Source organism: Narcine bancroftii, chromosome 7, assembly GCF_036971445.1.
Source record: "Narcine bancroftii isolate sNarBan1 chromosome 7, sNarBan1.hap1, whole genome shotgun sequence".
Lineage (NCBI taxonomy): Eukaryota > Metazoa > Chordata > Chondrichthyes > Torpediniformes > Narcinidae > Narcine > Narcine bancroftii.
The window spans coordinates 84,859,926-85,004,104 of NC_091475.1; the positions used below are offsets into that span (position 1 = coordinate 84,859,926).

Sequence of the window (144,179 nt, forward strand, 5' to 3'; positions counted from 1 at the left end):
ATTCAAAAGGCCTTTGTCAACATACCACAGATATGGCTGAATAACAACATGAGAACCCATGGAATTGCAGGAACGACATTAGCATGGGTAGAGCATTGGCTGATTGGCAGGAAACAGAGTGGGAATAAGGAGATCCTATTGTGGATAGCTACCTATTCCCTATTGGTCAATGTTGGGGCTTGTGTTGTATGTTAATGATTTGGATTGTGGAATCAGAAATTTTTTGTCCTGACAATGTCACAAAATTTGTTTTGCAGCAGGCTCAGGACCAAAATGTCAGTTATGTATCATTACCTTTGCTACATAAAGGACACTGTTTGACCTGCTGATTTTCTCCAGCACTGTGTTTTTTATTTCAACCACAGAATTTTGTGATTTACTTTTATTTGAAAAAAATAAAACAAATTAGTGAAAAAGAAGAGAAAATGAGGTAGTGTCTGCGGCCCACAGGCCGCCCAGAAATCTGATGGCCGAGAGGAAGAAGCTGCTGTTGTACCCCTGGGTCTTTAGGCTCCTGTATCACCTTCCTGAAGGCAGCAGTGTGCACAGGGTATATCCCGGCCAGCGAGAGTCCCCGAGGATAGAGGCCGCCCTCCCAAGACACCACCCCCCGCGGCTCTCTTCAATGGAGTAAAGACTGATGCCCACGATGGTGCTGGCCAAGTTCACAACTCTCTGTAGACTTTTCCTGTCCTGTGCATTGGCATGGCCATACCAGACCGTGATACAGCCAGTCAGAAAGCTCTCATCGGTATATCTGTAGACACTTGCAAGAGTCTCTGGGGACGTACAAAATCTCTTCAAACTTCTTTGTGATTGCATTAATGTGGAGACCCCAGGACAGTTCCTCTGAGATGGCGTCACACCAAGAACCTTGCATTAGTCCTGGGAGATTTCAATGTGCTTGCATTCAACATCAGCAAAACCAAGCAGGGAAGGAAAGTTAAGGGGAGATGTCAGAGTGAGTATTTCACACAGAGTATAGTGATTACCTGAAATGCATTGCCAGGAATGGTGGTGGTGGCTGGTACAATAAGGGCATTTATAAAACTCTTTGAGGCACACAGGTGAAAGAAAGATAGAGGATTATGAGGTAGGGAAGGGTTTTTTTTGAGTAGCTTTATATAGGTCGGCACAACATCTCGAGGATGGTGCTCTGCTGTAATGTTCTATGTTCTACAATATATGACTCAGATCCAGCAGTTGTGATACCGGAGCTCAGTCCATTCACTGCGCTTGCTCACAACTCGCTACGTTGGTGACCCTGATGAGACTCCACGTCCTGAAGACTCGCAACAATGGAACAAGCAGCTGTAGGTGGTTCAACCAAGTAGAGGCCCAGTTCCCAATCAAACAGATAACCTCTGATTAGATTAGATACTTCTACGCCATCAGTTCACTTGACCAGGAAGCTACTTCACAAGTCAATAACCTCATTCAAGCATTGCCAGAGGAAGGTAAATACATGGCTCTGAAAAACCTCCTCATTAGCATGTACAGCCTCTCATGATGCAAGTGAGCAGCCAGGCTCCTGCACTTGGATGGCCTCGGCAATAGGATCCCCTCTGCCCTCATGGACGAAATGCTCACGCTGGTGGAAGGGCACAAGCCCTGCCTCATGTATGAGCAAGCATTCCTCAAGCAGATACCCGATGACATTAGGCTCCTCTTGGCTAACACTGACTTCACCAACCCCCACAAAGTTGCAGTGTGGGCAGATGTTCTCTACCGTTCGAAACGTGAAGCCGTAGACTCTGTCAACAGTGTTTCGCAGCCACCACTGAGGACAATGCTCAAGCCTAGTCCACCACGTGAGCAGGCCCCTCCATGTTAGAAGACAGAGAAGCCCAATCCCAAATGGTGTTTCAACACCAACGTGGGGGACGTCCACCCGCAGATGCCATCAACCATGTTTGTTCTCGGGAAACAATGTGGCCAGCCACTGTTTGTGACTATGGTGGCTAGTCGACCAAATAGCCTTCTCCATGTCTGGGACAGCATTTCAGGCCAAACGTTCCTGGTGGACATGGTGAAAGAGTATAGCGTCATACCCCCTATGGTGCTCAACATGCACATGAGATCCCATGGTCATTCCTTTCGGGCTGCCAACAACACTGCCATCCGATCTTTTGGATAAAGGTGAATTCCTGTACATTTTGGCAACAGGATATTCCGTGGTCCTTCACCCTCGCTTTGGAGGACAACCCCTGCTCAGCGCAGATTTCCTCCAGGTCCACTCCCTTCTCATTGACATCCAGGCTCAGACTTTCCATGATGCCCCTCAGCAGATCAAATGAACTGTCCACCCAGCTCGCTTCAGTGGAGACCAAACATGGCCAGTACAGCCACCTCCTTGCAGACTTTCTGTGCCCACAGTTCATAGCAGCCATGCCTACACGTGGCATCCAACACCATATTATTACCACTGGTCAACTATTGCATTGATGGGCCCACCGGGTGCCCACAGACAAACTCAACCTCGCCAAGGAAAGGTTTAGGCGCATGGAGGAGCTGAGCATCATCCATCATTCCGATAGTCCATAGACATCACCCCTCCACTTGGTGCCCAAATCCAATGGCAGCTGGAGGCCCTGTGGCGATGACAGATGTCTCAATGATGCAACAACACTGGACAGCTACCCAATTTCCTATATCCAGAATTTTGCAGAGAATCTTCACCATGCAAAGCTTTTCTCCAAAGTTAACAACCTGGGGATACCATCAGATCCCCATATACCCAGATGATGTCAAAAAGACAGATATCATCACCCCGTTCAGCTTCTTCAAGTTCCTACGCAGACCATTTACTTTGAAAAACCCAGCATAGACCTTACAGCACCTCATGGACGTGGTCGGGAGGGACTTGCCTTTCCTTTTCATTTACCTCGACAACATTCTGGAAGCCAGTAGTTCGCCTCCATCAGCTGTTCACTTGTCTTGCACAGTTTGGCCTCATCGTTAACTCCGAGAAATGCCAGTTCAGCCTCGCGGAAATAGACTTTCTGAGCCACAGATCACCCAGCCGCCACCACCCCTTTACCAGGCTTTCCTCTCCACCTGGGTCTCCCATTTCAAGCCATCCTGAAAGGTCTTCAACAATTCATGTGCGTGGTGAATTTCGACAACAGGTTCATTCCTGCAGCAGCCAAGATTAAGTGCCCTCTCTTCACATTAATGTCAGGCTCGATGAAGGAGCCTGAATGGACAGAGGAGGACACAGTGCATTCAAACAGACTAAGGTAGCTCTGGCCCTCACTACAATGCTGGTGCACCCACGGTTGGATGGACCGACAGCCTTCACCATTGGCACATCCAGCACAGCCGTGGGTGCTGTCCTGGAACAGTTCGTGGATGACTCATGGCAACCCCTCATTTTCTTCAGTCGACACCTGAGACTGCCCGAATTGAGTTACAGCGCATTCGACAGAGAACTACTCGCCCTCTACCTGGCCATTGCCACTTCCTGGAAGGGTGCCCGTTCACTGTCTACACTGACTACAAGCTGCCTTCACAAAATCCTCCAACCTGGGGACGGCCCGAAAACAGAGACGCTTGTCTTACATCTCTGAATTCACCACTGATATCCAACACCTCTCTGGAAATCAAACCATCGTCACCGACACACTTTCCATGCCTACAGTCAACGCCCTGTCACAGGGCATCGGCTACCACGATCTGGCTCAGGCCCAGCAGAATGACCCCAAAACACTCAGCTTCAGAACAGCAATCATGGGGCTGCAGCTCCAAGACCTCCCTCTGGACGCCGACGGCATCACGCTCCTCTGCAACGTTTCCACTGGCCAGCCCCACCCTCTCATCCCCGCACAGTGGAGGAGAATGGTTTTTGACTCAATCCACAGCTTATCACACCCCTCCATCTGCACAGCAATGGTGCTAGTAACCACAAAATTCATTTGGCACGCCCTGGAGCAGGTAAACAACTGCAAAGAATGCCAAATGTCCAAGGTCCAGCGGCACACCAAGCACAAACTCCAACACTTCGACAGCCCAACCAGAAGGTTCAAACACATCCAGCTTGACATATTTGGACCCCTGCCCATTTCCCAGGGATCTGCTACCTACTCATAGTGATGGACAGATTCACTCGCTGGCCAGAGGCCATACCCATTCTGGACGTCTCCACAGAATCATGTGCCAGGGCTTTCCTCTCCCGTTTCAATGTCCCAGCAGAGGTTATGACCGACTGGGGAGCACAATTCACCTTCGCCCTGTAGACAGAACTATTCCTGGGCACCCAGCTGCACTGCACCACAGCTTACCACCCTCAAGCCAATTGTCTAGTCGACTGTTTCCACTCCCACCTCAAATCAGCACAGGTGGCACACCTTGATACGCCCAACTGGGTGGACAAACTGCCCTGGGTTCTCCTGGGTGACCGCAGACCTCCTCGGGACCTCCTCGGCTGAACTAGTCTAAGGGGAGACCATCACAGTGCCAAGACAATTCCTCCCCCCAGCAACCATGAACGATGTCGACACTGCCGCTGTCCTTGAGCAGCTGCATGACAAACTGGGCTCCATTGCACAGCCCCCACTATCACCACACGGTCAACCACCCTGCAACTACCCTCCAAGACTTGTCTTCCTGTGAGTACATGTTTGTGAATAGAGGCACATACAGGACTCCCTTTCAACGACCTTATGAGGGACCATACAGGGTGGTACACAGGAATGCTTCAACATTAACCTTTGGCTTTGGGGACAAAGAGGAGGTATTCACGCTGGAACAGTTAAAACCAGCTCCCAACCAGTACTGTCTCCCCCACTAGTGCATAGAGGTCGTCCACCAAAACAGCACTGCTTTCCCACAACACATCCCAAGGGCATCAGTGCTGGTTCTGGGGGGGTTGTGTGGTGACGCACATTCTTGGAGAGGCAAACCAGCCCCACTTGTCACACGCAGTCAGCGCGGCAGCTGCGGGAAGGATGGCATCGCTGGACCATCTCTTCCAGTCCAGGCCAGAAGGTCCTGTATGTGCTTGCATCATCGGGACACAAGCGTCGGGCCTTTGGGAGCAGAACGAGATGGGGCTTAAAGGCTGCAACGTGAGATTCAAATTAAAGCAGCGGTGATACCGGAGCTCACAGCCTGTTGTCTCAGAGTCTTCATTGCACTCGCTCACAACACGCTGCACACAGCTACCTTTGAACCCTAAGGCCATGAATATCATCAGGGTTGTAGAATTGTCACAAAACAAAACATGTGTGTATTGCAGGATTCAAGGCATGAGGTCAGAAAATGCATGGCACCTTTTTTTTGGCATGGTAAAATGTTGTATTGTTCAGCACTCTCGCCATTTCAAACGCACCCCAAAAGTGGCCAAAATCTACAGTGAAACTGTATTATGGTAATCTGCTCTCCATGTTGTGGGATACAGAAGCTGATGCTGATGCCTCACAGACCCAGGAACCCAGGATTTATCTGCTGTCTTTGTGGAGTTTGCACATTCACTCCAAAACTGCATGGGTTTCCTTTGGGGGCTTTGGTTTTCTCCCACATCTCAAAAACTCACTGTCAACTGAGTGAGTTTTTAAACTCACTTTTTAAATTCTTAAAGTGCTGCCCACTGTAGGTAATTGGCCAATGTATCAGAGTCATGTGAGATAGTGTTGTAGTGGCACAAAGAAATAAGGGGGATTGTACTGATGGGATTGCATCTGGGAACCAGCATGGATCCAATGGAATGAAAAACTGATTCATATTTATGTCAACAAGATTTCCTAAAGGGAGTATGTTCTTTCAGACACTACTCCGAACATTGCACTAAAGGGCAACTGCACACTCCCATGGCAACCTGACAGACGAAACTGACACTTTAGGTTCTGTGGAGGTAGGACTGCCAGGGAAAGAGAGAGAATCTCCCACATTCATGCAAAAGGACACTGAGATACATAACAGGAGGGGTTCTGCGTGCCAAAGGGCAAATGCCTTGCTAGGATCACAAGGAAGAACCAGGTAGGAGTTAGTAGTGTCCTGTGGCAGTGAGATTCCCAACATAGAATAAAGCTGTGATTGGTGCAACATGGTTTACACCTATGGAGATTGGCACAGGAAAGAGGACAGAGAGAAGAGTTCTTTAAATTAAGTGCCTGTCATTGTGAAATAAAGATGTTAGAGCAAATCATTTCAGTTATTCAATCTGGAATCCATTCATCAGCGTGTTTTAATCAGTACAAGGAGATTTGCAATGCTTGATGAAAGGAAATATTATACCATCTGGATTCCCCCATCTGATTAATGGTGTTATTAGCAACATCCAGTAATTGGAGAGAAGTTGTAAGAGACCGTGGATGCAGAAATCTAGAACAAAACAAACAAACTGCTGCGGAAATTCAACAGGTCAGGCAGCATCCAAGATTCATTGTTTTGTGTTGAAACGTTGCTTCGGGACTAAGATAGTAGTGGGAAAACAAGCAGTTAGAAAGAGTGTGAAGTCAGATAGTGATAGGTGGACCAAGAAGGGGTGAATGACGAGAATCAGATGAAACCAGGTGGAGAGGAATTAGGACATAATGAAAGGTGGAAGTAAACAAAAAAAGAGTGGTGGAACCCGATAAGAGGGGAAATGGTGCCTGATGGGAATGACGTGGAAAAGACTGGAGAGAGTTTCCTTGCTTTTCATTGAGGATTAAATACTTGCAGACTCATTACAAAATTTCTCCTTTTAGAGAGTCCCTTTTATCCCATGGTCAGCTAGAAAATAGAGACATGGATGCTGGCCAGAGATATATCTCCGTAGCCTTCACCTTCCTCCACCTCTACAGGTTCTCCCTTATTGTCTCCTTGCTGATCTTTTATCTGTAAGATTGCGAGGTTTGCAGCATGCAACAAAGTCTCCATATCTGAGATTGATGAAGTGAATGGAACTTCATGCTCAGCATTGAATATTTTTGGTGCTTCCTGACACCTATGAGGATTTCAATGGAGCTGAGCTGCTCCAATTGGATCAGAGCTCTGCTGCTGTAATTAGAAAGCATGTTGGCATATTGCACGTGAAAAATATTGCACGTGTTTGCAATGATCCTCTGCTTCCTGACGATGCCAGTCACCTATAATGCCCACCAACTTCCATAGAATGAGGCAGTCATGTACATAGAAACTAGAACATTACAGTACAATGTTTCTTTTATTACAATAATAAAACTTGGGTTCTTTTTAAAACAACTAGATTTATTAACTTAGCAAACAGCACAAAAGACAGAACATAAACATGCCAGACCTTCATCTTGAATCTACCAAGCTTTCCCAAGATGCAACATTCCCCAAATGCTATACACTCTGTCTCCGACTCCTTCTGGTGGTGGCACTCTATCACTACATCCCCTTTCCTTGAGATGTTTAATCAAACATGACACATTAATACAGTATTCTTTTAATTTAAAAGTTCAACACAAACATAACATGAACATTAGCAGCACAATGCTTTAAGTGTGCAGTCTTTTTCTTTTATAGATTCAATCTGTCAGTTGCTTTGACAACTCATGTGGATCTTTTTAACACAGGTGCTTGGGTCGGCTCTGCAGGTCCACTACTGTCTAGCACGGGTAGTTTTTCATCTGTTTCTGTTTCTTCAGTATTTGACCCTCTTCTGTTCTGGATCTTGGATTTACTTGCTCCCGAACGGTGGCCTTTTTTGTCTGAAGTGGTCGAATCTCTGAGTCTCACTGTGCCATGTCGTGCCAATGGCCTTAAGCTTCTCGCTGATGTCATAGTTTGCCTTTTGTCTCCCTTGCAGACGTTTTTGTTTCTGTTCGAAATCTTGGTTCTCATTTGGGTCTGCAGAGTAGGGAAGTGCAGTGCATAGTCTACGTCCCATCAGAAGCCCAGCGGGTGACATGCCATGTTCACATGGCAAAGCTATGTAACTCGATAGAGCTAGATATAGATCTGAGACACTGTCTAGTATTTAACTATGTGAACTCCTTTCTCTGATTTACCATTCCACTGTGGATGCAGAGGACTTGAAGCCATATGTGAGAAATCATACTCTTCTGCAAAGATCTGGAATTCACTTCAACTGTAGCATGGTCCACTGTCACTGTAGACAATTTGAGGAATTCTGTGCCTTTCAAAAATCAATTTCACACATGGATCACACAAGCAGCAGACCTACTAGGAAGCAGCACAATCTTCAGATAGTTTGATAGATAATCAATAACCAGCAAGTAATTCTTTCCATCCATGTGGAACAGATTAGTCCCAACTTTCTGCCATGGTTCTGTTGGTACATCAGTTATTATCATGGGTTCCTTTGTCTACTTTGCGTGATGTTTCAAACAGGTCTCACAGCTTGAAACCATCCTGTCAATGTCAGTGTTTATCCCTGGCCAATAAACAGCAGGTCTGGCCCTCTTCTTGAATTTTTTCCATTCCAAGGTGCCCCTCATCCACCCTTCTCAGCATCTCTTGTCTCAGTGACAATTCTGAGTAGAAGCCCGTTGACAACACTCAGCTCACCTCAGCTTTATATGTATGGCTGACATGCACCTCTTGGCCATTCTTCATTCAGATTCTTGATGACTTTCTGTAGAACTGTGCCTTTTTTGTTTTAGCTGTGATCTGCCTGGATTTCATGTCAGATACGAGAAGAGATTCAGTGATCAGATTCACTTCTGTCTCTATAAAATTCCTATGGTGTGCTTCATTCTGCTTAATTGGCCTTGTAACGCATCAGCTAACTCAAATGTTTCCCTGGTGTGTACACCAATTCAAAATTCATAATCTTGTAGCTTCATCATCAGTCTTTGGATTTTCAGCGACATTTCACTGAGATCTATCTTGATTATTGTATTAATGGCTTGTGACCTGTCTCTGTCACAAATGTTGGTAGACCATACACATAACTGTGGAATTTCTCAAGTCCATAGAGCACACCTAGACACTTTTTCTCCATCTGCACATATCGACATTCAGATGTTGTCATCATCTTTGATGCCTACTGCCCTCCCATCTTCTCCCACAGCCTGAAGTAGTACAGCATCTATTTCATCGTTGGCATCCATGGATATTTTCATCCTTTTGGATGCATCAAAGAACATTAAAAGTACTGATTCTGTAGTTAGAATAGTCTTCAGTCATCACCACTCTTCCTTGTGGTTCTCTATCCACTTGAATTCACATTTATCCTGTAACAACTTCCTTAAGTACATTGTTTTGGAAGACATGTTTGGTAAGAATTTACCAATGTAATTGATCATTCCCAGCACACTCTATATGCATTGTTTTGGGTCTGGGCATCTCTAAAATTGCTTTCACCTTGCTCTTGTCTGGTTCTACACCTGCCTCCAACAGTTTATCTCCCAGAAAGGTGATTTCCTTCACATCAAACTAACATTTATCTCTGTTTAACTTTAATCCATAATTCTGGATGTGTTGTCGCACTTTGATGAGCTTCTCATTGAGTTGTTCTTGTGTGGATCCCCACAGGATCCTATCATCCATGTACACACGTACTCCATTTATGCCTTCTATGGTGTGCTCCATTGTCCTGTGGAACACTTCCGGAGCTGAGGAAATTCCGAAAAGCATGCACAGACAGGAGTATCGGCCAAATGGTGTATTAAATGTTTAGTATTTTGTGCTATCATTATGTAGTTTTATTTTCCAGATGCCCTGGGATGCATCCAATTTAGTGAAAAACTTTGCACCAGCCATCTCACTTGTAATTTCATTCCTGGTTGGAATCTGATAATGTTCCCTCTATATAATGGCGTTCAAGTCTTTTGGGTCCATGCACACGCGTAGGTCACCGTTCTTTTTGACACACACCATTGAATTCACCCATTCTGTGGGCTTCTCCACTTTCTTTATGACCCCTTGTGTCATCATTCTGTCAAGTTCCTGCTTGAGCTTTTCTTTTAGTGGTGCTGGAATCCACTTCGGGGCATCCACTACTGGCTGTGCATCCTCCTTTAAGTGTATCTTATAGGTGAATGGTATAACTCTAAACACCTTGAAGATGTCAGGAAATTGATCTATTATTTCCTTTACACTGTTCTGTGAATGTGATAAACCTTCTTGACTAGTTTTAAGGTTTCACATGCTTTGTCACCAAGTAGTGAATAATGTCCACCTGGGACTACTGTAAATCTAAGGTGGTGCTCTTTAACTTTAACTTTCACCTTGAGTTTACATGTACTTTTCATGTTGATGCTTGGCCCATTGTAGGGTTTCAGCAGTACAAGATTTGCATGGATGTATGGCTTTATCTTTATTGTCCTGATGTCGTGCTCAGAGATCAAATTGACCTTTGATCCTGTGTCGATTTAACCGACTCAACACTGTTCACTTACTGCACCACCATGCCCACGAAAAGTGTATCACTGAGAGCAGTTTCTTCTATAGTGTGTACACTGTCTTCTGCAGTGTGTACACTCACTTCTGTTTATTTTGCATTTGGAAAATCATTGCTTTGTACAGTGATTCAGCCCTTTGCCCTTATTACAAACTTGGTGCATGTTTAGTGCCGCATTGTTTACAATTCAATATCTCTCCATATTTTTATGAGTTCCTTTATCTCATATTGTGTGTGTGTGTGTGTGTGTGTGTGTGTGTGTGTGTGTGTGTGTGTGTGTGTGTGTGTGTGTGTGTGTGTGTGTGCGTGCGTGCGTGCGTGCGTGCGTGCGTGCGTGTGAGTGGTGACTACGTCTATGTCTTCATTTTCTCTGGATTTTACACCATCACCAAACTTTTTCGTGTGCTGCAGAGCTCATTCACTGGCATAGCATATCTTCTCACAGCTCCAGCTAAGATAAGCTCTGTCTCTCCCAGCAACCTTCCTCTCACTTTCTTATCAATAATCCCGAACACAATTTGATCACAGATCATTGAACCTTTAATGATCCAAAATTGCATGCTCTTGCTTTTAATTTTGTGTTACCAAAGTTTCAAAGCTCTCTCCCTGCAACTGCGTGTGTGAGCAAAACACATACATCTCGAAGGTTTCATTTTTTTGCTGTTGAACAGTGTACAACAAACATCTCGATAACCTTGTCAAATTTGCCCTGTTCTTCTGCCTCGGCAAAAACAAATGTGTTGAAAACCTCTAGAGCTTGAGGTCCTGCCATGGTAAGTAGTGGTGCAATCTTCCATGTATCTGGTTCTCTATTGATTCCAATGGTTTGCAGGTACAGCATAAAAAGCTTTGTTGAAACAATCTCCACTCATGGTCAACATTTCCATTCCATTTTACAGCATTAGGAATTTTTTTAACTCTCCATATTTTCTCTGCTGATATTGACTGTTACTCACTATGCACACTGTGTGTTTCTTTTTTTTTCTTTCATTCATGTACAGTAGAACATGGCTATTTCTTCCACTATTGGCATTTTCTTCCACTGATAACTGTTTCTTCCACTCCTGGCTGTTTCTTTCATGACAGGTACCATGTGATGTTTATTTTATTACAATAAAGAAACTTGGGTTCTTTTTAAAACAACTAGATTTATTAACTAAGCAAACAGCACTGAGTCAGAACACACTCATGCCAGATCTCACATGGAAATATCCACCTTAAATCTACCCAAGATGCAACAGCATTTCCAAGATGCAACATTCTCCTGATCCTAGACCCACTGTCTGACTCCTCCTGATGGTAGCACTTTATCACTACATACAGACCCTTCAATGTTGTGCAGATCTATTTTCACATCTCAATAAAATGGAAACCCCCACCAATCTCAAAGCCATCTATTTGTCTTTCTTCCATGTGCCTGTCTAAGAGTCCCTTAAATGTCCCTTTTTGTCCAGCCTCCACCACCACCTCTGGCAATGCATTCCTGGAACCCACAGCTCTCTGGGTAAAAAAAAGAATATCTCCCCTAAACTTTCCTCCCATCAGTTTGTACAGATATCCTCTGGTGTTTGTTTCTCCTGCACTGAGAAGAAGGTACTGGCTGATTAACTTTTCTATGCCTCTCAGAATCTTGTAGACCTCCATTAAGTTACATCTCATCGTTTGCTCAAAGAAGGAAAGCCATCAAACTGTTAACCTTGTCTCATAAAACATATTTCCCAAATCCAGGAAATGGTAAATCTCCTCTGTATATTCTCCATTGCTTCCTCTGTTCTTCCACACTTCCTACCATTCCAGAACAGCTCCCTATAGAACTCTTCTAGTCACTGAACTCCAGACAGAATACTTTCTCTCCACTACTACTCCCTGCTTTCTACAGGAAAGGCAATTCTGTATCCACACAGCCAAGATTCCATGGATTCCATGCCTCATTGGGTACCTTGTCAAATATCTTACCAAAATCCAGACATCAAATCTACCAACCTACCTTCATCAATTTCTTTTGTTATTTCCTGAAAAAACTCAAGTAGGCTTGTGAAGCACGACCTTCCCTTCACAAAAAAATGTTGACTATCCCTGAGGAGACTGTACTTCTCTATATGTGTGTAAATCCTGTCCTTAAGGATCCTCTCCAATAGTTTGCCCACCACTAAGATTCACTGGTTTATAATTCCTGGATTCTCCCTATTATCTTTGTTAAACAGGGGGCCACATTTGCCATTCTCCAATGCTCTGGCACCTCCCCTGTGGCCAAAGAGGATGCAAATATCATCACCAATGCCTCAGCAGTCTCATTGCTCCCTTCCCATAATAACCTGGGGTATATCTCATCTGGTCCCAGGGACTTATCAATCGTAAATTGTCTCAGGACCAACACTGCGCGAGGATGAGTGAAGGACACAGGAGAACAGAGAAGATCACGATCAGGCTTCGGGTGAGTGAATTTAAAAAGGGAGTGGAGGATAATCAACAGTGATTGGTAGAATTGAGTTACAGAAGCGTGAAGTGGCCAGTATAGAGAGGCCAGTGTGTCAGTGGCGCAGGGTAGGAGTGGCACTTTGAGGTTTTGGCTCACGAGGCTTCGGCGAGAAGAGGCTAACAATGAGCTTCTTTCAGGTAAGCTAAGGTCAGGTAAGATCTTTGCAATTAAACAAAGAATAGTTAATGGAGACGTCAGCTAGAGCAGTGGAATATTCCCAATGTCAGATGTGGGAAATCTGGGACAGTACAATTGTCCCTGATGACTACACCTGAAAGAGATGCATCCAACTGCAGCTCCTTAGGGACCAAGTTAGGGAACTGGATCTGGAACTGAATGAACTCCGGATCATTTGGGAGGCAGAGGCAGTGAGAGATAGCTTCAGGGAGACCGTCACCTCACACTGCCCCCAAACCAACCCCCCCACCAAAGTCAGGAGGCAGATAGTTGGCTGACTGTTAGTGACTGTTAGGAGAGGGAAGGGGAATAGGCAGACTGTGCACACCACCCCTGTGGCCATTCCACTCAACAATAAGTTTTCTGTTTTGGATACTGTTGGGTGGGATGATCTACCAGGGACAAGGTGTGGTGGTCACATCTCTGGCACAGAGCCTGGCCCTTCAGCTCAGAAGGGAAGGGGGGAGGGTGAGAAGAGAGCTATAGTGATTGGGGATTTGTTGTTTAGGTAAAGGGTTAGGAGGTTCTGTGAATGAGATCAAGGCTCCCGGATGGTATGTGGCCTCACAGATCCCAGGATCAGGGTCATCTCTGATCAAGCCAACAGCATTCTCAGGCGGGAGGGTCAGCATCCAGATGTCGTGGTCCACGTGGGGTCCAATGACATAGATAGAAGTAGGGATGAGGAGAGGAATATATGGAGTTAAAAAAAAAAAGAATTTTAAAAGCAGGACCTCAGGGATGGTAATCTTGGGATTGCTGCCTGTTCCACGTGCCAATGAGAGTAGGAAGAGGAAACTGTGGTAGATGACTGTGTGGCTGAAGATTTGGTACAGGGGGCAGATGTTCAGATTTGTGGATCATTGGGATCTCTTCTGGGAAAGGTCTAAACTGTACAAAAAAGGACAGGCTGCACCTGAACGGAAGAAGGACCGATATCCTGGTGGGCAGATTTGCTACAGCTGATGGGAAGCATTTAATCTGGTTTGGTAGGGAGATGGAAACCAAAATGTGAATGCAGAGAATAGGGCAGAAGGCCAAACATATGACGCAATGTGTTCTGAGTTTTTGAAGAATGGCAGCAGGGGGAGGAAACATATATGTTGTCAGAGGGTTTGAAATGTGTCTGTTTCAACCCTAGGAGTATTAGGAATAAAGGAATTGAACAGATCACGGATCAGTATGTGGAACTATGATGTTGTGGCCATAACAGATATTTGGCTGGCAGAAGGGCAGGATTGGCTGATGCAGGTACCTGGGTTTAAATGTTTTCAAAGGAATAGGATGGAAGGTAAGAGAAGGGAGGGTGCAACATTACTGGTCAAGGTGAGTATCATGACTATAGAAAGGGTGGAAGCTGCAGAGAGTGTCTACTGAGTGGAAGTCAGAAATAGAAAGGGAGCAATCACTATACTGGGAGTAGACTATAGGCCCCCAAATAGCCCTCGGGACACAAAGGAACAAATAAGCAGGCAAACTTCGAAATGGTGCAGAAATTACAGGATTGTTGTAATGGGAGACTTAAGCTTCCCTAATGTTGATTGGCACTTCCTGACTGCAAGGTCTCTCTGGTCCTCCAAACTGTTAAGTATCTGACTATTAACCCTGTATTTAGTCTTCTTGTTTGACCTACAAAAATGCAGTACCTCACACTTATCTGGATTGAACTGCATTCAGAAAGTGATGAAGAATGGGATCCATGCTTTGCTGTGTCGATTAAAACTTGGTTTGCATGGAGAAAGCAGAGAGTAGTGTTGGACGGAAAGTATTCCATCTGGACATCAGTGTTTATTGGCGTTCTGCGGGGATCTGTTCTGGGAGCCCTGCTCTTTGTGATTTTTATAAATGACCTAGATTAAGAAGCAGAAGGATGGGACAGTAAGTTTGCAGATGATAAGAAGGTTGGAGGAGTTGCAGATAATGCTGAAGGTTGTAGGTTACAAAAGAAAATAGAGACAGGATGCAGAGTTGGGCAGAAAAATGGCAGATGGATTTCAATCCGGATAAGTGTGAGGTGATGCATTTTGGAAGGTCAAACCAGAAGCCTGAGTATAGGGTTAATGGACAGTTACTTAACAGTGTGGAGGAACAGAGGGACCTTGGGGACCAAATCCTTGAAAGTCTCAAGTTTGCCGCACAGGTTGTGAGGATAGTTAAGAAGGTGTATGGGATGCTGGGCTTCATTAATAGCAGAATTGAGTTCAAGAGTCAAGAGATCATGTTGCAACACTACAAATCTCTGGTGAGACCACACTTAGAGTATTGTGTTCAGTTCTGTTCACATCATTATAGGAAGGAGGTGGAAGCTATGGAGAGGGTGCAGAGGAAATTTGCCAGGATATTGCCTGGATTGGAAAATATGTCTTATGAAGCAAGTTTAGCAGAGCTGGGACATTTATCTTGGGAGCATGGAAGGATGAGAGGAGACTTACCAGAGGTCCTCAAGATTCTGTGAGGCATAGACAAGGTGGACAGCCAGTGCTTTTTTCGCAGGGCAGGAATCGAAATACCATGGGGCGTCTCTACAAAGTGAAGGGAGAAAAGGTTAGAGGAGACATTAGGGTTAAGTTTTTTTTTGTACAAAGTGTTGTGGGTGTCTGAAATTTCTTGCCAGGGGTGGTGATGGAGGCTGAAACATTAGGTGCATTTAAGAGACTCTTAGACAGGCACAAGGATGAAAGAAAAATTGAGAGTTACAAGGAAGGAATGGTTTAGTATTTTTTTTTGGTTGGAATATATAGATTTTCTCAACATCAAGGGCCAAAGGATCTGTACTGTGCTGTAATGTTCTATGTTCTAATGTTTTTGAGAAGATCCAGCACTTCCTCTTTCTTAATCTCAACATGGTCCAGCACATAAGCTTGTTCTGTCCTCACTTTGATCAAGGTACTTTTCTCTGGTGAATAATGAAGCAAGGAATTCATTTTGAACTTCCTCAACCTCCTCCTCCAAGCACATGCCACCTCCATAACCATTAAGCAGCTATACCTTTGCACTCAGCATCCTTCTGTTCTTCGCATAAGCATAGAAAGCCTTTGAGTTTTCATCCATCCCACTTGCTAAAGTCTTCTCATGCTCCCCTTTCCATTCTCCCAAGTCCTTTCATAAGTTCCTTCCTGGCTACCATAAAATTGTCATGAGCCCTTCCTGTTTTTTAGCTTTCTAAATCTAAACTTGCTGTCTCACCTGTTTTGTCATCATGGTTCCTTTTCCCACCATCTTTTCCTTGTCTCATTGGGACAAACTTATCCAGAACCACACTCAAGTGGTTTGTAGTTGTTGTAAATGTGCCAAATGTTTGTGCTATGCACATGTTGTGTGGAATATAAGCTTCCACCTCGTTAGACCCAGAGAGAAATGACCAACACCAGTATTTTTCCAAATGCAAAGAATGAGCCCTTTTATGGTAGAGCATCAGGTTGCCCGATACTTGTGGTCAGCAGGCATTTCATTTTGAAGTCATACCTGTCACATTTGTGGCCTGAAATGTGAAGTTAATAAAACATCAAACACAAGTTTTATCAGGTAAACTTCTCCGAGTCTTTATTTTCCTGTTTCCTTTGTTCTCCTGCTTGTGTTCTTATCTCTCTCTCATACTACGTGACTTCTGGTACATCTCATACATATTCATTATCATGACATCCCTCCTTTAACCAGAAATAAACTTTACCTTCACTTATCAATATCCCTCGGAAACCTACAAACATTGTAACTAATGGTAATACTATAACTCAACAACATAAAATTTACTTCCTACAGCACTCATACATGCACTTTATGATGTAAGATTAAAATACTGTCCCAAAGTTCTTATTAAAACTATGGCACAAAGTCTTCGTATCGTTTGGGCACTTTCCGGTTTCGTTTCGGCCTGCCTGCGATATTGTCGTCGCTTCTCGGTTGTTCACTCTCGGCGTCGGACATACTGCTCGCCACGGCTTCAAGTGTTTCTGGCGCTCTAGTCACTTCATCAGGAGTGCTGGTAACTGCTTCTGGAACATCATCAGGTCTCTCAGTTTCAGCATCTCGTATTGGCCATTCAACCTCTTCGCTCGATGTATCTCTGGACTGGTACCTTTTTACACCTGATACATTTCTCTTATACAGGACTCCAGTCGGAGACTTGACTGTCACCATACTGCCACTTCTGGATACGACAGTATAGGGTTGATGGTAATAAGGTGTGTCTAGCTTACCACCAGTTTCATGTCTCACTAGAACATTATCTCCTGGCATGATGTCTGAGTACTTGGCTCCACATTTCGAATCTGTGTACAGCTTTGCTGCACCTTTCTTTTCAGCATCGTGATCCCTCATCTCCTGGTCGTCTCGGATTTCCTTTATTTCTGGCATTTTGGTGCGGATTTTTCTCCCAAAAAATGCTTCTGCAGGACTTTTTCCACTGGTTGCATGAGGCGTTGCTCGATAGACAGCCACATAAGATAGCAATGCTTCTCGCCAATTTTGTCCTTCTGCGTGTGCAATCCTCAATCGTTTTTCAATGGACTGATTTTGTCTCTCTACTTCTCCGTTGGCTTGCGGCCATTTCGGAGTTACTTTATGATGGTGGATACCTGTGGTCCTCATGTATTCCGCAAATGTGTCTGAAATGAATTGTGGACCATTGTCAGAGTATAATGTAACAGGTAATCCATATCTTGCGAATATCTCTGCTAACGCTTGTATTGTTTTTCAGTGGTTGTGGACTTCAACACCACGTACTCATGGTATCTGCTGTAGTAATCTATTTCTACCATAATTGATTCACCCGTCGGTAAAGGTCCAAGAAAATCAACAGCTACGTCAATCCATGGTCCTGACGGGAGTTGCATACTCCGGATCGGTTCTGGCGGATTACTCCTACTTGTGATTTGACATCCGTGACAAGTTTTAACAAATTTCTCTGCATCTTTATCACAACCTGGTCACCATACCTTGGTCCTGAGGTTTTGCTTGGTACCAACAATGCCTAGGTGTCCTTCATGAGCTAAGGATACAATCTTCGGTCTCAATCTTTGCGGTATCACCAATCTGCAAGCGCTGTGAACGCTTTCTTCTGCTCAGATCCAAAATGAAATGGTACACCTTTCCTGGTTAGTTTCCTTAGTGGTTCTGCCACTGTAGCAAAATTAGGAATGAACTTTGCACAAAAATTGACCAATCCCAGGAAACTCCTCACCTCTGTTGCGTTCTGAGGTGCACGTGCCTCTGCAATAGCTTTCACCTTGGCCTCTGCAGGGTTTAGTCCTTCCCATGTAAGTCTGTGTCCCATGAAGTCCATTTCTGACTCACCGAACTGGCACTTGTTTCCATTCACGGTAAGGCCTGCCTCCTGTAGTCTAGATAGTACACGCCTCAACCATTTGTCATGCTCTTCCTTCATTGGTGCATGGACTATGATGTCGTCAGAAATGTTGGCAACTCCAGGAATGCCTTGAATCACTCGATGGATTTTATACTGGTAGATCTCCGAAACTGCATTAATTCCAAATGATAGTCTCTTGTAACGATACAATCCACAGTGAGTCACAAATATTGTTACATCTCGGGAACCTGGATCCAGCTCTAATGATGACAGCCCCATTTTAAATCAATTTTTGAGAATATCTTACTGGTAGTTAGTTCTTGAAGTATTTCCTCCACTGTTGGTATAGGGTGTCATTCTTTAATTATAGCTTCATTGGCCATTCTCATGTCAACACATAGTCTTATGTCACCCTTTGGTTTGGGCACAATCACTACGGGACTGACCCATTGTGTCAAATGTTCCACCGGTTCAATAATGTCTTGTTCGATCAATTCTTTAATTTTGGCTTCGACTTTCCCACGAAGTCCAAACAGAGTTCGGCGCATTGGTTGTGCCTTGGGTTTGACCGTTTCATCTACCGCTAGCTTCAATTGACGACCTTTCAGCTTTCCTACTCCTTGGAAGACTGCGGGGAATTCTTGCTTCATATCCTCGTATGACTGAATTGAATTGACACAAGCTCCAATATGAAGTATTGCCAGGTCTTGCGCTGTGCTTCTACTCAGCAATGGTTCTCCCCTCTCTTCTATGACCATAAACTCTGCTTCGGTGTACTTATCTCCAGCTTCAACAGTTGCAGTAAAACATCCAATGGTCTGCAATGGCTTGGTTGCTGTGTATGGATACAGTTTCTTGGAACACTTCTTTGAGGTACAGATGATCTTTTTCCTTTTCAACTTCTCCCATAAATGTCGATCAATCACATTACTGTCACTGCCTGAGTCTATAATGACCTGCACTGTCACTCCACCAATGATCACTGGGACCTTCTCATGATATACTTAATTCAACGTAAATTGGTAACAACTCTGTTCCTCCTGGGTATCATCATCATCACCGTCTATCTGGCAAATGGTATCTTTCTTTCCAGGATACTTTCCTTTCCCCCAGGCTTTGCCTTTGGAAGTTGTACTCTTCCTCTTCTGGTCTGCATTGGACTTGCTTTTGCACTTCTTTGCAAAGTGATCCTTACCTCCACACTTTCTGCAAACTTTACCTTTGGCCGGGCAATATGGGTCTTTTCCAAAGTGACCTCGGTTTCCACATCGATAACACTCCACGTCATGTGTCGGCGTATATCTTGGCTGGTTATGGCGATGTGAGAGCCTCTTAATTTGCTGGCTTGAGTTGTCTTTCAGGGTCATGGTATGAAATTGCCCTTCAACAGCCTCTAATGCAGCAGCAATGGTTAAAGCATCAGTGAGTTCCAACTCACTCCCCCTTTCCAGTAGACGTCTTCTGAGTTTATCTGATCTGCAGTGCTATACGACTTGATCCAATAATTGGTTGTCCAAATCAGCTGGCATGTAATTGCATCCAACAGCTAGCTGGCGTAGTCTCGTCACGTACTGAGCAATTGTCTGGCCATCTTCTTGTCTCGTTCTCCGAAACAAATGGTGTTGAAATGTAGCATTCGGTGTCACTACATAGTGTGCATTTAATGCATCTACCACTTTCCAGTATTCATCCTTTCTTCCAGTATTCAAAAGTGTCTTAAATGTTTCCCGAACTGAGGGTCCCGCAGTGAAAAGAAGTAACGCCCTTCTCTGCGCTTTTTGTTCAACCGAACCGGTATCTAGAAATAGGCCACGACTGTCGGCGTAGGATTCAAATTCTTCCAGCCATGCCTTCCACTTCACACTTACAGTGCTTGCATCACCTGTTGGGTCAAAATGAGCAATTTCACTATGTGTTAGAAAGTCACCGTCTGCCCCAGCCATGAGGAAATATTCCAGCCCCAAAAGTACTGAGTCAAAGAGAAAATTCTTATCACCTTGAAGTTGTCTGTAATCCTCTGTAATCTTGTTTAGTCTTTAATTTTCTTCAAGTTTCTTTCATCCTCTCGCCAATGTTACATTTGTGGCCCGAAATGTGAAGTTAATAAAACATCAAACACAAGTTTTATCAGGTAAACTTCTCCGAGTCTTTATTCTCCAGTTTCCTTTGTTCTCCTGCTTGTGCTCTCATACCATGTGACTTCTGGTACATCTCATACATATTCATTATCATGACAATACCCAGTAGAATGGTTGCCCATCTTTGCAGACAGTTTGCCATGTAAATTGGAATTCCTTTCTTTTCACCAAATACTGCTAGGAGCGGCTTGTGATCTGTCAAAAGAGTGAATTGACATCCATAGAGCATTTTATGGAATTTCTTCACTGCAAAAACAATTGCTAGAGCTTCCTTTTCAATTTGTCTATAGTCACACTGTGAAGTTCCTACAGGCGCTGGGCGGTTTGCCTAGCAGGGTCTGCTGACTTGACTGGACACAACCGCTTGAAGATGGGTGTGCCACTTCCACCATTTTGCTGTCGTGTTTCAGATTAATTAAGCGTTAGCATACGGCTGTTAATCTTTGAAGAATCATATCTGACTCCTGCACAATCTTCACTAGCAAACCTGTTCTGAGGTCGGCACCTTGGTGCGACTTCATTCCCGCTACAAGGACTAAACTTTTAAACTGCATGGAGAGTTTAAAACGCTTCCACTATCGATTCACCATACCAGTGTATGTCACAAAATCTAGTCATTTTGAGGCACCTATACCGAATATTGAACAGTGATGTTTGCTCACCGATTATCTCTGCCAACACATTAAAAGCTTCCCTGAAGCTGAATGTATGGGGAAGTTTTGGCAGAATGACATTTGTGTAAGCGCTCATGTTCTCGAGTGCCTAACTTCCGCAACAACACCTAATTATCCACGCATCATTGAACTTGGCAGTCAACTGCAAATAATTCTTCATACTTTTTAAACCAAGTTTCAAAAGTTATTGGGTTAAATGAGAACTCGGTGATAGAGTTCATTAAAGCATCTTCCAAATTTGTATTAACTTCAGGCTCACCTTCTACAATGGCTGGAGTCCCAATGGACATTTTCACCGCCAACTAGTCAATTAGTCTCACTTTATTTCTTCAAAGTTTCTTTGCTGATGGATTGAGGACAGCCTGCAGCTAGTCCATTGTGACTGATATTGTAACCTCGTCGCCAAAATGTTGAAAATGTGCTGTATGTTTGTGTTGGGCATGCGTGGTGTGGAATACAAGCTTCTAGCTTGTTAGACCCAGAGAGAAATGACCCACACCAGTGTTTTCCAAATCCAAAGAACAAACCCTTTTATTTACGATTAGAGAACTACCTGTATTTATAGAAGGTACTATCCCTTGGACTCGAGGGAACTCTCACGAGCCATCACACCCAAGTCCCAAGAACCGGTAATACCCACTCCTGATGACGATAGGGTCACTCTGTTTAGGGCATCCTAGCAGTAGCAATGGTGGAGGAACCTTGACAGCCTTTCAGTGTCCATTGGAGACAAAAATACATTGCCAACATTTTGGGCCTCTTCAAGGAATGAGCAAAATTTGCAAAGAACAGGAAATCTCAGAATGCAGACAGTGCTGGCTGGGGGAGGAGTCCAGACCAACAAAAGTTGTTGATTGGATATGATAAGGGGAGAGGTGAGAATTGATTATGTCTAGGTGAAAGGAGACAGGGAAAAGGGAAAGAGATGGTGTTGGGGGAAGGCATTGGGGAAGAAGTGAGAGGGATAGAGTTTAACGAAAGCCAGATGTTAATGGCTTCTGATTGGAGGGTGCCCAGTCAGAAGATGAGGTGTTATTCCTCCAATTTGTGAGTGGTCCTAATATAGCAGTGCATGAGATCACGGACAGACATGTCAGCAAGGGAATAGGATTGGAAATTGAAATGGATGGCTACTATTGCAGTGGACAGAACTGAGGTGCTCAACAAAGTGATCTGCATCCAGTCTCTCTGATGTAGAAGAGACCTCAACAGGAGCCCTGGATGCAGTAGATGGCCTCTGTATATTCACGAGTGAAATGTTGCTTCACTTGGAAAGAATGTTTGGGGCCCTGTATTGTGGTGAGGGAAGAGATGTGGGTGGGGTGCAGGGGTAAGTACCAAGAGTATGGTTGGTGGGGAGGGAAGAGTGGTCAAGGGAGTCAGGGAGGAAGTGGTCCCTGTGGAAGACGGAGAGGGGAATACATGTCTGGTGGTGGAATCATGTAATAGGTAGCAGAAGTAGCAGAGGAGTAATGTCCACATTACTTGTGTGCTTACTCCTGAGAACATCTGTTTCCAGTTTACTCTTCCTAGCTTCTGCTTCATCCCATTATAATTAGCCATTCCCCAATTAAACATTTTACCTGCTTTTATCCTTGACCATAACTATACTAAAGCTCAGGGAGTTGTGGTCATTATCACTGAAATGCTACCCCACCGAAAGGTCTGTCACCAGACCAGCTTCATTACCCAGTATTAGATCCAATATGAACTTTATTCTAGTTGGCTGGTCCACATACTGTGTCAGTAATCCTTCTTGAACATCCTAGACAAATTATGCCTCATCTATCCCTCTTGAAGTAAGGAAGTGCCAGTCAATATATTTGTGAAGTTGAAATCTCCCATAACAACAACCCTGTTATTTTTGCTCTATTCCAAATTCTCTGTGGTGCCCCAAGGGCTATGTGGGGATCTATTGAGTACACTCAATGCAGTTGTTACTCCCTTCCTATTTCTGACTCAGTAGACACTCCCTCCACAGCATCGTCCCTTTCTTGTTATTCATCACCATGATCCTCCCCTTCCAGACGATGCCAGTCACAGACAACGTCCACCAACTTCCTTCAAATGTGGCAGTCATGTACGTCCTGGAAATGTGGCTTTTACCATCAGGAAATTCTTCTCATGATCCACAACATCTACATTGAAGGAGTGAAACTTTCTCCTGTTTCGACATGCAGAATATTAATGGGAATCCTTATGGTTTGTGAGGTTAAATAGGATGCAGGCAATATTGCTAAATCCCATTCCTAACTGAAATCTATGCAGATAAACTCATTTAATTGTGAATATAGTTACTGGGTGATCTTCTGTGGTAGATTATTGGCAACAGAACCTTGGTGGAAATATCAGTCCAGATTCAAGACCGTAACCAAAGGTCCTCCTTCTGGATGCAACATCTCAGCAATGATAATCTCAGAAAACCTAGAAATGTATGGTCTCAAGGTCTGGGTAGAGTCTGGTGATTCTGAAGAATCTCTCACAACAGCTCCTTCATTGATGGGCTTCATACACTTAGTTCCTGACCTTCCACATAATCAATCATGCTTTAACAATGCCCCAGTGATGGAGAGCTGTCAGCATTGACAGTCTCATTGAATTACTATATCAGCAGCTGAGAAAAGAGATAACCCTCAATTTAAGTACACTGTTGAGCAATCATTTGTCTGGCGGTCCAAGTTCTCATGATGTCGGCAGACTCTTGCTTAAATGCTTCCTTATGGGAAAATCTTGCCCGACAAACCAACGGAGGAATTCACAAGCAGGTTTGACAAAGGGGATGCAGTGGATGTTGTAAAGGATTTGGCAAGGTGCCACACATGGGCTCCTAATGAGAGCCCATGGAAATACAGGAAAGATACTAGCATGGGTAGAGCATCGGCTGATCCATAGGAAACAGAGTGGAAATAAAGGAATCCTACCCTGGTCCACTACTGGCTACCAGTGGTGTTCCACAGGGGCTACTTCTTTTGGTGCTGTATATTGATATGGATTGTGGAATAAATGGCTTTGTGGCTAAGTTTGCAGATGGAGGGGCAGATGGTGATAAGGAAACAGGAAGGCTGCAAAGACTTAGATTAGGAGAAATGGCACATGTAATACAATGTTGGAAAGTGTACTTTGGTAGAAGGAACAAAAAGGCACTCTAATTTGGATGGGGAGAAATTTCAGAGGTGCAAAGGGGCTTGGGTATTCTTGGGCAGGATCCCTAAAGGTTAATCTCCAAGTAGAATCGGTGACAAAGAAGGTGAATGCATTGTTGACATACATACCTCGAGGAATAGGATACAAGAACAGGGATGTGATGTTGAGGCTTTGTAAAGCACTGGTGAGACTTCACTTGGAGGACAGGATACAGTTTTGGGCTCCTTATTTAAGAAAGGATCGGTTGACATTGGAGAGGGTTCAAAGATTCACAAGAATGATACCTGGAATGAAGAGATTTGGAATGTTTGACAGCTATTGGACAAAATTGCTTTGCGGTAAAGGAATGAGGGGGGTCCTCAGAAGCATCTCAAATATTGAAGTTCTGGACAGAGTAGATGTGGAAAAGTTGTTTCCCATGATATGGGGGCCTAGGACAAGGGGACACAACTTCAGGATTGAAGGGTGCCTATTTAAAAAAGAGATGCAGAGGAATTTCTTTAACAGGAGAATGGTGAGCCTCTAGAATTTGCTGCCACGGGCAGCAATAGATGCAAAGCCATTCAGTGCATTGAAGCAGAGATTGATGGGTATCAAAATAGAAAGGGTACAAAAGGTTGTGGGATGCAAAGCAGGGGAGTAGGGCTCAGTGGGAGAATGGATCAGCTTATGATGGCACGGCCCATTCTTGATCCTATATCTTATAATCTAAATGGTAAGAAAACTGGCATAATATTCTTTCTATGTCAAATTTTGCTTCACATGAATATGGATGTCATTTGATGCAATACATGACCCTGGAAAATATCTGGCACATTAATATGAACTGCTTAGCAATATTGTCCAATATCACAACTGGTACAATTTCACCTGTAATTAATGACTAATGGTAGAGAAATTCATTTTAGTTAAAAATCAAAATTGGAATGCTTAGCTCTTAAGAATTCAAAAGCACCATATGGTCCTACAGACAATGTATTTTAGGGTTTCTAAGGATGCCATCACTGAGATGTTACATGGAGCTCTTATTTTTTTTTAAAAAAGAGCTTTGCTTTTTTTGCAGAATAAATCCAACTTCACAACATTCCCAAGTGAAATTATCGCTATTGCAAAATTAGCTTGGACAGTTTTAAATTTTTCCATTTGTGGTGAAATAATTCCTACTCAAACTATTGTGGTTAACAAAAAGTTGGACCCATACCTTTTATATACTGTTGTTCTTTTCAATAATGCTAAATGTACAATTTCCCAAGATCGTGTTAAATGGCGAGCTCTCCACTGGCCACCATGACAGAGGTGCACCAAAGAAGAGGTACAAGGACTGCCTAAAGAAATCGCTTGGTGCCTGCCACATTGACCACCGCCAGTGGGCTGATATCGCCTCAAACCGCGCATCTTGGTGCCTCACAGTTTGGCTGGCAGCAACCTCCTTTGAAGAAGACCGCAGAGCCCACCTCACTGACAAAAGACAAAGGAGGAAAAACCCAACACCCAACCCCAACCAACCAATTTTCCCTTGCAACCGTGTCTGCCTGTCCCGCATTGGACTTGTCAGCCACAAACGAGCCTGCAGCTGACGGGGACAGTACCCCTCCATAAATCTTTGTCCGCGAAGCCAAAGAGAAGAAATGTACAATTCAGTAAAGATGATACATTATATTCCTCTCTAAGACTCAAGTGAGCTAACATTTCTTCCCCACCCCTTTCCACTAAATTTCCCCATATCTCCACCTCAAATCATTTTGTATTGCAAATGAGCTCATCATGAATAAAATTAGAATTAGCAGATCCCTTGGTTTGGCAGCTTGATCTATAACAAATTTCCTGCAACAGACTGAACATATGATTATGAAATTATTTCCTAAGTATGGAAAATAAAAAGACTGCAGACATTGGAACTCTGAAATAAAAATGGGAAATGTGAAAACACATGGCAGGACCACCAGGAAGAGAAACCATCAATATCGCAGATCAAAAACTTAAAGCATTTTTTGTTTTCAACTCTTTTAGAACCTTTTAGAACATTCGACTGTAAAATGTTAATGAACAGGAAAGAAAATAGAATTTTTAAAACAATTTATTACTTTTTTTTTACATGTACCCCTCTCAAAAAAAAAACCTCAATTTATGTAATGCAGATTGTAAAATGCAGTTTGCAACTACAACTTAAAAGGAATACAATGCAAGTCAGTTGAGCCAAAGTTAAATGACACAACCACTTTTGCTTGGTTGTTCAAAGTATAACCTTTACAGCATCTTAAAAATATATATATATATATATATACACATACTCCACTGTAATTTACACATTCCTACTGCCAGTTGTTTGTGGCCAAGCTGTTACAATACAAACTAGTGAAGAAAGCAGTTTCTGATTAGAAATAAGTGGATAATTATCTTCAACGTATTCTTCTATTACAAAATCAGAGGTTGCCCTTTGGTTTCAAGCATCTTCTTTAAATTAGTTAGCCCTTTATTAATAACATCCATACCTTAGAAATTCCCACTTGACTAGAAAAACCACCTTGAACCGCAAATTAACAATTAAAGCATTACAATTCAACAGTTTAAAAAGCAAACTAGACTTTTCCTGTTTTTTCCCCAAATTAAAAAGCTCAGTGAGAAGCAAATCGGGAACTCCGCACAAAAGAGAGCATAATTTCTTTGGATAGCACTGGCACCAGATGCAAAGAAGAGATAACATTTCTCTGAAACTTTCTGCACACGCTGCGAATCCAACATCCTGCATCTTGTGATGAGCAAACTGAATTCTTAACTGCCTGACTCGGCTTAAAACATAGAGGTTTATCAGAAAAAAGTCATGTCAAATTGTTCTTTATTTAAAAAAAATATCTTCAATAAAACACAATAGAGGAATAGTTTCTCTATTTTTGAGTGCAGAATGAGACGTTCCACTCAGTTTCAGTGCCACTGTCTGTACAGTATATACACACACACACACACACACATAAATACCTTTATTGCAGCAGTAGTTTTAAAGAGGAATGGAGTGCTAAATAACTATAAATTCACAAGTCAATCTCCTGAGGGTGTATCCAATTTACAAGGCTTTGGTAATTTCCAAACCTAATTTTGGCTATGTTTATATACTACTTGTCACCTCAATGTGATACTAAAGTTGGAGAGTTAACTTCAAGTCAAAGAATGATTTGCATCCCTAATCATACTTAGAACTGAAAAGTAAAGGCTCCAGTAAATTGGGGTTTCAACCCCAAGATGCAGCATCTGTCAGAAACTTCGGCAAACTTGATCCAAAGCCTTCCCTCCAAGTAATGGCATGTAACAACGGTGCAGAGCTCAAGCAGAGGAGGCTAAGAAATAAGAGGTTGGCAAGACCAGTGCAGATCAGTTCTTCAAAAATAGATATATTCAAAGCACTCCCAAAAGATGCTAGTTCTGCATTGTTGCCTCATTAAGCATAGATAAGCTGGCTATTTGTGGTTGTACAGTTAAATTCAATACCCATATCCTGTTGATATAAACTTCCATAAAGTGATTCAATAATGTCAAGTATTGGCTAGGCTAAATTCCCTTTGTGTACAGTAGAATAATTTTAGCTGTTAGTTCACATTGTGCCCTCTTTACTGAATGTCCTCAGCTACATTTACGAAACACTGCCAAGATGCTGCAGTGCTTTGGTCAAAACATTAAAGAAAATTTTATGCTGTGAACTTGGCAGTTGTAAATACCAGTACTAGCAACTACACTGTAGTCCAAGTATGTCTATGAAATGAACGAGAGCTTAATTTAACATTCAGCAAATCTAAAATAATCAGATAAATCAATCCCTATTACAAATTTCATAAAGCTTGCTTATTCAACACAGTTCCCACATCCCAGTGAGTATGTACAAAATATACATAGTTCCAGTTTTCAAACCCCAGGTTGGGGTTATGTATTTCATAGAAACCTCCTTTATTCCACACTAAGATAAAGGAGCCCTGGCAGCAAGATTGACAAACAGCAGTTTGGAGTGTTAGACAACATCTTTCAGTGAAGAGCTGCTTCTGAATGGATCTGTGTTCTAATTCTGGTGCCTTTTCATGTGCAGAGCCAAGTGGTCGGAGCGCGAGAAGCTGCGACTACACACCGTGCATTGAAAGGGCTTTGCCCCGGTGTGTTTCCGGAAGTGACGAGTCAGTTCATCAGAGCGTGCAAATCTCCAGTCACAGCCCTCCCAGGTGCACTGGTAAGGTTTTTCACCTAGAATGGAAAAGACATTGGCATTAACTACTTGACAGCAATGTCACCAATATTCCAGTTGAATGGCACAGTCTCTTTATTGCACTTTATAAAAGCATGCAAGTGCCTATGTTTTATATCCATGCACCAAATTATGTACATTTTCAAAACGTTTAATCCAAAAACTTAAGTTGCAGCACATACAAGTGTAGTAAATCAAGACTGAGCAAAGAATGCTCAAATTAGAAGTGACTAAAAAAAGACAGAGACTGTAATACGTTTAGAAGAAATAGTTGGACTTTAGGTCTTTGCAGCCTCTTCCACCATTCAAGATCATGAGTGATTCATCCCTTGATCAAGTCTAATTCCCTGCCCAATCCTCAACTCTCTTTGGATCTGTTAAGGATGAGTTAACAGAGCATTTGTATTAGGCAGCAAGGTTTTAATGAATGGGGGAGAGAGAGAGAGAGGGAGAGAGAGAGAGAGAGAGAGAGAGAGAGAGAAAAAATCACATCTGATAAGTGTAGTAAGCTTATGAGGATAGATTAGTAAAACCAAAAGATGCAAGATATCTGGATTTTCAAAGGCTTTGGCTAGGGCAGTGTTCAGGTTATTTATGAAAAGCATGGATGCATAGACCAGATGGTAACATTTTGAGATGGATAGGGAATGGTTACAGGATAGGAAATAGTGAGAATAATTGGGTCATATTTTTAATGGATTGTCACAGGCTCCCAGCTAATTCAAACTGTGCTGCTTACAGAGGGAAAATAAAGCAGAATTGGAAAAATAAAACTGCAAAAAGAACTCAGAATATACAAGACAAATTCGATCAGTTACAAGTAACATATCATGTAGTAAAATGGGAGGTTATTTTAAAAATCCTTCCAACCAAAGAGGACAGAATTCATTCTTAAATGAAGTTGGTAGACGGTTGCATGGAATGTGATTGACGTGCAATAGTTTGGGGGGGTGATGCAGGAAGTAAATGTGGAGATTCACCAAACAATTAGGAAGGCAAACAGTAAATTCGCCCTGAATGGAAGGGAGATATGGTAGAAAATAAAGGAAGTGTTGCTAAAAAGGTGCAAGTTATTCTTGAGACCACCTTTGACATTTACTGTGCAGTTAGGTATTAGGTGAAGGCACATATATATTGGCTGTAGAGAGATCCCTTGCATATGTCTGTGAATCTATTCCTGGACGGAGGGGCTACCCTGTGAAAAACAATCAAGGAAGCTTGGCTTCTCACTCAGTTGAGTTTGAGAAGAACAAAGGCAGTTTTCATTGAAACACAAATCTCTTTGGAAAGAGCCAGCAGAGTAACTACCATGAGGTTCTTTCTTCTCAAATGTAAAGACTAAAGGGGACAGACTCAGGACAAGAGGCTGGCCATTTTAAACCATTAGAAGACGTATCCTTAAGAAAATGGCAATTCCTTACAATCGAGAGGGCCAGTTGGTGAACATACTCAAGGCAGAGTTTGATGATTTGTTTGGTGGTGATTGGCTAGGTGACTCAAGGCATACTCTTTAAAAAGCACATCAATACCAAAGTGCCATATGACCCAGTCCTGTTTATATTTCACATATTCTTACTCTCTTCTTTAAATATGTACAAAAACTCAAAGAAGCTGTGAATTTCTTGGATGGTATTTGATAAAGAATTTCTCTACAAATGATTAGACTCACTCTGCTGACTAGGAATGAAGGAATCATCATGTGTAAGGAATTGAAGCACGTTTTACAACAGTTTCTCATTAATGAAATGTCTTGCTTTGCTATTGTACACTGATAATTTTATTAAGAACGCTGAAAGATTATTTATTGCTAAATTAACACACAATCTCCTTTCAAACTTTTCCTTCAATCCTCTCATCTTCAGGACCCATCATGCATCTCCAATGGGTAGGAAAGCACCATGCCATTACCATTGTACCCAACTACTTTCCCTTATTCCCCTTGTTAAAACAGGACACTGTCCTGTAAGTAGGCATCACCTCTGTGGCACAATGCAAATCTGAATAGTAAATTTATTTGTCCTTTAATTCTGCATTTTCAGTCTGATGTACAACTATAATATTTACAAGATTTATTAGTTTATTTTCTGTTGTGGAAATGTAAATAAAATCTCATACAATGCATGGAAATATAGCTCTCAAGTAATGGATTGGCTTATTTTAAATGTATGATCATCAAACAATATTACTGAACTTGCATTTATACAGTAGTTCATGTATTCAGAACATTCCAATGTTTTGTTCAGCCAATGAATTACTTCTGAAGTTGCCACTGTTGTTATTTAGCTGCATTAATCAATAAGGATACTGAAAGACTTCACAAAAGCCAGTTAAGTGAGTACTCTGAAAGCTGTTTTAATTGCTTTGTTTGAAGGGTAATTATTGCATGGATACAACTTTTTTTTGGAAACTGATGCTTTCATATCACCATGCTTCCACACAGAGTTTCACATTAGCAGAAAACCCACAGCATTTCCAACAGATCGAGGGAACAGTCTAATCATCCAGCAGAAAGGAAGATACTAACATCAACCCAGATGTGATGCACTCAGACTCACAACATGGCAATAAGGCAAGTACATTCTCACAGTCACTGAAAACCAGACCATTGTTAAAGGTAGTCTTTGAAAAAAATTACTATGTAATCTTGACGCCAAGCACATTTTCAATGTTGAAGTTTAATCCTGCATCTAGAACAAAGATCATTAAAAAAAAACTGATAAATTCTTCCATTTCAAAGCTGCCAACAGATCCTTGTGAAAACACAAGGATATTTTGATCTCCGTTGAGTACAATGCAAGGAAAATCCTTTGTTTTATCTGGTCTTGTGGCACCTCTGTGTGTGCGTTTATGGCAAACAAATATAAACAAATGGGTATTCGCGTACGTCATAATAAAGGAACCTCGACCGTTTGATTAAAAAGTGAAAGCTTCATTTTTGCCATTGGTCCTAACAGGAATGAGAAAATAGCTGCAGATGAGAGAGAGATTGCTGGGTTTATTGTATTTGAATCACTTAAAAAATCCTGAAATCCTTTCACTGTTGAATCCATGCATTTATTAAACATCTGGATTTAGTATTTCCATCAAGCTTCTTGGTAGATTAATTGATTAGATAACTTCTGGATATTGGCAAATTTTGAGAAGTAAAATTTGGGTTATTGAAAAGCCCAGTCATTTCATTATCATTCATTTATACAAGTGCACATCATCACAATGACCCATAATTTTTGTGTCCTGTTGTATCTGAATACACTTGCCCTACTTTGTCTAGTTTTAGCTTGGTACACTGACCATGCTGGAAACACTCAACAGGTCAGTCAATGGTCAGTCAGAGACATAAACTGAACTAATATTTCTTGTTGGCATTTCACCTGTTAATCTCACTTCCAACCCTATTTCAACTACTGAATATTCCCAGCATTTTCAATTTGTGTGGATTTACTGTTATCCAATGCAATGAGACAGGCCAGAATGATTACTACAACTTCAGGCATACAATGACCCCCATCACAGACACTGACCTTATGGAATTTTATCAAGCTATGAAGTTGATAATATCAAAAGCCTCAAAGTTTCAAGGAACAAAATTCTTCATTTATAAAAATTGAAAATGTACATCTGAAAGAAAATTGCACATTTTCATCAAAAGTCATTTTTCCCACAATAGTTGTCTTTTAAATTTTTTAATCTAGTTTTAATATATAGTGAATACACTGGATACTTTTTTGTATTCATTCTACCAGCCATACCAGATGAAAGCATATTATACATTTTGAAAAGTACATAAAGAAGTTTGTTGTTACTGATGACTCAATCATATAAAGAGTGGGGTTTTAAAAAAAACTGCTGGAGAAACTCAGCAGGCCAAGCAACATTAACAGGAGAACCAGTAGTGTTGGCATTTTGGAGCAGAACCCTGCATCAAGACATCCAGATCCCAGTTCTAGAATTTGCTCCAGATTCCAGCATGGCAGTTTCTGATGAGTGGTGATGCTTGGAATAAAAGTGGAAATTTGAATGAACTGTATTATAAAACCATTTTCCTTTTTTAAAAAAAATACAAATCCTTTCATTGCAAAATACATTTTTTTTTGGCAGGTCAAACAGTGAACTTTATTTTTATAGGAAAGATACATAACCAACATTTTGGGTTCAAAATATATAGAAATATTGTGACAGAAAATAGATAGGTTTTGGGAGATAAATTGGGAAAGGTTTGGGGTAGGTTGCATACAAACAGTTTAAAATGAACCTTATTTGAAATACTGGAGCTCTGCCCCATGCTATATTCACTCCACAGCTTTTGCAAGAGCTTTGAAGAGTGCTCAAGAGGCTTCACAAATGGATTGTTGTTTACAAAAAGCAAAAGATGAAAGATTTGGTTGGAGCCACAGATTGTCTGGAAGGGAACTTGTTGTTCTAAGAGGGTCTTGTGGTTTTGCAAGTGGAGAGATTGACAGAGAAATCATTTGTGTTACAGCCAGTAGCTGGGACTGGAACAGGACAAGCTGGCAAGTTTGTGGAAAGTCCATTTGGAAGACAGTCTGGACAAAGCCCTTGTGGTTCATGCAAGAGGAGAGGACAGGCTGTTTAATGTTTCACTTGGAATAAGAGTAACAAAAAGGAACTCTGTGGTGACCTGAAAGAAAGAGGTTTAGCATCCGGAGAACCCTGAAGGGGGAAAGTTTTGTCAACAAGACAATGAAGTGACTGATGGAAGTACATCAGTTGTGGATATCCTGGAACAACAAATCTCTCTGAAAGCCAACAAGAACCTTCCGGAGTGGTAACCACTTACCTTTCAAGCACCAATGCCTGGTGAACTGTATAAATGTTAAATTCTGTGCACAGTATAAGAATTGCACTCAACCAGTGAACTTGGAGGAATGAGAAGTGAGGTTGGAGTGTGAACCAAATAACTTTTCTGAACTTACACATTACATACATGTGCACTTAGAATTAGAAGTGGGGGGGGGTTTAAGTCAGGTTAAGTAAGTTGATAGTGATAAGTTAAAATGTGATTCTATTTTAATTTTTCACTACCTATGCAATTTGCCTTTTATGTTTCCTTCAGTGACAGCATGTGCTGGATGAGAATATAAACTAGTGGCTCATCATTCATATTATTGATAACATTTTTTCCAAAAATGAACTTCAGTCATAAAAACAAAACAACGTGAAACAGCACACAATCTTTTTATATTCTTTGTATCATATTGTCCATACATTCAGATTTTATACATTGCATTGTTGGCCATAGTTAGCCACTATTGTGCCTGCCTGGGTTTATACCCCTTTCAGTTGTTTAAGATGCTTTGCCACCAGTCTCAGCCTTTCAATTCCCAGCAGTGGAAGGACCCTAGACTGTCATTCTTCCCCACATCGTCTTTGTGTTGGCTGCACCAATCTTCAGTGCATCCCTCAGCATGTACTCCTGCAGCCTGGAATGTGCCAGTCTGCAGCATTCCCTTGCTGACATCTCACTGTACAGGATGATCAGCAAGTTTCAGGCAGATCCAAGGGCATCTTTTACCATGTTGCAGTTCTTCCAGCAACATTGGAGGTCAGTCTGCATGCATTCCTGAGATGAGCCCATACATTAGAGTGTCCTGTCACGCTGCTCCAGATAAACCACGACAAGGACCCTTGCATTGCTCTTCAGGCCCTCTTCGCAAATCTGCAGTGTGTTAAGAAGTGGGCATCTGCCTCCTCCACATGGCTATTGTATAGAGCAGCCACTTGATTGATTTTTGGCAATCCCCCCTCCCCACTTAAGACTTTGTTCAAAGTTTATGGGCCCCCTTCCCTGTAAAGTAGTTATTTAGTTGGTTTATTCTGTAATTCTCTTCAACTGACAACATTTTAAAAAGTTTTCCATGATTTCAGTTCTCAACCCCTTTAAATGTGCTGCAGCCTCCAGAGGGACCACATGACCCCCTTTGAGAAAGGCTGGTCTGGAGGGCTTAGTGCATCGGAGGGGAGATTCCAGCTGTCTGGGAAGGATCTGACTGGATGGCCTCCTTTCTCCACTCAGCCAAGATGAATTTGGCAATGAGGTATTCAGTAAATAGCATGGGCAGTCTGCTCAAGGAACCATCCCTCAGTATCTGCAGGACATTTTGTGCTGACACTTTCTGATAGACAGGGTCAAAGGTGCTTGTCTGAAAGGGATAGATAATGTGTCAATGTCCAAATGACTGGGATATACCATAGAACCTCCTCACATATCTGCACTTGGTGTCCTTGCACTTGATTCCATGCACAACCTGATTCAATCACACATAAGCAGATGAGTATGCCCTTGCCCCTTTTGTTAAGAAACTTTGACATTGCCACCTATCAGACAAGTTCCATCCAAGATCCCCAGAAGAACTGAAAGATGGCTCAGATGACTGCCAGGGCAGATGCTCAGGAGGATGGGCCACAGCTGCACCAAGTATAGCAATACTGAGGGCACCACACAACCAATGACCAGATTCATCCTGGTTATTGAGAGGGATCACTGCTCTCAGTCCCAATTTTGGGTGAATTTCTTTATCCACTCTAACCAATTTTATTATAGCCTCGCCTCCTCCAAACCAGATTGCCAGCAAGTTCAGGTAATCAGACTGGACTTTAATGAGGATGGCAGACAGGTCAGGCCAGTTTCTAAAGAAGATTGCCTTGATCTTCACATGATCAACACGGGCTCCTAATGCCATTGCAAACTGGTTGCAGATGCCAATCTGAGCAGAAGATGGTGACATCAGCCATGTGCCTGGCATCATCATCCCCTTGAGCCTATGAACTTGTTCTATACAGCACAAAAATAAGACACGACAGAGCAGTCAACAGTGCCAGAGTCCAGACTCTATTGGGAAATAGTTTCCCACCCATTGATATGAATAGCACTATGAATGCCCGTGTAGAGCATTTGAATCCAATTACTGATTTCCATCCCAAAATCCATTTTGGAGAGCATGTTCATTAAATACATTTGCGACATCCGGTCAAAAGCATTCTCATAATCCAAACTGATCAGACAGATGTTCACCCTTCTGTCTTTCTCATTGACATGGGATCCTAAGCAGTACAAGGCTGTCAAAGGTTTTCTTTGCTGGAACAGCACAGATTTAGTCTGTGTGGATTACTTGCCCCAGGGCTTTTTTTTTTTTAAAAAGCCCTGGATTTTGTTGTGTTGCTGACCAGAAGGATAGCATTGCACATTTCCAGTCGGCCTGCATACTTCCAGTCCCCCGGGGTGGGGTTGTTACACTCAGATGGCATGCCATTACTTCTGGGAGTTAAAGGAATGGCTGGAACCAGTCAGCAGCTCCAGGATCAGTAGCTGATCCAAACTATCCTTCTTGTTATTGAAGGCCCCTGTGATAGAGGTCAGGAAATTCTGGGAGGCTGTGTGATCTGTGGCCTTGCTACCATGGAGTTCAGCAGAAAAGGATCTGCTGATTCTCAGAACATCTGCTTGTGATGTTATTATTGTGCCATTTTCTTCCTCAAGTCTGTGAATCACAAAGCTCACCTGTAAATCTTATGGAAGAGGTGTGAGCATGTCTTATCCTGATCCACTAAACTAACTCTAGATTGCAAGATGAAACATAGAACATCATAGCAGAGTTCAACCTGTTCAGTGCAGTGTTGTGCCAACCTATATATACCTACCCCCAAAATTCCCAACCCCTCCCTCCCTCATTACACTCTTTCATCCACATACCTAAGAGTCTCTCAAATACCCCTCTTGTTCCAGTCTCCACTACCACCCCTGGAATGCATTCCAGGCACCCACAACTCTGTGTAAGCAACTCATCTTGGGGGATTCAGAAGCAAAGAAGGTTTCCGACCCTTTTTTCCCCCATCACTCCCCTTGATTGCACAAGGAGAGTTCCTGCAGGTCTGTCTGGGGTTGGCACAATTCCTCAAACTTTATCTTGCTTTTTGAACATCTTTAAGGATAAAGAACCTCCATGCTCTCCTTGGTAGCTTCTCAGCAGTGCATTGGGAAGTCTAAAAAATGGTTCTCCAACTGTGTAATCCCTCTTTAATTTCTCACCATTTTGCTATCAATTTCCATGACCCACTGTCCACCTTCTGATCCTTCTCCAGGAGACAGGAATTTATGAAGTAGGTATTGATCAGAGAAGGCCAGTGTGACATCAGATAGCGATTGCTTTCATCACTAAGATTAAGTCTATTGGAGACCAGAATAAGCAGTCTGATCCTGACCAGGTGGGATGTGGATGTGCCTCACCTGTAGGGTTGATGAAAGCATCACACAGCAGTGTATCTTTAGCAGACAGTCTACACGAGTCTGGCAGAGCTGATCAGTCAGCTGTCAGCTCCACCAGATCACTCCATGATGCAGTTGAAATCATCATCCAGAACAACTGGTTGGGACACTGCCAAGAGCAGTGGGAGCAGCTTGAAGATGACCATCCTCTCATTCTGTAAGGATGAGGGTGACCTTTAATCAGCTAAACAGAAGTGTTATGGTACGTAATATCTGGAAAGAGAGGATCCCTACCAACAAACTCTAATGGTGATTGAGAACTTGCTTCCTGTAGCAGAACACTCAGGCCAGAGAATCAATCCACGACTCCCCCACCTTCAGATAAACAACTCTTGCGATCACCATCAACCCTTGAGACCACTGCCAATAGCTCCAGATGTGATGGCAGCCCACGTTCCTGCAACAGTCACATCTGGTTTGACCATAGCAAAGTATTTGCAAGGCATTGATACATCACACAGCAGAGTTCATACTGTGCATGTTAAATATGATTAATTTAATCTCAATTATAAATTTGGAGTCCAAGGCTTGCAAAACTTAACACTCCCTTGTCAATTAGACAGAGACTTCATACCCACAGCTTTGGTGAACTTTTTCTGTTTTCAGGCTCACGTGCAGAGAAGGATTTTCATCAGGTGTGGCAAAACTGGTAGTAGGGTCACTGATGGAGGCAAAATGCTTTTGCTCATCTCTCCTCTTACTGTGTTGTATCCTGCATCTCCTAGCATGAAGAGGCCTCAAATGTTTCACTGCTCCTAATCTCCTGGAGCTAGAGCAGATGTCTTCTTCCATCTAGCTGTGGCAAGCTTCAACTTCCTAAACTAGGTCAGCCTTCTGACTCTCCTTTCAACACCCTTTGAAGATTGCCTCGTGTGTTTTCAACCATTTTGTTCTCAATTAACTGTGCAAAAAAAAATTTTCAAAGTTCAATTTCAGAAATGTTTGCCGATCCACCAAGGGCAAAGCTGCCACGAGGGGTAGAAATGTAGCAGCAGTACATGCTGAGAGTTTGAAGTGGGTGTCAAAAACAACCATGTTCAAAATATGACAACCATAATGTCAGGAGTGTAACTACACTTCAAAAGTAATTAATTGGCTTTAGAGGATGTTGTATTATCCCGAGGAGTGTGAATTGAGGCTATAAAAATGCGGATATTTATTTTCTTTCTCCCAATTATACTGTCTGGCAATATTCAGCTTGCTTTGAAGACTAAATAAGATGGGTTTATACATTTTTTTGAACATTTAATTTTTTTTGTCCATACATATAAGCAGCTACAATATGAATGAGAAGGATTACACCTTCCAAATTTTAAAAGTGATCAACTCGCCCAAATGAGATTTCTTGCTTCCTTTTTTGAGGAAGGAGAGAAACCTGCATGGGTATAAAAAATAGAACTGGAGAAAATAGGGGAGAGAGAATAGTAGACGATTTTATACATGAATGGGAAGGGAAATTAATATCTGGTGAGAAAGAAGCCCCTCTGTTGAAACATACAATTAATATTTGGGACAAGATACATGGTGAAATTGGAACAAGAGGCACTGGGGTGGGTGGGAGGGTCACCTCCATCAGTGACCCTACTACCAGTTTTGCCACCACCTGATGAAAATCATTCTCTGCACATGAGCCTGAAAACAGATACGGTTCACCAAAGTTGTGGGCATGAAGTCTCTGTCTGATTGACAGGGGAGTGTTAAGTTTTGCAAACCTTTTACAATGGGTAATCAATTTTTAGATATCTGGTTTTGTAAAGGGATCAATCATATTGAAGATTGTCATGAACGAGGACATTTGATCAATTAAAAATAAGTAAGGAATACTTAATTACACACTCTTCTGCTATTTTCAATTAAGAGTATATTTAAGGGATGGGTTCATACTTTGAATGAATACACTTCATGTCACATCTTCAGTCTTCTGTTAAAAATGTTTAATTATGCTCAATTTAAATCACTAATCTCTCTCCCCCCCCCACCCCCGAGTACCTCCTTCAATTTGTTTACTTGTTCAGAATTGCAACCTGCATTTTTTTGCCCCTCAACTCAATATATTTATCCCACTTTTAATGATATTCCAGACTAAGTTGCATGATTTGTTCATGACTCGTGTTTTATCATTGTATCCAAGCATTTGCAGGTAAAGAAATATTAAATCTGACAGATGTCCAGCTCAAATTGCATAGATGCAGGGCAGTAACTTTGGATTAAACTGAACCGCACAATCACAATTCACTTCACCTTCCATGTATATGTTACACTGCAAACACAATGCTCTGACACAGGGAAGACTGGGTCCGAATTTAATGTATTCCATTTCATCGTTCCCGAATCAGATACATCAAATTCATTCCAATTCAGTTTAAAGTTTAGCTTTAGAGAATTTGGAGCAAAATGCCCTCCTTGCAGGATGTCAAACTGAAGACTGATTTTAGGGGGCTAATAATCAGCTTAAATTTTAGTTAGTATGATCTTAATGAGCAGCACATTTTTTTGCCAAAAATAGTTGCACACAAATTATGGCAATTGAGCCAGTTTCAAATGGCCACATCAATTTGTTGAAATAATCATCTCAAGTTATGTCTGAACCTGCTTAAAGCATTCTTTTCTTTCAGAATTAAAGCTGCCTACCTCAAATTACTCTCCAAATCACGAATGCAAAACATAACATTAAGTTTGATGAAACACGTTTCCAAATTGGCCAACTGAAGAATCGTCATCAGGTCAATAATTGCTCTGACCAAGGTGAAACAGTGGGTCATGTTGATAACCAGAAATCATCTTACAAAACTTTAGATACGGCACTACTTCCTCAAGTGCTAACTATCCATATTATTCTGCAAGAAATGGCAAAAGTTGAATTAATATTTGAGAGTTTTGTGCCTAGAACTTTGTTACCTCATGCGAAGAACTTCAACCAATACAACAACAATTAATTTATATCATTCCAAATAGAACACAAATTGCTAGAACTACACGATGTGGGTGTAAACTGACAAATTATTGGTTGCAGAATAATTCTATATCTACTATGTTATACCTATAAACAAAATCTCCGTAGGCAAGGACTTGCAAATTACTTCCAGGACAATTTCCTGAATGCAAAAGAAAAATTAAGCAAGCAGACTATAAAATCTAAATTTTAAACACACAATCTCATGACCCATGATCACAAATTAAAAAGTGGTAATCTTGCAGTAACTGATGTAATAAACACCAGACCATGGCAAATACAAAGTGTGAAAAATCAGCCAAAGTATGTAATCTTACTGTTAAAATGGAAGCAAGTGTATTATTGCTGTAACTTATAATATGTAGATTTTGTTCTTTACAGGAAATGACCTCTCAACATCTGGAGCCTGCTCTGCCATTCGACAAATATCATCTACCACCATACTTGGTAACTTTAACAACCAGAAAGCCAACAAATGTCAAAGCCCTAGACCCCAGGAGATTCTTAAATTGTCCAATTTAACTTCTTGTTCAAGAGTGCCAGAAGTGGAACAGAAACAGCTCTGCATGAACCTGGCCAAGGTCCAATAGAAAACCAGTTATATAAAAGAACAGGTCTAAAGAGCACAAAGGTTTCTGAAACTCTTCAACATCCACAACATGCAAGGAATCTTAAGTGCCATCAAGGGTATTTGAAACATAAGTACCCACAGCCCCAATACACCAAGAACCACCGAGAGGGACCCATCAAGGACAGAGGGGCAATGAACACAAAGGAATTCCACAGCTGTGATTCTTTCCTGGAATCCATTTGACAGCAAACTGCTTAGCACAAACCCTACCAAACAAGGCCAAATACCAACAGCAAAACAATATGAATGACTAATTAGTGAAGCACAAGGTTAGCAGAGCTGGGACTTTTCTCTTTGGAGTGTAGGAGGAGAGGACATTTAGTAGAGGTCTACAAGATTATGAGAGGCATAGATAGGGTGGACAGCCAGCACATGCTTCCCAGGGCAGGATCAGCAAACACCAGAAGACACATGTACAAAGTGAACGGAGGGAAGTTTAGAGGAAACATTGGGGAAATTTACAACAAATGCATAGTTGAGGGTACCTGGAATGCCTTGGAGGGATGGTGGTGGAGGCTGAAAGATTAGGGGCATTTAAGAGACTCTTAGACAGGCACATGGATAAAAGAAAAAGAGGGTTACAGGATAGGGAGGGTTTAGTACTTTTTAAGGAAAATGGGTCAATACAATATTGAGGGCCGAAGGGCCTGTACTGTGTTGTAGTGTTCTATGTTCAAAGTGTGAACAGCAAAAGGAGCAAAGACCTCAAACCACCCTGTAAAGCACTTCCCACAGTGCTGGTATCTGCCGTTTTGGTATCCTGAGGTGGTGATCAAGGAAGCCATTCTGGGCACAGAATGTTGAAGGTGGTTAAGTTCCACCTTCATCCTGCAATAAGATACAAATGCTTTCATAGGGAAATAAGCTAACTTTGTTCCAGTAACTTCAAAACTTACCCCAGGATTTGTATGCCAAGTCTACTATTTAACCTATGCGAGCAAAACAATTCCTGTCCAAGTCATTCTAATAATTGTGGAGGCCAGACATAGATCAATCAATATAATTGGCATTCCCAGCATTAAAAAACACAGAAATGTTGGAGGAACTCAGGAGGTCTCACAATGTCAATGGAATGCAAAATACATTACTGACAGTTCAAGCTGGAGCCCTTCTTCACCTCAAGTTCCCCTCAGCATTTATGTTTTTTTAAAAAAAAATGACAATCACAGAATTAAGAACCTATCTAAAGATTTTCAGAGACAAAAATAGTGGGATGCAGACTTCCACTGCCAGCAACTGACCCAATGTTCTTTTCACAATAAATGAATAATCTGACACAGAAGAATAAACTATGCAGTACATTTCCAGTGCTAACAAGCCTCACCTAAATTGTAGAATGGATTGTTAATCACATACACTTTAAAAAAATCTTGCAATTCTAATCTTTATTACTAAATATGCTTAAATTGGGAAACTATTAGAATTGATTTTTTTGTGTTCATATGCGCGATGTTTCTTTTATTGTAATAAAGAAACTTGGATTCCTTTATAACAACTATACTTTATTAATTACAGTACTCACTCATAGCCTCTTGGAGGCATCCATTTTGAAACTACTCCTAGCTGCAACATCTCATCTTCAACGCCCTTTAGTGGTTAGGAGGATCACTAGCACTATCAATATATCCCTTTCCTTAGGATGTTTAACATGACACTCTAATAGAGTATTCAATTCAATTTAAAGTTCAACACAAATGTATACACAAACATCAGCACACAAACTTTTTAAGTGTTCAGTTCTTTTTCTTTTAGAGATTTAGTTTGTCAGGTTCTTGGATAACACATGTAGATCTTAACACAGGTGTGTGTGTGTCAACTCTGCTGGTCCATGACTGTCTTGTGCTGGTGGTGTTTCCTCTGTTGCTATGCAGGCTGGATCTTCTGCATTTGTCTGTTCCTGCAGTGTCTCTTGCATTTTCAGCAGACTCTTTCGATTTCTCCTCAGTATTTAACCATCCTACGTTCTGACAGTGAAGGATCTTGGATTTACTTCCTCCCGAACAATAGCCCTTTGTCCCAAGTGTTCGAATCTCTGAGTCTCTCTGTATCGTGTTGCCAGTGTCCCTAACCTTCTTGCTGACTTACCGGAATTTGCCTTTTGTCTCCATACAACATCATTGTTCTTGTTTGGTCTGCAGAGTACGCAAGTGTTGTGCGTAGTCTACGTCCCAACAGAAGCTCATGCCATGTTCAAGTGGTGAAGTTCTAACTCAATAGAGCCAGCTAAGAATCTGAGCCACTGTCTAATGCTTCCTTGAGCAACTATTTAACTATGTGAACTCCTTATTGTGCTTTACCATTTAACTGTGGATGCAGAGGACTTGAGGTCACATGTCAAAAATCATGCACTTCTGTAAAGTTCTGGAATTCTCTACAGCTGTAGCATGGACCATTGTCACTACATAATTTGAGTAATTCCATGTCTTGCAAAGATTGACTTCATATATCACACAAGCCACAAATAGGTTATGAAGCAACAATCTCCAACTAGTTCAATAGTCAAGTAATTCTTTCCATCCATGTAGAACAGATCAGACCCAACTTTCTGCCATGGTTCTGCTGGTATGTCAGTTATTATCATGGGTTCCTTTGTCTGCTTTGCAAGATAATTTAAACAGGTCTCACAGCTTGAAACCATCCTGCCAACACCAGCATTTATCCCTGGCCAATAAACAGCAGTTCTGGTCCTCCTCTTTCATTTTTCCCAACCCAAGAAGCCCCTCATCTACCCTTTTTAGCATCTCTTGTTGCAATGATTGAGGAATGACAATTCTTCTGAGTAGAAGCCCAATGACACACTCAGCTCTAATGTTGCAGTATTGCTGACATTCACCTCTTGACCATTCTTCATTCAGATTCTCGATGACCTTCTGTAGAACTGTGTCCTTTTATGTTTCAGCTGCGATCTGATTGGATTTCATGTCAGATGTGGGAAAAAAATTCAGTGACCAGGTTCACATGGAGATTCACATTCGTCTACGTGGAACTCTCATTGTGTGCTTCACTCTGCGTTGTTCCCCTGGATAACGTATCACAAGTTTCCCTGGTGTTTACACCCTCTTGACTAGGCTTAAGTTTTCACAAGCTTTGTCACCAAGCACTGATTCATGTCCATCTGGGACCACTGTGAACCTGAGGTGGTGCTCTAACTTTTACCTTGAGTTTACATGCAACTTTTGTGTCAATGCTCTGTCAATTGTAGGCATTGAGCTGTACAGGATTTGCATGGATGTATGGCTTTATCTTCATTGCCCTGATGTCACATTCACAGATCAAACTGACCTTTACCCCTGTGCCAATATTAAAAGGAATATTTGTTCAACCTGTCTGCAATGACACAGTCAACTTATCCCACTTGATTCAGTTCATGCTTGGCTGCTCAGTGTGTTGGTTTAGAATCTTCTTGCACTACTATGCTAATGTAGAGTGCATCACTGAGAGCAGTTTCTTCTACCACGTGTATAGTGTGCATGCTTTCACTTCTGTTTTGTTTCCCTTTGGAAAAACATTACTCAGCGTAATGATTCTGCCCTTTGCACTTTTACAAACTTTTCCATAAGTGAGGCATTGTTCTGATGCATGTTGAGTGCCACATTACTTACAATTGAATGTTTCTCCACCTTTTTGTTGTTTCCTATATCTCTTTTTTTTTTGTCTATGTGTGTCCAGATACTCTGGCTACAACGATGCCTTGATTTTCACTGTCTTTTGCTCAATCACCAAACTTTTATATATGCTGCAGAGCTAGTTTACTGGTATGGTATATCATCACAACTCCAGCTAAGGTCAGCTGTCTCTCATAGCAACATCTCTCACTTTCTTATCAATAATCCTGAACATAATTTGATCATGGATCATTGAATCTTGCAACGATCCAAAATTTCAAGTCCATTGAAAAAAAAATCAAAGCTCTCTCCCTGCAGCTGCGTGTGCAAATGAAACATGTACCTCTCAAACATTTTATTTTTCTTTGGGGAACGGCATCCATCAAACATCTCAATAACCTTGTCGAACTTGCCCTGGTCAGCTGCCTCAGCAAAAACAAGTGCTGAAAACCTCCAGTCCTTGAGGACCTGCCACAATAAGTAGCAGTGCAATCTTCCATGCATCAGGTTTGCTATTGAGTACAATGACTTTCAGGTACAGCATGAATCTTTGTTTGAACAACCTACATTCATGGTCAACATTTCCAGTCCAATTTACAACATCAGGATCCTTTACACTCTCTATGTTTTCTGCCGCTATTGACAGATTCTCACCCTGCACACTCCTGGTGTTTCATAATATCATATGATATTTCTTTTGTCAAAAAGAAACTTTTTTTAAAAACAACTATGCTTTATTAGTTACAGAACTCGCTCATGACCTCGTGCAGGCATCCATTTTGAATCTACTCCTAGCTGCAGTAACTTGTCTCCAACTCCCTCTAGTGGTCAAGATTATCAATAGCATTATCATTACAATGATACCTTACCTCTGATATTTGCATTTTGTAATTTTATATAGAGAGGAATATCATAGAAGATAGATTCAGAAATATTCAAATGCTAAAATAGATTGCAGAACAGTTTAGCTGTGGCTTACTTAGCAACCTTTCCACCACAGAGTTTGATTGTGGCATCATGTCTCACTTGAACAAAATATACAGGCAGATATTTCTGTGTAATGCTGAGGGAAAATTGGATTGACAAATGAACAAGGCTTAACCCTATCTGTTCACTCAGATGCATCCTGAAGACAACAGGGGAGTTGAACAATTTGTTGAATTATTATTTACCTCTCAATGAATATAACCACTGATCGATCAACATTCACTGGTGCACTACTATTCTAAACTGGTTTTTATCTTAACCGTATTACAAGTGATAATATTTAAAATAATAATGAAATGTAAATAACTTTCAAAGAATCTGAAAGGACCTTGTTAAATACAATTATTTTGAAATAATCGAAGAGCTACTGGCCTTCAAGTTTGGGAATAGTTTCATATTGGACTTTTCTCGACGACTCCTGCTGCCTGTTCTCCCCATCCCTCCAAACCTGTCATCTCTGGGACCAAAAGGCTGCCCTCATTGGCACTGGTGGAAGCAGCAAGTCTATAAGTGGCAGAAGACCTTGCAATATAATGGAATCATGTGACTGAGACAGAGGGTGACCCCATCAATTCTCTGCTGGAAACCTCCAAACTGGCAATAGCCTCCCCCCAACTTTAATATTTGTCAAACTTGTTGACATTTACCCAACAATTCTATCAGATAGTTCTCTTTAAAAAGATTCAAAATAAAATACTTTCCAACATTTAAATAAGTAAATCAAACAACATCTCCTGCACAATGTCCCCAAAATCTAATGAGCAATTTATGAGCTATGGATTTTAGCTTGGGATTGGATTCGGGATTTCACAGTTTAACCAAGCTTCCATCATGTCAGTGGACAATATGAAATCCAACAGGGAACACTATTGTGAAATGGACAGCAGTACCCCATCTGCAAATTCCAGTCTCAGATTTGTACACCACAAAATATGCCAAGAGTCACATCAACAGCCCTGATCATTCTGAACAATTTGCTAACAAAAATCAAAATCTGAACTTTTGTTTTGCAAATTGCATTACAGATCAGAACAGAATTACTTCTGGATGAAAGGCACATCCTCCAACACATTCTTCTCGTTGCCAGAGATTAAATGCATACCTTCAAAATCCTAACAGGATCATGCTTGTCTGTTTAACTTGCACAGCCATGCATAATTCACACTAACTTTTTTTTTTAAAAATAAAGTTTAAAAAGGAAAGTAAAAAGATGTAATGAAAAGCAGAGGGGTGCAGGTTGGGAAAGCTTATCTGTTGCAATAGTGAAATATTAGATTAAAAATGATGCATGGTGAAACACCTTTCTTTATGCACAATGTACAACTGAAAGCAGATTTTCTCCGAAATCAAACAGGACAATGAGTACATTCACTTGATTTCACACCATTTCAAAAATTCAATTGGACAATTCCAGAGTTCAGTCACCTTGTTACCCTTTTACAATTTCCACACCAGGAGGAAGTTGAAACCCTGTTGTCCAAGAGACACTTAGCATCAGACATACCAAGGCAGCATTGGAACTTCCACCATTGCTTTGAACTAACAGCTCCATCACACCCAATCTCCAGACTGTTTCAAGAGTCCTGTTGCTTCCATTTGCAGTCCAAAAGACAAATCTGTGATCCCTTCCCTCCCTCCCACCAAACGCCACCAACCAAGCCACGTTGTCAATTTCAACTGTCTCTCCCAACCCAAATCCACCACAGATGCCAGTTTTCCCAAACTAATCCCTTTCTTAAATACAAATGATGAGCTATGAGAGCCCCACCTGTGAAACAGTGGCTCCAATGCCTTCACCCTCGGGTGAATCAGAATGGTTCAGAGGGAGAGATTGCCACCTTGTTGGAGCTAATCTGGAACACTACAAAGAAAGCATGTTTTTTTTCCTATCAAGATTCATAAGTTATTTTTCAGCATTTGGTGAAAACGTTTGGTGGGTTGTCTAAAGGGGACGAGTCAGCATACAGGAGGGAGATTGAAAACTTGGCTGAATGGTGTGCCAACAACAAACTCGCACTCAATCAACTAAGGAGTCGATTGCTAAATTCAGTAAAGGAAAGCCAAAAGATATACAATCCAGGGATCATTGGGGGATCAGAGATGGAGAGGGTGAGCAAATTTAAGTTCTTTGGAGTCTCTATCTCAGAGGATCTTCCTTGATCCAACACACCAATGGCATCGTGAAGAAAGGACGTCAGCACCTCTACTTCCTCAGGAGTTTGTGGAGATTTGGTATAACACCAGAAACCCTGGCAAATTTCTACTAAGGTGAGGTGAAAAGTGTGCTGACCGGCTGCATCATGGTCTGGTTTGGGAACACCAATATTTCCGAGTGTAAATCACTCCAAAAGGTAGTGGACACAGCCCGGGACATCACAGGAAAAACCCTCCCCACTATTGAGAACATCTACATGGAATGCTGCCATCGGAGGCCAGTGTTAATCATCAAAGACCCACACCACCCAGCAAACTCTGTTCTCACTGCTACCATCTGAAAAGAGGTGTAGGTGCCACAAGATTCACACCACCAGGTTCAAGAACAGTTGCTACCCCTACACCATCAGACTCCTCAACCACAAACTCAATCAGGGACAAGTTTAAGGACTCTTACTTGTGTACTTTATTGATTTTCTTTTTTGTTCTCTCTCTATTGCAGTTTGTTTACATTCATCATCTGTTTACAATTTGTTTATAAATTTATGCTGTCTACAGTTTATTTTTGCACTACCAATTAGAGGTAGTACAGCAGCATCCACAGGAAAAAGGAATCTCAGGGTTATATGTCATGTATGTACTCTGACAATAAATATGAAATGTCAGATGCAGTCATGGAAACTTTACAAACCTTGTGCCAAGATTACGTCAGAAGAGAAATTTGGCTGAACAGAGAACTTAAAAAGAAACAGAACAGGTGTTGTTGTGGACATTGACTGCAGTTCACAAAAACATGAATAAAAACATCTGTTCGGTGCCAGTGTGTGCATCTGTACAAATGTTATAATTTAAGACCAATGCACAAGACAATTTCTTCTTCGACTTGCACGCATTTCTAATGATCGATAACAACATGTGCATGTACTGGTTAATCATTAAATGCCCAAACAACCAATCCTTTGTTCCCACAATAATGACTGCACACAGTCCAAGTGTACGTGCTTGGGATTGCACTAAAAGCTATTACATAATCTGTGATGATACAATTTATCTAAAATTACTCGTCCATCTGCCGCAGGTTAAAATGACTGCCATAACTCGCACTTCAAAGCAACATTATAGGTTTTAAAATGTATAGACACCTGGCTATGTTTCCTAATTGCTTATGCAACTTGCCACATTCAGTCACAAGAAGAGTGGGCAACATCTGGTCAGACAACAACAGGAATCAGGATTTAACCCATATCACAAGATGTACATGGTGTCACCCATTCGATCATGGAGAAGAGAGATGCACACACTCATGGAAGAAAGGACAAAGTTAAAGTGAGATGAAGTAGGCAGAGGGCCACATGCAGCATGAAGATTATCAAGGGGACACAGACCAACATTAATAATACAAGTCAGATGCTGCCTTCTGTCTCCATCTACGGAGCTTCAAATGGCATGCAACAGAGAGCTCAGTATGGCCATTGTTGACAAGAGAGCAGATGCTCAGAGAAACAATTGGGGAGACTGTGCGAGGAGGCCCAATCAGTATCGTCGACAGTAGACGAGTTCGGAGAAGTTCATATAAACCACTCATCCAGATTCCTGGATTTATAGTGAGGGAGGAGGTCTAAGAGCAAGTGCCAGGAGTCACTGAAAGGTGGGTCAGGAAGAAATGAGCGATCCCCATGGAAGATTGAAAGGGGTAGATGTGATACACAGTAGGTCGAGGTGCAGGTGGTGAAAATGACAAAGGATGATGTGCTGAATGTAGAGGCTGGTGAGGAGAAGGAAAAGGAAAGAAGAATTATATCCCTGTTCTGTTTGGAGGGAGGTGTGGAATTCTGAGAAACAGATGAAATGCATGAGATTGCTTCATTGACTATAGTAGAGGGGAAGCTGTGTTCCTTAAAAGGATATTTCAGATGCTCTGGACTGGAAGGCTTCATTTTGAGAGCAGATGTTCCAGAAGAGAAGACATTGGGAGAAGGGGATGGCATTCTTACTGGAGACAGGGTGGGAGGAAGTGTATTCTCAGTTGCTCTGCATTTGTGGTAAATGTCAGTATAGAGCTTGTTTGATAGGTTAACTGTCCATAGTAAATTTACCTTAGGGTAGGTGAATGGCTGGGGAAATTGTTGAGGACTTTATTGCCACTTAGAAAAGAACATCACAAGGAAAATAAGTGGGTGGGGGTGGTGAAGGTTGGGTTTGCTCTGACAATTTTCATGGACCTGTTGGGCTGAAAAATTCAACTTTATCTAAAAATAGAAAGACACAATTATCACCATACCGGCAGGTGGTCGCAGGGTTGAAGATTGTTTCACAATGGCTGATCAGTATGGCTCATCAGTATGGCTCATTGGGCTTGATGTCTTGCATCCAGCAGGGATGTGGCAAAGTGAGCAAAAGGGAGACTTGGCAGGGCTCCTCTATCAAAAGAAAACAAACTGACGAGGCCAAATGAACCATTTCTCAAATAAACATTAAGCATAAATGCAACCATTCTGGTTGAGAAATTAACAAGTGGCAGCTTTACAAGCCCCATCAGTTAAAACTCTCCAAGACTCCATTTTGCTCACTTTGCCACGTCATTACTGGATGAAAGAAATCAAGCCCAGTGAACTATTCAGTTCAACAATTATTAGAGCTTCTTAAGTTCCTTAAATGCCTTTATTACAGTATACTTCTCTCTAGGTTGAAGTTGCTTCATCATTAATATTTTCCAAGCACCACTTGGGGGGAGAAAAAAGTATCAACAGTGCCATTTCAGAGCTCCAACAATACAAACGTTCCAGCACTGCAAGAAATTAATCCCCTTTTAAGTGATACATGAAGGCACAGCAAAACGAAAATAACTTTTTTTGCTGCAAATTCTTTCAAGTCTATTTCTTGATGTTATTTCTTCATTTATTCCACCAACACAATTTTGCTCCTCAGCCCAATTAATAATATAAATATTAAAGATTCTCACAAACTACAACTCAATTAGAATTATGGCAGATTTTACAAGCATCAAAATGGTTGATGTGCCCAACAGTAATAAACCAGTTTAACCAGACCAATGTAAAATATTCCTACTACAGTATGTTTTGAATTTCCTACATTGCAATAGTATGTACTTGTAGTGCCAAATGAATCAAAATTATACTCTTTGACAGGTCAACCTTCTCTATTTTTATACACAAATAATTATTTTAAAATGTTCTTACCAGTGTGAGTCCTCAGGTGTGCTTTTAAGTGCGAACTTTTGGTGTACACTTTAGAGCAACCTTTAAAAAAAAAAATCAGAATTCCAAATAGTTAAATACACATTTGATCGAAAAACAGAAGGCATAATTAAAAATACAAGTGGATAATTTTGATTATGTGCATCAACTTTTTCATGTAGATTTAAGCAGTCAAAATTTGTGTTTACGAAACACAAGTCAATACAGCTTGCAAACCTGGAGAGATTCAGATGCTGAACTGGAGTCTTTAAATGCAGGCTAAACATCACATCACAACTAAGTACAATTAACTGCACTGTACAGTATTCTGGTGCAGCCAGAACCATTTCATCAGATGCAAGGATCGACAATGAGATAGACAACAGACTCGCCAAGGCAAATAGCGCCTTTGGAAGACTACACAAAAGAGTCTGGAAAAACAACCAACTGAAAAACCTCACAAAGATAAGCGTATACAGAGCCGTTGTCATACCCACACTCCTGTTCGGCTCCGAATCATGGGTCCTACCGGCACCACCTACGGCTCCTAGAACGCTTCCACCAGCGTTGTCTCCGCTCCATCCTCAACATCCATTGGAGCGCTTACACCCCTAACGTCGAAGTACTCGAGATGGCAGAGGTCGACAGCATCGAGTCCATACTGCTGAAGATCCAGCTGCGCTGGATGGGTCACGTCTCCAGAATGGAGGACCATCGCCTTCCCAAGATCGTGTTATATGGCGAGCTCTCCACTGGCCACCGTGACAGAGGTGCACCAAAGAAAAGGTACAAGGACTGCCTAAAGAAATCTCTTGGTGCCTGCCACATTGACCACCGCCAGTGGGCTGATAACGCCTCAAACCGTGCATCTTGGCGCCTCACAGTTTGGCGGGCAGCAACCTCCTTTGAAGAAGACCGCAGAGCCCACCTCACTGACAAAAGGCAAAGGAGGAAAAACCCAACACCCAACCCCAACCAACCAATTTTCCCTTGCAACCGCTGCAATCGTGTCTGCCTGTCCCGCATCGGACTTGTCAGCCACAAACGAGCCTGCAGCTGACGTGGACTTTTTACCCCCTCCATAAATCTTCGTCCGCGAAGCCAAGCCAAAGAAAAAACAGTATTCTAATAAATTTTTAACAACTATCAAGCAGCAGAAATTGATATCTCTTTCATTAATTCACATATTTCCATTGGTTTTGAGGACCATTTAATGACAGCTGAAAGATGCTAGCTCCTCCAGTGGCAAACTCCTTCAGTTCTTAAATTTATTATCAGGAGGCAAGTAGTTGACCACAGAGTTAAAAGTGTAGGTAGGCTCATTAAATTCTGTTTCTCCAGGAGAATTGTAGATCTAGGAAATATCCAGTAGTCCATCTTATGTGAGCCTGAAGGGTGCTCAGAAGTCACATTCCATTGTGCATTATAGTGCAGGATTGAAACTTGAAACAAATGTCTTTTCTCTGCAATGAAGGGCAAGTGGAGGAAGTACAGGTGCAGAGAGAACTAGGGAAGCAAGGAGAGGGAGGAAGTTCAAGGACCTGAAGAAGTGGGCTGCGTGAAAGGAGGCAAGGCAGGAGGGTAGAAGCAAACACTAGTCTTAAAAGAGCGACCTGCAAGCAAGTAGATTTCAAAATCCCAGTCATTGACCAGGCTATATCTGGTCCCCATCAACTAATGGTAAAGTGGGTATCAACTCAGCTTGTGTTGAGATTGGTGCAACTTATCCATGTCATTCATTCATGTTAATGAACTTTGCATGACTCTTGCTAAAACAGCATTGGAGGAGCAAGACAGAGACACACAAACTTGCCCTGTACTTTAAACAATGCCACCTCCTCCCCACTCAAAATGTCCTCCAACATTTGATATTTTTACTCTGGGGGAAAAAAAATATTCTATTGACCCTCTCGATGCATCCTCTAATTTAATAAACTTCTAACACATCACCCCAATATATGATGCCTAACCAAGTTCATCCAACCTCTCCTTTTAGCCCATATCCTCTAACCCAGGCAACATCCTAGTAAACTCCTTCCTTATCCTTTCCAAAGCCTCCACATTCTTCTGGTCATCAGCTGACCAGAATTGCACACAATACACCAAGTGCAATTTCACAAAGTTTGAATTAGTTACAACACAAATTCCTTACTTCATACTCAGTGCTCCAATCAATGAAAGCCAGCATGCCAAACACCTTTACCACCCGATCTACTTGATTGTTTCAATTATAATCAAATCATTAATGAGTTTGAAGGTGCAAGCAATGTGATGAAATCCCCACTGAAATAACTGAGTGACAATTTTTTTGGATTAGATTCCTCATTGGTCAAGAGACTTGGGTTCGTCATTGACTTTTGCTGCAGTTTGTATGGAATTTGAAGATTCTCCCCAAATTTCCCCTGACCCACATCCCAACAATCTGCAGGTTGCTTATGCTCATGGCTACTGCAAGTTGTTTCCAGAACATTAGGCAAGTGATCGAGTCTGGCAGAGAGTTGATGGGAATGTGGGGAGAATCAAGTGGGATTTGTGCAAGTGGGTCCAAAACAAAAACAAGCAGCAAGTCAGGCACCAGCTGTGAGGGAAAGAGACAGTCAAAAGATCAAGGTCCGACATCAGGGCAGGTGCTTGATAGACAGTGAGAACTAGGGGTCTGTCAGGTCAGTCTCCAAGCTGCATGGCTTTGACTCTACAAATTCTACAACACCTAGCCGGAGAGAAAAATAATTTTGGCCTACTTCACTTGAAACTACCACACAAGCAAAATATTACACTCGGTCATAAAACAAAAACAAAAACTACAGATGCTGGAACCTTGAGCAAACAACGTGCTGCTGGAGGTCAAACTCAGCAGGTCAGGCAGCATCCATGGGTAGAAATGGTTAGTCAACATTTCCATTTGCGACCCTTTAACAATAAAGGGTTCAAATCCAAAACATTGATGGACCACTGATGCTGTCTGACCCCAAATTCTTCCAGCAGCTCAATGTTTGCTATCTATTTCATAGCAATCCTAGGTTCCATATTAACAAAGTGGATACTGAACCTTGCCCCTACCACTTCCTATAAACAAGGACATGAAGAATTTGAGGCTTTGCCATCTAACGCATAGTCCAAGACATTTGTGTCCTCTTTTCTACAGTAGATTCCTCACATTCATCATCAAGGAACTCCATTCTTTGCCTAATGCTGACCTTTGTGCTTGCCCGCTTAATGTGAATTCTGAAGACCGAGTTTCATCCGAAGTTGAGAGTGGGCTGCCTCAAAGTACATTCAACACCATAATCACCACTTTGTCATCAAGTCAAGAACCGATGCATCTACAAGACACACATCAGGAATGAGAAGGAAATGTCTTCTACAAGTCTGGAGATAATAAACCCACCCACCATCCTAAATAGGCATTCACTCTTACAGTAATACCAAAGACGGGGAAAGATCCACTAACACCAGCATCATAAAGACCAATATATCAATAATGGACCATTGGCGAAGGTGACAGTAAATGGATATGTATCGAACCAATTCAAATTGTTGTTCGCTTCAGCAATAGAACCATTGGCAGAACTGATAAGAACAGAAAATAAAAGAGATAAAAAATAAAGGAGAAGGAGTAAAAAAATCAGTTTATTTGCAGATGACATCATAGTATACTTAACAGAACCAGAAACATCAATAAAAGAACTACATGAGAAATTGAAGGAATATGCCAATGAGTAATGCGGATTATACAGAATTTTTAAAAAGAATCACCATTTAAATGGCAAACACAAGCAATCAGATACCTAGGTATTAGGTTAGATAATAATTTAAGCCACATGTACAAATTAAATTATCAGCCATTAATAAAGAAAATGCAGAAAGACTTAGAACATTGGAAAGAATTACCACTAACATTGATAGTAAAGGTAAATTGCATTAAAACAAATGTCTTCCCAAGGATACAATACTTATTTCAATCGTTACCAATTCCCTTAACAGAGAAATTCTTTAATGAAATAAAGAGAATAATAAGGAAATTTTTATGGAAAGGGGGGAAACCGAGGATAACATTAGATAAATTAACAGTGAGGTACAACCAAGGTGGTTTGCAGTTACCAAACTTTAAAAATTAATATAGAGCAGCACAATTAAGGTATTTATCAGATTTTTATCAGACAAGGGAAAAACCAGATTGGACTAAGATTGAGCTAGATAAAATAGGGGAGAAGGTACTGGAATACATACTTTATAAGTGGGATGAAAAGTTGGTGCAATACAAAAGCTCACCAGTACTGCATCATTTACTCAATATATGGAAGAAGCTTCACTTAGAAAGGAAAAAACAAATTGCCAAATACCAAAATTACTATTGATGCAAAATCAGATAATCCCTTTTACAATAGATAACCTTTCCTTTAGAGAATGGGAGAGAAAATGATTTAAAATAATAGAAAATTGTTTTTTGGGAATAATTTATTAACATTTGAACAAATGAAGTACAAATATGGAATAACTCATGGTACAATGTTTGCATATCATCAACTGAAAGCCTACCATATAACCACTTACAGCACAGAACAGGCCAGTCCAGCCCTACTAGTCCATGCCGTAACAAATCCCCACCCTCCTAGTCCCACTGACCAGCACCCAGTCCATACCCCTCCAGTCCTCTCCTATCCATGTAACTATCCAGTCTTTCCTTAAATGTAACCAATGATCCCGCCTCGACTATGTCTGTCGGAAGCTCATTCCACATCCCTACCACCCTTTGCGTAAAGAAATTTCCCCTCATGTTCCCCTTATAATTTTACCCTTCAATCTTAAACCATGCCCTCTAGTTTGAATCTCCCCCACTCTTGATTGAAAAAGCCTATCCACATTTACTCTGTCTGTCCCTTTTAAAATCTTAAACACCTCTATCAAGTCCCCTCTCAATCTTCTACGCTCCAGAGAAAAAAGCCCCAGTCTGCACAACCTTTCCCTGTAACTCAAACCTTTAAATCCTGTCAACATTCTCGTGAACCTTCTTTGCACTCTCTCTATTTTGTTTATATCTTTCCTATAATTTGGTGTCCAAAACTGTACACAGTACTCCAAATTTGGCCTCACCAATGCCTTAGACAATTTCATCATAACCTCCCTACTCTTGAATTCAATACTCCGATTTATGAAGGCCAACATTCCAAATGCCTTCTTCACCACACCATCTACCTGAGTATCAGCCTTGAGGGTACTATTTACCACAACTCCTAAATCCCCTTGTTGATCTGCACATCTCAATAGCCTATCATTTAATGCATATGACCTATTTAGATTTGCCTTTCCAAAATGTAACACCTCACGCTTATCTGTATTAAATTCCATCAGCCATTTCTCAGCCCACACCTCCAGCCTTCCTAAATCACCTTTTAATCTACGGTAATCTTCCTCACTGTCCACAACACCACCAATCTTTGTATCATCCGCAAACTTGCTTATCCAATTCTCCACCCCTATTTCCAGATCATTGATATATATAACAAACAATAGTGGACCGAGGACCGATCCCTGAGGAACTCCACTAGTCACAGGCCTCCAATTGGACAAACAATTTTCTACCACTACTCTCTGACACCTCCCATCTAACCATTGCTGAAAACTTAAAGGATAAATTGGGAAATAGACTGAGATTACCAGAAGGAAGCAGCTTTGAATATGTGATTACAGAAACAATGATAATTAAAAGATTTATAGTGAACATGTACATCAAGCTGAAAGAAGGAAAATTATGAAATAAGCTATAAACCCAAACAAAAGTGGGAAAAAGATTTAAACAAAGATAAAAAAAATGAAACATGGGAAAAGTTATGCTCTGGAACTATGAAGAATATAATAAACACAAGGTTATGTATGATACAGTATAATTGGTTACACAGGTTATATATCACACCCCAAAAGTTTAAAAAAAATGAGATCCAACATTATCAGATAGATGTTTTTCACTGAAAGAAGGAAATGGGAACAACAGTACATGCAATTTGGGCATGTGAGAAAGTGAAAAAGTTTTGGGAAGATCTAAATCAGATATTAAATAAAATCACAAAAAGCAACATACCAAAAAATCCAGAGATCTTTCTTCTAAGTAATATAAGAATTAGGCCTCAAACTGGATGAAGCACAAAAAAGATTTATTATGATAGCCTTAGCTGTAGCAAAAAAATGTATAATGTCAACTTGGAAATCAGAAGAGAACCTGAGAATACAGCAATGGTACATAGAAATAAATAAATGTATTCCATTGGAAAAAAAAATACAATTTAAAAAATAAAGTCGCATTATTTGAACAAATTTGGGAACTGTACATGGAACATAACAGAGAGTTCTTAACTCGGACCTCCACCCCCTAAAATGATAAAAAGACAAAATGTCTTGATCCAGTGTGTAAAAGTAGATGACTCAATTTTCCTGTTTATTTTCATTGTGTGACGACATTGTTTAATGGTTTTATTGCATTGTATATGTTGAACGTTTAGTGGGTGGGGAGGGGGGGGATGAAGAGGGAGGGAAGGGAGGGGAGAAAATGGAAGAAAATGCCACTGTATATTCAAGAGGGAAATGTTTGTATGTATTTTGATTGATATGGTTCAGTGTGAAAAAATTTTTTTTTAAAAAATAGGCATTCACTCCACTATGCGCAAGGCAGCTGCGATGCACAACACCTAAAAAATGCACTCAAGGGTTTGTCTAGTCTCCTCAGATAGCATTTTCCAAAACCTCAACCACGAAGATGGGCGAGGGCAGCAGGTCCTCAGGAACACCATCACCTGTTGGTTTTTATCCAAGTCACATCACCTCCCGACTTGGAGCTGCACTGCTCTTCAATATGGGAACTCTTTACCCAACTTCATTGTGCGTGAACCCTTCCCCATGAGCAATGCAAGGTTTGAAGATGGTGTACATCCAACATTTTAAAAATAACTGGGGTTGAGCAATTAATTCTGGCAGTGACAGCAAAATCAATGTCCTGCAAAAACAAAGAAACTTGAATGTTTCAATCAACTTAAAATCAGATAACAAACAATCTTACCAAAGTGTTTGCTTTTAAACCCCAGAGCAGTCTTTATCAATGTTGATTCTACTTGGGACGGTGGGTGATCAAATTGAAAGATCTACACATTTACACACACACTTTTGAGTGCATTGCTTTGATAATGCCAGCAAAATTGCCCAACTCCAGGATCTTTATCAGTAGCTGCTCAGATTGACAGACAGATTGGTTACTCATTCACTTTCCATCTCCTGCCATCCGGAACAATGGGAAAACATCACTTTATAAGAAATGGTCAGTAAAGGTATTCATGACAAATCATGTCAGGCAAAACAGACTTCCTTAAATCCCACCCAACCCAGAGCCAATGTCATACTGCCTTGAAGTTCACACTGATCATCAAACATCCCTTCATATTAATCCTACTTCAATCACATTTTTTTCTTCCCAATCCTCACAGTTCTCAAACTCCCCCTTGTTCCTCAGATTTTACTCCTCAGATCCACACCAGGATCAACTTAAGAGTAGCCAACTAACCTTCCAATCTTTAGGACTGGGAAGAAAATGGAGCAGAGGAAAACCCACACTGTTTATAGAGTCACGATAATGTGAACTATTTTGTAACTGCAGAAGAATACACCCTTCTCACTGTAGTAACTGTAGTGCACCACTGTGGGGCACTATGAGTTTCCTGAGATGGTGGATGGCATCAGTAAGTAAAATCTTTCGTTATTTGAATCTTGCATCTTTAAGTTATTTAAAAAGTCTCCCAAGTAACACAGAGACATAACATGGTGGCAGCGGTATAAGAATAATGTCATTCAATTTATTGTAAGAAATACGAAGGGGAAGAAGAGAAAAAACATTACTGAGAAAAAAATAGCTGAAGCAACAGCAGTTCACCCAGTGATGGACGGGGAGGCTGAAGTCAGTGATGAATTCTTTAAAAAGTTTCAGCAGAAGTGGAATTTAGCATTCAAAAGCTCTTTTTAAAATGCAACAGCAGAGAAGGTCAGTTATAGACTTCTCTGGACAGGGGAGCGAGGCCTTGACTTACTTAATTGCTGGGAGCTTAGAGGTGGATAAAAATGATCCAGAGCCGATATTTGCAAAGTTTGCTTCTCACCTTGATCCAAGGTCTAAGTATAGAATTAAGCGTTATGAATTTCAAGGCTTAATGCAAGAGACTAAAAATTGTTGCTGCAAAATGCAGATTTAAGGATATAGAGGAAACATTAGTTGATCAAATAATATGGGGGGGAGGGGGGCGTGGCAAGATGGCGTAAGGATCAGATGTGCCTTCCAGTCCTCTCCTGACTCTATCTTATTGTTTTGACTAGAAATGCCCATTAAAATTCTTTAAAAGTTTAGATAATTTCAGTGCTGTTAATTTAACTTATGATGGTACAATTGGTGGAAAAGAGCAAAAAAAAAAACAACAACAGATCATCAAAAAACTACATTTTCCAAAAGTTCAAGTTTTGGAGCCTACCTACAGGAAAGACACCGGGACTCAGCGTGAAATGGATCCCAGGAAAGAGGTACAGTGTTCGGATGTAGAGCTCTATGTTACATCGGTAGAGCCCCCTAAAGAGGGCGCCAAACTGCCTTTAGAACAAAGAGTTACTCAAAGGCATTTGTCAACTGTAGAGGTGGCGCTGCAAACTGCATCTCTTGAGATACAAGAACCTATACAACTTGATGTACTGGGAGAATTTAATACATTATGGACTGGGGAAAACCCCGGCCAGCGTCCTCCAGTCATTGCTGGAGAGGCTGTGGCTGGGGTTTCCACACACAGTCATACTACAAGGAAGGCAACCAGAATGAAGGAAGGAATAGAAGATCCTTTGGAGAAGAAGCAGGAATCTGTTGAGCCAAAATCTCTTCCAATTGAAAAGATTTTTGTGAATCTTGAATCTAAATTCTTATACAATGCAGGTATTATTCAAGATTATGACTGAACTTGGTACTAGGTTTAATACTTTGGTGAAAATACATTCTCAACAGATGGCTGAGTTTGGAGCTTTTAAGCTTGAAGTGAGAGATAAATTTAATTTGTGTAAAGAAGAAATAGACGAAATACGGGATCAAATTTTTTGATGTGACCAAAATGGTCGAAGACTTACAAACTCAAAATAAAAATTTGGTGAAAAAGATTGATTATTTGGAAAACCAATCCAGACGGAACAATATAAAGATTATTGGTTTGCCGGAAGGAATGGAGGGACCAGACCCAAGAAAATTTTTTACTGAATGGATTCCGCAGGTGTTGGGTCAAGAACATTTCCCGGAAGGTATAATACTGGAACGTGCTCACAGAGCCTTGCGTAGAAGACCTATTTCAGGTCAAAGTCCAAGACCTGTTTTGGTTCGTTGCTTGAATTATTACGACAGAGAAATCATTTTACGAGTGGCTATTAGAAATGCACAACAGAGAAAATCACCCTTGATGATTCAAAATAATCGAGTTTTCTTCTATGCAGATTTGAGTCAAGAAGTTATGTTCCAACGACAGGAATTCAATCCTGCTAAAGAGTTGTTGTGGAAGAAAGGTTATAAGGCAACCTTTAGATATCCAGCTGTTTTGAAGGTTTTTCAAGATGGTTGCCAACCAAAGTTCTTTGATTCTCAAAAGGAAGCTATAGCATTTGCTCAAGAGCTGCCAATTACTCAGTTTCAACAGAGACATAGTCCGCCGCGATCTCTAAGGAGACAAGAGATGGAAGAAAAGAGCTGTGCTCCAAGAAGAAATGGTTGTAATGGTGACTCAGCAGTTGGAGCTGATTAAAAGAAGAGTTGTCCTTTTTTTTCTAATGTTTTTTTTAAAAAAAAGGGATATTAAATAATGATGATGTTAGTTTAAGATGAAGTGAGAGTTGGGGGAGAGAACTGGATGGACACTATTTCCTGAAAGTCATCTGCTATGTGTGAGTTATCTCACACCCATTTTTTTTTGGGAGTTACCGCATTGCGCGGTTTAGACGGGAGGGGGCATTTTTAACCTCCTACCCGTTTTTTTTCCTTTTTTTTGTATTATTAGATTAAAGAGTGAAGGGTTTTTTTTTGTTTAAAAAAGCATAAGTAAGTATTTGATTGTTTAAAAAACTAAAAATTGATGTGGTTTTTTTTGTAAAGTTTATTCAGTAGATAAGGAATATCTGAAATTTAAATGTGAATGGGATGGATAAGTTTTTTTTAATATATTTTTTCTTTACCTTTAAGGTGAAAGGAGTGGTAATTCTGGTGTATATTATTTTGCTATTTTAGTTATAGAACGAAGGGAATAATCGTGAAAGTTTTAAATTGAATTGTACAATTTTTAATGAGGCTTGAATTTTGTTTGTGGTTTATGCTCCATTTGTTGAAGATATAGATTTCGTTGTAGATGTGTTTTTATTATTCGGATATCTGAATTTTAACGAAATGATTGGGGATTTTTAAATGTGGTATTGGAGCTTTTATTGGATAACTATTTAAGAGTAAAAGGGAAAAATGGTGGAAGAGTACTAAAATTGAATTATACAATGCTTAATGAGGTTTGAATTTTGTTTTAAGATGATGGTTTATGTGACTAATATGATGATAGATGTGAAGTTAGTTGATATTTGGTGAAGGTTTATCTCTATAGAGAAAGTTTTTTTCATCTTTTTTTCATGCTACAATCTTTCTTTAAGAATTGATTATTGTGTAAGAATTTTTGATAGATAATGTTACTAACTTTACTAATTTTTTATATTAAGTTTGAGTTAAATATATGTTTCATCTTAACTCAGTTTGTTAAATATATGCATTTAAGTTTGATTTAAATATGTTTTTTAAGTCTGATATTTTAGTATTAATTACTTTTCTTTTTGTTAGTATTTTAATCGGTTATGTTTTTTTTTTGTAAGTGGGTTTTTTTCTCACATATATTATTAACTTTATTAATTCTTCACTCTTTATTTTGGGAGGAAAGGGGGGGTTGGACTAATTTGAGTTGGGTTATTATTGGGGAGGGTATAGTTTATTTAGATTACTGATATTGTATTGTAATTTTATTATTTTATTCTTAATTTTTTTTAAATGTAATCCTATATGTTATTCATGTTATAAAATCTTAAATAAAGTTTAAAACAAAACTAATATGGGGGTACCCATCCCAAAGTGCAAAAATCTCTCATAGGGAAGAATAGCTTGAAGCTGGCCAAAGTTATAGACACAGCCAGAGCCTTCGAAGCCACGAGGATGCAAATTAAATCCCTATCTATGCAGACCCACTTACAGCAAAGGGAAGGAAGGTGTGATGCTATAAAGAACACAATCAGAAAAGTGCAAACCCCCAAGCCTGCAGGAAGTGCAGCAGACAACACCCCTTCAATGACCGAAACAAATGCCCCGCATACAGTTCTGCATGTCGATAGAGCCTGTTGTAAAGCAAATCACTGGGCGAAAATGTGCAAGTCTGGTATGAAGAAAACAGTAATACCAGTGAAGAGAAGACAAGAAGAACCATCACATAAAAGGAAACAACAATGAGGACTCTGACACCCAGATACTGGGCATAGAATTCATACACCTTCACGAAATGTCGAGTGAGATGAAGGAAGGGAGTTGCACACAAGGATCCAAATACAGAGGACAATGCAGAACAAGCCTATGATATTTAACCTAAAGGTGAAGCTGGATACTGGATAACAAAGCAACATCCTTCCACTCAGACTTTACTGCCAGATGTTCCCAGAGAACATAACAAAAGGGTATCCAAAAGATGGTGCATCGAAAACAGCAAATGTCACATTAACAACCTATGGTGGACCCATGATCAAGCAACTAGGGAGAGCCAAGATTAATGACTGCCATAAGGGAAAGAACATCCTCTATACCTTCTACATTGTAGACGCAGATGGACCAACAATTCTAGGTCTGGGAGTTGCAATTAATCTGTTAATTATGAGATCCAGATGAAGAAAATTTGTCAAAAGTACAGAAACACAACAAAAAGAGGAAATGATTTCCACGGAAGTACCTGCCAGGCCATGGCACAGTGGAAGCAGACTTGTTCACCGAGAATCAAGAGTGGTATTTAATAGTTTCCATTCATCAAAAAGGTGAAAGACCTCAGAAATGAGAGTGTTCCTTGCTGAACAAGGAATACCCGAGTAAGTAATATGTGACAATGGAACATAGTTCACGTCACAAGAAATCAGAAAGCTGGCTGCAGTGTATGGGTTTGTTATCACTACATCATCCCCATACTATCCCAAAGGTCATAGGTTCATTGAAAGACAAGTGCAAACTGTGAAACCCACACTAATTAAGTGTCGCAAAACAAAAGAAGGCCCAGACCTAGCTTTTCTATTATTACGAGCAACTCCTTTAAGAGTTGACATGAAGTCCTTTGCAGAACTTCTAAATGGCAGGAGATATAAAACAACTTTGCCAAGCAAAATACACCTTCCAGAAGACCAGGAAGAAACCAGAAGACCGGCTGACACGCAAGAAGAAGGACGCCAGCATGCACAAACATTTTCAGAACTCTTCAGAGGGTAGCATATGCACATTCAAGGAGCCGATGTGGAAAATATGGACCCCAGCAAAGGTCATCAGAGAAGCAGAGACACTAAGACCATACATTGTCGAGACAGACTCTGGCAATCAACTGAGGAGGAACAGAATTCACATCTGGCCAACACGATATGTGATGAAGCAGAAAGTTTTAATACCAGCAAACCCTGCAACACCAATATAAAGTGAGGTATCAAGTGAAGAGACCACAACCACCAATACTGAAACATCAACACAGCAGTTGTCAGGTGAAGCACAACAAGCTACATCATCTTCACGTATACCAGCAACACAAGGCCCAATGGTCGCAGCCAAATTCACAAGATAGCAAAGGATCAGACTGCCACCAGTGCAAAATCAATAAGAAAGAGTTATGTAAATAAACTAGTGTACAAGTTCAGTTTCTTAAGTTGAACTGGAAAGAAAGTGATAAAGAACACTCGATTTTTTTTCATTTTGAGAAGGAGGGATGTTATATAGTCAGGATAATGTGAACTATTTTGTAACTGCGTAAGAATACACTCTTCTCACTGTAGTAACTGTAATGCACCACTGTGGGGTGTATGTATATGTATACGAGTGTGTGAACAGTTTCCTGAAATGGTGGAAGGCATCAGTAAGTAAAGTCTCTTGTTATTTGAATCTTGCATCTCTAAGTTAATTAAGAAGCCTCTCAAGTAACACAGATCATCTCAGAAAGAAGATTGAACCAGAGTTGCAAGAGCTGTGAGGCAGCATCTCTACAAGCTATGCCACTGTGTTACTCAAGTCCCAGAGCTAGGCAAATAGGTCAGCAACTTAAAACTCTGAGGAGTGGATAATCCCCTCCATTCAAGTGCAACATGAATTTCATGCACACAATGCACTCGAATTTAGAAATGACCTGGGCTGGGCAAGGAAATGTTGTTTGTAAATACCATATATGCCATTTTATGGAATAACTTGTATATAGGAAAACCCCAAAATTTCCATCTGAAATGTAGGTTTTCAGTAATATCCTTTGTACAAGCTGACCCCCAAATCTGGCACTTACTACTGATCAGTGGATGCTGTTATAAGTGAATCACAATATTTTAACCACAGATTATCATTTAAAAGGTTTAATTTTTTTTTTTTTAATATAAAGATATTTTAAAATAAATCTCTAACAGGCCATTTAAAGCCTGTACAGAGCCAACAGCAGAATGACCAGGTGGATGGACCCTGTGGAGGAGCGCTGAGACTCTGCAAATAACTCATGGGGATGTGCAAGGTTGCATCAGAGCCAGCAGGAAGACAGTGGCAGTGTTGCAATGACTTTGTCAAGTCCCAGCATATAGGCCTACCCAAATTTTAAAGGTGAAAATTTTAAGGATTCGTCCTATACAACAGCACATACGGTAGCACTATTTCCAACAGTAATGTAGATGTATAAAGGATTCTTTCCCATGATATCTGGCTGAAAGCTTTAAAAAGAGGGATATTTGAAAGTAGGCAATTGATGAAAATCAGCTTGAAGAGAAAGAATTTCAGAACCGTAGCTAAAAACCTAGAGTGCAGATAGTTTTGAAATAGAAATCAAAGGGCTAAAATGTTATGGCAAGGTAAAAATTCAGCATCTTGTGTTCCTTGGTATACTGGTAACTGTTGTAGTTTACGAATGCACATTTAAAGCATGCAAAATGCAATCAAGTTGATAAACAACCTATTTCACCAACATGCAACCCATAAACCATTTACTAAAGGATTCTAATGCGTGACACCATCCGAGATTACAGGTGTGGAAATTTCACTCGTATACCTTTATTTACAAACAATTTTAATGACCAAGTAGACTAAGACCTCCAAAACAAAAAGTTTATCATTCTGGCTTACGCTGTTCTTTTCAAAGTTGATATAATTTGTTAAAGCATTAAACTGAATGTAATTTGGGCTAAAATTGAGATGGCAAGTATTTCTGAATTTGAAATACATCAATTTTTGTTTAGGTGGGATAGGAATTTGTTACAACAATATAATGTGCCTATACTAAAACATTTAATGAAGTTATGGATAAAGAAAAATAAAATGATAGGCTCTAGGGGTAAATTATTGGCTTTGACTCCATTGTATAATAATCAACTTACTTCTTTTTCAATACATAATCAAAGTTTATTGCATTGGAGATTTAAAGGTGTGAAAAATTTGGGAGATTGTTTTAAAGAGGGTAAGTTTTTAATCTTTTAATCAGATGAGGGAAGATTTTGGTATTGATAAGAATTCTTTATTTCTTTATTATCAAATTCGATCTTTGGTAAAATGTACATTTGGTAGAGATATGATTTTACCTGAAATGACTAAATTTGAGACGTTTCTTATGAAGGTACCAGAGAAGGGTTATATTTCATCTATGTATCAAATATTACAGGATGGTATGGATAACAAGGGTTGGGATAGATCTAAAATTAAATGGGAAGCGGATATTGGTTTTATTTTTTCTGAAGAGGATTGGTTAGATATCTGTTAAGATAGTGTAACTAGATTGATAAATGCACATTATGCAATGATGAATTACAATTTTTTTACATCAATTATATTTGACACCTGAAAATTTTAAAAAATATGGTTTTAATGTATCAGATTTGTGTTTTAGATGTGGTGATATGGTTGGAACTTTTTTTCATGCTGTTTGGTCATGTATACATACAATCTTTTTGGAAGAAATTTCAATCGTTTTTAGAATATCTGTACAAGATTAAAATAGTTTTAGATCCAACAGTATTTTTATTGGGTAGTTTACAACCTCTGAAAGGCTTGGGATTAGATAAGTTCCAGATTACTTTTGTATATTTAGCTTTATCCATAATGAAAAAATGTAATGCTAGTACGTGGAAAGGTACAAATATAATTGATATTAATAGTTGGCATAATGAGATGAAATATTGTTTAATAATGGAAAAAATTACACATTTCACATAATTATATTTTTTTTACTAAAAACTGGCTGTTATACTCAGAATATTCACATTTCAATTGATTAGATTTTAATATGTATACTTAATTTTTTTTTAAATATTCTTTCTTTTTTCTTTTTTTATGGCTCTCCTTAGGAGAGTTGGCTGAAGGGGGATCTTTTCTTTCTTTTTCTTTATATATATGTTCATGTTTAATTGCTGTATATGTCATATATTATTTGTTTTTTGAACAAATAAATAAAGCTTTTTAAAAAACTGAATGGAATAACTTATCTTGTATTGATTATTAAATTTTAAAATAGCATTCTTAAATAAAAGGCTAGAACTACTGAGGAAATAACCTTGATCAGATCAAAATTATGGACTAATTTTGATCATCCAAACATCTAATAGCGAATTCAGAAGAACCTTCTTTATAAAGAGTAGATGGAATTTGGTTGTTGGCACCAATAAGGTGTAATTGGGCACATTTTTGTTTAATAACAGGTTCATTCTCAGGATGTGGATACAGTTGGAGAGGTCAAAATGTGTCCATTTGCTCTTCAAAACGTATCTTGTTCAATCATTTGAGAGGATGGTTAAGAGTGGTGACTAGCAATTCCAAACAGGCCAAAGTGTTTAGGGTGGCAGGTTTCCCTTCCTACAGAACTGCTGAATTGAGGTTTTTTTTTAAATGACAAACTGACAGTTTCATGATTACCAGAACTGATTCCATCTTTTTTAATTTCAGATTTATTCAATTAACCACCTCAAATCAGTGGCAAGATTCAAAATCAAGACACAGTCGAGGAAAATGCTGATAAATAAAGGAAGGGAATGGAATTGAGGTGCTGATAAAGGAAATAACATCCTTGAAAAAAAAATAACAGGTGGGGAAAAGACTCATAATTAGAATCACAAATCATTCATTACTGACCCACAGATCATACCTGGAAAGTCACAGTGATGAATCCTTCTCTTTTCCAGCTCTGGATTGTTTCTCCGGTTGAACTTAACTGATGAGACTTGCAAATTAGCTGGAAGGGTGTGGGTTGGAGTGGGTGACCCCAACTTGGAGGCAATAGAAGCGGCGTATGATGGAGGTGGTGTCATGGTTTGCAGCAGTTCTGGTTGCCTGTCAGGGCTCCCGGGCTCGGAATTTGGAGGTGATGGGGGCAAGTACGTGGGCTGCTGTTGGAAGAACTGTGTTGCCATGGAAAATGTGCCCGCTGAGATAGAATGGAAGTGTTTCACTACCGTCTGAGGATGCCCAGTGGCCAGGGTGTTCATGCCAGCCATGCCTGATGCTACCGAAGCATTGGTAAGGTTGCCCATACATGATGTGTTTCCTTGGGTGTGAGGAATGTTGCCAGGGATGCTCACCAAGTCTGGGGAATTCAGTAGCTGATACAGCTGACCTTGTTGAGCAGATGCAGGCAATTGCATTTCAGGAGTAAGCAGTTCCTCCTTAATAAACGCAGTGTTGACATCTGTAGACTGTGTGGTGTTAAACACACTGGTGAACTCAGGCAGGGAATGGGACACAAGTGTCCTACATTCCTGGGTAAAAGCATTAACATCTTCTGAATGTGACTGAGGCACAGATGGTCTTTGTGGTTTATAAAGACCAGTGCGTAGGTAAGTGACATCAGGCAGAAACACATTGATATTAACGCTGTATGGCGATGGCTTTTCATCCTGGAAGAACTCATCCACCACTGAGGCACTGTCCCGTCTGTACTTCTTCATCTCAGGGACAGGCAATGGTTGGGGTGACAGATACTTCTCCATCTCACACCTCGTCTATGTGAAAAAAATTACAGTAATCAATAAATGGACAAAAGAAAGAAGATAGAAACAGTTACAAAAATAACATGGCTTCACTGAAAAATTGGCAATAACAGGGGGTCACTTTACACATGTACAAGGCCAACATTTAAAGTTTCTAATTAAAATAGCCGACTTGGAATTTTTGCAATCTTCTCCAACAACACTGTTAGAGGATGTCCACAACCAAGAATGAAGGATTGCAATAGGTTTCCCAGTCAGGATACGGAGAGGTTTAAGAAAGAGTCTGCTGCCCTTCACATTGTGGGAGATGAGTCATATAGGTTCAGATGCTGCTGAAGAAGCCTTAAAGAGATGTTCCTGTTGAAGGACCTCACAGAAAATACACATTGTTCACCAGTAAAAGGTGGAGTTGGGGGGGTGGGGGGAAGAAGAGATTATTCCTGATGACAGATGAAGTACTAATCAACTGAAACTGAAGTACTAATCAACTGGCCTGCCTTGTACTGGATGGTGTGGAATTGCAAGTATTTACTAGGGCTGCACACTTTACATCTAATAAATGGAGTGTTCCATCAGATGCCTAACATGTACATTTTGGATGTTTAAAAAGTCAGAAGTAAGACTAGAATTCTCCTTCTCTGAGCCCTCAAAACATATGAATCAGAGAAGCTTTGAAAATTTTACAATTCTCACAATATCTATATAGAAACGAGATCATTTAAGGAAACTCTATTCTGATTGGATGGACTAACAGAATTTTGGTTTGATTTCCCTCAGTTGGTCTACTTTAATGTCAGCTGGAAAATTATGATCTGCACAAAAATGCAATAGGACTAAAACACGAAACCTGCAGATACCGTGAGTTAAGTGGGGGAAAAAAACAATGCTGGAGAAACACAGCAGGTCAAAACTGGATACTTTATATAGCAAAGATAAATAACCAAATTTCAGGCCTGAGCCCTTCATCAAGGTATGAGCAAAATGTAGGTAGGCATCTGAATAAAATGGTTGTGGGGGGGAAATAGGCAAAAGGTAATAGATGGATAAGCCAAGGAGGGCACAACGGGAGTGGGGAATAGCTCTGTGAATGGAGGGGGAAATGGTTGAGATCTGGAGGAAAGGATACAGGAATGGGGAAAGAGGGAGAATGGGAGTTGGTCCAGCAGAAACCAGAGATGCTGATGCCAATGTCAACCAGTTGGAGTTTGCCCAGATGGAATATCAGTTGTTGCTCCTCCAATTTACAGATGGCCTTTGTTTGGCAGTGCACCAGGCCAAGGAGAGAGTGGGGCACAGAAGTGGAAAAAAATAACGTGATAGATGTGGCATTTTTGGAAGTAAGGATGCCTTTTGCTTTTGAACCACAAAATCATGGAGATTTAATCACGTGATAGATCATTAGGGTGTGCAATTAGGATAAATGATTTTGTATCTGGAATTGCTCAACCAAAATAATGTGATATTTCTGAATGTTTAACTTGAAGGTTTGATATTGTCAACAGATCATCTTGATAAAAGAGCGTTGTTAAATAATCCACACACTTATCTGGATACATTTCTTAAACTCCAAACCACATGAACATTTCAACTGTTTCAGACCTTGCGTGACTTTAAATTAATTTGATCCAGATGGTTTTTTTAAAAAAATACCAAGCAGGTGATGTACCATCAATGATTCACAAAAGGCTGAGTAGTGACACAATCAAGCTTTTAATAGCTAAAGACCGGAACACTATCAAACAACCATCCACCTCCTTGACTAATCAGAGCAAAAGGGTGGCCTGCAAGGAACTGTGGGTAGGATCGGTCTCAGGAAGTTTGTCCAGTTGGTAGCAGTCAATTACGGTATAACAGTGGATTACCACAGCAGGCTTCAAGGATAACAAGTCATTGCTTCACTATATAAAAATATTCAATATTAAGTAATAGAATTGGATCTGAAGACTGACAATTGATGCTTAAATATAGATTTGGTGGAATTAGTAAGAGTTATATGACACTCCAAAAATAAGGCACAATTTACAAAAGCACATCACTACATACAAATAACTTTTTAATATTGCAGTATTAAATATCTAAACACCGTATTCTGAATATCTGATGTGCACACCACATGCCAAATACATTCAAACTACCATATTAGTGCATACAAATTTTCAAAACATTGTTTAGAATTACTTGATATGCCTTAAAATACCCTTTTGTGATAATTTACAAAGACACAATGGAGGAGAAATTATTGTTTGGTTTTTTCATGCTAAATAACTGTCATGAAACAAAAAAATCTTGTACACTGGATATACTTCTGAGACCTTAAATGCAGCTCAAAATTCAATCCATGCCAATCTGGCGTACAAGTCAACCCATGAAAAGCAGATTCAGCGCACAAGTCAACCCTTGAAATTTTTTTTTAAGCCGCATGTGACAGATTTTGAGATTTTTAATGGAAACAACACATTTAGAATCCTTCAAAAAAAAAAAAATCACTCTTGCTGTCATCATCTGAGGTAAAGATGGTGGTACACATATCCATATTCTCACTGTTTAAATAGTCATCATATTGGTCCTAGTCTGTATATGATGAGGCGGTTTCAGCTTCGTTGTCATTGTCCCACAATAAATCACCGTCCATGCTATCAATTTCACAAGAGATACCGCACTTGTTAAATGATTTTAATCATAGTCTCTACTTTAACTGCCCCATGCAGTTACACAGTTGCACAGCACATCAAATGATGCAGCACACCTTGCCTGGCCTTTTGTAAATGACTTTTCTGCACTGACATCCATGTATTCCATTCCTCACCCACATGGTCTTTAAATGTTTTGTTCAAGCAGACATCGAGAGGTTGCAAAATAGATGCAAAACCACCCAGGATAACCATCAAGTATTATGTAGCTCTAATCTACTTTTAGTGTTCACAGTTAAGTGGCTACAAAACATGGCCACCTGCTCCACACATTATCCATCCATAGTTTTACACCATTTTCATCCATTCAGTTTCATGAAAATGTACAAAAACACATGTTGGAAGTTTTTCTTTAGTTTTAATTTTGCATTTGAAGATGACCATGGCTCTTAACTTCATCCTGGCCATGCGCGACAACACCACAGTAAACCTGGTCCTTTCGTGGCCTGTATTTTTAGTTTGCACAGTTTTAAAACCTTTCCATTCCACTGTTGATGTCAAAATTCGTGACGATTTCATCCACGTTCCCAATATTTACCAGTGAAAACTGGTGTTTCTGCCGGTTACATGTTATAAATTGGTGAAAACTTACATTTAATGATCAAGATCTTTTGGTAGTTTCTGTGCAATTTTTGTTGTTTGTCTCAGACCAGATTTTTCATGTTCATGAAACAGTTGCACCAGCCTAATGTTGCCTCAAAATCATCCCCGAGGTCTGAGTGCAACTTGGTCCTCTGCAGTGCAAATGTTCTTATTTTATTTTGGGTGACTATGTAGCAATCTTGCTTCAGTTCACATACCCATTCCAACTCTGGCCAATGAGTGATTCCTTTCCTCAATGAACATTGCCTTTTTGGTATTTTTCATAAACTCTCTTTCTTCCTCCAATCTCTTACCAACTTCTTATATACATCAAATTTTCTTGCAGCACCACAGTTGTTAGGTTTCTTGGCCATTTTTATTCACTTTCAAGTTAAAATTCACTTCATACTTTCATCGTGTACTGCGTTGGGTCGATGGATTCTCCATGATGGTAATAACCTCCAGCCAATGTCCAGCAGATCAATCCGTGCAATCTTTGGGGTCAACTTGTATGCCAGTCAAAGGGTCAACTCAGGCACCCAGAAAACCAGGGTCAATTTATATGGCAGATAAACCACAAAGCCCTTAAAATTAGGTTGAAATATGGGGGTCGACTTTATATGCCAAAATATACAGTACTACATGGTTATAACTCATGATCAACAGTTAGCATTAACAACCAAAGATAATTTTCTCTCATGATCTATTTATAAAATACATAGTTCATCTTATTTCAAGAATGTTCAAATGTTATATAAAAAGAAACCAAAGATCATTCTGTGCAGAACAAGTTTAAACCTGATCTATCTGTTCATCTTATTTTACATCTACAATTTCTCCAAGTTCAATTAACAAAAGAAATTTCAAAATATTGTGTATTTAAATTGCTCACATCTTCAACCTTTTCCCATAGAGTACAACAGTGTCTAATGTCAACTTCAGCGAACAATTCCAATTGAAGAATAAAGTTTATCTCTCCTGCTGCAGATATTTAACCATGCAAGGAACTGAATTTTAAGTGTAACTGCACATAAAAGTTAATGTTTAATGAAGCCGACACAGTTGCAGGAACAAAAACAATGAAAGAATCATTTAAAAAGATGAATGTCCACATGGCTTGTGAATTGTGGGTCACAAGTGAACATTTAGCTGTAGTTCTCCGCAAGGTTAAGTATAATTTAAAATCTTAGAATCAGAGTTCCTCTTCTACTTATTCACTGTGCTGATACCTTTTCGTTAAGAAACTGAAAATTCAAACAAAAATTACAGCTTGTTCAATGTTTTGCTCTCTTGTTATTTTTATGTGTTGCAAAATATCTGAAATGAAGCCAAAAGGAAAATGAAGAATGCATGCCAGAGAGAATACGTTTTTTTTTAAAAAGTGTGATCGGAGTAGACATACAGATGACTAAAATAGTTGAAAGCAAAAAATCAGCAAATTATGGCAATCTGCAATGAAAATATGAAATGCTGGAAATGGCCCAGAAGCCAGACAGCATATTACTGAAAGAGAAAAACTTCTCAATGACCCTTCATTAGAACTTGACTTAAATTCAAAATTGTTACATGATCTTAGATTATATTAGGAAATCAAAAATATAATTATGCCCTCTAAAATAAATCATCAGCTGTTCCTAGATCTATAATATCCTCTGCTAAGGTTTATTTCTGTGTCTTTGGATCTTAATTAACAACTCATCAAATTGTAAGGTCAACAAATGTACGATTTTATGATCATTTTTTCTTAACTCAAAACAATTAAACAATTAAAATAGATTGTACCTTTAGTCTTTGCATTATGTTGGGCAGCTGCAGAGTACGCTGACCTGTTTTTTTTTAATCCAAGAAAAAAAATGGCAACAACAATAAAGTCATAAAACACATGCATAACAGCAGGAGAATCTCCCACCTGTTAAGAATTACAGAAATTTGTTATGCAAATCACACAGTATAGAAGTGTTATTTATGTCGAGTTCTGCATCATACACGAGATGTTTTTATACTATGCAAAATAAAAATTGCTGCAGTGCATTTGCAGAACACTACACGTAAAAGGCAAGAAAAGTTATTCACAAGGCATCAGCTAACTGCAGAGCAGACTGATTGAAAGATAAAAATCATACCTTTGGCCCTGAAAGTGAGGTTAATTATTTCAAGAACTTTATTATAATTATTTGGATAAAACAATATCCATTATAATTTACCATAACGTTGCAATCAGCAATCCTCTATAATATCACAAGCTCAGCATTCTACAGACATTTCACCCAAAAAAGGAGATTTTTAAAATTATTTGCTTTAAATCAGTTCTCCAAGCATGGATGTCTTCATTTACAGAACCCCCATTTGCTATGTTTAATAATTAATAGCACACATGTAACAGGTGTGCTCAACATTTTAATGGAAAGAGTTTTGCACGACACTGCATTAACATTGTGTACATTAGTCCTTATGAACATTTCTCGCATTCTACAACCGTTGTGTTTGTGGGGAAAAAAAATGAAACAAAATGGTGAAAGTTATTCAAGGATATAATCATCCTCAGAAAATACCTCAACATTAGTAAGCTTGTTTGTTTAAACTTGAATGAAGGCAGAAAGAACAGCAAAGTGTGCAAACATTTAGATCCCATTTAAAAAACAATTACCCCAGTACGATCCATTATCACTGAATCAATCGATTAGTTTCTCCAGTGTGCCTTTGCCAAGTCATCAGCCAGTCATTCCCCCTCCCACCACGCAGTTGTGTGAATGACCTTTAACAAAATCTGTTAGTCACTGGAAGTCGATCAGCTGCGGTGTTTATTCCTGATATAATGCACACAGAATTCCAACAGTAATTGAGGATTCAGAAAGAGAATCCCATTGCTTAATTTGTAGTGGGGTGGGGAGTCCTTTATTTAAGAGCATAGTGACTGCTGGGCCGTAAGGAATAAAGACTAACCAACAACCACCTTTTCATGGTCGTCAGTCTTAACCACTCATTCCCTCTCTTACCTCAACTGAGATTTCACATCTATGACATTTAAACAAGTTTCATTCTTCACCTCAACTTATCATTTTCCCACAATGCCCAGCCATGACCTTCTTCAATGGAAGAGAGGCTTGATGGTCTGAGAAACCTTATTCTAATACACACACATGCATCTTTGTTCAGATTCTAAAATCAAGTGCTGGTATTGATGAATCAGTTTTCCACCCCACAGTGAGATTTACACTTTAAATGGGTCTCCAAGTCAATGTCAAAACAATTCAACCCATCAATGCCCTCAGACATAGGGTTTCCAGAGCTAGAGTTAAATTTATAGCAGAAAAGTAGCTCAAGACTTGGAAAAATGTTGCTGCCCAGAAATGTTCTTACATACTCCTGCAGAAGAAAGGGTTAATTTATTGATGGCATTCCTCTCACACCAAGGCGATCGTTCACTTCTTGCTTGTCATGTTTTTTTTTTGACCACCATTATTTGTCAAAGTTGCTGGAACCGGCAATCCTGTGGCTTTTTTTCTCTGTGGTTCCCTCTTCCCTCTTCCTTCACCAACCAATAAACATCCTCTTCAACGTGATCTTTCCAGGAGATTCAAATGTGCACACAGTTTACCTGCCCCAATCCTTCCTCTCAAACACTAAAGTCTGTATGTGTAATCTATAGTGTTTTCTCATCTCAAAGCAAATGTGGAGACTTCCATCTTCTTCTAATCATTTTTATGGTCATCATTTGTTTTACATTAACAAAACTTTTTGTATCAAGACTTGATTTCCAGAACTATGGGTTAGTTAAGTACCATTGATCTTAAATTGTAAAAAAAGTGTCAGGCCCTCAGATCTTTCCGTTGTCCACCTCTTCATAGCATTGTAATCTTGCCCCACATGAACTTCCAAAACAAAGTATAACCTCTCTGTCAACTATGATCTAGTATTGCTCTTGAACTTTTCAATCACCATTTTGACCTTTAAAAGAGACCTCTTGAACCAACCAAATGGCCACTTGTCCTCATAACTGCGGACAACCAGAAGATGCTATTTGATACAGCCAATCTGAAGTGTTCGAGAAGCTTTACAACCGAAGTCCATGAAAAAAAATCAATTCAGGATCTTTTTACCCCCAAGCAAATTCCTTACTATTCCCCAGCCCCACTCCCAAGATTAAAAGAGTGTTGCAAACATGCAAGGTATATAGGGTGCACTGTCGCTTGCAATCAACTTTCTAAAGTTTCCTTCAAGGACCTTGGAGTGGGGCTATACAGTCAAGGCTGGTGTCCCTCCTTAATCATACAAGATGTATTAATTTTAATTATTAAACTTATTCCCACTTCTAGAGACACATTGTGCTCAATATGGGTTCCAATAGGTGAATGTTTTTTTTTAAAAAAAAGCCAAACAGTGAAATAGTTTGGGAAGAAATGATGAAGCTGAAGAGTTATGCAAAATTCCTACAGCTAGTGAATAAAATGAAAAAGACCAAGAACTCTGAAGCTGTGAACATACAAACTGAAAAACTAGCATGGAAGAAAGATGGATAGATGAATTATCAGAGATCAAAAAAGCAAGGTGAAGAACAAATAAAGCATTGAAATTGAGGTCCAGCTAATAAAAAAACAAACACAGATTCACATCGACCATGCCACAATTTGCACAAGTGAAAAGAACCATACAATCATTGATCACTTATAGTACACAAGAGGTATTTGGCCCATCTCGTCTGAACCAGTTCACTCTCAGAGCAACTCACTCATTTCATCCAGTTCCCTTCTCTGTAACCTTGCAAATTTCCCCCCACTGCACACTTAGGCAATTCCCTCGAAGTCCAGCACATCTGCAGGCTGTGCATTCCAGAATTCAACCACACAATGCATAGTTAAAAAAAAAAGTTACTCCTCATGTCACTGAATTCCTTTCCCCTTTATTTTCAACCTGTGACCTCTCTATTAAAAGGCATCCTCCCACTATCCAATGTATCCTGACCCTTCATATACTTCCATCAAATCCCCCTTCAGCCTGCACATCCTCATGAAACAGTCTCAATATTTCTTTGTAGTCTTTCATCCCAGGATCCTTGCCCATAGATAATGCTTAACCCTCTCTAATTTAATGTCTTTATGTGCTTCCCATAATTGGAGTCCAGAACATTATTTCATGAAGGTTCCTCATATCACCCCTGCTTTTATCTTCTGGCCTCTATTGATAAAGCCCAGAATTATGTTGGTAACCAATTACTTTCTCAACTTTCCCTGCATTACCTCCTCACCACCTTCCCCTCACTCTAGTTGCTGATCTCATTTGTCTCCCCCCCCCCCAACTTTTCTTCCCCTTATGTCTGCTTCCATCCATTATTCTCCTGCATTGTCTCCCAACTCCAGCCCTCTTATTCTCCAACCTGGCTCTATCTGCCCATCATCCTTCCTCTGCCCACCTATTGATCCCTCACTCTCGCTAATACTATCCATCTTCCTTTTCCTTTCTCAGTTATAAACCAGGGGTTGGATTCAAAACATTAACTGCCCATTTCCCTCTATTGATGGTGCCCGATACACAGAGTTCCTCCAGCTGTTTCTGTTGTATTTTCAATGATTTGTATGCCCATAACTCTAGGGGTGAAACACTAAAGTCTGCAGATGCTGTGATTGCAGTAAAACACAGAAATGCTGGATGAACTCAGCCAGTCTCACGGCATCCACAGGAGGTATAGTACCAGCATTTTAGGCTGGAGCCCTTCTTCAAGGAAGAAGCAAAGAAAAGGAAGGCATCGGAATAAAGACAATGCTGGCTGGGGGAGGAGTCCAGACCAACAAAAGGTGTTAATTGGATAGGATAAGAGGAGAGGGAAGAATTGATTTTGGGTGTGTGGTGGGGGAGCGAGCAAGAAGCGACAGGGGAAAGAAGCGAGGTGGGGCTTTAAATGAAATCACAGAAGTCAATGTTAATGCCATCAGGTTAAAAGTTGGGCAGACAGAAGACAAGGTGCAGTTTCTCCAATTTGTGGTTGGTCTCAGTCCAGCAATGCACGAGATCATGAGCACATGTCTGCAAGGGAACGGAATAGGGAATTGAAGTGGGTGGCTACTGGGATATCCACGTTATTGCTGCAGGCTGACCTGAGGTGATCAAAATAGTGATCTCCCAGTCTGCGTCCAGTCTCTTCGATGTAGAGGAGACCACAACAGGAGCACCAGGTGCAGTAGATGACCCCTGCAGATTCACAAGTGAAATGTGCTTCACTTGGAAGGACTGTTTGGGGTCCCGAAAGGTGGTGAGGGAGGAAATATGGGCACTAGTGGAACATCTTCTGCAGTTACAGGAGTAGGTGTCAAGCGGTTGATTGGTGGGGAGGGTGAAGTGGCCAAATCAGTCACAGAGGGAGCAGTTCCTGCAGAAAGCAAAGAGGGGAATACGTGTCTAGTGGGTGGATCTCTTGCTTCCTCTGCTACTTTGTTACAACAGTATTAATCATCCTGCATTAACTCTCCTCATTCCTTCTACCAAAATGTATCACTTGACATTTCTGCCACACATCTGCTCATTACACCAGCCTATTCGTACCTTGCTGTAATTTATCACTCTTCTTCACAGGTCTGTAAGTTTTGTATCTACATAAACAGACATTGTAGCTTGCATCTCCAAACCCAGATCATTGATATAATGATCAACAAAAGTAACAGCCCTAACTCCAATGCTTGAAAATGATAATTTGCCTTCCTCTAGTTCAAGAGGCAACCATTCACCACGTCACTCTATTATCTTCAACTTTGCATACATCTTCATGAGTGAACATAATGCTTCCAAAGTGAAGGTGGCAGAGGAATTTGTTTGGATAAATTAAAAGCACAGTTATAAGAAGGGTTAACTAAGTCACAAGAACCAAATGGGAAGCATCCTAGGATTTTGAGGGTATTATGGGCGGGTGGGGGGGGGGGAATGTATGTGGATGCGCTGACTATCATTTTCCAAAAGCTCTCGAGATACAGAAGATGAATTGACAGAACAATGATAAATAGAAAGTTGTATTTTTTGTTCCAAAAAGGAAGTATGGATGTCTGGCAGACCTGAGGTCTATATACTCTATATACTCATTTAATTGTTCAATTTTTTTGAACCAATAGAGCAGTCAACTTTTACACGGGTCCAACTTTTGACCTCGATAGGTTCCTGCTTCGTTCAGGGCATCAGCACCTCAGATGGGTGTGCAGCCGGGGCGAGGATCCATGGGCGGGAGCTCAGTTGGGTGGGCAGGGTGGCGTCATAGGCTTTTCAGAATCAAAATTTATTGTCAAGAGCAAGTCATGAAATTCAGTGTTTTGCAGCAGCATCAAACACCAGATTTTTAGGCCAAAAAAGTGGGGGGGGGGGGTTACTATTACATGGGATTGACAATTACATGAGTACATACGGTAAATATAACCTCTATGGTGGGAATATTATTTTGCAAGATTATTCTAGGATGGGGGACAAATAGTCACCTTGAAGAAATCTGATCAATCAAGGCAAGCAATCATCACTCAGGCCACGTGTTTACCCAATGTGATGAAATTATTTGGCGAGATAACAGAAACTGTTGTTCATGATCTAATTATTTCTATTTAAGTGTCTCACTATTTCTTCCTTGAAATTAGCTTCAAGCATTTTTCTGACTACAGATATTAAATCAATTGGTTTATTTTACACTGTGTACAGTTATTTTTTTGGCACTACCAATTAGTGGTAATTCTGCCACACCCACAGGAAAAGGGAATCTCAGGGTTGTATGTGATGTCATGCATGTTCTCTGACAATAAATCTTAATTGTTACTGGCCCTTTACTTGCATCCTTTGTTTTTAAAAAAAAGTGGAGAGATATTTGATGTCTTTCAACCAGTTTGGACCTGACCAGAGAATTTTGGTAAAATATCAAAATACCTCTACTCTAACTTCTGTTATTCCTCTTATTCGCTTGTGATGCATTACACCAGGACCAGAGAACTTTTCAACCTTTAGTCCCATTAACATTGCTCAGCACTGCCACTTTAGTGAAAATAATTATGTTGAGGTCCTCACCTCCCATCAGATCCTTAACATCTCCTTAATTGCCTCAGTCTTCCCTGTCCATGGAATATTTTGGATTCCTCACACATTCTCTTTGCTCTTTACGTTATTGTTCATAGCCTGGTTCTCACTGCCTTCCTTGCATCTCAACAAAAACATATGGGAGAAAATAAATTAAGTGCTTCAGACATGCAGTGATTTATATGCACCCAGCAGGGTGATGCAGGAAGAACTAGTAAATAACCTGTGGACAGGATTGCTTGCATGTCAAGATGGGAAGAACTCTTTTGAGTGACTAGGAGGGTCAGCTGCCCACAGAGTTACAGAGAAGTAAAAGCTGATGGTTAAAACTGTGCAACAGCAGAGAACAAAAGCACAGTGTTCAATGCATTGTATTTTGAAATTAATTATACAGTAAAAATCCTTGGTAACCAGCACCAACCTTACCCTCTTCTATCTTGACCTTGTAACTTCCAGCCGTAGATAGTCTACAACTTGTGTACCTAGTAGCTCCTCTTGACCCACAAAGGATAGGTGAGAGGGCCGGCACCTTCAATGTCCATCATTATTTTCCTCCTCCACCACCCACCCCTTGCAAACAAAAACCATCCCTATCTCCCTCTTTCTGATTGCAGTCCTGAACTCATTGGCTAATTAACACCTCTCTGGGCCAGAAGCTTCAGCCAAGTACTTTGTAATGAACATACGTTTTGAAGTTAAAAAACTAAGGACATGCAAGTGAATAATTAAAAACTAAATCATAAACAGAATATAGAAAGACTTGCATTAATCTTGAAACAATTAAAATTGATGTCTTCTCTCAACAAGACAGCTATGTTTGCAACAGTTAAAATGAACTTGGAATTCAATGCTGTTGCTAAGATTTCCGTTAATTATTAATGATCTTCATGATCTAGATAAAGTGCTAAAATCTTAGAGGTACAATTATAGATTGTGTTAACACTGAATTATGCTATTGTAGCAGCCCACGGCCATCGTCGCAGGCCAACACAGAAGATGCCGCTTGAACACAGCAATTGAGCGGGCTTCAAGAGGTGTCAGTGGCCTGTTGCCAGAGGCCACTGCAAAATGGGCTCTCCCAGCCAATTGAAGGATCACAAGAGGGACAACTGGCGTCCAGGATGGCACAAACCACATCTGTCGACAATGCTGCACCAAAACCAGCCAATCACCGATAGCGGGTCGTGAGGACACCAATCAGAGCCTGAAGGGACATGAGTCATGCCATCGTTCACATGGCAGCCAGGGCCAAAGTGGAAGACCAACCTTCAATCAATGCAATATCACTGAAGCTGCCGAGCTTCTGGCCGTGGCAGCCACGGTGTGATGCCAGCAAACCAAGGCACAGTTCGCTATTTGCTGAATCTGCGCCGACTGACCACCCAACCGACAGACCCCACTGGTGAGCCATACTGTTTTTAAAATCACCAATGCTGAGATTCAGAGGCCCATCCATACCACTCTCCCTGTGCATTCCAGGGAAATGCCAGAGCTGTCAAACATCAAAACCTACTTCACATATGAGATTCCTTATCGGGCCGCCAGTTCCTAATCAACATTGTGGCTGAAGTCAGTGTCCTTCTCCTCCGATGCCCACAGCCAAAAGATGGGCTGCCAATAACTCAAACATACACACCTTCGGCACCCACACCATTCCCCTTCATTTCAGCAACTGCCATTTTACCTGGAGGTTCACTTTGGCATCCGTTTGACAGCCATTCCTAGGGACTGACCTCCTCCAAGCCAACTCTCCACTGGTGGACATTAAGGGATGGAGGCTGGTCCACTCAGACTTTCCAGTCCCTTTCACTCGCTGGCATTAGGCTCACGGCCTCGCACCTACATTCTGTGACTGTTGCTGACAATGCATTTGCACGCATTATTGCTGAATTTCCTTCCATTACAACACAGCATTTCACCTCTACAACACCCAAACATGGAATGTGGCACCAGATCCTCACTATGGGACTTCCCCTCCATGCCAGGGCGTGTCGCCTGCCACCTGAGAAACATAACCTGGCAAGGGAGGAATTTCGTAAAATGGAGGAGTTTGATATTGTACAACAATCTGACAGTCCATGGGCCTCACCGCTCCACATAGTGCCAAAAGCATCTGGAGGGTGGAGGCCATGTGGAGACTACCGACACCTCAATGATGTCACCATGACCACAGGAATCTGGTCCCCTGCTAACTTTCAGGCGGCCTGAATATTCTCAAAAGTTGACTTAATCTGGGGCTATCATCAAATCTCAATCCACCCGGATGATATCCCCAAGACCGCCATTATCACCCCCTTTAGACTTTGAGTTCCTCCAGATGCCTTTTGGATTACAAAATGCAGCTCAAACCTTCCAGAGGTTAATGGATGCAGTCAGCTGGGATCTCAAATTTGTTTTCCATCCATCTTGATGATATTCTGATAGCTAGCCGTGACCATGCTACTCACTTAAGACTTTTGTGCACTGCTCTGAGTGAGTATGGGTTGACCATTAACTTGGCCATGAGACTATTGACTTCTTCGAGCACTGGATTAATAAAGATGGGGCCAGGCCACTGTCCAATAAGACAAAGGCCATTCAGTCATTTGCCAGGCCAAATACTGTCAAGGCCTACAAAAAATTGCCAGTATGATTAATTTTTTACCACCAATTCATTACCGGCAGCAGCTCACATCATGAGGCTATTATTGTCCCTCATTTCCAGTCACAAGAACAACATTATATGGATGAATGTGGCAGCTGAGGCTTTCCAATCTGCTAAAGATGCTCTGGTCACCACAATGCTACAAGAGCACCCTAGGCCTGACTCCTCAACATCCCTCTCAGTGGATGCCTCTGATACAGCAGTCAGGGATGTGCTTAAGCAGCAGTGTATGGGCAATGACAGCCACCGGAACTGAAATACAGTGCATTCAACCGCAAACTGTTGGCTCTGTAGCTGGCTGTGAGACATTTTCAATATTTCCTAGAGGGCAGGAAATTCCAGATCTTCACTGACCATAAACCACTCATCTTTGCTTTCAGCAAAGCTTCAGATCCATGGTCAGCCAAGCAACAGACACATTTCTTATATTTTAAAGATCTCCACCAACATTAGTCACATTGTGGGAAAATCCAATGTGGCGGCTGAAGCATTGTCCTGTCCTGCCATTTCCGCCATACATGCTCCCACCACAGGCATTGTCTACATGGCCCTGGCGAAAGCACAACAAGTGGATCCCAACATCCCTGCTTTTTGGACTGCAGTAAACCAGCCTGCAGCTGGAGGATGACCCAATCAGTCCAGGTGAAATAATTTTTGTTTCACAGCTACCGGTAAGCCACGCCCAATCATCCCGGCCAACTGGAAAAGAGACACTTTCCACATGATCCACAATCTGGCACGCTCCTCCATTAGGGCCACTGTCAAAATGGTAGATGACTGATTCATCTGGCATGGCCTCTGTAAAGAGGTCAGTCAGCAGGCAAGGACTCACATACAATGTCAGTCTGCCAAGATTGCTCTCCAGACTTTTGAACCACCACACCAAAGGTTCAGACACATAAACGTGGACATTGGGCCATTACCAGTGTCATGGGGTGCCCAATACCTGCTCACTATTGTAGACTGTTCAACCAGGTGACCAGAAGCAGTCCCATTACATGAGGTATCCACCAAGACATGCTAGGGCCCTGTTAAACAACTTGGTGGCATGCTTTGGGGTCCCAAAACATCTCACCTTTGCTAGAGGAGCCCAATTTACTTTCAGTCTATGGGCAGCCTTGGTCAATACCCTGTGAACCCAACTCCACCAGACAACGGCATGTCTCCCACAAACCAACGGATTGGTGGAGAGGTTCCATACGCATCTCAAAATCAGCCCGCACGGCCAGACTCTCAGAACCCAAACGGACAGAAAAATTGCCATTGGTCCTCCTGCACATTCGAAATATTTTATTTAGAAATTTTAAAATCACAAATATAATTATCAATTAATAATAAATTATATAAAAAACAATACATGTTTTATATATATCCCTAACCCCTCCCTCCCTCCCCCCCCACCACCATACTACCCCTACCCTAAAGGGAAAGGAAGAAAAGGAGATAGCCAAAAATACATACACAACTACAAATCAACTGTGGAGCTGAAAATCGGCATCAGGATGAGTTATTGAGAGTTCCAAATCTTCAAACCAACATACTATAAATATGGGCTCCATATTTAAAAAAAATATATTTATTGTGTAACCTACAAGTTTTTTTTTCAAGTGGAATACAAAATTGTAACTCTGTATACCACCTTTGCATTCCTAAATCTATATCTGATTTCCAAGTAATGGCTACACACTTCCTAGAAATAGATAAAGATAATAGTATCAATTTGATACATAGTTAATTTATGACTAATCATTTTAATATTTCCCAATAAAAATAACATTGGAACAAGTAGGAGTTTTACCTTGAATATTTTTTCAAACATATTTTCACCTGTATTCAAAAAGATTTAAAGTTACTAGTACATTGCCAAGTAGAATAAAAAAATAAACCTCACTCTCGACCACATCCAAAACACAAATCCGATAATGTTTAATTAAGTCTTTAATTTTTGGCGAGTTAAATATAATTGATGTGAAAACTGTACCAATCTACACATTACATTAATAATTTTTATCATATTATCTTTACATAACAGTTTCCAATTATTCTCATCTATCTTCCTATCCAAGTCAGTTTCCCTTCTCAATCTTAATTTATGAATACCTAACTTGGGTGCTTTTCTTTGAAGTAATTTATATATTTCTGAGATTAATTTATTTACATTCCCCCTTAATAATCAATATTTCTAATTCACTCTTTCTAGGTAATCTTAAATTTTGACATAACTTAGCAATTAAAAAAAGCCTCAATATGGTAGTTACAAAAAAAGGTATTACTCAGAACATTAAACGTTTCCTTCATTTGTTGAAAGGTAATAAATTTGCCAGCTTCAAAACAATCTTCCATTGTTTTAATCCCCATTTGATTCCAAATCTTCAAAAATTGATTATTGATAGTAAAAGGGAAAAAGTTTATTTTGATATAAAGGAACTTTATGTGAAATCAAACCTTTCTCACCTCTCTCAATCTATTTTACTCCATAGTTCAATTAAATGTTTCAATATAGGTGCATCCTTAGTACCTGTTAATATTTTTGAATTCCATTTATAAATAAATTCTTACATATATTTTTCATCTATTTTACTTAATTCTATTTTAGCCCAAGTTGAAGATTTGTCTAAATTAAACATTCCATTAATGAACTTCATTTGAGCAGTTTTATATTTGTTCTCAAAATGTGGAAGTTGTAAACCACGTAATTTATTCTTCCAAGTTAACTTTTCTAAACAAACACTAGCCATCTTCTCTTTCCATAAATATTTACTAATGATTGAATTTAAATCCTTTAAAATTTTTTCTCGTGGATATCATAAGGAATAGAGTGAAAAAGATGTTTAATCCTTGGAAAAACATTCATTTTAATACAATTTACACTACCCATTTGTGTTATAGGGAAATCATTCCATCTATTTAAGCTATCTTTAATTTTATTAAAAAATGGTAAATAATTCAACTAGTATAAATTATCCAAATTTTTTATCAATTTTAATCCCTAAATATTTAATTCCATTATCTGACTATCTAAATTTGGCAAGTTTGTTTACATTGATTATAATCCCCTCAACCAATAGCATAATTTCACTCTTAACCCAATTAATTTTATAAGATGATATTTTATCATATTCTTTCAATTGCATAGAGAGTGAACACAAATAATTCATGGGATCTTTTATATAAATCAAAACATCAAACAAATTAATCTTAAATTCATCTTGTCTTTTTATTTGCACTAAAGGTTTGATTGCTAAAACAAATAAAGCTCGAGTTAATGGAAATCCTTGTCTAGTTGATCTAGTTAATGCAAAAGCAGAAGAAACTCGCCCATTAGTCAAAATTTTAGTAGAGAGATTTTTTAATATAAAATTTTAATCCAATTAACAAACACTGATCCAAATTTTTCTAAGACATTAAACAAATAACTCCATTCTAATATATCAAAATCTTTTTCAGCATCTAAAGACAAAACCAATGCAGAATCTAATTTCTTCTGAGACATGTGTATTAAAATAATTAATTGTCTGCAGAGTGCCATTTTTTTTTAAAACAAAAATAGAATGATCTGTATGAATTAAATTCAGTATATATTTAGTCAATTTATTCACTAAAACTTTAGCTATAATTTTATAATCAATATTTAATAACGATATTGGTCTACAAGAATCAGTTTGTAATAAATCTCTAATATTTTTACGTATTCAGTTATAATTGTGTTTGAAAAAGAATGGTTTCCATTGCTTGCTTCATTGTCTCCATGAAGTGAGCTATTATAAAATATTTAAATTTCGCATAAAATTCCAAGGGAAAACTATCCTACCCTAGAGATTTACCACTTCGTAAAGAATTAGGAGCATTAATAATTTCTTTAACTGTAATCGGGAAATCTAAATCTTTCCAATCATGACTATTTAAAGAAGAAAGATGAATTTCAGATAGAAAGTTATTAGCTTCATCATTATTAGACTGAGATGTATACAAGTCTTTAAAAGAATCATTTATAGCTTAAGGTTCAAGTAATTTTTGAAATTCTTTCAATAGCATTAATAGTCCTTGAAGTCTGTTCCATTTTCAATTGCCAAGCCAAAACCTTGAGCACTCTTTCCCTCAATTCATAATACTTCTGTCTAGCTTTCTCAATCAATTTCTGTTCTACAAGTTTGTATCGAATAATATAATTTCTTATTTATTAAATCTCTCATTTCAAATATTTTTCTGCAAAACTTTTTCTAAAATCTCTTATTTTTCCAATTTATCTCCTCCTTTAAGATAATCCTTTTTTAATTGAAAAACATTATTTGATCTCTTAAAATAAGCTTTTAAAGCATCCCAGAAAACAAATTTATTATCAAATGAATCAGTATTAATACCTAAATATTCCTGAATTTGTTCTCTTATATAGTTACAAAAATCAATATTTCTCAGTAATGAAGGATTAAACCTCATCTAAAAATTGATTTTTTTTTTCCTGAAACTACACATGAAATCAAAAGAGGTGAATGATCTCAAAAAAAAACCCTAGCCTAAAATTCTGCATATGTAATTGCAGATTATGTAATTGAGCTGAAGTTAAAAAAAAAATCCATTCTTGAATAAGAATCACATCTGTAGGAATAAAATGAATAATTCTTTTCTTTCGAATTTAATTTTCTACAAATATCAACTAAATTCAAATCCTTCAAATTTATTTATTTTTTTTAAGCAGTTTTGTTCCAGCTACTGATTTTTGTGACTTATCCAATAATGGATCTAAACAGCAATTAAAATTCCCACTAATTATCAAATTTTCATTTGCTTCAACAAGAGAAAAAAGATGAATAAATTTTTCATCATCCACATTAGGTGCCTAAATATTCAAAAGCATCCACATTGCAGAATAAATTTGACAATTTACTAACAAATCTCCCAGCAGAATCTGTAACAAAAGATTGTAATTTAAATGGCCTTAATAAAATAGCAACTCCTTTTGCCTTAGGATTAAATGAAGCAGCTATAACTTGACCCAACTATTCTCTTTTTAATTTTTTTATGTACTTTTTCAGTTAAATGCATCTCTTGTAAGAAAGCAATATCAACTCTCAAGTGTTGAGCTAAAAATTCTCTTAATTGGGTTATTAAGGCCATTCACATAAATGTTACAAAATTTAAACTATCTGCCACTATATCTCAAATTTTAAAAATATGCAACTCTTGCCATCTATCCCAGTCCCACAGAAATTTTCAAAAATAAATGACATCTCCAGAGAAAATGAAAGAAACCACTAAAAATAAAGTACTGATCTATATAAAAAACAGTTCCATTCTCCTCTATTATATGAGAAGTAGCTCTCACCACTAAGTGGTGCGCGGCTTGAGAAAATTCAAACTTCACTTCCTCCATGCCTTGTGTGAACTGGGGCTCTTCTCCATGATATAATGTTCCTGCTCCCTCCAGTTCTTCCTCTTCTTCACTTGTTGATGGAATTAGTCATGATTGTTTACGAGCCATTTGCTTAGCCATAGCAGACTATGGCTAAGTAGCAATGTTAGCAGAAACAGGCTTAGCTGGCTCAGTTACTCTATGTAAAGATAACAAATTAGTTGTACAGACATGAAAAGTTTTGCTCATGCACATTTGTTCTTGCAAAGTTTGGAGTTCAACAATCCTCTTCTGAACTCCAGCGCCATCTTTGCCAGCTCACCGGAAAAGTGGTGCTGGAGTTGCATTAATTTTGGCCATTGATACTCGAGTCGATCTTGGAGGAAGAGGAGGCAAGTTCAAAGGCTCTATTGTTAAGGTAGACCCCATTTCTTCAATCATACTGACCTCTTCAATAGTCATTTTCTTTTGCAGTTTGAGCCTTTGATTTCTTTGTAGCCATTGTAGCTAAGTTCAAATCAAGTCTCAATATCATATATATATTTTTTTTTAAAAAAGATTTTTCAATTTGCGTTTTAATTAAATCTGCCGGGAGAGGCACATTTCCAAATCTCCAAAGTACGCCATCACGCCTCACCACCAAACCACCCCCCCCCCCCCAATCCAGGAGGAAGATTTCAAGATGGAGTAAGGCATGCCCTTAGTCATCCTGGGTGAATTCTTGGTGATTACCCTGGAAGACCCACCAAATATGGTCCTAGCCAGATTGCACAAAAGCTTGCCACAACACTTCCCAAAGTGCATGGCCATCCCCGAACCATAGTCCCCAAAGAATTGTAAATACATTTTTATGAGGCACTGTGCTCACCGGCCACTGCTCCAAAGACAATATGAGGGGCCATATCACATCCTCCATCACAAGGGGTCCATCTACGTTCTGGACATCAGTGGCAGGGAAGCGACTTTCATGATTGATCAGCTCAAACCAGCACATTTGGACAGCAGTCAACCAATTACATTCCAAATCCCTCACAACAGGGGCAGGGCTTCCAAAGTTACTAATCCTCTCTGATCACATGATTGGGGGTAGGTCATATAGCAGCTATTAGAACACAGTGATCGAGCGGGCTGGATGAGGCGTCAGCAGCCTGTTCCCATAGGCCACTGCAAAATGGTCTCTGCCAGTCAATCGACAGATCACAAAAGGGCCAATTGGCACCCAGGGCAGCACAAACCACACCCATCAACGACACTGCTGCAAAAAATGGGCCGATTCAGCCAATTGCTGACGGCGGGCTGTGAGGACACCAATCAGAGCCTGAAGGGACATGGGTCACACCCATTGGTCACATGGCAGCCAGGGTCTGCCTGACTATATAAAAGAGAACAGCCAGTTCATTAAATCAGTGTCAACTGCACCTCGAGGCAAGCTACACTATACTGATTTAAGGCCATGATTTAACATTAATACACAATCCTAATTATATGTTTTTCTAAAAACATCAGGTGTATCAGTGGTAATACTGGGCATGCTTAATGCAGGTAAAAACTTTAACTGGGATCTGCCATGCACATGAACATTTGGCAGCTTTCACATCAAGCCTCACCATTTGCTTGGAATACATTTGTAACGAGTCATACTGAACTGGTACCAGAAATTAGCAGCCACCTCCAGCATACCAGAAACATTTAACAGCACACTCATAACTCCAATAGCTTCTTAATTATGCATTTTTTTAATGGACATGTTTCAAACTACTTGAACATTCTAATGAGCATCTTAATATTAAAATCCCACAAGCAACAATGATTATTATTTTTTTAAATCTGGAAATTTTGATGTTCAGTCTCCTATTTGATATAGAATAGTTCACTTATTTCCAGAGCCTATCATCTTCAGCATGCAAATTAATAATCCTTTACAACAATTAAAATAACATGAAAACATTTACACAGCAGTTCTATGATATCCTAAAATGCTTTACAGTTACTACTTTGGTGACACTTACATTACAAAAATTGCAATCAAGTTGCAGACAAAGAGCAAAATCCCAAAAACTAGATTATCTGCTTCCATTCATTAATTGTTGAGAACTATCCCTATCTTTTACCCTATGTGGAGGAAATAAATATACATATTCCGCTGGAGGTCAAATGAAGTTGAACAAATTCTAAGCAGCCAGACAGTTGTTCAAATATTTTCCAAAACAGATCAAAATATCTGAAATAGAAAGCACTATTGGGCAATGGCCTGACACAGATATAACGTGGGGGAGGGGAGAGAGAAAGAGCGGACAGGGTGTTGGGTGCTCATAGTCATGAGGAAAACATTCAACAAGCACACTGTCGTTGAAGAAACCAACGCCACATTCCCCCTCCATCTGAAGAAGTTCCACATCACACCAAATATATCTTAGCAATTTTTGCCACCCACCAATGAAAAAAAAATCAACTGACCAATGGAAACTTTGATCAATGCATGAAGAATAACCATGCAATGAATTTTTTTCTCCATCAACTCTTTAAAAAGTTCCAAAGTTTGGTATTGCCCACACATTTAAGAGTTCTCTGATTATAGATCTTCCAGCTGTCATTGGCATATTTTCAGTACAGTGGCTCAGGGAGAATTTCTAAGAGCTGGGAAGTTTTTTTTTCTGGGCTCAATGACTCGCTGTGTGGGCGAGGAGGCAGTCAAATGCTTTAACACTGTACAGCAAGTGCAAAACCAGCTGGAGTGCTCAACACGCTCAGCCAACAACCAAAAAAGATCAGAAATATAAATCCCTAGCCTTAGTCTGGTGCATACTCCACATTGTACAGTCGGAGGGAGGGTCAGAGAATGTGTTATTCTTCGCACCGTGAAGCACGTGGGGACACACTCACGGCCCGAGACTCGCATGTTGAACACTCAGTCCAGAACCTGGAGCGCAACATGTTGGCCCGGGATCTGCACCTTGGGGACCAATGCAAGTGGTGCGATCTTTCCATCTGATATTAAACGCGAGGACCTTGCTGCACTCTCTCTCCCACCCATAGTACCAATTCGGGTTTTTTTTAATGTTTTCAATGTCCTGGCCAATATTTGTCCGCCCATAAACATATTCATTAGAACTGCTTTGAGACTGACGTGTGCAAACCTGCTGCGATGCAATGTAAAGCTGTCCTCACTGAATGGAAATGCTTTGTACATTCTCAAAGGGCCACTCAAGTCGTTGTGAAAGTACAGTACTTTCTTTTTAAATAAACCTTTCATTTTAACCTACCTCAACAGTACTAGCTTATGCAGGAGCCACTCAACCTGCGATCAGTGTCCTCAAAATTAAATTTGTATCCCTTCTTTCCCCCCCCCCCCCCCCGCTAAAAATACATCAACTCTTACCCGCTGCTTCCAGAAAGTGGACCAAGCTTTTAAAGTCAAGACACACGAGCATGCTACCCTCGCACGGTCCTGCTCGAAGCGCTCCACCCTGTCGAACGACCAAGTGGATGAGCCCAGGATCATCCAGGCAGATCCCCAGCGGCAGGTCTTCACAGATCGCCCACCTACTCATCTCTGGACTGCTTCGCTGCATTCAGCCACGGTACCCTTCGCAACGCCAAGGGGCCGGGGAATTCTCCACCCGCTTCCTTTCCCCCTTCAAGTAGGTGGAAAGTTAAACGGGGTGGGGTAAAGGAGAGATGAAGCAACACTTCCTGGATCCAAACTTTTTTGCAAACCCTAACAGACAAGCATTCTCGAGTGAGGCGACGAAAATAAAACGATGAAATGTCACCTCCTTCGATGCCCCCCCCCCAACAAATTAGTGCAATGTAATAAAGTGCAAAGTTAAATAACTAATTGAAAAGTTGTGGGAGAGGAGAGGCAGCCAAAATATTGGGAAAAAAAAGTTGGCAACAAACTTTTTTTCTTAAAAAAAACGCTACAAAGTATTTACAAAGTAAATCATAAGATTGGCTACAAGGTCATTATTATCGAATTGACTATTATGCATTGATAGACAGTGGCGACAAACGATTAACAAAGGATGGCTACAAAGTTACGTGACTGATTAGAAAGTAGGCTGGGGCATTTCTCTGTAGAGACTATTATGAAGTATGCCCAATCCTGCACTCTGGAGCCGTACCTGGGCCAGCTCATCGGCCGCCAACATCCCCGCCGCAGGACTCTTGATGCGCCCGAACATCACTGTCTGCTCCGCCGAGTTCAGGCTCACCGGCTTGAGCTGCGTGAAGACAGGCTCGTCGGCGCTCCCGCTGCCGCCGCCCAGACTGCCTTTCAGGACGCTGCTGGTCATTGGGCTCCGCACGGCAGAGGAGGCTTTCATTGAACAGCCGGACACACCTCTGCCGGGACCAGGCACTCTCAGTGCCCCCAACAAAAGCCGAATCTCCCAAACATTCCCGCACTTTGCTTCTTTTCGCCCTCCCTCCCACTAGGTGCCTGGTCGGTTATAACTGACATCCGGATTCTCCAATCGGAAGCTGCTCCCTTCTGATGAATGGCTGCACTGACCAATCAACGCAGGATGTGGGTTGGAGTAGGGAGAGATCAGTATCAAATTTAATTATTGACAATATGACACCGAATTCCATTGAACCTGGCATTCGTGTACCTGTTTCTGAAATTGCGCCCCTCCCCACCTTAGCTCTTACAAAAGTTCTTGTGATAAGATAGTCATGTTTTTGCATTGTATTTCTATAGAATCTTTCTCGTCCCTCACCAACTCAATAAAGTGGGTTTTTTTTAAATCATGTACTCAGAACGATGTACAGGTTCTGTCCACGATGTCTACGCCAAGCACGATGCCAGTTTAAACTTCATGTGATCGATATCCCTCCATTCCCCGCCTGCTTCTCTCTGTCTAAATGCCTGTTACACGTCGCGATCCTCTCTGCTTCCACCATTTCCATTGGCAGCATGTGCCAGGCACCAACCACTCTGGGCGAAACAGCTTACTTCATAAATCTCCTGTAAATTTTCACCCTCTCACCTTAAAACTATTCGGTCTACTATTTCTTATTTCCACCCAGCAAAAAAGATTCTATTCCTCCCATAATTTTATGAACCCCATGTCAGGTCATGCTCCAAAGAAAACAATCCAAGTTTGCCCATCGATTACCATCGATTTTTCAAGTCCCCCTGGACACGGAGGGTAACTTGCACTGTTTTGAGGCCAATGTGGGAAACACCAACTCACCTACGAATGATGGGAGAGGGAGTACCTGAAGGGGATGGGTAGTGTGTGAGATGAGCTGCCCATTCCACCATTTACACAGCGTTTCCAGGGTTGTGGTTACAAATCAATCAGTGTTATGGCTCTTGGACATATATCCAAAAGCATACAGCAGATGCTGGGCATCTGAAAGAAAAACAGAACATGTTGGACCTACATATTAGGTCACACAGCAACTGTGGAGAGAAAAATCTTAACTTTATAGTTGGTGACTTTTCATCAAAAGTGGGTGATGAGGGGAAGGGTTAAAAGGGTGACAGCCCTGCATGGGTGGTGGTATTAAACTGTGATTTACAATAGGGAACAAATACATAACAAGAGGCATGCACACCCAACTATAAACTATTTCAGCTATCATACAAGTTAATTTAACAACAAATTTACACCCCTCCCCTGAGAAGCAGACACTGTACTCAACATTTTTTATTTTTTTTATTTTTCACACTATAAACCATACTGACCAAAATACATACAGACATTTTTCTCTTCAATATATAGTGTCATTTTCTCCCCTTTTTCCCCCCCTCCCCTCCCTCCCTCCCCCCTTCCCATTTATTCAAAATTCAATCTATAAGATACATTAAACCCATTAAACAATGTCGTCACTTAATAAAAATAAACAAGAAATTTGTGTCTTTTACTTTTACATACTGAGTCAGTTCATTTTGTTGTCTTCTCCTTCTGTCATTTTAGATGGTGGAAGTCCATGGTAGGATTTCTCTATTGTATTTCATGTATGATTCCCATATTTGTTCGAATATTGTGATGTTATTTCTTAAATTATATGTTATTTTTTCTAATGGAATACATTTATTTATTTCTATGTACCATTGTTGTATTCTCAGGTTGTCTTCTAATTTCCAGGTTGACATAATACATTTTTTTTGCTACAGCTAGGGCTATCATAATAAATCTTTTTTGTGCTCCATCCAAATCGAGTCCAAATTCTTTATTTCTTATATTACTTAGAAGGAAGATCTCTGGGTTTTTTTGGTATATTGCTTTTTGTGATTTAATTTAATATCTGGTTTAGATCTTCCCAAAATTTTTTCACTTTCTCACATGTCCAAATTGCATGTATTGTTGTTCCCATTTCCTTTTTACAGCGAAAACATCTGTCTGATACTGTTGGGTCCCATTTATTTAACTTTTGGGGCATGGTGTATAGCCTGTGTAACCAATTATGTTGTATCATGCGTAACCTCGTGTTTATTGTATTTCTCATAGTTCCGGAGCATAGCTTTTCCCATATTTCATTCTTTATCTTTATGTTTAGATCTTGTTCCCATTTTTGTTTAGGTTTACAGTTTGTTTCCTCATTCTCCTTTTCTTGCAGTTTGATGTACATGTTTGTTATAAATTTTTTAATTATCATTGTGTCTGTAATCACATATTCAAAATTGCTTCCTTCTGGTAACCTCAGACTGTTCCCCAATTTGTCCTTCAAGTAGGTTTTCAGTTGGTGGTATGCAAACCTTGTATCGTGAGTTATATTATATTTGCCCTTCATTTGTTCAAAAGATAATAATTTATTTCCCGAAAAACAATTTTCTATTCTTTTGATCCCTTTTCTCTTCCATTCTCTGAAGGAAAGGTTATTTATTGTGAAAGGGATTAATTGATTTTATGTCAATATTAATTTTGGTAGTTGATAATTTATTTTATTCCTTTCTACGTGAATCTTCTTCCAAATGTTGAGCAGATGGTGCAATACTGGTGAATTCCTAAGTTGCACCAATTTTTCATCCCACTTATAGAGTATATGTTCAGGTATGTTCTCCCCTATTTTATCCAGCTCTAATCTGGTCCAATCTGGTTTTTCCCTTGTTTGATAAAAATCTGTTAGGTATCTTAATTGTGCTGCTCTATAATAATTCTTAAAGTTTGGTAGTTGTAAGCCTCCTTGTTTGTACCATTCTGTTAATTTATCTAGTGTTATCCTCGGTTTCTGCCCTTTCCATAAGAATTTCCTTATTATTTTCTTTAGCTCCTTGAAGAATTTCTCTGTTAGGTGAATTGGTAATAATTGAAATAGGTATTGTATCCTTGGGAAGATGTTCATTTTAATACAGTTTATCCTTCCTATCAGTGTTAGTGGTAAGTCTTTCCAGTGCTCTAAGTCGTCTACTAATTTTTTCATTAATGGCTGATAATTTAGTTTATATAGATGGCCGAGATTATTATTTAGTTGTATACCTGGGTATCAAATTGCTTGTGTTTGCCATCTAAATGGTGATTCTTTCTTAAACTTTGTGAAATCCGCATTATTCATTGGCATTGCTTCACTTTTATTTGCGTTGATCTTGCACCCCGATACTTCTCCATATTCCTTAAATTTCTTATGTAATTCTTTTTATTGATATTTCTGGTTCTGTTAAGTATATTATAATGTCATCTGCAAATAGACTGATTTTATATTCCTTCTCTTTTATTTTTATCCCTCGTATTTTATTTTCTATTCTTATCAGTTCTGCTAGTGGTTCTATAGTTAACGCGAACAGTGAGGGAGATAGTGGACATCCCTGCCTTGTTGATCTGCTTAATTTAAATTGGTTTGATATATATATCCATTTACTGTCACTTTCGCCAATGGTCCTTATATAATGCTTTAATCCAATTAATATATTTCTCTGGTAGGTTGAATTTTTGTAGTACTTTGAATAAGTAATTCCATTCTACTCTGTCAATGGCTTTGTCTGCATCTAAAGCAACCGCTACTGTTGGAGTTTTGTTTCCTTGTACTGCATGGATTAAGTTAATGAATTTACAGATATTGTCCGTTGTTCGTCTTTTTTTAATAAACCCAGTTTGGTCTAGTTTTACTATTTTTTGGCACACAGTTAGCCAATCTGTTTGCTAATAGTTTAGCTATTATCTTATAATCTATGTTAAGTAGAGATATTGGTCTATACAATGCTGATATTAGTGGATCTTTTCCCGTCTTTGGTATTACTGTAATTATTGCTGTTTTGCATGAATCTGGTATGTTTTGTGTTTTTTCAATCTGGTTCATTACTTCCAGGAGAGGAGGAATTAATAAGTCTTTAAATGTTTTATAGAATTCTATTGGGAGTCCATCCTCTCCCGGTGTTTCATTGTTTGGTAGTTTTTTTAATATCTCCTGTATTTCTTCTATTTCAAATGGTTTTATGAATTTATTTTGCTCCTCTGTTTGTAATTTTGCTAGTTCAGTTTTAGTTAGAAATTCATCTATTTTAACTCAACTTAAAGAAGCTATTTACAAATTAGTTAAGATGACCCACAATGGTTTGTATGTGAAAGAGAGACATGACCCGTCTACATACTACACAAATAGTTAGTTCTCCAGCACTGTTGGTGATTCCCATTCAAGAGTGGCTTGGGTAGGTACTTCAGCAAGAGATTTTCTACCCGGAACCTGGGTGATCAACCATAAGGTGGTATCAGCTGTGGGCAGGTTTGACTTTCAATGACAGGGGAGAGGTGGCAGTGAACATCCACCTCTTTTCCTATCTGATCAGTAAGGCCGCCCTCTGTGTTACACTAGGACATGTTAGAAAATAAGTAATGTGCTACAGGCTTGATTTCTATACCTTCCTGCTGCTCTGTCTATGAAATACCATGGTAATGTAACATTAACTCTCTATTCCTCTCCATGGATGCTGCTAGACATGCTGAGGATTTTTAATGTTTGCCTCAGCTCATTGCAAGTAATATATCATAGATTTGGAGGCTAATGTGAAGATTTTTTTTAGAGAGAAAAAAACTCAGAGTTAGATGAGTTGTAATTTTGTTTAGAAAGGCAAGCAGCTTACCTTGCAGAGCATAAACAAAAGTGAAATTGCTCATCATTTCTACTAAAGTATGAAACCGAGATAAGCATGCTATTTTCCAATAATATTTTACCACTTGGATCATTAAAGAGAACACCTTGCAGAGATCATTATGCATATTTTTTCAAGTTGAGGAAGATACACAGTGTAATAAATCGTATCAGGTTTTGGAAACCAGCCTCCAACTGGATGGCATTCACATTGACTCCTCCAGTTTCCATTAGTCAACTCCCCCACCCCACATCTATCCCTTTCTTCCCTTGTCCCCAGCCTTTTAATTCAGATGCCTGCTTGCTTTTTACTCCTAAGGTGGTGACCATTCCAAAGGAGGACATGGTCGTAGGTCACCATATAATATATATGGCCATCCTACTACTTAAGGAAGGGTTCAGGTGCAAAATTTAGGTTTTATGTATATATATATTTACCTCTGATGGAAGCTGCAGGACAAACGATACTCGACTGGGAATAATCAACAGGCATGATTTTTAGTTGGTATTATAATCGGTTAATTGCCTATGGGCTGGTGAATGTAATTATATTTCACCAAAACAATTGGTTTCTAAATCATGAGAATGGATAGGTTGGTTAAGGAGGCTGGTGTGCTGGCCTTCATTCATAAAGGGATTGAGTTCAAAAGTCATGGGGAATGTTGCATCTCGATAAAACTTTGGTTGGGCCACATTTGGGGTATTGTATTCAGTCTGGTCACCTCATTACAGGAAGTGTGCAGAAGCTTTATAGAGGGTGCCTGGATTCCTTTGGAACACATGTCTTATGAAGCAAGGTTGTCGAACTAGAGCTTCTCTATTTGGAATGATGGAGGATGAGAGGTGACTTATTAGAGGTATATAAATTATAAAGGGCTTTGATAAGATGGATAGACAGCTCCTTTTTCCTGTAGCAACAATGGCAAATACCAGAAGACATGTTTAAAGTGAGTGGAGGGGAGATGTCAGAGGAAAGTTTTTTCTAGTGGGTGACTAGAATGGATTGCTAGGGGTACTGGTGAAGAATAATACAATCACGATATTTAAAAAGACTTTTAAATAGGACCATGGGTGTAATAAAAATAGACAGTTATGGGTGTGAGATAGGTAAGGAAGGATTATTGTTATATACTCTAGGTTGGAACAAAATCATGGGCAACTGCCTATACTGTGCTGTAATGTCCAATGTCCTAACAGATAGACTATGCAATCTAAATATTGCATAGTTATTGTATTTTTTAAACCACAAAAATCAATTAAATTGCTCCAAAAATAAAATAAATTAATATTCATATTCTGATGACATTTGTATCTCCAAGAATTCAAATTAAATCACATGCATTGAATTCCGTAACGACCAGTAGTAGGATCAATTGCAGCAGTTACTTGAAAATAATAAGATCCCAAAAATAAAAATAATTTAAATAGTTAACTAGCGCAATTTTGATGCAATCATTTGTGTTCACATGAATTGTCAGATCAAACAGTGAAGCTTTCCTTTAACATATCATCTGAAGTCTGGTTCAACTTTTTAGGCAAAACAAAATATATGCCAAAATGCTGTGCCTTCCAAAAGTACCATACAATGTCTTATGGTATTACTTTGAAAAGTCAACAAATTTACCTGGAGTGAAAAAACACAACTTTTTCTTTGCTCATAGACATGAATGCCAACATTTCTGAAATAAGAATATTCTACACAAAAAGATTACACTGGGACCATAATTTTTTTTGCATATGGTTTGCTCCCTGAAAAAGAATTGGGATTATGATAGACTCCTTCAAGATGAACTCAAAGATATTTTCAGATTTTCTGTATTACCTAGGAAGTTGGAGAAACATTCGATAAACTTTTATTGAATTTTGCATGTTTAATGACATAATGATGCTGACACATTGTGTTAATTCATCTTTCTAAAAATGTTTTGCCGCTGATTGTCATTTGTACTCAGCATATGATGTCCCTTGTGTCAGTGTCCAATAATAGTCGGCCAGCATTAATGTATCCCACTTGCTCTGATACTGCTTTTCAATGTTTGTCACTGACTGCACCAAGATCAGTGGGGAAGACGTCCAAGCACAAATGCAGAAAATGAATTTTCAATGACATGTTACGCTTCATGGTTTTGTTGGCTTGAAACATGTTGTCAATCAGCTAGATGTAGTTTGATGCTCTGTAGTTGCCAAGGAAATTCTTAATAACATCTTTGACTATCCTAATTAAGCATACTCAGGCCTTAGACAGCATTTGCATAGCACCTGTACTGGGTGCAATCTCAGGCATGCTTGAATTGACCAAAGCAGCTTGCTTTGAGGGCAATGCACTGGTGGATTTAAAATATGACAGGAAAGATTGTATATCTTTTAAAAAATGGCATGCGATAGGAAAATTTTAAGGCGATTTTGTGATCATCAGCCCAGAATCCATAAAATACACCCAAGTGAACAAGAAGCGAAATCCTCATTGTCCAGTGTTTTTGCACAACTACAAGAAGGAAAGGTCAGAAACATTAAAGCTTGGAACATTCAATGTTCCATCAAAATCTCAATTGTTATTTCTATAAGACCATAAGACAAAGGAGCAAAGGAACATAAACTATTCAACCATCAAATCTGCCCCATATTTAAGCATGAACTGATCCATTTTCCCACTTACCCCCACTGCCCAGCCTTCTTTGATGCCCTGGCTAAACTAGAAGCCATCAATTTCTGACTTAAATATACCCAATTACTTGGCCTCTACAGCAGCCTGCAATAACAAATTCCACAGATTTACCAGCCTCTGTCTAAAGAAATTCCTCCACATCTCTGTTTGAAGTGGACACGCTTCAATTCTAAAGTCCTGCCCTCTTGTCCAAGCATCTCCGACCATTTCCCCCTTATTTTACGCAAAAATGAACTTATTTTAAAATTTTGCTATTGTTTAAAAACAAAGCATTTCAAAATCTTCTTTACTGTAAATGCAGAAGTTGAAGTAGGAGTAGGAAACACAAAACATTTCTAAACTAGTTTCCACACTTCTGTAGATATCAGATATAAACATGATGCAAAAGATTCTGATAATTCTTACTCATAGTGAAGTCTATTTGAAGACCATGGAGTTCCAGTAAATGAAATGCTAAGCTTTTTAGAAGTGTGCCACATTAGAACTGTACAGCAGTAATCATTTAGGATAATGGACCATTTTGTGTATTTTTCCGCCAATGCAGTAGATCCATTATAACATTTTGCAGCTCTTTCATACAAATGATAGTATTACCACAAAGGTAATTCATGGATTAATGGTGCTAATTTCCAAAATGCATAGTTCTAATGGCTTCTAATGGCTTTCAACAAGTTGCTCTATATTAAATTATATAGGCAAAACCAATTGAATTTTTAAAGGAAAATTAACTTCATACTGGTTATAGACATTCAAGATTGTCTCTGCAGACTTGCGCACAAGATCACGTGTGCAAGCATACCAACATAAGAGAAGCAGAATACAATTCAAATATTTAAAAATTTATAAAGTAATGGAAAGAAAGCACTAAAATAACACCAAAACATATTAAAATAAAATGCAATAAAGAGCAGCAAATAACTTCTTTAAGAAAACTGGATTAGTAATTTTTGAATTTGCATGAGATCTAAACTATAAACCAAATATGAAAACAATTTGTTCATCTTGAGTATTATTTATTATAATTCTGCCTCTTCTTTACCATAATGATGTGTTTACAAGCTAATTATTATTCTTCTAGTGCATGGTCAAATAAGCACTGGCTGAATTACTGGAATAATAATCTGTCTAGCAATCCAGAATTACGAGTTAAAATCCCAACATGGCAGCTGGAGAATTTAAATTCAGATCATTTAAAAATCTGGAATAAAAAATGACATAGATTTGGATGGTTCTGAAACTATTGGATAAGTGCAAAACCAATTTAATTTGCTAAAGACCCAAATGCATGTTTTTGCAGACCCACAGAGCTGTGGTTTTAACTGTCCTTGAAGTTACCCAAAGATCGTAAAAGATAGCCAAATTACCAATAACCAGCTCCTGCAGAAGCAGCAAAAGGAATGACATATGTAGCAAAGGCCTCTTTCTCCAACACTAGCTGTTTTTCATCAATACCAAACAGATAAACATTGGAGAGAAGAGTTCTACTTTCTGAAACGAAATGCAATGGGTAAGTCATCTAAAAATAGATTCTCTTCCAGCGTGCACATCATTTAGAATCAGGAGTTTGTCATTAACATTTTCATATCTGGTAACAACATCAGTGTTCTTAATTTTAAACTTCCATGCTTAATAATAATTCTTTATAAATTATTAATCAAACAAGCTAGCACAAATTTGGTCATATGCTAAATTTGCAGCAAGATTCTAAGTCTTAAGTTGTCCTGTAAAGCTGTTTACAGATCAGTTGTTTAAATTACTAGACACTCATAGGTATTAAAATCTATTTTTCATGAGGGAAAAAAAGCTGTTGATGAAAAAGAGCAACACTTATATGGACCTTTTCATTAACGTATTAAATTTAACATAGAGCACAGCAACAGGCCCTTTCGGCCCTCAAGTCCATGCCACCCAATTATATCCAATTGACCTACAATTTTGTAAGTCAATACCCAGTATGTTTTTTGAAGGGTGGGAGGAAATTGGAACAACCAGAGGAAACCCACGAAGACACTGGGAGAACATACAAACTCCTTACTGACACTGCTAGATCGATTCCTGGTTGTTGAGGTTGTAATGTCATTGTGCTAATGGCTACACTAACTTGGGAATGTTATTATTGCTGCAATGTAAAAAAAAAGTGTGGTGATGAATTTTATATAAGTTTGCTAAAACAGCAATGTGACATGTTTCTTGGGTAAGTCCCGGATTTATGGCTGTTGGTTCAAAGTTAAATATCAACAGTATTCAAGGGTTAAAATGTAGCAGGTCATCTGTCGTAGGGTAGGATCACCTGTTCAGCATTTCAACGATATATTGACATTTCCCAATTAAAATAACCACCAAGGTTTTGTGATTAATTTTGCAGAGTTGGTTTTGAAGTCACACAATTGAATTAAATTGAATTGAAATCGATTGAATTGAATCAAATTGTTTACTGTCATCTGGACAAAGACACAGTGAAAAGCTTTGCTCTGCATGCTATCCAGGCAAGTCAACCTAAATTTAAATATAGCAGGTAGTGCAAGAATAAAAGTGAAGGGCATTGTGTTACAGCAAGTCAAAAATTGCAAGGTACAGTGGTTTTCAGGATATGTAGAGAGAGAGAGAGAGATAAATATATATTTATATAAGAGAGAGAGAGAGAGAGAGAGAGAGAGGGAAGTACAGATAGTACAGATAAACAGTATGGTTAAACAATGAGGCTAATTCAAGACTATTGGATGCAAAGGCAATGTACTTGCCCATTGCGTGACAATCAAACAATGAAATAGTCCAGTTCAGAATTTTAATGTGAGATCAAATTGAGAAAAATCAGATCTGATTGTGACTTTTTTTTATATATATGAAGAATCAAATGCCATTATTGATCAACACTTTTAAACCTACTATTCTAATGGTTTCTTGCACATGAAAATATATAAAACTATTCCTAAAAAATAAGCTAATGCTATAGGAGACACAAAGGACTGCAGATGCTGGAATATGGTACAAGAAGCACGTTGCTGGAAGTACTCAAGAGGGTCAGGTAGCATCTGTGGTGGAAACTGATGAGTTGATGAATCGAGCTGAGACCCTTCATCAAAACTTAGTCTGGAGAAGGAAGACGCTTATTCCACAACTGCATCGAGTTTTGCACAAATCCTGTGCATACTTAATTTCACACATTTTAAACTCCATGAATATTCCACATTCTTATCGAATTTCACTTTTCATATTCTTAGAATCATACAAGTACAATTTCATTATGTAAAGTTGTAGCGGTTACTTTGCAATAATGACCACACAATATTTTCAGTGAACAGGCTGTTACATCTCTTACAGACTTGAGATGAGAATTTTATGACACAACAAAGCTCAGCGGATCAAATGAACACATTGCTTGTACAAACGATGACTCGGTCAAGAGACTTCCTGAGGACTGTGCTGTTAACTTGTTATGAGTGGTTGTTATGAGGGGGAATCCCAATTGTTCTGCTCTTCCGCAATCATAGATATCAGGTTAAGACCACAGCAGGTGAACAGAATCAGCTGACCACTCACCCCCATTCGCCAAATAGTTCATTAAATTTAAAAAAAATCTTTGCAGCAAAAGGAGAAATGGTATAAAGTGTGCATTTACTCCATTGAGGGAGAGACAAGTGTATAATCATTCAAAGGGATTCGACCATCTGTAACGCACCAAATAAAAGAAAAACTAGCATTTGTGTAACATCTCCAACAGCCTTTTATGGTTTTATAAAGCATGTTACAATCAACAAACTATTTCTCTAACAATGGATACAGCTGCAGGAAATATGGCAGCCGATTTATGTGCACAAGATCCTACAAAATGTCACTGAGAAAACCATGCCCAGTCAGCAGCACCAAATGTGCAACATTATAGTAGCAATGCTGAACCCAATGGAACCAGACGTTGGTAGCATGGCACAGTGAGCAGCTTCAACTGAAGAGCAGGCTTAACGCTAGGCAAATCAGTTTCAATAACATTGGACGAAGGCTAGCAATTGGTCAGGGGGTATAGTAAAATAGTAGGTGAGTTAACGAACTAGCAGGCAGAGATCTGAACCATTGATCCAGTAACGTAAGACCATGGCAGTTGGCAAATTTCAATCAAGCAATGAAACAACTGCGTTTTTAATTAAATTAACTAAATTTAAATGTAAACATACAGGGCCTGCCAGCTTATGCTGACCAATTATACCCCATTGACTACAACCTCCATACGCTTTTGGAAGGTGTGGGACATCGGAGCATGAGAAACCCACACAGACACAGGGAGAATGTATAAACTCCCTACAGATTTGAAGTCAGGTCACTGGCGCTGTATTGTGCTGCATTGTGCTAGCCACTATATTAACCATTGCCACCGTAGTATCATTACATTGAGAAAAATGTTGGAGTTTTTTTAACATCCATCTGGCTCCAATAATGTGTTTCACGATACCCCATGCTGTTTGGTTTCAGTGACACAGCCTCACTTATATGCCTCATCCATTCAGAGGTGATAAATGTCAGCATTGCAAATACAGTAGCATCCATATCCTGACAAGACATCGATATTCAAGGATTGCTCACTCATCATCTGCAGGGCCATAGGCTCTTTTATAACCCCTGAACAGAGCAGATTCTACTTAATCCACCCACACTTGATAAACTGCCAGCTATTTTTTACCTTGATTCTTATTTCCAGAACATTATTACCATCACCAAGGTTAAACTGACTGGGCTGTAGTTATAGGATTTATCTCAACTCCCTTCTTTCAACAATGGTGTAAACTCTGCAATTTTCCAGCTCTCAGGCGCTAGCCCTCAATCTATAATCTTCCGTCAGCTGGTTCACATGCGTTCCATCAGGACCAGTTGTTTTATGCCCTTTTTGTTCATCCTCTATTATTATTGAATTCATCCAGAATCTCAAAGAAATCTTTCTTTTCTGAAATTCCACCAATATCTCCTTCCTAAGTGAGGTGCTCATTTTGTACCACAAATGATCATATTAATAATTATTTTCCCATGCCCTCTCATGGGTTTTAATTTCTGCTTTTGCTTCCTCCGTTTACTTGCTGTGAATAATCTGGTTCCCTCTTGAGTTAACATGTTGCATCTGCTTTATACTCTTTTTTTAAACCCTCTGCTGTCTTCAAGTATCTTTAGATCTCCTCCCCTCATGGAACTGAACTTCGATTTTCAATTAAGCATTTCTATCTTAACTAAAACCCCATTGTCCGATTGTAATTTTGTTGCCGAGTTCAATTTCAAGACTGTCATCAAGTCATTGAAATTGGCCCTCCCCAATTGATTAGTTTTTACCTATGGATTGACCAGTATCTTTTTTGTAGCAATTCTCATGTAATGATATTGTATTCTAGTGATACTTGCTGGACCTGCTGTTGTTCATTTTAGCAGAGATTAATAAAGTAGAGTCAACTGGTCAAGTCATGACCAATTGACCTTTGAGGGTTCTGATAAGATACGTTAGATGAAGGCATCAATATCCATTAGAGAACTGCAGATGCTAGAATAAAATATCAGGAGCTGGATGGGCTCAACATGCTTTGGATTGGAAATGTTTCCAAAAAAAGGGTGACCCCCGAAATATCAATGGTCCTTTTCTCTTTATGGATGCTTCCTGACCTGCTGAATCTCTCCAGTTTTTCATGATTTAATCTGTATCCATTGGTGAGCACACGGGACTATGCTGGAAAAGTTTGAATTGTACAGGATAATGGGGCTTATAGCCACATAAATACAAGATTGGTTAATGTGTTATGAGCCCAGAGGACCCCAAAACCCAGCAGCAATAGATATTCACCAAGACAAATGGTTACTTAAACAAAAGTTGCCTTTAATTATCTTTAAACATGAAAATAGAATCACACTTTAACTTATCACTATTGACTTAACTAACCTAACTTAACCCCCTTCTAATTCTAAGCGCATGTGTGTGTAAGATCAGAAAAGTTCTTTGGTTCACAGTCCAATCTCACTTCTCATTCCTCCAAGTTCACTGGTTGCAGGCAATTCTTATACTGTGCACAGAATTTAACATATATAAAGTTCACCAGGCTTTGGTGCTTGAAAGGTAAGTGGTTACTGTTCAGGAAAGTTCTTGTCAGTTTTTAGAGAGAGATTTGTGGTACACTGACACCCACAACTGATTTACTTCCATTTGTCACTTTGGTGTCTTGTTGAAGAAATTTTCCCCCTCAAGGTTCTCCAGAAGATAACCTCTTTCTTTCAGGTCAACACAGAGTTTCTTTTTGTTTCTCTTATTTCAAGTGAAACATTAGGCAGCCAGTCCTCTCCTTTTGTATGAACCACAAGGGCTTTGAACAGGCTGCACCAAGCACTCACAACCCATCTTCCAAATGGGATTTTCCACAAGCTTGCCAACTTGTCCTGTTCCAGTTCCAGTTGCTGCTGCTGAACTGTAGAACTGATCTGTGTGTGTGTGTGTGTGTGTGTGTGTCTCTCTCTCTCTCTCTTACACACACACACACACACACACACACACACACACACACACACACACACACACACACACACACACACACACACACACACACACACACACACACACACACAGAGAGAGAGAGAGAAAGCCTTTTTGACTCTCTCTGACTCTCTCTGCTTGTAAAACCACATGATCCTCTCAGAACAGCATGTTCCCTTCTTAACAATATGCGGCTCCGATAAGGTCTTTCATCTGTTGCCTTTTTGGAAACAACAATCCATTAGTGAAGTCTCTTGGGTACTCTCCAAAGCTTTTGCAAAGGCTCTGAGGCCCCAACATGTCTAGCATCATCGGAGCTCCAGTATTTTAAACAAGATCTGTATGTGGCCTACATTAACAAAGCTTCCCCAATTTACCTCCCAAAAACATATTTATATACTGTCACAAATGGATCAGTTTTATTTTTCTTGGATAGGAAAAACATATACACCAATGTACGATAGGCTTCGAGATCAGAAGCACCTACGCTTTGGGTCTACAGAAAAGAAAGAACTTAGGGTTTTGGCATAACATCCAGGTTTGCATATTTAACTTGGAAGAGTGGTACGCAGTGAGGAAAAGTGTAAAGTTCCAAGAGTTCATAGTGAATGAGTGGATACTGAGAACTCTGAAGTTGTAGTCCTTGTTAGGACAATTGAGGTTATATGTTACAACAGCAAAAGGTTGCAAATAGAGCAAAACAAAAACCTGAATTCTGGAGGAATTCAACATGTCAGGCAGCATCTGTAGTCCTTTTTGAAGTGTTTCCCTCCCAGACGCCACCTGACCCACTGATTTCCTTCAGCAGTTTGCCTTTCCTCTAGCTCCCAGACCCTGCTCTCTTAAAAACACCTAATATATAAAATACTTAGGAACATCTCTGGAGAGAGAGAAATGGGGGAGCTAAAAATTTAGGTTAGTATCAATCAGAACCCAGGTCGCATTTTATTGGTATCAGTCTCTGGGTTTGCAGAACCCGAGGAGGTCAAAGCCAGTACTTCGGCTAATACTTACTTTTCAATCGGTGCTATCTAGAAGCTTCTTAAATGCTACAATTATATCTGCAGCCTGTCAGCCTGTTCCAAGCACCTATTGTATCTTCAATATGCAAAATAAATATGTTAATTTTAAATTTTATTCGCAGCACAATTCCGGCCATTTAAACTTGTGCCATCCTATTACACCCAAATTAACATACAACCCTGTATGTTTTGGATGGTGGGAGGAAACCAGTGCCCAGACAAGGGGAGAACATAAAAACTCTTTACAGACAGATCTGGATTTGAACCCAGGTTGCTGGTATTGTAATAGAGTTTCATTAACCACGACATCCCAATCCATTGCTCTCGTGTCTGTCCAGGGTCTCATGCACTGCCAGACTGAGACCACCTGCAAATTGGAGGAACAACACCTCATCTTCCGACCGGGCACCTTCCAAACAGATGGTATTAATATCGACTTCTCTAGCTTTTGTTAAACTGCCCCGCCCCACCCCACATCTACCCTTTGCTCTGTCTCTGCCTGCCATCTTCTTTTGCACAGACATGATAACTTCTTACCTTGTCTCTTATCATATCCAATTAACATATTTTGTTGGTCTGGATTCCTCCCCAGCCAACTGAATTCTGAGACTTTCTGAAATTTCCTGCATCTGGCTTATTCTGCCTATTCCTTGAAGAAGGGCTCAAGTCTGAAACATTCTCCTATTGATGCTGAAAGACCGGCTGAGTTCCTCTAGCTTCTTGGTATGTTTTTACTTGTTTCTTTTGCAACTGCATGAAGCCCCTCTCACAAATTGTTCTTTTTGAGATACTTCTTGGCGCGGTATTTCAGGTACCTCTTTGAAAATGGGATCTCAAAGGTAACAGTGATCTTCATCTTGATTTTCTCAATGGTTACCACATTGCACAAGTTCCCAGCTTTACCATTCACTTTAATGTTTCCTGCTGAAACTGCTCAAAATTGGAAGCATCCATAATTCCATCTTCCGCTGGATGTCTACAATCCAACGTGATCTTCAGCACTTGCTTCTTCTTTTTGCCTCTCATCAGAAGCTTCTTCACAGGAGCCATGTTCCCGAAACATAATGGAGCCAAATAACTTGCCCTGCATATTGTGGTGACATAACCACCAACTTACTGCAGGGGGTGATCTCTGAACCTGCAGGAAGACCACCTAAGGGCCGACTCCACCTGGCCGGCTGCCAATCAGCCAACCCAAATTTAGATCTGAGCCGGCCCCTTCTGAGCTAGTCACAAGGGAGTCACCAAAGCATGAACTGGTGTTCAGACTTTTACCTGAATAAAAGCCTGTTGTACAGTCTTTCAAGTTTTGTGCTTGCTTGTTGTTCCCTCAGCGCACCACACATATCTTTAAAATATCTTATCAAAACTGTAGTACTTCACATTTTTACCCTGGGGAAACAATTCTGACTGTCTAGCCTATTTATGCCTCTCATCATTGTATAAACTTCTACCTGAAATACAATCAAGGTTTACACAATGGCATAACATATGCAGGTTGAACGATGAGAAGTAGAAAAAGTTCAGAGTTGAATTTCTTCATTGCTTGTTTTAACTTTAGGATTTTATTTTAGATACATTCTGAATGGGTGTCAAGTTGGAAAGCTCTAAACCCTGCCAGGTCTCCTGAACATTGGCTGGGATGATGGTGACTTGAAGTAAAGGAGACCTATTCATTCCTTGTCAACTTGTGTCATGTGGTGTTGATCTTGGGACTTCAGGACTATTGTAAGGGGGGGGGGGGGTAAATTTTTGTAAGTTCCCATTGTATGCACTGAAGGATTTGTGTGCTTCTGTGTTTCTGGGCCTGGACTTCCTGTGACATCTTAGGAGCATGAGAATGGAGTGCGGAATGGAGGGTCCCAAAAAGCAGGTGTCACACATGTCTCCACCGTAAATATCGATTCCCTCCCCACTCCCCCATTATTTTTGAAACTGACTCCTGATTGCAAACCAATAGCCACAAAGAGCAGGCGATACAGTGTGGGGGGGATCAGGAATTTATTAGAGCAGAGGTGCAGCAGCTGCTCAAAGAAAATATCATTGAGCCTAGCAACAGCCCATGGAGATCCCAGGTAGTAGTCGTGAAAGGGGAAGAAAAGTCCAGGCTAGTGATTGACTATGGCCAAACAATTAATCGCTTCACACTCCTGGACACATACCCTCTCCCCTCGAATTTTTGACATGGGAAATATAATTGTGCAGAATCGTGTTTGTTTGGCCATCAACCTGAAAGCTGTATACCATCAGTTATCGGTCCGTTCCGAGGACCATCCCTACACAGCATTTGAGGCAGATGGATGGCTCTATCAGTTCCTGAGGATCCCCTTTGACATCACTAATGGGGTCTCGGTCTTCCAGAGACAGATGGACAAAATGGTGGACGAATACAGATTGAAGGCCACCTTCCCTTATCTCAACAAAGTTACCATTTGTGGACAGCCTCTGGAAGACCATGACGCCAACCTCCAGAGTTTTCTCCACACGGCCAAGGTAGCGAGTGTTCAGGACTAAACATCCAGTGATTCTGGGCTAAGTGGTGGAGAATGGTGTCATTGAATATGCCCCCTGTTAGACCTCCCGATCCCAAAGACCATGAAGGCCTTAAGGAGATGCCTGGGCTTCTTCTCCTACTACACCCAGTGGGTCCCTCACTACATGGATAAATTTCACCCCCTCTTAAAATACACCTCCTTCTCATTGTTGGCTGAAGCCCAGGTGGCTTTCGACTACATTCAGAGCTACATCGCAAAGGCCACCATGCATGCGATGGATGAGAATGCACCCTTCCAGTTGGAAAGCGATGCCTCTACCCTTAATCAGATGGGCAGGCCGGTTGCCTTTTTCTCACCCGCACCATACAAAGTCATGAGTTTCAGAATCAATCAGTGGAGAAAGAGGCTCAAGCCATTGTAAAGGCCATCAGGCACTGGAGGCATTACCTGGCCGGCAGAAAATTTACACTGCTCACTGACCAGTGATAAGTGGCATTTATGTTTAATAGTTCAAAAATGGACAAAATAAAGAATGATAAGATCACTAGGTGGAGGATTAAACTCTCCACCTATAATATTGATATAGCACACAGGCCAGGTACTCTCAAAGAACCTCCAGATGCCCTGTCAAGAGGAAGCTGTATCTCTGCACACACCGGCCAGTTGTAGTCACTGCACGATGAGCTTTGCCATCCAGGCATCACCCGCATGGCTCAGTTCATCAAGGCACGCGACATGCCCTACACTGTTCAGGACATCAGGGAAATGACCATGTCCTGTCAGGTCTCTGCAGAGTGCAAGCCTTACTTCTACCGCCCTGGTAAAGCACATCTGATAAAGGCATCCCACCCTTCGAACAACTAAGTGTCGATTTCAAAGGTCTCCTCCCTTCCATCAATGGAAATGTGTACTTTCTCAAGGTCATTGACGAGTATTCACATCTTCCACTCATCATCCCTTGCCCAAACATGCCCACCACCAAGGTTATCAGGGCCTTGCACTCTAATTTCACCATGTTTGGGTATCCCAGCTATATCCATAGTGACCAGGGCTCATCATTTATGAGCAAAGAGCTACACCAGTACCTGCTTGTAAGGGACATTGCCTCAAGCAGGACGACTAGCTACAATCCCTGGGGGAACGGACAATTTGAAAAAGAGAACACGATGGTATGGAAAGGCATGAAATTGGCTCTCCAGTCCAAAGGCCTTCCACACTCATGCTGGCAAGAAGTCCTACCCACAGCGCTCCACTCCTGAAGGTCGCTCCTCTGCACTGCAACCAATGCAGTGCCTCACGGGGTTTTTTTTTTACATTCCAGCAGAAATCCACATCTGGGACTACTCTCTTGGCTTGGCTAATGGCACCGGGGCAAGTCCTGCTGAGAAAGCACGTGAGGAGGAGCAAGACAGAACCCCTGATCAAGAAGGTGCATCTGCTGCACGCCAACCCAATGATTGCCTACATGGCATACTCTGATGGCAGAGAGGACACCATCTCGATCAGAGACCTGGTACCTGCTGGAAATGAGGATCCGATTCCTCAAACAAGTAAGTCCTGCAGGACACTGCTCGGGAAGTGGTCTAATCCATTCTGTGACCAGAGCTGGAGCCCTCGAGACCCACTGACCATGTACCATAGGGGGTCCAGGAGGTTCAGAAAGCCCAAAGTCCTCCAGAACTGCAGCGCTCAACCAGAATTACATGACCACCTGACAGACTTAACTGGTAAATTTCTGTAAACTATTAGTTTTTAAAAAAATGTATGGTGTCTGTTTTCACCCACAGGTTCTATTCCGAAGGAAGGGGTGAATGCAGTGAACTGGAATTCACTGTCTGTGTGTTGTTCTGATGGCTGGCTCCTCCCCTGGCTCCTCCCCTGGCTCCACCCTCACCTACCCCATATAAACCCTGGTTTTCCCGCCTTACCTCAGATTCACCTGAGGACGATTGTATCTACCGGCCAATGATTGTAAGCTATTAAAAGCCTGTTTGTACTCCTCACTTGTCTCTGAGGGCAATCAGTCATGTGACACCCATCTGTGGAACAACATTCAACTTCGGCTTCCAAACTTCAGGGCAGAGATAAAGACAGAGATTGCTGGAAGTGTTCAGCAGGTCAGGCAGCAGCTGTAGAGAGAGCTGCAAATCTGCTCGAATTCCGCGTAGGCCGATCAGTTACGGGTCAGCTCTCTGATCTGCTCCACAGAATAGGGGAGGTTGCAGGCCCTCATAAAGTGGTAGAGCCAGGTGACCTCAGGATGACAGAGACTATCACGGAGGGCATGGCGCAGGTTTCCCGGGACAGGGCATCGAGTGGCTCATTGAGCTTCCCAGGCTAGTACAAGATCTCATAATTGTAGGTGGACAGTTCAATTCTCCACCATGATCTTGTCATTTTTGATTTTAGCCGCTGTTTATTGTTAAACATACATGTGACGGCTCTCTGGTCCATCAGCAGGGTGAATGACCTGCCAGCCAGATAGTACCTCCAGTGGTGCACAGCCTCAGTGCCTCATTGTCAATGGCCAAGTGCCTGAGTTCAGGGCCCTGGAGCATCTGGGAAAAGAATGCCATGGGCCTGCCTGCTTGGTTCAGCGTGGCAGCCAGGGCAAAGTCAGAAGCATCGTTCTCCACTCGGAAGCAGATGGATTCATCAATAGCGTGCATCACTGGCTTGGCCATCTCATCCTTAATACCCTTGAAGGCCTTACAGGCCTCCGCTGATGGGGGGAAGTGTGGTGGTTTTCTCCAGGGGTTGGGACTTGTCTGAGTAATTGGGATTTCAATAGGCATAATACGAGAAGAACCCTGGGCACCTTTTCAAGACTTTGAGAGTTTGGGGCAGAGGGAGTTCCAGATGGGGGCACATGTGCTCTGGGTCGAGGGCAATGATGCCATGCTCCACCACGTATCTCAGTATTGCCAGACGTGAGGTGCGGAATATGCACTTTTCTTGGTTATATGTTAAGATCAGGGTTTTAGCAGTGGCCAGGAACTTCTGTAGGTTGACGTTGTGTTCCTCCTGGTTATGGCCACAGATGGTGACATTCTCCAAGTATGATATATGGCTTTTAATTTGTTGTCATCCACCATGTGGTCAATCTCCCATTGGAACACAGACACCCAATTTGTAAGGCCGACTGGGACCCACAGGAAATGGTAGAGGTGGCCGTTGGCCTCAAATGCCCTGTATGGATGGTCCTCTGCGCAGATCGGGATCTGGTGATACACCAACTTGAGATCAATGGTGAAGAAGATCTGGTACTGGGCAATCTCATTCACCATGTTGGCCTTGTGGGAGAGAAGAGTAGGCATCCAATAAGGTAAACCGGTTAATGGTCTGTCTATAATCTATGACCATCTGGTGTTTCTCCCCACTCTTAACCACCACCACTTGTGCCCTCCAGGGGCAGTTACAGGGCTCGATAATGCCCTCCGCTAGTAGTCGCCCCACTTCAGCTTTTATAAATTCAACCACCTCTTGTGCCCTCCAGGAGCAGTTATTACAGGGCTCAATAATGCCCTCCGCTAGTAGTCACCCCACTTCAGCTTTTATAAACTCCCTGTCCCCAGGGCTGTATTGCCTACTTTTAGTGGCGACTGGTTTGCAGTCGAGGTAAGGTTCTGGAACAGGGAGGTGGAGGAACACGGAGGGTGGCCAGACCACAGATCGGATGTCCTGGATGGTGTCCCTGCGTCTGATTGGCCACATTCGTGTAGAAGGGTGGGCCCTCCAGGAATTGGTTATTTCTGACTGTGAGGGGAGGATGAGGCCCACCAAACTGCATCAGCATGCTCTTAAGCTGGCACTGGAAATCCAATCCCATTATGACTGGCGCACAGAGATGGGGCACCACAAGCAGCTTGAAGTTTTTAAACTTTTTGCCCCTCACAGTTAGGGTCATGCTGCAGTACCTGTGGATTTCCATGGAGTGAGATTTGGACGCTAGAGCAACCTTACGCTTTGCAGGGGACACTGCAAGGGAATAATGTTGGACCGTTCCGGGTGTATAAAACTTTCAGTGTTCCCTGTGTCGAATAGGCAGCCTGTGGTGCAACTGTTTACCTCTATGTCCATCATAGAGCATGCCAGTTGGTGTGACCTGTTCTGGTTCAGCACGACAGAGTCACTGCTGCTGTAGTTTCAAGAAAGCTGGCACCAAGATAGTCGCCCTGGAGATCCTGAAGATGGCCGCCCCCCCCCCCCCATTGTTCACATGTGGTGGAGACCGGAAGAGACAAGAGACATCAGCCATAATGTTATCCTGTGTCGTCTTCCTCCAATTCCTGCTATTCGGTCATTGGCTACTGGAAGTGACCCCAGAAGTGGGTTGATCCAAGATGGCGATATGGGTCATGGTCTGCATGCAGTGGAGCTGGAGGGATTAGAACTGCATTCCTTGGTGTAGTGCCCCTTTCTCCTGCAGTTCAAACAGGTCATGCTACAGGCCTTCCTCGGGTGCTTGGTCTGGCCACAGTAGTTGCACCTCACTTACTCAGCAGAGGCAGCGGCAGTCAGGGTCCCCAAATCCCAAGATAGCAGCGCCTTTGCTCCCCACCTAGTGGCTCACAGTGCAAGCCTCACTGGGCTACCTCCAGTGACTGATCCATCTGCATGACTTCCTATTGGGTCTGATTGCCCTTCTCCAGGAATTGCTCATGGATGTGATTGGAACAGAAGCCAGCCACTAGCTCATCATGTATGAGATCCTCTTTGTAGACTGCCACAGTCACATCCACGCACAAACAGGCTTGTCTCAACTCCCTCATGCCCCTTACAAAGTCATTGATGGACTCACCAGGGGCCTGGCATTGGGTGACCAGCTGGTAACGTGCATACTTAGAGTTTACAAGAGTACTGTATTGCTGCCACAGCAGGGCCATTGCATCCTCGTACTTTTCACAGTCACATGTTATTTGGTAAGCTCGGTGGCCTACAAATCAAACTTGACAGAGGCCTCTGGATCCCCGGGATCGGTCTCCAGCTTCTCTACTTTAATCGCCTTGTCAATGGCAAGTACTCTGGATATTAAATTGTTGCATGATCAATAACCACAAGCAGACTCGAAGCAAGTGATTAAAGACTTTAATATCCAGAAACATCAGGAATGTCTCTACATGCTGCTGGCCCAGATACAAAGCTGGCATGGAGGGAGGACACCAGGGCTATCAGCCTTTATTGGGAATCTATGGGGAGGTTTCAGGGTCAGAGGTGGGCCAGCCTTTATAGTCCAGTGAGGTCACACCTGCACTACCATGTTCCACCACAGTGGATGGAGGGGGGGTAGGTTAGATGGGGTTAAAAGACAGAAGCGTTTGCAGATAAGGGAAAAAAAATAAGGGCAAATGGAGCCAGGCTGTGGGAAGGTGAAGGAAACTGCTGGGGTTGTGATAAACCATGACACAAAGGCTACCAGTGCTGGAATCTGAGAAGTAAGAAAGGTGATCATGGGAAACATTAAACGAGAGGTGAAGGGCAGATGTAACCAGATGGGGAGAGGATCAGATTTTGGATTAGTGCATCATTCATCCAAGTTTTCATCCTCTCTTCTGTATGCTGATTCATTGCGCCTTTTCTTACAGCTCTCTGCACTGTGTGTGTGTGTGTGTGTGTGTGTGTGTGTGTGTGTGTGTGTGTGTGTGTGTGTGTGTGTGTGTGTGTGTGTATGTGTGTGTGTGTGTGTGTATACACAGAAATCCTTGCTACAGCCGTCAAGAAAAACTAAGATAGTAAAGTAATTGAATTAAATTAAGAGACAATAAATACATTAGATAGATAGATAGATAGATAGATAGATAGATAGATAGATAGATAGATAATAAGTATTCCCAATAATCCTGGTGCAAACAAAATACTAACCAAGACAAAGGAGCTTATAGTTAACTTCAGGATGGAGAGCGGAGGGGCCATGCCCCTGCCTACATTGATGGGAAAGAGGTAGAGAGAGTCAGAATCTTCAAATTTCTGGGGGTCCATATTTCAGAAGTCCTTTCCTGGAGCCAGCGTATTGAGGTGACTGTGAAGGCAGCACATGAATGCCTCTATTTTCTAAAGGGTCTGCCAAGAGTTGAGAGAGAGAGAGATTAACAGAGAGAAAGAGAGAAAAGGAGGTAAGGGCTACCTGATGTAGATAAGTCAGTGTTCATACCAGGTTCTATCCTGGGTCTGGTAGCATACTCATCAGTCCCATTCTCCCTTATTTCCTTGAAACCTGAAATGTCCTTGAAGGTTTGACAGCTGGCAAGAATTTCACAAGAATAATTCAAGTGTGTTTAAGGTCTCTGACATCAAGCAAATAATTTTTTTTAAATTAGCAATATTTTTAAAAATTAAGAAATAAAGTTAATCCAGAGAGTCCATGTTTGCCTCATTTCCACTGCTCTCCATTTACCACTAAAACCAGCAGGGTCTCAGATCCAGGTCTAACTTAAGAGAATTTCCTTGCAATAAGGCTTAGAAGACTGATCTCCATGCGGACACCAGAAACAATGTGGTCCGTCAGATTTGGTACTTCGAATTGTACAATGCAAGAGATCTGTTTAAGTCATTTGTTTACTGTTAGTTAAATGACTAAACATTGGCAGTTTTCATCAGAATTGCTGAAATTAGCCAACGTGGTCAGAGGGGGTGAATACGCAAACTCTGCGGCGACAGTAGATGAGCTGAGTATTCAACCTGTGTCATTGGAACTTTACAGCAGCAATTGAACTGTTGCCCCATCATTCTGCCTAACAATGAATGAATTGGCCCTTGGTTGTGTGGATCTAAGCCCAAGCTGCCCCAATGCACACATATGACCAATTAACCCACTAACCTCGTATGTCTTTCGATCATGGGAGGAAACCTGAGCAGCCACAAGAAAACCTATATAGATACCAGTAGCAGACAGAAACTCCTTACAGACAGTGCTGGATTCAGATCCAGTTGGCTGCTATCGTGATAGTGTTGTGCCGGCCAATTCTAAAACTCATTTCTGAAATCCAGACTCAGGATTTCAGTCCAGGAATATGGAACTGCCTTGCCTATTTTGTTGCATTCTTAATTCATGCACTTTTGTCTAATCATTTGTAGTAAGATGTGTATTGGTATCACCTCCACAGTCAAATCTCTTCATTGCTATGTGCAGAAAGCAAGGCATAAAATTATTTCAAAATTGTCCTTGAATTAAGGCCAGGACTATCTCAAGATACAATCTGTTGATCCTACACTGGAAATGGAACCTTACATCATTCATCTGATTGAAAAATACCACACGACACTCATTGACGCTCGTGTGATATCTTAATTTAACTTCTGCCATGAGGCCATTATACGATTTATTAACAGACATTTTGCAACTCACTTCCTGTTTGATCTTATCTTGTCCTTGTAGCGATGCTACGGCTGCACTGCAACTCCCAGAAGGCATCGAACCGGCCATGTGACATCAGTGCATGCTGATGTCAGTGTGTGTCGGCCACGTGATTCTGGCTTTTAAGAGGTTGCGCGCATTCTGAAGAGTATATCCATTTGATGCACTCAAAAAAGCACCTTGTGTGATTATTTCATCGTGTCCACTGTGATTCCAATGGCCACAATTGGTGACCCCAATGAGTTCAAAAGCATATTTTTGGACAAACATGGACTCTGCAGCCTTCGCTGTGAAGCTGCCACTTTTCTGGACAGCTGAGCCTGAACTGTGGCTCCAACAGGCTGAAGCACCATTTCACCTTCACAAAGTCGACTTGGACACCACTCGTTATTACCATCTCGTCAGTGCCCTGGACCAGGCTAAGAGGGTTCGTTTCCTAAGGGACCCACCACATAACCGCAAGTATGACGCTTTAAAAACACTTTTATTACATGTATATGGTATGTCAATGAAGACGCTGTTTACATCCGGTACCGCACGGATGGCAGTCTCTTCAATCTAAGGCGCCTGCAAGCTCACACCAAGACACAAGAGAAACTTGTCCGTGAACTACTCTTTGCAGATGATGCCGCTTTAGTTGCCCATTCAGAGCCAGCTCTTCAGCGCTTGACGTCCTGCTTTGCGGAAACTGCCAAAATGTTTGGCCTGGAAGTCAGCCTGAAGAAAACTGAGGTCCTCCATCAGCCAGCTCCCCACCATGACTACCAGCCCCCCCACATCTCCATCGGGCACACAAAACTCAAAACGGTCAACCAGTTTACCTATCTCGGCTGCACCATTTCATCAGATGCAAGGATCGACAATGAGATAGACAACAGACTCGCCAAGGCAAATAGCGCCTTTGGAAGACTACACAAAAGAGTCTGGAAAAACAACCAACTGAAAAACCTCACAAAGATAAGCGTATACAGAGCCGTTGTCATACCCACACTCCTGTTCGGCTCCGAATCATGGGTCCTCTACCGGCACCACCTACGGCTCCTAGAACGCTTCCACCAGCGTTGTCTCCGCTCCATCCTCAACATCCATTGGAGCGCTCACACCCCTAACGTCGAGGTACTCGAGATGGCAGAGGTCGACAGCATCGAGTCCACGCTGCTGAAGATCCAGCTGCGCTGGATGGGTCACGTCTCCAGAATGGAGGACCATCGCCTTCCCAAGATCGTGTTATATGGCGAGCTCTCCACTGGCCACCGTGACAGAGGTGCACCAAAGAAAAGGTACAAGGACTGCCTAAAGAAATCTCTTGGTGCCTGCCACATTGACCACCGCCAGTGGGCTGATAACGCCTCAAACCGTGCATCTTGGCGCCTCACAGTTTGGCGGGCAGCAGCCTCCTTTGAAGAAGACCGCAGAGCCCACCTCACTGAAAAAAGGCAAAGGAGGAAAAACCCAACACCCAACCCCAACCAACCAATTTTCCCTTGCAACCGCTGCAATCGTGTCTGCCTGTCCCGCATCGGACTGGTCAGCCACAAACGAGCCTGCAGCTGACGTGGACTTTTTTACCCCCTCCATAAATCTTCGTCCGCGAAGCCAAGCCAAAGAAGAAAAGAAAGAAAGAAAAGAGAATGGTATGTCCCGTAGGGAAAGGGCAGCTAAACTACTACATCTCGATGGGTTGGGAGATCGTGCCCCTTAAGAACTAATGGATGAAATGCTGATCCTGGCAGCTGGTGAAAGACCCAACATGTTATTTGAGCAGCTCTTTTTAGACTGAATGCCAGATGATATTAGACTCTTGTTATCCAAGTGATCATTTGAAGACCCAAGGGCTGTAGCAGCAGAGGCAGACATTCTATGGCTGGCTAAAAAGGACAGCAAGGAAAGACAAGTCTGGTCAACCAACCCCTCCACTATTGACCCCATGTTGCATTCTAGTGCTCTTAGCACATCACTCCCTACAAGCAGGCAACACCCCAAGACAAGCAAGCAGCCTGTGGACACCTCATCTTGGTTATATTATCACAGATGTTGGGGAGTAAATGCCCACCAGTGCCTTCCACCTTGCTGGTTTGTGGGAAACGCCGCCAACTGCCAGTAAGGACTGCAGTGGTTGGCAAGGAACCTGCAAACCTACTGTATGTATGGGACCACTTGTCCCAGCGAAAATTTCTGGTGGACATGGGTTCAGAAATTACTGTACTTCCACCCAACGGTTTTGACACACACCATCCTACCCCAGACCTGCAACTACAAGCAGTTAACAGTTACAACATTCCGACCTTTAGCACCAGGAAGATGAATGTCAAGTTCGAGAGTCATCTCTACACTTGGCCATTCATTATAGCAGCAGTATCTCGACCTTTGCTCGGTGGAGATTTTCTTTGGGCTCATTCATTCCTTGTTACTTAAAAGGGTGTCAGCTAATAGATAGAACTACTTTTCAAACTATTCCTCTGTCAGATGCTTATATCCCTGCTCTGCACCTCCAAATATTAGGTAAACCAGTGGATGTCTTCTCCAAGCTGTTGGAAGATTTCCCTGAGAATACTATACAATTTTATGCCTCCACTGCAAAGCTCAGTGTCACTCATCGCATTTGCACTAAGGGCCCTCCAACCCACGTTAAAGCGCATCACTTGCCTCCAGAGAAACTCTGTTTAGCTAAGGAAGAGTTTGCCAAGATGGAGGAACTAGGCCTAATTCATAGGTCTGACAGACCCCGGGCATTTCCATTACCTATGGTCCCAAAACACACTGGAGGTTGGCGACCTTGTGGAGATTACAGACGGCTTAATGATGCCACCATCCCAGATCGTTATCCAATACCTCATATTCAGGATTTCTCGGCTAATTTGCATGGAGCAAATATCTTCTCCAAAATAGACTTGGTGCGTGGCTGTCACTGAGAACCAGTGGAGCCAGACAACATTCCAAAAAACAGCAATAATTACCCTATTTGGTTTGTTTGAATTTTTACAAATGCCATTCAGATTAAAGAATCCTGCTCAATCATTTCAACCAGTGATGGATGCTTTAGGACATGGTATAACCAACATCTTCATTTACCTTGATGACATTTTAGTGGCCAGTGGGACCAAGGAGGAACATTTGGAACATCTTTGTACACTTTTTAATCATCTTCAAGAATTTGGACTGATCATCAATCTAAATAAATGCTTTTTTGGACAAGAAACAATTGATTTCTTGGGGCATGGGATTACTCCGGAAGGTGTAACCCCATTGCCATCCAAAGTTGAGACCATTACCAAATACTCAAGACCTTCTACAGTAAAAAAGCCTGCAGTAATACTTGGGAGTGGAAAATTTTTACCATTGCTTTTGTGACAGATTATGTTATATTTTATATTGTATATTGAAATGTTTTAAAGGAGATAAATTGTGGTATTTATTTTAGTGTAGTTCACATACAAACACTTCAAAACAGATCTCATTTAAAATGCTGGAGCTCTGTTCAAGTCAGACAGTCTGGCTCCAGGTGCCTTTGCAAAAACTTTGCTGAGTGCCCAAGGGACTTCACTAATGGATTGTTGTTTTGAAAAGCAACAGATGAAAGAATTCGGAGGATTACATCCAGAGCCATAGGCTGGCTGAGTGCAGTTTGCTGTTCTAAGAGGGTCATATGGTTTTGCAAGCAGAGAGAGAAAAACAGGCTTTTCTCTGTGAGTGAGAGAGAGAAAGAGAGAATTCAGTTCTACAGTTCAGCAGCAGCAGCTGGGACTGGAACAAAACAAGCTGGCAATCTTGTGGAAAACCCCATTTTGAAGACGGGGTGTGAGTGCTTACTTCAGACTGGTCAAAGCTCTTGTGGTCTATACAAGAGGAGATGGTTGGCTGCCTAATATTTCTCTTTAAATAAGAGAAACAAAAAGAAACTCTGTGATGACCTGAAAGAATGAGGTTACATTCTGGAAAACCCTAATGGGGCAAGTTTCTTTGGAAAGACACTGACAAGGCTGATTGAAAGGAATCAGTTTGTGTCCAGCGAACAATAAATCTCTCTCTGAAAATCGACAAGAACCATCCTGAGCAATAACCATTTACCTTCCAAGCACCAAAGCCTGGTGAAATTCATAAATGCTAAATTCTGTGCATAATATAAGAATTGCCTGCAACCAGTAAACTTGGAGGAATGAGAAGTGAGATTGGACTGTGATTTAAATAACTTTTCTAAACTTACACACACATTACATACATGTGCGCTTAGAATTAGAAGGGGGTTAAGTTAGGTTAAGTTAATAGTAACAAAATAAAGTTTGATCTAGTTTTCATGTTTAAAGATAATTAAAAGCAACTTTTGTTTAAGTAACCATTTGTCTTGTTGAATTTCTTTTGCTGCTGAGTTTTGGGGTTCTCTGGGCTTGTAACACTTTCATACAGGAAAATTGACCCTTATACCACCATCTTCGCATGGAGAACACTCTTCGATTTACTCTCTGGAAACACAAGAACTATCCATTGGACTGAAGAGGGAAACAAGGCCTTCTTGAAGATTAAAGATTTACTGACTCATGTCACTACGCTCAGCTACTCAGTGTTAAATGCTGCCACCGCTCTTTCTACAGACGCTTCCAGTATGGCCATAGGAGGTGCACTTCATCAATATGTCAATGGGCAATGGAAACCTTTAATATTCTTCAGCCACCATCTTTATGAAGCAGAGAAGAAAACCAGTGCTTATAATAAGGGGCTTTTGGCCATTTACTTGTCTATTTGACAATTCTGTTATTTTTTGGAGGGCAGAGATTTTACGATGTACACTGACCACAAGCCCTTAACATTTTGCTTTTTACAAGGTTGCAGAGCCCTGGTCAGCACAACAACAACAACAATTATCATTCACTTCAGAATTCTACACAGAAGTACTACATATTTCTGGAAAAGTCAATGTCGTAGTTGATGCACTTTCCCGCTCTGCTCCACTCAAGGTTTCATCTGTGGATCGAGGTATTGACTACACAGGTTTGGCCATTGCCCAGGAATATGACCATGAGACAAATGCTTATCGGACTGCAATCGCGAACCTGCAATTGAAGAATATCCAGTTCGAAGTTAATGGCAAACTACTCCTCTGTGATGTAATAACAGGACACCCACGCCCAGTAGCTCCGTCATCGTGGAAACGTCGAGTATTCGACTCTGTGCATGGTCTCTCACATCCATCGATTTGATCAACCTCCCGTATGGTTTCTGACAGGTTCGTGTGGCACGGTCTTAAAAAAGATGTTACACAAATGGCGAGGTCCTGCATTGCCTGGCAGAAAGCAAAGGTTCAGTAGCATATTAAGGTACCATTTCAGTCCTTCCCAGCAGTTATTCATAGTTTTGCTCGATGTCCACATAGATATTGTTCATCTGCTTCCTGTTTCAAGAGGATATCATTATCTTTTTGCAGTAATAGACAGGCTTATGCAATGGCCCAAGGCTGCACCTATGGTAGATGTTACTACAGACATTTATGCTCAGGCATTCCTCAGTTCCTGGGTATCTTGTTTTGGTTTACTGGTGCATGTAACTTCGGATAGAGGACTTGTCTCGCTTGCTTGGGTACAACAATTCATCATATAAATGCTTATCATCCCTAGTCTAATGGAATGGTGGAAAGATTTCACCAACATCTCAAGTCAGCTTTGATGACTCGGTTAGAGCTCCAAAGGAGGACCTCCAAGCTTCAGATGTGGAGTTCGTGTATGGCACACCATTGGTGATCCCAAGGGAATTCATCCCCTACCTTTCCAACTCCAACAATGATCCGCAGGAACTGTTGATCAGGTTAAGGGAGACTAGGAAAATTGACCCTTATACCACCATCTTCGCATGGAGAACACTCTTCCTTTGTGCATGGAGACCTCAAAAACTGTGAATATGTCTTCATCCATAGAGGAACATGATCACCCTCTGCAGACGCCCTATGAAGGGCCTTATGGGATATTTAGACAAACTAGGTCAACCTGTATTTTAGACATTGGTGGGAAGCCACAGTTTTTCACTATTGACAGACTTAAGCCAGCTTATGTGGACAAGTCTTCCCCACTGCAGGAGCCAACAGTCCGTCGCAGAGGTCGACCAACTAAAAGGCAGATAAACCTTTCTGCCAGTTCTGTGGTTGGGGGCGGGGGGTGGTGGCACCATGTAGTGGCTCTATGGTGGCACTACAACTCCCAGAAGGCATCAAATCAGCTATGTGATGTCAACGTGTATTGGGCGCATGATTCGGGCTTTTAAGAGGTTGAGCATGTTCTGAAGAGTAAATCCGTTTGATTCACTAAAAAAAAACGCCTTGTGTGGTTATTTCATCGTGTCCACTGCAATTCCAGTGGCCACATCGTGAGTACTTTTCTAGTCCCAATACTATTTTAGTTTTTCCTGCACAAATGTTCACTAAAAGTTTATCGTCTAGCTTCTTTCATTTACTTTGCATCTTAGATGCAGTATGAAGTTTATACAGGTTTTATGAATAATATTTACTAAACATTCACTCAAACTTCATGGCCAACTTTGCATGATATCTGATGATTCAGAAAGATGAAGTCTTAAACTTTGAATTTGTAGGACCTGAAAAGATTTGTTTGCTGATGGCTTAATTTTAGAATTTGGAAAGATATACACATCGTTTTATTTTTGGAAGAACTTGTTATTCTGGTTCTGAATGAATGCATAAAAGAACTATTTAATTTTGTTATGAAAGTTTTCACATCGAAAAAGGTGAGGTTTTTTTTCAAATCTATTTCTTTTCTGATATTTTAAATGAAATGTCAGGCTGCCTTTGCAGTTGGATACAATTAATTGAAGCATCATAAAGTGTCACCCTTTCAAGAAGAAATGATTTCAATATTAATTGAAAATCAAAAATTGAGATGCTGCAAATCTGAAATAAAATAGAAAATGTAAGAAACAACTGGCAGTTCCTACAGCATCTACAGAGGTAAAATTAATATTTCAGTTCGGGGGCTCTTCATCAGTCCTGTTGAAGGATCGTAGACATGAAATGTCAACTCTATTTCTTTTCCTGTAGATACTGCGTGGCCTGCATTTTCTGGTTTTGCAATGAATATAATATAACCATGGACAATATACTGTCCAGATCTTTGGATGGATCACAGCTTGGTACTATTCTACCCAAGACCACAAGAAACTGCAAAGAAATGTGAATGTAGCTCAGGCCATCATGCAAAGAACCTCCCTTCCATCAACTCGGAAAGAACATCCACTGCCTTAGGAAAGCTGTCAAGAACTAATAGATGCATCCCATTCTGTTCACACTCTCTTCTTTCAATGGGCAGAATACAAACTTGAAAACATGAACTTCCCAATTAAGTTTCTTAATGGTTGCACTGTTTAAACTGCAATGTTTTCTACATACTGAACTTTGTCTTTGTGACACTATACCCTGCCCTCTTTGACTTACTGCAACATTACACTTTGAACTTTTGGTTTATTATTGCAGCACCAACTGTTCTTAAGAATGGGGTGACTGGAGGACAGGCAATTTCTGCTTTCTGCTGGTACTTTCTGAGAAGATGAGTCTGATGCTGTTCAAATTCAAGCCTATTCATTCTTGGTTCTGAGGTTCTAAAAAGAAAGTTCATTTGTGGAAAAAAAACAGGATCTATCATTTGCAAGAATATAATTAATTCAAATTTTAAAAGATATTGTGCTACTAAACTGTGCCAGTGCTTTAACTCATTGTGCTCCATTGTCAGCATGAACCATTGGATGAAGTTTCTCTTTCCATTCTGTGTGAATCTATGATTCCAATAGATCATGGTTTTAAAATGGACGGTCACACTGAGCTTCCAGATTCAGCTATAATATCGCAGAGAGGCAATGATTGGTAGTGATGCAGTTTCCCTGCACAAGAGACAAAATTAGCATTGCTTGCTTTCATCTCACTGAAAGTACAAACCTCACTGTGGTAAATTACGCAATTCAATTCAGTAACTCATAGATGTTTTAACTTTAGGATTATTTTTAGAGATACAGCACAGGAACAGGCCCTTCCATCCAGCCTCTGCCACCCAAATTCACCAATTAACCTACAAGCCCAATATGTCCTTGGAATGAGGGAGGAGACCAGAGCACCTGGAGACATCCCATGCAGGTCACGGGAAGAATGTATAAATTCCTTGCAGACACATTGGACTCAAACCTGGGTTGCTGGTGCTATAATAGTTTTGCGCTAACTGCTACACTAACTGTACCACCAGATCACAAAAAGTAAAATAGAATATAGAATGTTATAGCAGGGTAATGGCCCTTTGGCCCACAATGTTATGCTGACAGATAAAAACCTACTCAACAAACTAAATCTTTGCTACCGTACATACATAACCTTCTATTTCACTTGTATCCATGTGTCTGCCTAAGAGAAATTTAAATATCCCTATTGTACCAGCTTCCACCACCACCCTTGGCAATGTATTCTAAAGCACCCATAACTATCTGTGCAATAATGTACCCCTGACATCTCCCCTAAATGTTCCTCCTTTCACCTTGTGGTGTTTGGTGTCCTCTGGTGTTTGGTACTCTCGCCCTGGGGGAATTAAAAACTGCTTGCTGTCCATCCTATCTATGCCTCTTATAATCTTGTAGACCTCCATTAAGTCTCCTCTCATCCTTCTTTGCTCAAAAAAGAAAAGTTTCAAGTGACAACATCTCCAATCCAGGAATCATCCTTGTAAATCACCTCTGCACCCTCTCCATAGCTTCCACATCCTTCCTGTAATGAGCTGAGAGGAACTGAAGACAATATTCAAAGTGTAGTCTAACCAGTATGCCATAAGCTTGACTACCATATCAACCTGCGCGGCAACTTTGAGAGAACTATAGATTTGAATGCTAAGATCACTCTGTTCTTCTACATTATCAAGAAATCTCCCATTAACCATTCACTCTGCCTTCAAGTTTGACCTTCCAAAATGCATTACTTCATAATTATCCAGAATGAACTCCTTCTGTCACTTTTGCATCCAACTCTGTATCCTGCCTATAATCTGTTGTAACCTACAACCTTCTGCTCTACAGTAACTACACTTCTAACCTTCATGTCATCTGCAAAATTACTGACCCATCCTTCTACTTCTTCATCCAGGTCATTTAAAAAAAAATCACCAAGAGCAGGGAAACCAGAACAGATCCCAACGGAACTTCACTAATCATTAACATCAGAATACTTTCCGTCCATGACTATCCTCTGCTTTCTGCAGGTCAGCCCATTCTGGATCCACACAGCAATGGTTCCATGGATCTTAAGCCTCATGACTTTCTTAATGAGTCTACTATGGGGACCTTGTTAAATGCCTTGCTAAAATCCATATGCACCACACCTACTGTCCTACCTTCATTAATTTCTTTTGTTACCACCTCAAAAAAACTTTATTAGGCTTGTGAGACATTTGCTGACTATCCCTGAGAGAACTATACTAATTGTTCATAAATCCCATACCCAAGAATCTTCTCCAAAGGCATTGGACAACCTTTTTATTTCAAAAAGTTTGCTTCCTGAAAATAAATTGGGAATTATGATAGACAATTTCAAACTGAAGAAAATGTAATTTCAGATTTGCTGTATCATGTAGGAAGTTGGAGAAACATTAAATTGACTTTTATTCAATTTACTTATAAGTTGAGGAAAAAATATAACACGTTCATTGAAGTGTGGCTGCCCTATCTGAGGCACATAGGTGCACAGATAGGATCTATATCCCTCCCCTTCAGATATGACCGACAGATAAATAAAGAAGAGAATGAATTAAGGTTCTGGCATAGACGACGTGTGCTCTAATTTTTAGTTTTATAGATGACGTGTGCTCTAATTTTTAGTTTTATTTTTGCTTTTATTTTTTTTTCCTTTACCTTTTATAGTTTATTTAATATTTGGGATGGGGAAAATATATAATGGACTCTATAAATAAAATTGTGTGATGAGAAAATGTATTATATTGTTTGTATATATTTGCTTGAGTCTTTTAAAATAAAATATTCAAAAAAATAATTTTATTGAATTTAGCATGTTGAATCACATAATGATGTTGACACATGATGCTGTGCCTTTGAGCCAAGCTTTCAGGTTGACTGCACAGCAAATGTGAAGAGCCCGGAATTCATCTTGGCCACCAATTTTAGAACTGAAGTAGAGCTCATAGGCTTTCTTAATAAGTGCACTCAGGCCACTTCTTTGAGCCTTAAGCATATACTTGTCACAAATGTAATGGGATGCATTAAAGCTGTTGCGACGTTGATGAGTCATTTGTGAATCTTCCTGAAGACAATAAATGTTCATGTTAAATACTCTCACTATCCTATTGCCTGAAGAACATGTTTATCAACATGTGTTCAATCTATGTCAATGTAATACATAATATCTGCATATGTGAGCTTCTTTTGTAGCCTGTCTGTATCGATTCTGACTAAGCATGCTCAGGCCTAAGACCACATTTGCATAGCACCTGCACAGAGTATATGCCCAGGCATGCTTAGACTGACCAAAACAGCTCGCTTAGTGGGCAATATACTAGTAGACTTCAAATATGACACAGGAAATCAAAAACTATGTTGTAGGAAAAGTTTAGAGTTTTTTGTGCTGAGCAGCTCAAAGTCCATAAATTATTCCCAAAAGTGTTCACAAAGCAAAATCATTGTTGTCTGTCGACCACTGACATCATACTCATTGGTCTATAGTTCCCAGGATTCTATTACCTTTTTAAATAAAGGGACGGCATCTACCATTCTCCATGTTTAGTCAGTTTGTTTGGTAAACTGAAGCCAAAAGATCTTTGAGAGAGAGAGAGCACAACATTTGAAGTTGTCTTGTGGCTTGCTCTGGATCCTTCTGGCTGCCTTCAGAATGTTCATCCTTTTGAAATCCCAACATTCTAAACTGTCTTCCAGACTCCTGCTCTGGGCCTTCTTCCACTCCACAGCACCCCCCAGTGGTGGTTTATCATCCAACTCCAGAAATTTTTAGATCATTTTCTGCACAGATCATGTTCTCCCACTCTCTCAGCAGTCCACCTTCACCTTGGCTCTTTAGGCAAACTGTTACTTTTCGACACAAAACCACACAACACATAGGCCAAAACACAACACAGAACTCTGTAACACTTGGGACCTAATGTTTTTAAGAAGATCCAACACTTCCTCCTTAACTTCAATATGCTCCAACACATAAGCTTGTTTTATACTGACCTCACATTGACCAAGGTTCTTCTCTCTGTTGAACACAAAAGCACAGTATTCATTCATGACTTCCCCTTCTTCTGCCTTTAGGCACACGTTGCCTCCTTTATCCTTAAGCAGTTATTCACTCTCGTCATCCTTCTACTCTTCATGTAAGCATAGAATGCCTTAGGGTTTTCCTTAATACTACTTGCCAAAGCCTTCTTGTGCCCCCTTCTAGCTCATGTCCTTTCTTAAGTTCCTTTCTAGCTATCATATGATTCTCATGAGCCCTTCCTGTCTTTTTCTCCCTAAACCTTCTGTACACTTCCCCTTAACTAGCTGATCACCTCTTTTTTCTACTGTAGCTCCCTTATCCTACAATCTTTTCCCTCTCTCAGTGGGACAAACCTATCCAGAACCCTGTGCAAGTCATCCCTAAACGTCCTCCAAATTACTTCTGCGCATTTCCCCCAGGAACATCTTTTCCCAATTTATTCTCCCCAGTTCCTGACGAATCCCATGGCATTTAGCCCTTCCCCAATTAAACACTTTCCCAATTTGTCTGCTTTTATCCTTGTCCATAGCTAAGCTAAAGCTGAGGGAGTTATGGTCACTCTCACCGACAGAGCTGGATTAGCGTAGTAGTGAAAGTAACTATGGGCCCCACATTTTGAAGGGCCCCCACTGTTTATGACAGTACTATGAATTATGAACTTAAATATTTTCATTTTCATCTTTGTGCAGTGGCTATGAGAAACCGCCCAGATAGTCTGGGTTGTTTCTGACTAAGGGCGATTAACAGTGATAATAGGCTAAAATCGCTAACCTTAAGGTTAAGGTTATATCTCATAGCTGGAGCAGGATGCGCAATTGTTGGGAAATAAAATATGAAAGCTTAAAAGGGATGGTAGCGAAAATTATTACAAGCATTCATCAAAGATGTTTAACATGCCACTTGAAGTGGGGGGGCCTCTATCCTCGCTTTGCCCAACCACCTCGCTACTAACTCCGGCTGTCCGTCGTGCGTGCACCCCCCACCCTCGTCTAACTCTCGACACAGCAGTGCTGCTGGAGTTCACCGGAGTGCCACTCCAGAATCTGATTGGTCCGCTTTGGGGCTGCCCTGGCAGCTTACAGAAAGGGCTCAATGCAGGAACAATGGCCATCTTCATTACCCATAATCCCCCATGCATCTGGAACCACTCTGCCAGTGTCAGCACCAAGGAAATGCAGAGTGGTTCCAGCTCCATGAAGGATTCTGGGTAACAAAGATGGCCATTGCTCCCGCATTGAGCCAGCCACCAGCCGTTGCCACCGTAAGAAAGTTTCATTTTTCAAAAATGTGTATGTTTTAACAGGGGAGGGGTTAAATTTCAATGTAAGTGCTCCCCCCTCACCTCGCATGCACCAGCTGGCATTATATAGGGCCACGCATGCGCAAGCTGGCACATTTTAGGTGCCCTTTAAAATTTATGCTACATGCCCCGCAATACCTTAATCTGGCACTGTTCACCGAAATGCTCCCCCACAGAGAGGTCCACCAGCTGACCAGGTTTATTGCCCACTACTTGATCCTCTAGTCGGCTGGCCCACACTGCATCAAGAATTCTTCTTGGACACTCCTGACAAATTCTGCCCCATCCATCCCTCTTGCAGTCAGGAGGTGCAAGTCAATATTTGGGAAATTTAAGTTTCCCATATTTCTACCCCATTCCCTAATCCGCCTATTTATCTGCTCCTCCGTGTGCCAAAGCCTATTTGGGGGTTTAGAGACTATTCCCAGTGTAGTGATTGCTCCTTTTCTGTTTCAGACCTCCACTGACACTGACTCAGTGGGCAATCCCACCTCAATGTCCTCCCTTCTGCAATTGTGATAATATCCCTGATTAATAATGCTGCTCCTCCCTCTTTTTACCTTCTATCCTATCCCTTTTAAAGCATCAAAACCCCAATACCTGCATCAGCCAATACTGTCCTTGTGTCAGCCAAGTCACTGTGACGGCCAAAACATCATAATTCTATGTACTGATGCATGGACTAAGTTCATCTTGCTTATTCCTAATATTTCTTGCATTGACTGCAGTTATTGCCTGTCCTTCCTTACAAACCCATGACACATTGTATCAACCTTTCCACCATCTGATCTATTCTCTACCCTCTCCTTCTGGTTCCAATCTCCCTAACAAACTAGTTTAAAACCACCGGAGCACCACCAGCAAACTTCCCACAAGGATATTAGTCCCCTTCCAATTCAGATGCAAACTGTCCTGCCAGTATAGGACCTACCTTCCTGGAAGAGAGCCCAATGATCCAAAGATTTGAAGCCCTCCTTCCTGCACCATTCTTTTAGCCGTGCATTAAGCTTAATTGTCTTCTTATTTCTAACCTCATTAGCATGAGGCATGAGTAGCAACATTGAGATAAAAACCCTGGAGCTCCTGTCCAACCTTGCACCTAACTCCTTGATCTCCTTTTGCAGGTCACCAACACCCCCTTCTTATCCACAACTGGCTGTTCACTTTTCCTCGTGAGAATGTCGTGAACTTGATCTGAAATATCCTTGACCCTGGCACCAAGGAGGCAACATACCATTCAGGATTCTTGATCGTTTCCATAGAATCTCTCCCATTTCCCTAACTATGGAATTCTCTATCACTACAGCTCGCCTCTTCTCCTCCCTTCCCACCTTAGCCACAAGGCCAGATTCCAAGCCAGAGACCTGACTGCCGTGGCTTGTGGCTGGTTCATCATCCCCTTCAATAGTATCCATAAGGTATACATGTTATTGAGGGGAATGACCACAGGGGTGACCTGTGCAGGCTGCCTGTTCCCTTTCCCTCTCCTCCCTGTCACCCAGAAACTTTCTTCCTGCATTCTTGGTGTGATTCCATCCCTGTTACTCCTGGGCATCACCCCTTCACCCTTCCAAATGACCCAGAGTTCATCCAACTCCAGCTCCTATTCCCTAATACGGTTTACTGCAACTGCATACTTACCTTCGTCGGGAGGAGAGTGAGAGTGTCTGGAGTGTGGTAGTGAGCCAGTGAGAGGGTTAGAGGAGTTTAACTGGGTGTTGTTAAGGGAGTTGAAGAATGCAACACTGTGTCTACTGAATAATTTTTTTTTAAGTCGACCTCATGGTGTACTGAAAGAAATGAATGAGTGCATTCTTTATTTATTTGCAAAGTGTGGCAAATCAGTACTGTTACAGGTTTGTCAGGAGCTACTGCAAGATGAACTTTTTATAGATGAAATCATCAGGGATGTTGTTGCCTTCTCTGACTATCTACATTCTGCAAGAGGAGCATGTTCCTGCCCTGGCTGCCATTCCCAATGTCTATGAAATTGAGAGAAAGAAATAAGAAAAACCTGCCCATACCTGTGCCTTCTTACTGAACCCCCTTTGTTCCTAGACAGGGTTGTCCTTACCTCAGAGTCTGCACCACCAGTGCAGCCTCTTCTTGCTGAAGCCCTCATAAGCCAAAGCCTCAACTCTGGGCCCACTCACACAATAGCCGTTCCACTTACATGCCTCATCTATTGAAACAAGTCTGCTCTCACGCTCCCTTGCTTCAACTCCCTTTCGCTGGAAAAGCTGTTGGTTTGTTTTTAAAACTTTAATTGATTGGCTAATGCCACCTTGAAAATCAGGGTCGGTGTCATGAAGGGCATTCATGGGTTATGTCCCCCCTCCAAGTGTTATTGTGCCGCCCCCCCCACCCACCCAGACCATGTACTGCCGCCATCTCCCCTGGTCCAATGTTGCAGCTGCCCCCCCACCCCCATCCGATCGGACACTACTGCCGCAACGGCCCCCCTCCCGGTCTGACGCTGCTGCAGCAATCCCTCCACCCTGGTCCAATGCTACCACTGTCACCCCTCCCCCTGGTCTGATGCCACCAAAAAAGAAATCAGTGTCCCCTGTAGTTATCCTAATTCACTTTGATTAGATTTATTCTGATGTTAACACAGCTGAAAATGGAATCATGTTTGGCGTTACCAAGAGTATAGCATTATTAAAATATTATGATCTTGGAGCTCTCATCTCTGTAATCTACTTTATTTCCCCTTTCTTTCTGTTTGAAAGAATTTGACTTTGGACTTTTTTTTGTCTATGGCGGATGCTATCTCCCTGGCCCTCCACTCATTTTGGACACGTCTGACATCTATGTCAGACCGATGTTCATTGACTACAACTTCACTTCAATAGCATGGTACCCAGCAAATTCATCCCCAAATTACAGAATCTTGCCCTCCGCACCTCCCTCTGCCATTGGACCCTTGACTTGTTCTCTGACACCACGAGGAACAAAATCCTCTGAGGAGAATACAATAGAAGCATTGGGAAATGTTCTGGACCCCAAAACCATGTGCAATAGATGAAGAAGCAGTGCTACATTACTTGCGCTTCTGGAGGCATGGAAGAGGGTGGCTTGCATGGAGAAAAGAGCCGTATTGCTTTCCATATTTCTTATCCACCTCTCTTAAGCAGATTACACCACATCTTGACATCATGTGTTTTGAATTAATTAAAGATGAATTGTAATAATAAACAGTAGTCTGTTGAAAATGCAAAAATAGTTTCCAGATTGGATAGTGTTCCACAATGATATTTGTGGCAAATGATCCATCAGAAGCAGTTCAACATTAAAAGAAATATATATTTCTCAATCATAATTGCACATCCTAGACTTGGGACAATCCCAGATCCCCAGCACTGCAACAGTTCAACAAACTGTTTTGACACAGTTTGAGATAATTCATCTTTGGAAGAATCTATATAAAATCACCAACTAAGTTGAAATTAAAGCCATATCACTAGTGTTTCACTTTTGAACTTATGGCTCAGTTTCTACTCCATGTAAGAGAACTAACAGGAAACAAACATTTCAAGCCAGGAATGCAAGAACATTGAGGCAGCTACAGGAAAATGGGGCTGATGAACATGGTTTTACAATACAGTTTTAAAAGAGCCACTGTCAAGAATACCTAGATTTCTGCACATATTGTCCATGTACATCAGGACAATATTGCTATTGATTTAGCTCAGGGTTAAAAGACACCTCAATGCCAAATTTCACCAGTGTCATGAATAATCATAGAAAATTTAGAATATATAAGAAGCCACTTGGTTCATTGCTCATCACCCCAATCCCACTTTCCAGCACTGGGTCCATAACTCTACTGATAATGACTCTTCAATTACACACCCAAGTATTGTTCAATTATGAAAAGGGCTTCTGTATGCATCATGACTTTAGATAATAAGTTCCAGTTCACCATCCTTTCTAGGTGAAGACCTGCACCCACATTGCCCTTCTAATCAATGACTCTAAATCTGCATGCTGTGGAAATTGTTCTTCTATTTACTTTATCTAGGTTCCCTCAAAATATTATGCATTTCGGTTAAATCGTCTCAAATCTCTCCTATCCTGGCAAGATTCTTGTTGATTTCATCTGCACCCAATTCAAAGCATTCACATTTCCATGTGGTGTGGTAACCAGATCAATATTGATTATTGTGGCCTGGATCTGCTGATGACAAACAAGAAACAAATAGTGCAGGAAGAGATTGAAGAGATTGACCACAGTTTGGGGTGAACATAATCTCATTTATTCCAGCAATGGATTAACCCAATGGTGCTGGGATTGGTGACATAATGTGCACACCCAAGAGAGAATGGGGGGGTGGGGGTGGAAAAGGTTAAACCTGAATGAGCTTCCAAATTGCGACAATTTATGCCAGAAAATAAGAATTGATGTTTCACACAAGAGTGCAAAATCTTTAAACACTGATTTGATCTGCTTCTCAGATTTGATAATGATTAGATTGGGATAGTGGGAATAAATCAGAATACTACAATACATAGAAACTCTGTTGAAATATAATTCAGTTTTAAAACTAACTTCCTGTCCAAAATGATTTAATAATTATATTGTTTCTGCTTCCCCTCCTCCCTGTCAGCTTTGTTCTATGGACTGCATGCCATGCAAAACTATATTTGCATGATGAACTCTGAAAGGGACTTTTCTGCCGAATAATGGTGCGAAGGTTAAACCATCATTTCTGGATAATCATTTGGTCTGCAACTGATTTTTTTTTTCTTTGCAGGGAAATTTCCTTTAAATATATTACACATAACCCAATCCTAATTGGTTCGGAGTTTTTGGAGAGGTACATGGTGTATAGATGCAGGTAGCTAGTCAAGAGGTTGGAAGCATACACATCAAAGCCTTGCTGATTCAAATGGATCTTGGACTAGGGCCAATGGCATTTTCCAGGTATAAACCAAGTTCTTGCTGATTAGACTAATCTTGGTTTGTGCTTTTGGGCCACAGCACAATTGCTATCACAGAATATCTCTCACGGTAAATGGTATGGGGAAACGTATTCCCCTTCAGTTATCACTGGAATTTTGAATACAATTTTAAAGTATGATAGTTCTATTCTTGAAAAGAATTTAATATATTAAATGGTATAATATTTCACTTCCATTTTACATGCAATATTTTTAATTAGTATTTATTCTGCCATAATTTTTTATTTCAAGGAATCTTATTTCCTCTTCATTTACTCCATGTCTAGTTTCAGGTTTAACACAACTGCCACCCTTCAGTCCCAGTAGGGATAGAATTCATTATCAGTAACCAGGAAAGTTCACTATTAGTACCTGTAATGGGTGGATGCCCACAATTGGCCTGGGTTTAAATATAACTACAGGATTCAATACTGAGTTACCTGACTTTAGATCTCATTGTGTCTTTCTGTTTGTATCAGCTCTTGCTCATTTTATTGCCATTTTTCCCATTTGTTAATTTGTTTAATCTGTCCTGGTGAGTTCACAATTCAAGATACCTTTATTGTCACATAGATCATGGCACAGAAATTGTTAACATTTGTTTGCTGTAAAGGGGCACAAAGAGTATGCCACTAGACCGGCATCCCCACTAATGCATGAAAGAGAGACTTCCTAAGAGACACTAAGTATTCATAGATTTGCCTCCTATGCTGCATCAACCTCGGCAGCTGCCTGGCCACCTGTCTGTTCCAGCGGTGAATCAACATCCTCATTCCAAAGCTCTGATGCAATTTGGAAGCTGTTGACTCCTGGGGCCCTTTGAGAGCCCTTCTCACGATCAGCACCCTTATGAATCCCAGTCCCAATACCTGGTTCCCTTGAGCCAATATCCAGTAGTCGCAGCCTGGTGTCAGTCCTTCATTCGCCAGTCTCTAGCAGTTTGCAGTCTGCGTAGGTCCTCAGCCTCTGAGCCCACCAGTGGTCTGCTGTCATGGTTATCTTCCCCGTAGAGCTCTCTCCAAGGCTTCTCTTTCTCCTGCTCTAATGGCCTGTGTCCGTCTCCTGGAGCCCACATCCCTCATGATCTGGGCTTTCAAGCATGGACATGAGGATCATGGGCTCAGACCTCCATGGATTCTCTGATGTTTAAAAAAAAAACTGTCAACAGCTTCTACAGGCCATTTCAAACTTGCATAGAGTTGTTAGTGTAATGACCGGGCAGTAGTACCCAATGGATGAGTGCTGTGTCTCTGCTCCTTGCTCTCTTAGGTCCACATCAGTGATAGTGTTGCCATTAAAGCAGGTGCAGCAGTGCCATCATTTTTATACACAATATTAGCAACACATTATTGCAGACAAAGATGCTTCACTGCCCCATTATTGCACCCTATCACACACTTGCCTCCCTAACCTTCAATGCATCTAAGATTAATTTGAGTCTCTCTTTCCTAACTGCTGAAGGATCTCAGATCTAAAACATACCCTGTTCCACTTTACAATGATGCTGCCTGACCCACTGAAAGTTTCTAGCATTTTCTATTTTTATTTTATTTGACAATTTCAATAGCTTTAAGCTTATCGACAAAGAACAGTCTCGGTGTTACTCAAGATGATTGCTTGCTTGGATAAGTTCATGAAAATTAGAGTGAAGAAGTTGGTGATTTCAAGACAATTACAAACTTAGAAGTGGAAAACATAAGTTTCTTTACCATTGGAGTAGGGCAGACTTTATCATCTCAATTTAAAGGGCATTGAGGCATCCTCAGGACCTTGCTATAAACACAAGAGGGATGATTTATAATTTTAATTTTAAGTCAAAAAAACTTGTATCAAGTATATATGATTTACTATTAAAGTCTAGGGATAACTCTCTAGTTAAGATTTAAAAAAATTATGGGAGCAAGATCTTCATCTCTCATTCTTGGATACTACATAGGATTCTATCTTAAAATTGGTAAAATCCTCCTCTTTATGTGCCCATCATTTGCTTCTACATAAGGTCATACATCGAATCTACTTTTCAATTGGTTAATTTTATCCTAATATTTCTTTGAACTGTGATAGATGTAAGACTGAAGAGGGTACTTTATTACATATCTTTTGGTCTGGTTCCTCTATTTCTAAATTTTTGGAAGATATTCATACCTTATCTTTAGTTCTTAATGCAAATCTTCAACCTAATCCTCTAATTGCTCTTTTTGGATCAACTAAGGTAATTGATTTGAAATTAACTGTGTCTTAATCCCATGTAGTTTCTCTCACTTCCCTTATTGCTAGATGATCAATATCGATGAGATGGAAAGATGCTGACTCTCCTACTCACTCTCAATGGTTATATAACAGGATGGCATGCTTAACTTTGGGGGAAAAAAAATAGAATTTCCTCAAAAGTAACGGAATTAAACTTTTCAAGTTTATGGGTCCTTTTACTTTTTTTCCCCCTAATCTATAAAATCATTCAGATCTTGTTTTGTAGTTTCTGGGGGTTTTTTTAATGGTTGCGAAATTGTATGTATTTACTTGATAACTGCGGAAGGGAAGGTGGTAGAATTTGTAGTATAGTATTTTGTTTCATCTTTTTCAGTTAGCTACATGTTATAACTGATTAAATAATTACTTGATTATTTCCTTTTTTTGCTTGTTTGTTATGATATCTAGTTTATATGTAACATAGAAACATAGAAGATAGGAGCAGGAGTAGGTCATTCGACCCTTCGAGCCTGCTCCGCCATTCAACGAGATCATGGCTGATCTTAAAGTTCAGTACCCCGTCCCCGCCTTCTCTCCGTAACCTTTAATACCCTTATACTGAAGAAATAGATCTAATTCCATCTTAAACAGATTTAATGAACCTGCCTCTACTGCCCTCTGTGGCAATGAATTCAACAGATTCACCACCCTCTGGGTAAAGAAATTCCTCCTCATCTCGGTCCTAAATGGTTTGCCTATTATCCTTAAACCATTGCCCTGGGTTCTGGATTTTCCCTTCATTGGAAACATCCCATCTGCATCCATTCTGTCCAGTCCTGCCAGAATTTTATATGTCTTCTTATATGTCTTTCTTCTGCATATTTTCTTTTTCATATTACCTCTTTATATTTTGATAATTATGATGTTTCTCTTTCTATATTTGAACACTATTTTTTTTCTGTTTCAATATTATTATTGAATTTTACAATAATGGTACGAAGTGTTCAAATATAGAAAGAGAAATTATTAATATTTCAGGTCTGGGACTTTCTGGCAGAATTGGAAAAGGGAGAAACAAACCAGCCTAGGAGTCACGATTATGAGACATCGCTGCATGAGCTTCTCTGAAGAACAATATGTTGTAATAGGCTTGGGAAATCAAATGGTTTTGATGAATCATAGTTTGAAAATTCTTTGTTGAACCATCAAGGTTCTCCTTTTGCTCTGGAGTAAACTGCTGCACCTATGTTTAGTCATTTTTCACAACATTGAGATGCTAACATTGAATTAAAATGAATTGAGTTTGAAATGTTTATTGTTAGATGGACAGAGATACAGTGAAAAGCTTTGTTTTGTATACTATACAGACAAGTCAGCCCATATTTAAGTAAAGCAGCAGTGCAATAATAAAACAAAACTGCAGGTAAAGAGGGCAGCATATGATGTTACAAACTAAAGGGCAAAAATGAAAGTGCAATTAAAACATTGCAACAGCATCATCTTTTACAATTAAAAAGGGCATTCTGAATCTGAAAACAGCAAGAAACTGGCCTTCCATCTTGAGGTTTGTTGTTTCCAAACTCATCTCCTGCCTGACAGAAGTGAAGATGGGAGAATGTGACCGGGTGGGTAGAGACTTTTGGTATGCTCGTAGCTTTGCTAAGACAGCTGAAAATGAGGAGACAGTCGAAGGAGAGGAGCTTGGTTTGTGTGATGGCCTGAGCTGCATTCACAACACTACAGTTTCTTGTGGTCTTGGGTAGAGCATTCCCATACCAGGCTCTGATGCATCTGGATAGGATACTATATGTAGTGTGCAGTGCGTCGAATGATCCAAAGACTTGTTAGCTCAACCAAAGCAAAAGACTGGAGAGTATTACAGCACAGTCGACCAGTCCAGACTGATCTGGGTTGGGTTGGGAGCAGCCTTTTATGACCTGCCAGTAGGCATGGCTACAGCTCTCAGCCAATCACAACAACTATAAGTAAATATATACAAATATACATTGGTGATTGTATCCTGTACTATCATATCGTGTATTTGTTAAAAAAAAATTGGGAGAGATGTTGGTGTCATGCTGAATTTCCTTAGCATTCTGACGAATCAAATTATAGGAAAGATATAAACAAAATAGAGAGAGTGCAGAGAAGGTTCACGAGAATGTTGACAGGATTTCAAGGTTTGAGTTCCAGGGAAAGGTTGTGCAGACTGGGGCTTTTTTCTCTGGAGCGTAGAAGATTGAGAGGGGACTTGATAGAGGTGTTTAAGATTTTAAAAGGGACAGACAGAGTAAACGTGGATAGGCTTTTTCAGTTAAGAGTGGGGGAGATTCAAACAAGAGGGCATGGTTTAAGATTGAAGGGGGAAAATTATAAGGGGAACATGAGGGGAAATTTCTTTACGCAAAGGGTGGTGGGGATGTGGAATGAGCTTCCGGCAGACGTGGTCGAGGCGGGATCATTGATTACATTTAAGGAAAGACTGGATAGTTACATGGATAGGAGAGGACTGGAGGGGTATGGACCGGGTGCTGGTCAGTGGGACTAGGAGGGTGGGGATTTGCTACGGCATGGACTAGTAGGGCTGAACTGGCCTGTTCTGTGCTGTAAGTGGTTATATGGTTATATGGAAGTAGAGTTATTGGTGTGATTTCTTGGGGATAACAGCCAATGAGCTTTTCTGATGCAGCAGTCACTGCAGTAGGAAGTGCTTCAGTAACCTCAGAATCCGCAGGACAGGAGTGACAGCAAGTCATCTTCAATCCTAAATGCACATTGGTGCTTCAGACAATGCAGCTGCCCTGCAATTTCAATGACCCATATTCAATTGTGACCTTGGTTGTTGTGGTCTTTGCACCAGCCTCCCTATGACTGTGTTGGTTCCCCCAGGATGGTTTGGTTTCCTCTTACATTCCAAAGATTTGCTGGTTGGTGACTAATTTGCTGCTGTAAATTACCCCTTAGTGTAGGTAAGTGACAGAAAGAATCAAAGGGGAGCCAATGGGAGAGAGAACAGCTAACAGTCAAATGTGGACGAACAGGATTTCTCAGGATAGACCTGAAGGGCCATGAGATTTTCTTCATATGAAGAAGTTGGGATCCCAGCAACCAAGTCAAGTTTTTGTCATCTGATTGTACAAACACAACCTGATAAAACAGCGTTCTCCTGTCCTCAGTGCAAAACAACCAGACACACAATCAGACATAACAGACATACAGACAAATAATACATATGCAGGACAAGTATTTGATCTATAAAAATAAATAAATACAGATAAATAGATAGATAAATAAATAGGGACAAATAAATACACAGATGGTTAGACAGATGGACATAAATAAATAGAATGAAGCTAGAACTCTGTGGATTCAAAGGGAGAGAGAGAAAGAGAGAGAGAGAGAGAGAGAGAGAGAGTAGTTATGAAGCTGATAGTACTAATTTTATATATTTTGAACACTATATTCCCAATATTTTGGCTTGGAGTTTGAGGGAGGGTGTCTACCATTTACTATTCATTTTTCCTTTCTTATACACACCTCCTGACTTTGATCTGAACATGTCCGAGTGAAGGAAAATTAGCTGGGCGTACAGAGCAGAGCAACCTAGAATCTCCTGTAAAAGAAAATGCTGAGAATTACATGACATACTACAAAATATTCTGCACAGATTATAACTTTGTATTCTACCAATCTGCCATAAATTTAATGCTCAACTGTAAATCCAAATTCCCAAATTCCCAGCATCAACTTCATGATCACTCAAAGTGGTCCTTTCTATCTGTACAAGCATTCACTCCTGTCCAGAGATTTCTTGTGAGTTGTCTTTTTAGTATAACCTTTGCCTCTACGATTTTTTTTAGCACGATGCATCAAAGCGAGCACTTGGAGGGATCTGAGCCTGCAACTACAGGGGATCAGGTCCTGTCTGCATCTTCTTTAGCAAGTAGTTAGGGCTTTGCCAAAGCCCTTATTATTTTATGATAATCAACTACTATGATTTAGATGATGCAAACCCCTCCCCTCATCCTTGATTGAATCAGGTTTATCACAGCCTTGTCTATGAAGATGGGCCTGTCTCACTCCTGTGTCAATGAATTAGCCTGTTGTTTTTGCAAATGATGCATTTTTGACATTTTGATGATTCTCAAGCACAAATGTTGTGATGGGAAAATCAGCAACAATTTGAATATTATTATTTCTGAGGTTGGATCAAAGATGTTACTTCATTATTGATTTGTAAAGTCTTGTATCCAACATGGAGAAGCAAAAACAAAAAGCTCACTTCATTTAGCATATATTCTATTTTCTAAGTTCATTTAAAAATCCTTTTGGTTCTCCATGTAATCTGGAATATGTTCATTCTCTACATGTCAAAGTCAGAACTGCCTTTGCATCCACCTGACAGCATTAACGCTGATCAATCTCTAGTTATATTTTTGCTGCAGGTTTAGTGTCAACGTTTACCTGAACTCCTTTGATTATTAATACTGATGTCTGGGGAGCAGAACCTTGCCCTTCCTTCTCTATTTCTCTAAAATCATGTAACAGTAAATTTAATTTTATTTTTATTTTCTCCGCTGGAGAATGAAGCCAAATTTACTTGATTGAACAAACAATAAGAAGCTGGTCAGGCAGCATCTGTGGAGAGAAATGGACAGTCAATGTTTCATGTTGGGCCCCTTTTTGGAAAGTCCAGCATCTGCCATTCTTATGTCCTCCATCATATTCAACACGGGCACAAGGGTCACTAATGTCCATCTTCCAGAATCTGACTGAAATATGTTTTCCTACTTTGCCAAGTGAAATCTGCCTAATTTTTATCCATACACCAGAGATCCTCCAAGTTGTGCAGGCTATGATTCTGACTACTAAGTGAATCAAAATCAGGTTTATTGTCATGAACAAAAAAAAAATGCCAGAGGGTTGTTAATTTGGCCTGAGACATCACAGGCACCTGAATTCACTCCATTGAGGACATCTTAAGAAAGCAGCCTTTATCCTCAAAGGCCCCCACCGCCCAGACCATGTCCTTGTCACTCTGCTACCGTCGAGGAAAAGGTACAGGAGCCCAAACACGAGCACTCAGCGGCACAAGGTCAGCTTCTTCCCCTCTGCCATCAGATTCCTGAATGATCAATGAACCAAAGACACTGGCTGACTTTGACTTTTCGTGCACTATTTTTAAAATTTATTTTTGTAAGGTGATTTGCACTGTAACGCTACCACAAAGCAACAAATTTTGTAACTTGTGCATGATTCTGATTCTGATTCTGAACATGTGTCATGAAATTTGTTTTGCAGATGCAGTATTATGCATTACAGATGCAAAAAAGGCTATAAATTACATTTCCTCAATACAATATTTAAAAATAAATAATCAGTGGAAAAGAGGTGAGGCCGTGTCTGTTTCATTGTCCATTAAGAAATCTGATGGCAGAGGGGAGAAGCTGTTTTTGTCACCTTGGGTGTGTGTCTTCAGGCTCCTATTACCTCCTTCCTGATAGCAGTGGAGAGAAGAGGGCCTGAGTTGGGTGGTGAGGATCCTTGATGAAAGAGACTGCTTTCTTGGATCACTGCCTCTTAAAAATGTCCGCAATGGAATGGACTAATGCCCATGATGGTGGTCCTGGGTGAGATTATAACCCTCTGTAGCCTTTTGGAATTGTGGTTTGGCATTGTGACCTTCTCAATCAGGCTTCTTCATTTGCTGCTTAGGTCTTTTACCTTATTCGCAACGTTTAAAGGAGTATGAATTCAGTCACAAAATTTTGTTCCCTTAACCTCTGCATTTCCCAATATAATGAGGACAGAAATTTGTTCCTTCCATTGGGAAAAATAATTAAAATGACAAGCATGTGCCTCAAGAGTTCCATCTGTCAGACATGAAATGTGGAAAATGTGAACGACTGTGCAACATTTTTAAAATCTTGCTGGTTTGTCAAAGTGCCAATATGTTGCATTTGGATTTGACCAAAGTTTTAACATTTTCTATGCATTGCCTTTATTGCATCATTTTCATTCATCCAAAACTGCAGTTCATGGACCTTTGAAAACAAAAATTCCATTGATATTTCTATTCTATTGCTGTTAATAGAACATAGAATAAGTCCAGGCCCTCTCAGCTCACGATTCTGTGCCAAACATGATGCCAAATTAAACCAAATCTGTTCTGCTGCACATGATCCGCATCCCTCCACTCCCTGCATATTCATGTATCTAGTTGCATGTTTGAACAAAATAGTTCTTTGATACATTATACCATGCACTGCACATAAATAGACCACTGAATTAATTTCTTCTCATGCTAATAACTCTAAGTCTCTTAGCCTCCATCATTTTATATTCCTTGAAATCCTGTAAAATTAGGCATTAGATAATTTAAAAAAATCATTTTAGAATCCTTTAAATAAAAGTCATCTGTCAATAGATGATAAAAAATGGGTTGCAAAATTAAAAGAGGTTTTTCAGTTTCTAATCCACTATCCCATGTTTATTCAAATCCACCTCTTGTTTATATGTAATATCACCCCCTTCTCATTTTACTCTCAGTACTCCTAACCTGAAAAGTTGACTGGCCATTTCTACCCATGAGTTCCTCCACCACCATTCATTGTTTGCTCAAGTTTCTAGCATCTGCAAATTTTGTGTACAATTCTCTGGTCTCTGTCAGCAATTAACTGAAACAAAATTGCCCATCAGTGGATTAATTGATCCCATGAGCCATCAAAGGCAAAGATAATCTTTCTTACATTCAAGCCTTCCCAGAGCCAGGCCCTGGAAAGCAATGATCTATTTTTTAAAACATTCTCCTTCAAGCATATTGTACTCAAGTCAACATGATAGCCACAGTTGATATTTTCATTGAGATCAAATAATTCAACATGGACCAGTGATTTAATAGGAATGCAAACTTACTCGACTTAACTGTTTATGTCCTTTCTCTCTCCAACTCCAGCTGATAATCCTTCATGAGACTCGTTCCACTGTTTTCTTTTCTTTTAGTTTCACTCTGTTCTTTTACTGATCTCAACTTTATTTCAATATTTCATTCAATTTATCAGCCTCTGTGAATTAAATGAGTGAGCTATGATGCCAAAACCAGAAGCAAGCTTACTTACTTATATATTTAATATTTTTCATTGGCTTTTAAATTTGTCCACTTTGAGAAAACATAAATGATTTTCTTTTTATGCAGAGGGTTTTATCTGACTGGGTCAAATGTAGAGAGTTTTTGACCCATTTTGTACCCAACATCAGAGGCTTGATGGGAATATCATTAAGGTGGGTGTAACCAAGATTGACGAGCTTGAGTGATAAGGAGAGGCTGGATAGGCTGAGATATTTTCCCCTCGGTGGTTTGGAGGCTAAGGGGTGACCTTATAGGGATATACAAAATCACAAGAGGAATAGAGAAGGTCTTTTTCCCAGGCCAGAGGAGTCCAAAACTACAGGGCATAGTTTTAATGTGGGAGAGGAAAGATTTAAAAGGGACCTGTTGGGCAACTTTTTCACACAAAGTTAGATGGAATTTCTAAGATGAACTGCCAGAAGAAATTGTGGAGATGGATACACTTGTGATATTAAATGACATTTAGTCAGGAACCTGGATAGTAGAACTTTGGAGGGCCAAATGCAAGAAAATGGGAGTAGTTTGGATGAATAACCTGCTCTTTAAAATATCTTGTGTTTAAACGGGGTCACAATCTGGGAACCACAATAGGGGCTGACGGTGCACAGGCCTCACTATAGCTGCAAATTATTCACAAGTGGGCGAGAGAGTTGAAGCCAGGTGCAGCATTTGTAATACAAACCTGCTTGGTGGTGATGTTATCTTCAGTTCGTGATGTCATCCTCTGTTTCTGATGTCAAAAAGTTTTCTTCATCCCAACTTGTGGCAACAATGGCTCACGGTGGGTAGATGAGCAGCCAAGGAACACAAGCTCAATGGGGCTCATAATGGCTTGAAAATATGAAATGAATAAATTAATTTCGTAATAGGATTATGAGTCACTTTTGGGCTCTCGTCATTATTTGGCCATTCAGAAGGAAGAGGAAGTATTGAGTGAGAAAGACTTTTTGTCAATTACATAAGGATGGAGAACTGGCTTGTGAGACCCTTCAGAAAGCCAGAGTGTATGAAATATCTGTTGCTCTGTGTGCCTTGGAAAAACATTCAAGTTATCATCTCATTATAGTGCACTGAATATGTGATGAGTTATTAATTGATGGAGCAACAGGTGGAAGATAGCTGCAGGATTCATGACAAAGAACTCACTTTGACAGTATACATCTGTTATACGTGGATTGTGGAGGAACACATGCCCCACCCCTTCACCAATAGGGTCTTGGTCTTCCAGAGACAGATGGACAAAATGGCTGACAAAAACGGGTTGAAGTCCACCTTCCCTTATCTCGACATCGTCACCATTTGTGGACACTCTCTGGAAGACCATGACACCAACCTCCAGTGGTTTCTCCACAGAGCCAAGGCCCTGAACCTCACATACAACTCCAGTAAGTGCATGTTCCAGAAGAAATGTCTGGTGATCCTGGGCTATGTAGAGGAGAATGGCATCATTGGCCTTGATCCCGATCGAATGCACCCCCT

General features: G+C 40.5%; 1 protein-coding gene and 1 long non-coding RNA gene across 4 annotated transcripts; both read right to left on the minus strand.

The window, feature by feature from the left end:
- Positions 1–26,321: 26,321 nt before the first annotated feature.
- Positions 26,322–91,251, minus strand: LOC138739897 (Krueppel-like factor 5). 3 transcript variants are annotated; one of them, XM_069892405.1, is made up of 4 exons: positions 91,048–91,251; positions 66,690–67,542; positions 50,272–50,331; positions 26,322–28,456 (listed from the first exon to the last, which is right to left on the minus strand). In XM_069892405.1, the coding sequence occupies exons 1-4, from the start codon at positions 91,156–91,158 to the stop codon at positions 28,278–28,280; spliced, it is 1,203 nt and encodes a 400-aa protein (XP_069748506.1). In that variant the 5' UTR covers positions 91,159–91,251; the 3' UTR covers positions 26,322–28,277. The 3 variants fall into 3 exon arrangements, with proteins under 3 accessions (XP_069748506.1, XP_069748504.1, XP_069748505.1); XM_069892403.1 differs by having other exon boundaries at positions 90,958–91,251; XM_069892404.1 differs by lacking the exon at positions 91,048–91,251 and adding an exon at positions 90,213–90,506.
- A 43,013-nt stretch (positions 91,252–134,264) lies between these two features.
- On the minus strand, positions 134,265–143,512 carry LOC138739898 (uncharacterized). The gene is made up of 4 exons (XR_011342531.1): positions 143,383–143,512; positions 142,487–142,635; positions 139,109–139,184; positions 134,265–134,520 (listed from the first exon to the last, which is right to left on the minus strand). It is a non-coding gene; the product is annotated as an uncharacterized lncRNA (long non-coding RNA).
- Between the last annotated feature and the right edge of the window lie 667 nt (positions 143,513–144,179).

Coding starts and splice junctions, on each gene's coding strand:
- LOC138739897 (XM_069892403.1), bottom strand. CDS start 91,158: ATGAAAGCCTCCTCTGCCGTGCGGAGCCCAATGACCAGCAGCGTCCTG. Junction 50,332..66,689: donor TCATCACTGTGACTTTCCAG/GTATGATCTGTG, acceptor TTTTTTTTAAAG/GTTGCTCTAAAGTGTACACC. Junction 28,457..50,271: donor ACACCTGAGGACTCACACTG/GTAAGAACATTT, acceptor TTTCCATTCTAG/GTGAAAAACCTTACCAGTGC.